Source organism: Paroedura picta, chromosome 5 (genome assembly GCF_049243985.1).
Source record: "Paroedura picta isolate Pp20150507F chromosome 5, Ppicta_v3.0, whole genome shotgun sequence".
NCBI classification, from domain to species: Eukaryota; Metazoa; Chordata; class Lepidosauria; order Squamata; family Gekkonidae; genus Paroedura; species Paroedura picta.
This window is the reverse complement of record NC_135373.1, coordinates 29,562,006-29,704,031: the sequence shown is the minus strand read 5'-3', so window position 1 is coordinate 29,704,031 and position 142,026 is coordinate 29,562,006. Positions and strand designations below refer to the sequence as shown.

At 48.7% G+C, this 142,026-nt stretch overlaps 4 protein-coding genes and 1 non-coding gene across 6 annotated transcripts in view; 2 read left to right on the top strand and 3 right to left on the bottom strand.

Moving 5' to 3' along the window:
- Nucleotides 1-19,333, top strand: part of LOC143837332 (leucine-rich glioma-inactivated protein 1-like) — a 25,724-nt gene extending 6,391 nt beyond the window's left edge. The window contains exons 5-9 of the mRNA XM_077337018.1: nucleotides 1,134-1,205; nucleotides 2,707-2,876; nucleotides 7,824-7,988; nucleotides 9,835-10,340; nucleotides 17,610-19,333. Coding sequence (XP_077193133.1) covers nucleotides 1,134-1,205; nucleotides 2,707-2,876; nucleotides 7,824-7,988; nucleotides 9,835-10,340; nucleotides 17,610-17,915 — 1,219 coding nt within the window. The 3' untranslated portion in view covers nucleotides 17,916-19,333. The remainder of the gene's footprint in view (nucleotides 1-1,133; nucleotides 1,206-2,706; nucleotides 2,877-7,823; nucleotides 7,989-9,834; nucleotides 10,341-17,609) is intronic.
- A 4,247-nt stretch (nucleotides 19,334-23,580) lies between these two features.
- LOC143837338 (FXYD domain-containing ion transport regulator 3-like) lies at nucleotides 23,581-42,889 on the bottom strand. Of its 2 annotated transcripts, none has more exons than XM_077337031.1 (8): nucleotides 42,548-42,889; nucleotides 31,317-31,367; nucleotides 30,260-30,292; nucleotides 28,713-28,736; nucleotides 27,259-27,333; nucleotides 25,597-25,627; nucleotides 25,407-25,444; nucleotides 23,581-23,772 (listed from the first exon to the last, which is right to left on the bottom strand). In XM_077337031.1, exons 1-8 carry the CDS (start codon nucleotides 42,864-42,866, stop codon nucleotides 23,753-23,755), a joined length of 591 nt encoding a protein of 196 aa, XP_077193146.1. In that variant the 5' UTR covers nucleotides 42,867-42,889; the 3' UTR covers nucleotides 23,581-23,752. The 2 variants fall into 2 exon arrangements, with proteins under 2 accessions (XP_077193146.1, XP_077193147.1); XM_077337032.1 differs by lacking the exon at nucleotides 42,548-42,889 and adding an exon at nucleotides 32,665-32,811.
- A 21,638-nt stretch (nucleotides 42,890-64,527) lies between these two features.
- On the bottom strand, nucleotides 64,528-110,368 carry LOC143838862 (IgGFc-binding protein-like). The gene is made up of 20 exons (XM_077340774.1): nucleotides 110,347-110,368; nucleotides 109,140-109,339; nucleotides 107,760-108,152; nucleotides 106,535-106,821; nucleotides 103,453-103,718; nucleotides 99,201-99,799; nucleotides 97,093-97,657; nucleotides 93,139-93,740; nucleotides 91,121-91,679; nucleotides 89,357-89,556; nucleotides 87,314-87,706; nucleotides 84,538-84,824; nucleotides 82,270-82,535; nucleotides 79,334-79,926; nucleotides 76,280-76,844; nucleotides 74,755-75,356; nucleotides 71,045-71,609; nucleotides 68,760-68,959; nucleotides 67,308-67,697; nucleotides 64,528-65,400 (listed from the first exon to the last, which is right to left on the bottom strand). Exons 1-20 carry the CDS (start codon nucleotides 110,366-110,368, stop codon nucleotides 65,110-65,112), a joined length of 7,845 nt encoding a protein of 2,614 aa, XP_077196889.1. The 3' UTR covers nucleotides 64,528-65,109.
- Nucleotides 96,241-96,344, top strand: LOC143839196 (U6 spliceosomal RNA). Its single transcript, XR_013231651.1, has one exon. It is a non-coding gene; the product is annotated as a U6 spliceosomal RNA (small nuclear RNA).
- Nucleotides 110,369-110,861: 493 nt separating the features above from the next.
- On the bottom strand, nucleotides 110,862-139,473 carry LOC143838861 (alpha-tectorin-like). The gene is made up of 13 exons (XM_077340773.1): nucleotides 139,414-139,473; nucleotides 137,747-137,844; nucleotides 136,754-136,792; nucleotides 135,576-135,706; nucleotides 133,939-134,220; nucleotides 131,672-131,809; nucleotides 128,414-128,573; nucleotides 125,054-125,475; nucleotides 123,397-123,961; nucleotides 120,641-121,239; nucleotides 115,865-116,429; nucleotides 113,778-114,376; nucleotides 110,862-111,464 (listed from the first exon to the last, which is right to left on the bottom strand). The coding sequence occupies exons 2-13, from the start codon at nucleotides 137,787-137,789 to the stop codon at nucleotides 110,862-110,864; spliced, it is 4,146 nt and encodes a 1,381-aa protein (XP_077196888.1). The 5' UTR covers nucleotides 137,790-137,844; nucleotides 139,414-139,473.
- Between the last annotated feature and the right edge of the window lie 2,553 nt (nucleotides 139,474-142,026).

The window sequence follows — 142,026 nt, the reverse complement described above, 5'->3', positions numbered from 1 at the left end:
CGCTTGAGTCTGCCTTTAACTGAATCAAACAATGGGTCTATCAAAGTCAGTGTGGTCTGTCTAGACTGGCAGTGGTGGTCTAGGATATCAGGCTGAGGTCTTTCATATCACCCACTGCCTGGTCCTTTTAACTGGAGATGCTGGGGATTGAACCCAGGACCTTCTGCATCCCGAGAAGAAGCTCTGTCATTGAGCCCAGCCCTTCCCAAGCTCAGTCTTCACTGCTGTCCCCGTGAAATAGAGCTGCCAGGTTGTGTGTGGCCTTGATCCTCCATGATGTACCCTTAATGCCTTTTGAACTTTCTTCCTCACTTGGTATAGGACTGGTGGGGTGAAACGCCTCTGGCTGGCCAGGAAAAACCTCAGATGGGCCAGGGCAGAGGTCCCGTTATGGAGACTGCTTTGTGAAAAAAGATTCCTTGACAAAGAAAGATTCCATAGCAGAGAGAAGATCACACTGGAGCCCTTCTCTCTCGCTTTCTGTGTAGAGGGAACCTGGGGGATACATGGAGGGTTGCCAACTCCACATTGATAATTTCCTGGACATTTGAGGGGGTGGAGTCTGGGGAGGATGGTTTTTGGAGTGGAATGGCCATATCAAGGTATACTGGCATGGGCTCCTGCAGACCCCCCTCCAAAGTAGTCATTTTCTCCAGGAGAGCTGATCTCCGTGGTCCGAAGATCAGTTGTCATTCCATGACACCATGAGGCCCCGCCTGGAGAATGGAAACCCTAATACACAGAAGAACAATTTATTCACACACGACCTTCCTCTTCCTCTGTTGTTTGGAATCACTGATTGAAAACAAGGCCTCTGTCAAACTTATCCTCTTATCAACGCCTCATCCGATTCTGGGTTGGGAATATCTTGGAGGCTTAGGGAGGTAGATCCTGTGCAGGGGAGAGGACTTGGCAGGGTATAGTGCTGCAGCATCCACCCTCTTGGGGAACTGATCTCTGCAGTCTGGAGATCCTTTGTCATTCTAGGAAATCACCTGAATCCACTGGGGGTTCGGCAGCCCTCTTCCCAGTGCTGCCCCTCCGAAGCCACTGAAATTGCTGATTTTGTACAATGGTTAATCCCACTCCATCCACCGCTTGCCTTATGAGGCTGTTCCTCTTCTTTCTTGCAGGAGCCTGGCTAATAACAACCTGCAGACTTTACCGAGGCATCTTTTCCGAGGCCTGAATGCTCTGACCACAGTGTGAGTATCAGGGAAAGGGAGCGGGTGAGGCTGAATCTTCTCAATGTGGGTACAGTGGGGGATATTGCGATTTAGCATCCCACCCCCATCCTGCTCTGCAAATGAAGGACGGAGACTAGATGGCCCTGGAAGACCTAGGCCTATTCTGCACACAATAGATAATGCACTTTCAATCTACTTTAGAAGTCGATTTTCCTGTTCTGCACAGGAAAATCCAGCACATTGAAATTGCATTATCCTATGTGTGCGGAATGGGCCCTAGCCACAGGGATCCATGCAACGGTCACCTCTGGATTGGATTACTGTAATTTGATCTACACAGGGCTCCCCTTGGTTCTAATCCAGAGATTACAACTGATGCCAATTGCAGTGGCATGGTTCCTCATGGGGACCCCATGGAGGGCTCGTATTCGACCTGTCCTCCAAAAGACGCATCGGTTATTGGTGGAGGTTGGGATCAAGTTTGAGGTTTTGATTTTGAATTTTAAGGCCCTATACAGTAGCTGAGGAGCCTGCGTACCTGACAGACTGTCTCTCCCAGTGTGTTCCCCAGAGAGCTGTGTGCTCTGCAAAACAATCTCTTTGTTATCCCTGGACCGAAAGAAATGTGTCTAGTCTTGACCAGAGCCGGGACTTTTCGGCTGGGCTCCAACCTGGTGGAATGAGCGGCCAGCTGAGATCCAGGCCCTGATGGAGCTCTTGAAGTTCCGTTGGGACTGTAAAATGGCACTTTCCCACCAGGCCTGTGGTTGAGGCCAGGTGGAAGCTACACAGGCCTCCTCTGCCTCAGCTCTCCCCCTATCTCTTTATTTATTCTGTCTCCAGTCTGAGTGGACGACAGATGGAGGCGGGGGTGGGGGTTGGTTTTTAATCTGTGTCTTACTACTATTTTTTGTTTATGTGCTTTTATTGTTGGGAACCTCCATGAGGCCATTGTGGGTGGCTATATACATTTAATAATAATAATAATAATAATAATAATAATAATAATATACATTTAATAACAACAACAACACAATAGGTCCTGTTGTGCTCTCCATGGGCCGTGGGGTATTCTCAGTGCCTGGGGGGATGTTCAAGATGAGACCCCAGAATCACAACCACTCTTACTCCATGGGGCCAAGCGATTGACCCACACGAGGCAGGCGAGGGCCCTCATCCAAAGCTGACTCCCCTTGGCTGGAGGGGGGACAATTCGATTGCCAGCTCTGGGGTAGGAAATACCTGAAAAATTGGGGCCTCCGTTTTCTTCAAAGCCTCCATTTTCATCCAGCTGCTGCAGACCTGGCATCCCAAGCCCCAAATGGGTGATGCATGAGTGGCTGTCCAATCCCCAGACAGGATGGGTGCAGGTGAGCCTTCTTGCCCATTCCATCAGTTGGTGAGACCCTCTTGCCTGTTTTGGGGAAGACCAGCCTTCCATTGGCCTAGATTTGCAGCAGGGTGCGCCGTGGGCTGATCCCAGTCTCGCATGGTAACGAAGGTCGTGCTTGCTTGGCAGGGACTTGCGGGGAAACGCCTTCCACTGCGACTGCAAACTGAAATGGCTGGTGGAGTGGGTGAGCGACACGAACGCCGTGGTGGAGCCCATCGAGTGCCGCTCACCCCCCGAGCTGAACCGCACCAGTCTCGCCGAGTTGCGCCCAGAGGGCTTCAGCTGCATCACCACCAGTATGTCTGCTCACTCTTTGTGCTTCTCTCCCAGAAGGGGCTCCCTGGGTCTCTCCGCTTACCTTGGTGACACGTTTCTGTGCTTTGGGCATGTAACCATTTCTTGAGATCCCTGGTCTCCCATTCCCACCATCTTTCTGTGCAGTGATAGACAGCCAGCTTGGTGCAGTGGTTAGGAGTGTCAGACTTGTAATCTGGCGAGCTGGGCTTGATTCCCCGTTCCTCCTCCACATGCAGCCAGCTGGGTGACCTTGGGCTCGCCACAGCACTGATAAAGCTGTTCTGACCAAGCAGGAATATCAGGGCTCCCTCAGCCTCACCTCCCTCACAGCGTGTCTGTTGCGGGGAGAGGAAAGGGAAGAGGATTGTAAGCCGCTTTGAGACTCCTTTGGGTAGAGAATAGCAGCATATAAGAACCAACTCTTCTTCTTCTTCCTCTCGTTCATTCCTCAGTTTATCCCCTCGTTCTATATCAGGGGTGCCAGCTCTGAGTTAGGAAATACCTGACAATTTGCCAGGCAGATCTAGGGAAGGGGGGGGAGCTATTAGGGCCACCAATAGCTGATAAAGTTATGGTTGTGAGATCCACATTACGGAAAAACCTAGAGATTTGGGGATGGAGCCTGGGGAGGGGGGTGGGCAATGGGGTAGAGTTGCCCCTCCAAAGTATCCATTTTCTCCAGGGGCACAGATCTCTGTAGTCTGGAGATGAGCTGTAATCCTATAGAGTCCACCTACCAAATCAGCCATATTCTTTTGGGGAAATTATTCCCCTGGATATCAATTGTACTAGTGGGAGATCTCTGTGTGCCCCCTGAAAGCTAGCTTCCCAGTTCTGAATGAGGTTCCCGGCCTCTTGTCAGAGCAGTCTCCCACGCAGAGAATGTGGCCAAACCAGACCTCACTTTGGATGCTGTTTCCACCAAATCTGGCTCACGGTAGCCTCGTTTTATGTACCCTTGGTCAGTTCTCTTCAGTCCTCTCACATTGCGCTGCAGAAGACAAAATGCCCTGTGCACTTAGGGGAAACAAAATGTTAAAACTCTGCATCGAGATATTTGGTGCCAAGAAAAATCTGGCTCCCGCAACTCCCATAAATTATGCAAATTCTGGGGGGGAAATGCATATATTGCCTGTGGGTCCTTGACTAGTTTTATGTTTTGCGAGTCATCAGGAAGGATGATGAAAGACGCAAACCGCTAAATCTCTCTGATTAGTCGGAACTCCTCCGCAAAGGACACCAAATTCTACAAGGACTGCAACTTTTAAATGAGAACTTGCATGGGGAGGAAATGTGGGTGTGTGAATGTGGGGGGGGGGAGCTGCTTGTGGCCTCGTCACACTGTGCAGTATTGCCAAGCAACCAACTGGCACTGCAGTCCTAAACTTCCAATCTAAGCTCATCCAAATCAGTGGGCTTAGATGGGTGTAATTCTGTTTTGGCTGTCACCGTGAGATCCTTATTATACAACTGATGCCTGGCCAGGCAACGCAGAAAGGAATATTCTTTGGAACCTGAGGTCCCACTGGGTGAAATCCAGTAAGGAACAACCAATGATCTTCTGCATTTGTTTTCTTCCTTAGAAAAAAAGCCTAAATGGCAGTTTTGGGAGGGCACTGATTTGCATCAGGGTTGTGGGGTGGAGAAGGAGAGAAAGATTTAAGCCATCTTGGTGTAGTGGGTAGGAGCGCGGATTTATAATCTGGCAAACTGGGTTTGATTCCCCGCTCCTCCTCCACATGCAGCCAGCTGGGTGATCTTAGGCTCGCCACAGCACTGAGAAAGCTGTTCAGACTGAGCAGTAATATTTATTTATTATTAGTGTATATATAAACCACATCAAGGCTCTCTCAGCCTCACCTACCTCACAGGGTGTCTGTTGTGGAGAGAGGAAAGGGAAGACGATTGTAAGCCACTTTGAGACTCCTTCGGGTAGAGACAAGCAGCATATAAGAACCAATTCTTCTTCTTCTCAATTCCACCCAGTCTCAGAGTCCTCCACGGTTACTGTTTTCTTTGTGGGGGAAACACAGAGTTCCCTTTATGTTGCTTGTCAGTTTCCCTTAAACAGTAGAGGAAGCTGACAAACAGAATACTCAGGTGAAGCTGAAGCAAAGTCCTCTGTTATTCCAAAAACAAAGTATGCCAGAATGCAGGCGGTTAAGTGTTTTCAAATTATTTTCTTCCGTGGCAAACTACAAGTAGGACATAATAAGCAACAATTTTTAAAGGTTAGTGATTTCAAAAATCCACAGGATAAATAAAGTAAACAGGGAAAAATGTTGCAGGTACCTAGTCAATTGATTGTAAGTAATTGTAACAAAGACATTTTTCAGTTTTCATATGGGACCACTATTAGTTGTTGTTGTCAGCCATTCAGTCATGTCCAACTCTTGACGATCCCATGGCACAGCTGTCACCATGATCCCTGATCCCACACCACCTCCCTCAGCCATGCAGTGTTCTGGCCAGTGTCTAATCCAGGGGTAGTCAAACTGCGGCCCTCCAGATGTCCATGGACTACAATTCCCAGAAGCCCCTGCCAGCAAATGCTGGCAGGGGCTTCTGGGAATTGTAGTCCATGGACATCTGGAGGGCCGCAGTTTGACTACCCCTGGTCTAATCCATTTGTATTAAACCACTGTGCCCTTTGCCAGCCTTGTTTCCTTTTTCCACTGACCAATCCTAGCATAATTGCTTTCTCCATTGAGTTGGATCACATGATACGGCCAAAGTAAGTGAGCCGGAGTTTCCTGATTTTGCCTACCAATGACAGATCAGACTTTATGCGCCGTAGCATTGCCTTGTTGGTGACTTTTGCTGTCCATGGAACCCACAAAAGCCTTCTCCAACACCAGAGTTCAAACGAATCGATTCTCCTCTTGTCCGATTTTTTCATCGTCCAGGTTTCACAGCCATAAGTGGCTATAGGGAATACGATAGATCGAACTAATCTTCATTTGGTTGTCAGGCTGATGTCCTTGCTTCTCCATGTTTGGTTCAAGCTCATCATTGTTGAGCGACCCAGAGCAATTTGATGTTTTATTTCCATACTGCAATCGCCGCTCCCATCGATTTGTGATCCAAGAAGAAGGAAATCTTGAATGTATTTGATCTCTTCAGCACCAATTGTTATTGTGACATGTCTGGGAGTTTTTTTGCAGTGGTCATTAGTAACAGATTTCTTTGTAACAATTAGCAGAGTAAGGTAAAGGTAAAGGTATCCCCTGTGCAACCACCGAGTCATGTCTGACCCTTGGGGTGACGCCCTCTGGCGTTTTCTTGGCAGGCTCAATACAGGGTGGTTTGCCAGTGCCTTCCCCAGTCATTACCATTTATCCCCCAGGAAGCTGGGTCCTTATTTTACCGACCTCGGGAGGATGGAAGGCTGAGTTGACCTTGAGCCAGCTGCTGGGATTGAACTCCCAGCCTCATGGGCAGACAGCTTCAGACTGCATGTCTGCTGCCTTACCACTCTGCGCCACAAGAGGCTCTTTTAGCAGAGTAAGTACCTGCAATGTTTTTTTCCCCCTTTATTTCCCCTGTGGATTTTTGAAATCACTAACCTTTGCCACTGCGGAAAATATTTTTGAAAACACTTAGTCTGCATTCTGGCATACCTTATTTTCGGAATAACAGAGGACTTTGCCTAATGACTTCACCCACGTAGCCTGTTTGTCAGCTTCCTTGATTGTTTGCTACCTGAAAATCGGACAAGTCATTTTCTCTGTTACCAGCTGGAGTTTGGCAGCCTTAGATGCAGATTGGGGAGGGCAAATGGGCAGGTGCCTTCATATAGATGCATTCCTGGCAGCTGCAGGTGTCTTGCCTGGCCTGACTCTTCGAATTCGCCCATTTCATGCAGCTCTGATTCCAGGAGCTCATTTTGAGCCACCAAAGTTGTTCCTTATTAAACCTACAGATAAAAGTTTGATACTTTTATTCCGGGAGGGAAGGCAGCCTGGTATAGGTCGATTCCATCCGATCTCAGAAGCTAAGCAGGGTTGGTACCTGGAAAGGAGAACCCCCTAAGGAAGGGCTTGGAGAGGAAGGCAATGGCCAGCTAACTCTGCTTCCGACATGCCTTGAAAGCCCCACACTGGGGTTGTCATACGTCAGCTGTGACTTGGAGGGCACCGTAAACAAGCATGCATTCTGTGTCAACGCTAAATCCACACTGGAAAATCTAGCTTTTCTGGGTCCATAATTTATTCTTTTTCAGGCTTATATCATGGGGACCATTCTGTCCCAAGCAGAGGAGGATACAAAAGTAATTGTGAAATCAGGAAGCCGGAGGGTTGCCAGGTCTATCCAGGATAATGGAGATTTTTTTCACAGTGCTGACACCAAACTTGACCTACTCAATCAGGAATCGGTTAGAGGTACTCATGTATCGCATAGAATCAGTTTAGATCGTCACACAATAAGTCAGCAGTTGACAAGTCCAACTTGGCAGTAATTTGCCAAGAGACGTCGTGGTTCTAGAACGCCATCTCAAATGTCGTTAAGCTATTGATGTGGCACTTTCGGAACATGGTGGTGGTGCTGGCCTTGGAGAAGAACACATCAAAATTGGAGTAGTGGCAGCAGCCCGTCCCATCAGCATCTCTTCATTGGTTATTGGAAGATTTACAATGTGACATCCTGCTAGTCCTTGCCATTAGATTGCCTGTATTTGACAGGTGACCCAACAGAGAAGCTGTTATTACCTCTACCTGGCTTCTGTGAGCCTGCGGGTCACTACAGTTTTTAAAGAAGGAAAAACTGGTATCAAAGATAGCGAGCGAATAGGTGGAACCCATTTGGAAAACAAGTGGCTTTCTTGGAGAGTAGCGTTACAGCCCCTCCACCCCCAGCTGAGTTTTCTTCTCAGGACAATAGAAGCCAAAGGAAAAGGCAGGGATCCCCTCCTGACCTTGCTGTGACCTTCCTCTGTCTCCCTACAGGTCTTGTTCTCATAGACATTCTGGAATACCAGTCGCTTTCTGTGGAAACCTTCACCTATCACGGGGAGCAGAACTTGGTCATTGCCCAGCCGTTCCTTGGGCGCTGCATCTTCCTGGAATGGGACCATGTGCAAGGGAAATTTCGCAGCTATGCCAACATCACCGGTGAGCTGGCTCAAGAGCGCTCAAAGGATTCTGCCCTACAAAGTCTATTGGCCTACACTGACCAGCATGAGGGATAGCTGGATGAGGGTCACACTCCCAACAAGGGTAGCCTGCTTCAGGTTGGGACATTCCAAGAGATTTGGGGAGTCGAGCCCGGGGAGGGTGGGGGTTGGGGATAGGAGGACCTCAGCAAGTTTAATGCCATAGAATCCACCCTCCCAAGCAACCCCTTACGGGGAACTTCTCTCTGTCATCTAGAGCATGGGTAGTCAACCTGTGGGCCTCCAGATGTCCATGGACTACAATTCCCATGAGCCCCTGCCAGCATTTGCTGGCAGGGGCTCATGAGAGTTGTAGTCCATGGACATCTGGAGGCCCACAGGTTGACTACCCCTGAGATCAACTGTAATTCTGAGAGATCTCCATAGAGGTTGACAACCCAAATCCCATCTCGGGGTTGCCAGCTTTGGATTAGGAAATACCTGGAGTAGGGAAGGGCCTGAACCTGTTAAGAAATTAAAGCTCATCGGGGATTTGGGCTGGTTCATGGTTTATGATGCGATGTCCGTGGTTGCTCTTCCATGATGAACTTTCGCAGTGTATTCATTGTCCTTCTGGGGACTCCATGGCAGATTGTGGTTGGCTCACTTTATCAATGAGCAATTAAACCATTTACAAAACTCCAAGGCCACAGTGCGGTTGAATCCTCTAGTCTTGGCAACACCAAAGGAGCCCTCCACTGCTTAAGGGGCACTGCTGGCCGCCAACAACAGAGTTCCCATTCTGCTTTAGGGATTCTGAAGTACATCAATGAATAAAATAGGTTTTATTCATAAAGAGAAGCAACGATATATAGAAAGAGGGAGAGAGGGAGAGCGACCCAACCATCTAGCTAGCTGCTCTTAATAGTCGTTCAGCTTTTCAACTGCAAGCAGGGAAGAAGTGTGCTCAAAAAGCAAGACGTTTCCTGTTGAGCCGATCAGGACACTGGAGGAGATCATTTGAAAAGCATCAGGAAGTTCCTATTCTATCTAACCTGAATATATATCCCCTCTGATGCCCCCTGCAGGACACTCTTTGTATTCTGCTCAGTTATGCATACTGTAGGTCTTGCATTTTCCAAATGATCTGCTCTCAGTTTGCTTCTTGAACAAAGTTTGAGTCCAGTGTCTCAAGACCACAACATGTCATTTAAGATATATAAGCTTTTGTGTGTACACACAGTTCTTCAGATTACATTGAAATGGAAGCTACCAGTCCATACCTATAAGTAGAGGGTGAGCTGCAAATCAGCCTGATTGTACGATGTTTAACCAAACTGGAATAACAAGCTTGGCTGGTAATGGTCACCATTTGTTTGGGTTTATTTCCAGGGGAAAACATAGTGAAGGAAATAAATGTATCAAAATCATTGCTAGATGGGCAGATCTTCTTAATGGTGGAGTTCCACTACACTCCATCTCTCTCCTCACAAGCAGAGTGATAACCTTCCAGCTTTCTTCTATTTGTGGTGGGATGATGGATGTGACTGTGCAGAGCATCTCTCCCCTGTCCCCAGACCAGAGAACTACATTCCAGTCCACCATTCCAAAATTCCATTTCATGTTTCAGTTCATTAGAACAGGGATCACAGTAGGTAGGGAACAATGCTATGGAGTCCACCCTCCCAAGCATCCATGTTCTCCAGAAGAACTGGAGATGAACTGTTATTCCAGGGGATCTCCAGTTCTGGCCTGGAAGCTGGCATCCCTAATCCCATGTGCATGTTCTTTGCAGGCCTTCTCCAGAGCCGAGACTAATAGAAACCAGTCCTTGATCTTTCCTGCCCTTGCTCCTTTATCCCTAGGCTCTTCCACTGTGGTCTGCAAGCCCCTCGTGATCGACGGCCAGCTCTTCGTGGTCGTGGCTCAGCTCTTTGGCGGCTCGCACATCTACAAGCGGGACGAAGCCACGGGCCGCTTCCTCCGCACACAGGCCATCGAGGGCTCGCGCATCCGCAAGCCCAACGACATCGAGGTCTTCCGCTTGGAGGGCGACTGGTTCTTCATCATGGCCGACAGCTCCAAGGCCGGCTCCACCACCTTGTACCGCTGGAACGGTCACGGCTTCTACACCCACCAGTCGCTGCACGACTGGTACCGTGACACGGATGCGGAGTTCTTGGAGATCGCGGGCAAGCCCCACCTCATCCTGGCCAGCAGCTCCCAGCGGCCCGTCATCTACCAGTGGAACAAGCAGAAGTTCACGCCCCGCACGGACATCCCAGACATGGACGACGTCTACGCCGTTAAGCATTTCAAAGTCAAGGATGACGTGTACATTTGCCTGACCCGCTTTCTTGGTGATTCCAAGGTGAGCCCGGTGTTTTGAGGTGCCCCAAGGCTAGGGGGAAGGCTCTTGTGTCACTCGATGCATGCCATGTTCATTGCTGCAGTATCATCTGTGAACCAGTTCAGTTGGTGATGCACGAGCACGGCAGATGATAGACCACAAGTTCCCTCTGCTACCAACCTCCAGGATTGGCCAAGGGCCAGGGCCTGGGACTTCTGGTGGGGCTTGCTGCTGCTGACCTCCCATCATGCCCTTTCCCTGCCTGCTCCCTTAGGAATGCCCTGCAATCCTTGCATCCAGTCATGCACACTGTCCAGCACCATCATGGGCAGTGGCAAGGCTTGTGGCCAGGGAGTAGGGCAGTGAGACATGTGAGTATGTGCACATGAAGGCAGCCCCTGGGAACTCTCTGACCAGGGATCCCCAAAATCTGGAATGGTCGCTGATTAGAGCAGTGATATTTAAAAGTCATGTGTGACTTCAGCTTTTCTGAACACTGTTCCCCAGTGTAGCATCTGAACCATATTCCTAGAAACGAGCAAGGCAATTTCATAGGATTGCTTACCTGAAGCTTTTCCAGAATTTCAATTGATCTTCACCAGGTTGGCAGGCCCCCCTCCCTGAGCCGTGGGGGATGGGGGGCAGGGTCATATTGGGAAACTCTTGGAGATTTGGGGATGTCAGGTTGGGGAACTCCTGGATATTTGGGAATGCCAGGTTGGGAAACTCTTGTAGATTTGGAGGTGGGACCTTGGAAGGACAGGTGCTTCAGTTGGATACCATGTCATGGACTCCATCCTCCAAAGCCTCCATTTCCTGCAGGGGAACTGATCTCTGTGGTCTGGAGATGAGCTGTAATTCCAGGGGATCCCCAGGTCCTCCTGAGAAGCTGCCATCCCTACATCTCTGGATAGGAAAGATGAATTCCCCAAGAGAAAATGACAGCTTTGGAGGGTGGATTCTATGGCATCGTACCCCCCACCCGAGGTCCCTGACCTGCCCCCAAAAGGTTTTAAGGAATCCCCAAGGCAAAGTTGGCAAACCTCCTCAGACTTGGATCCCTTTGCTTCTGAGATGGCTAATGGCTGAAGTAATTCGGCTTAGTTCTTGCAAGCCTGTCAGAGCTAACTTCAGCCTGCCTTCTTCGCCTCATGGAGCCAACTGAAGGGAACTGTGAGGGAATGGAAGATGCCAGGCTCAGAGAAAGGAAGCCGAAGGACTTCCATCCTTCTGTGAAGCCAGTCTGCCTCCCACTCTGTGCTGGGGCTTTTAACAACTTCGCTCTTGAGTAGCTGGTTGCTAAGCGTCCTGCTTCCTTTTTCCTCCTCTGATGTTATACTGTGCTTTGGAGACACTCAGAATCTAAGTGGTAGAATATGTAACCAGAGATGAGATTCTCCTTCTCTTCTGCATGCCAGAGGATTCAGGGAGGATCCAAGGTGGATGTGGCAGCTGCCATTAAAAACTGGCCATAGGGTTGCCAGGTCAGTTGGTGTTGCTGGTGGGAATGGGGACGCACTTTCCCGAAATGGGGAGGAATGATGCGACATGCTGACATGACCCAGAAGTGGTGTTGAGATGCTGGGGGGGGGGGGGGGGGATGGATGCTCTGGCTTTGGGGCAAAACTCTATGGTAGAATTAGCTTCTAACCATAGAGTTTTGCCCAAAAACCAGATTATCACCTTCCCTCCCCCCAAATCCTGATGTCAGCTTGTCAAGTTAATTTTTTGCATTCTTCTTAGGTCATGGGGGGTGGGTGGGAGTTGGGGGACAGGTGCACCTGGAAAGAGTTGATTCTTCTATGCTGCAGAGGACCAAGTAACCCTAATTGGCTAATCTGATCAGCTAGAAGTTGTGGGTCTCTGAGTTTCAGGGCCCAAGTACATGCTACCTGGGATGTGAGTCAAGTCTTATTTGTCTCAGCTGACTTGTGGCCAGGTCTGATGGGGAGAGCTCCTCTTCAAAGTGTTCTGTTGGGAGCAGCGCGCAGGAGAGGAGGTGCTCTGGGCTTCCCGTCCGTTCTGTTTTTTGCAGCAGAAACATCTGTGAGGGGGAGGGCTGTTTCTGGGGAAGCAACAGAACTCTCTGAAGGTAGGTTTCCCTGATGAGATGTGTGACTACAAGTCAGGTTGGGGTAGGGTTGCCCATCTTCAGGAGATCTCTCAGAATTACAGCTGGTCACCAGGTGCCAGAGACCAGTTCTCCTGGAGAAAATGGCAACTCCAGAAGATCGCATTATCCCCCTGGTGAGGTTCCCCCCCCCCTCAAACCCCGCTGTCTCCAGACTCCACTCCCAAATCTCCAGAAATTTCCTAGCCCTGACCTGGCAAACCTAGCTTGGGGACCTTTGACATGAGTTGCATTGCATGTCGGTTTTGGCTCTTAAGTTCTCTCTGTCTTTAAGAAAGTGGCAGTGTCTATCTTGCATCAAAGAAGTAGCAGCTGCAACCTGAAAGCCTGCCCCTGCCCTGGACTTAGGGTTACCTACTCTGGCATGGAAAATTCCTGGGGGTTTGGGGGGCAGTGCCAGAAGAGGTCGCTGAGCTATAAATTCTGCCTTCCAGAGCAGTCATTCCCTCCAGGGCAACTGAGCTCTGTTGTCTGGAAATGTTGAAATTCAGGAAGAACATGATGGCCCACCTAGAGATGGTCCACCTTGGCTGGGCCTGAAGACCTGCTCATCTCCAGACTAAAGAGGTCAGTTCCCCTGGAGAAAATGGCTGCTTTGGCAAGTGACATTGTACAACACTCAGCTTCCTCTCTACCCCATATCCTGCCCACTCCCAGCTCTGCCTCCAAAGTCTCCAGGTATTTCCCAATTCAAATCTGGCAACCCAAGCTAAGGCCTACATTCTTGAAGGAAAGTTTCAACTGGTGGGACAATTATGTCCCTTCCAGTGATTTTGTTGGCAAAGTTTTGCTGGTCCAAAAATGACAGAACAGTAGGGGGGACAACTCTGGGTGGGGGAGTCCCTGGAGATTTGGGGGTGAACCTCAAAAGAGAGGAGACAAACTCAACCCAAAATACTCAGATCTTGTCAAGCGGGTCAAGCGCCAACAAATAAAATAACACGTTAAATGTTTATTATATTGTGTCTACATGAGTAAAATTTAAAATGTTAGGTATCTGAATATCAGACAGTACAATTTAAAAACATCCCGAGTGGATGAAAACGAAGCCAGACACGGTTTGGCCTCCGCAGCCTTCCTCCGTGGTCCAAAATACATTAAATACACGGAATGCACTTCTGGATTTGTCACGACCAGATGTTGTTCTTGCCTCTGCAGTGCGGTTAGGCAAGGAATTTTTTATATCTAAAAGACCACGGGTCCTCCTTGTGTTGCCTGAACTCACGCAAACGTCTTGATCTGGTATGGGGTTTCCAATAGCTCTGGAACCAGAGTCAAATCGTGTTTTTAATTTTACATATGTGCACGCTATATAATCATTTAATTTGGTATTTTATTTGTTTGACCTTCTTGACAAGATTTGGGGGCGAAGCCTAGAGTGGGCATGGTTTGGGGAAGGGTATAATGCCCCAGATTCCCTCCTTGGCTATTCCCTCTGGGGAAGCTGATGTCTGTCCTCTGGATATCAGTTGCTATGCCAGGAGAACTCCAGGCATGGCCTAGAACAGTGGTCTGCAACCTTCTTCAGGCTGCGGACCGGCAGCAGTGGGGAGGGCGATTGCCCAGCTGCGCACGCCACGCATGCGAGCATGCGAGCACTCCTGTGCATGCGCACATGCGCCATGCACGGCCGCAAACGCGCATGCGTGACCTGGCCATGCATGTGCGCATGCTCGGGAGTGCTGCGCACACGCGAATGCGTGGAAGTACCGCACATGCGCATTTACGGCCGCACATGGCGCATATGCGCATGCGCGGCCCTGCGCGGCCCTGCGGAGGCAGGGAGCCGCGGCCTGGTGCCAGGGCGTCCACGGCCCGGCACCAGGCTGCGGCCCGGTGGTTGGGGACCACCAGCCTAGAGGTTCGCAACCCCTTAGAACAGGCTCCCTGTTCTAAGCTAAAATGCCTGTTGATTTTTAGAAGAGCCAACACTGTGGTGCTGTTATAGAGTTGCCAGTTTCTAGGTGGTGACTGGAGAACTCCTGCTGTTACAGCCAGGCTCCAGGTGGCAGCTGGTCCAGTTTTCAGATACAATTTTTTAACCTATGATGTCTTTTCTTTGTCATCGTCATCCCTGACCCAACACTTGTTGAATAATATTTCCCCTTTTATGGCTCACCCTTATGAGAGCATTTCTAGAAAGGACAAGAGCATGAGTCCAGTAGCACCTTTAAAGGCTAACAAAATTTGTGGCCGGGTGGGAGCTTTCTTGAGCCATGTGAGCAGGGACTCAAGAAAATTCCTCCTTCCCTGCCACAAATTTTATTAGTCTTTAATGGAGCTATGGGATTCTTGCTCTTTTCTACCACTACAGACAGCTTGGTGTAGTGGTTAGGAGTGCGGACTTTTAATCTGGTGCGCCGGGTTTGATTCACCGCTCCTCCACATGCAGCCAGCTGGGTGATCTTGGGCTCTCCACAGCACTGAGAAAGCTGTTCTGACTGAGCAGTGATATCAGGGCTCTCTCAGCATCACCCCCCTCACAGGGGGTCTGTTGTGGGGAGAGGAAAGGGAAGGAGAATGTAAGCCACTTTGAGACTCCTTTGCGTAGAGAAAAGCAGCATAGAAGAATCAACTCTTCTTCTTCTTCAGTGATATCAGGGCTCTCTCAGCCTCGCCCACCTTGCAGAGTGTCTGATGTGGGGAGAGGAAAGGGAACGCAATTGTAAGCCACTTTGAGACTTCAGGTAGAGAAAAAGCGGCTTATAAGAACCAACTCTTCTTCTTCTTCTAACTCAGCTACCCATCTTGAGCTATGACCAGGGAATACACGGCTCGTATTTCTCCACACACATGCAAGATTCCCATGCAGACAACTTGGCCAAAAATGCCAAAAAATATAGGTGCTGCTTTATAGTTGCCTCTGTTTGAACAGCAGAACAACATGGGAGCTAGCTGTTGTTGCCCCCCCCCCAAAAAAAAATACAGGTCAGGACTTACTCAAGTCCAGATAGAGTAAGGAGAACAACCCATGAGTTAATAAGTGTTGTAGTCCAGGGGTAGTCAACCGGTGGTCCTCCAGATGTCCATGGACTACAATTCCCATGGTCCCCTGCCAGCATTCGCTGGCAGGGGCTCATGGGAATTGTAGTCCATGGACATCTGGAGGACCACCGGTTGACTACCCCTGTTGTAGTCCATGGGCATCTGGAGGGCCGCAGTTTGCCTACCCGATCCAGATGTTTATCCCTACTATTCTCACTGGGGACTCAAAGCAGCTTACAACATTGCTTTCCATCCCCCTCTTTTATCCTCACAGCTTAACATGTGAAGTGGGTTTGGCTGAGACAGAATGAAGAAGAAGAGCTGGTTCTTATATGCCGCTTTTCTCTACCCAAAGGAGTCTCAAAGCGGCTTACAGTCGCCTTCCCTTGAGAGAGCCCTGATATCTCAGGCCGGCCAGCCGGCTTCCATGGCATGAGTACAGATTTCAACCTGCATCTTCCAGATGCTAATCTGATGCTCTTAACCACAACACCACCTCATTGTGATAACCACAGCCTGGTCATGTGCCATGGCTGCTACTTCATCAAGATGAATGTCTCAGTTCAAGCCAGAAAGCCACATCCCCTGGCAAGGCAGCCGGACTCTGGATATTTATTCAGATGTCCTATTCTGCTTAGCAGGGCTGGTTCATCTTGTATTTGTTTGTTTGCTTATATTTCAACTTATATCCTGCTGCTCTCAAAGATTCGCAGCGGTTTCCAATAAAAGAATACAACAACCCGTCCCATAAAACCCCCAAAACATTAAAACAGGGGTAGTCAACCTGTGGTCCTCCAGATGTCCATGGACTACAATTCCCATGAGCCCCTGCCAGCAAATGCTGGCAGGGGCTCATGGGAATTGTAGTCCATGGACATCTGGAGGACCACAGGTTGACTACCCCTGCATTAAAAGATGGCTATTCAGAGGAATTAACTCCCCATCTCCCCTGCCCTGCCCAGTTGCAGTCAAGAGCTCTTTTGTTAGGAGCGAGGGTCCTGAACGAACTAATTTTGGAGGGATCCACTGATAGTAACTCTGGGACCTCAGCCCATCCTCAACCATATGCCTGGTGGAAGAGCTCCATCTTGCAGGCCCTGCGGAAAGCTCCATATTGTCCCGATTTTAGTATCATGTGCTGCTTAAGTGAGCACTTGAGGGCTGGCTCTGCCTTAAATTTGCACAGGTGAGCAACAATAATCGGAGTGATGGGTTATAAAACTGCTTAGGGGACAAGGCTCTTTGTGTGTGCTCCGAGGTTCTGTGATTGCTTCCAGCTCCGTACATGCATCCAAACACATTGGTGAAGTTGCATTCAGCACACATACTCACACAGGTCCCAGTCCAGCAAGGTCCTGTATCCAGATTGCTCTTGTCGTTTTGGCCCTCCTCTATTTTCAACGTCATTTTTCTTAACATTGTGAATGGTTTCTGGGATGGATCAGTGGTCTATTATGGTAGACACAAGAGCCCACCATAATAGACCACTGATTCATCAAGGTCAGTGCTGGTTACTCAGACTGGCAGTGGTACTCCACGGCTTCAGATAAGTCTTCTGCATCACCTTGGACCTGATCCTTAAATGGGGATGCTGGGGGGGTTTGAACCTGGGACTTCCTGTACGCCAAGCAAATCCTCTATCCCTCGGTCTAGGCCAAGGATTCCCAACCATGGTACCATACAGTGCCACAAAGACCCCCTCAATGGTACCATGGCGTGGGGGTTTTCAAAATGGCAGCGGAGAAGAGCACGCCCAACGTGTGAAAGAGTGTCTTCAAAAATTCTACCCTTATTGGGGCCAATGATGGGCCTGGAGGGGGTGGGATGGGGAGGGTGCCCCACCATTTAAACCTCTGCTGCCTGAAGTTCTTCTCACTTTGATTGGGCATGACAGGGAGGTGTGGCCAGCTAGCATCTCTTCCTGGTACCTCAAAGCCTGAAAACTATTTCAGCAGTACGTCCTTTGGTCAAAAGGTTGCAACAGGCTGGTCTAGGCCGCCCAAGCCCTAGTTCTCCTTGCAACGGATGGTACTTGTATGGTTTTCCTGCCAGGAGCCCACTTTAAGCTAGTTCCCCCAAGCGCTTGCATAGAACTGTGAGCTTCCACTGGGTGGAATTTTCCACTGGGGGCACCGATGGTCGGTATTCATGGCCATGCTCTCCCTCGCCTGCAGGTGATGCACTGGGACGGGTCGATGTTCCGAGACGTCCAGCACATGCCGTCGCGCGGCTCCATGGTTTTCCAGCCCTTGACCATCGCCGGCTACCGCTACGCCTTCCTCGGCAACGACTACTCCTTCAGCCAAGTGTACCGCTACGAACCCGTCACGGGGCTCTTCCAGCACTTCCAGGAGCTGAACACCCAGGCGCCCCGCTCCTTTGCCCACCTCCACATTGACAAGCAGGACTTCCTCATCGCTTCCAGCTTCAAGGGCAAAACCCATATCTACCGGCACGTCATCATCGACATGAGCGCCTGAGCCTGTCCGCAGCGGGGGCTGGGGGCGTCGGATCAGGAGGCGGCCGCCGTAGGGAGAGGAGGAAGGGGCGGCAGCCGCTGGGGAGGGGGGGATGCGCAGTGCCCGAGACGGCCACTAGGGTGACCGTGCGGGAAGCAGAGGCTGCTAAGGGTGCGATTCCCCAGTGGTGCGAGGAAAAGAGGGCGCGAAAGAACAACTAGCCCACGGGTGGAAGACAGGCGACCGAAGATCACTAGGAAATGCAGCCCGTGGCAACCAGATCAGTGGCCAGAATATCGTTCTGTCTCTCTTTTAAAAGTCACTTTGCATGAAGCCTTCCTGGTTGGTTGCTAGCGGAGGTCGCGGTGGAGGAGGTCTGCATGCTTCGCGGCGGGGCTTGGCCAAATATCACGACCAACGGGGCATGCAGATTTGGAGAGGCGTCACTTTACCTGCAACCCCTCCCGATCTTGCTTGCCAACTTGTCCTCCCTGCTTTGTCATTGCAGGGGATTCTTTCCCTTAAAAGAAAAACTAGAAAGGGTGCATCTTTTCCATGAGTTGAATGAATCAGAGGACCGGCTTGCGTTTCCCACCCCGCCAGCTGGCATCCATTTCTTTCCCCCCCGTCAGCAGATGCTACGAGCTGCTTCCTTGTTTTTTACCGCAGTTATCTTCTTCGTTCTAAAACTGGGTGGCTCCCCCCCCACACACACACTAAATTCCTTGCAAAGGGGCATAAATCCAGCTGACCCGAAGTGATCGTGATAACAGCAAAATTTTACTGGGCATGAGACAGGCAGCCTGATCCAATGCATATTTACGCAGAAGAAAACTGCCTGGGCAGAATGGGGCCTGCGCCTAAATCGGCGTGCTGTGGCCTGCAGCTTTGATTGCGAGCTAACTTTTGCAGGAATGCATTGGATGCCTTCTAATTCCTGTTTTACTATTTAATTTTCTTTTTGACAATGTCAGGCACTGCACGGTGTCCGAGACGAAAGCACAAGCTTAGTATTAAGCACAGAAGGAAACCCCCTTTAAACCTTCCTGGAAAAGCAATGTTGGGGAAACAGGGTAGATTGGACTCATTGATGCAATGGGTGGGAGAAGAGGACAAGGACACGTTCCCCCTGGAGGGGGGCCGGGAGCTCAAGGGAGTGGTGCACAAAAATCACTGTTTATCCTTTGCCTGTAGATATCCAGCATGTATGTTCAAACACAATCAACCAACCTCCTTCCAGTAGCAGGGGGCTACAAAGAATACATGCCCATGTGTTCATTCCCCATTGAAGGGTACGGAGCTGGATTAGTTTGGGCTGGGAATACATGAGATTGTCTCCTGCCAAAGAGGGCCGGATAGTGCTCTTCTGTCTCTAATTCATGAACTGGGATCCCACGTACAAGTAGTGTAAATAAAAAAAAATAGTATATTGTTTGTGAGCCCACGTGTAGCATCCTTTGCTCTGTTTCATCCCACTCATGCTTGAGGCTGAAGCAGGCTTGCCCTGGAGTTGGAGGGGAGAAAAAGCCAGGAAAAAAATGGTCTCGACACTGTAGGAATTTCCCAACATCTCTATGGTCCTTACCACAGAGATCATGGAAAATCCCTACAGCATCACCTGGAAGTGACATCACAACCTCCCAAACTCCACCCACCACAAGCCCCGCCCTCGGAATTCCCCAGCATTTACAGAGGCTGTGTTGGCTTAAACCCAGCTACACTGGACAAATGTGAGGGGAATAAGTGTTGCGGACTCCAGGTTGGGAAATACCTGGAGATTTGGGAGTGAAGCCTGGAGAAAGCACAATTTGGGGAGGAAAGGGGAGGTGGACTGCCTTTGAAGCCACTTTCCAAAACAGCCGTTTTCTCTTAAGGTCAGTTTGCCATCTGGGGGTTGGCAGCCTTATTTGCAATAGAAGAGCTGTCCTCCTGGATCAGACCAATGGTCCATCTAGTCTACACCGTAGTCAACTGAACCCAACTTGAGGTTGCTTCCTAGCTAGGGTTGCCAGGCACCACCGTCCTGTCAGGGGAGGGAGTGCTTTCCATGAGCTCCCACATATACTGGAACTCAAAAGCGTGTTAGCACATCAGATATGACAGGGGGCAATGCTTGGGCTTTGAGGGAAACGACAGTTTAAAAATTGACCTCAAACCATAGAGTTTTGCCCAAACCCCAGAGTGTCATCTCCAGATGACTCCAGTGTGCTGACATCACTTCCAGGTGACACCTGCATGTCAGGACATTCTTCTTGGTCCTGCGTAGTGCCAGAAGGGCAATGAAGATCACCTCAAAGCAGCTCTTGGGGAGGGCTCCCTGCTTTCTGAAATCCCCAAAATGGGGAAACATCAAAGCAGGGGTTCCCCTGGCCCCAGCAGGGATCTGGCGTCTCTGTTCCTAGCTTGATATTCAGGGATATCTTGGCAAGAAACAATCCCCACCAATACACGTTGGAAACTCTTGCACCAGTTCAACCATCATGGCTGCCCTCTCAGAATCTGAATATTGGATGAGGGTGTTCAGAATTGTGGGACAGAAAGTTCCATCCCGTCTGTGGGAATGGCTATGAACTCCATCTGAGAATGTACCATAATTATGCCGTCCTCCAGTGCAGTGATCTATCTACAGTATTTCCATTTGTGTGCACAACCAGCTCCCTGCACCAACCACCCAGGAAGGATGTTCAGGGCTTACTGCCAACATGACAGAGCTGCCAGCTCCAAATCCTGGAGATCTGAAGGTGAGATTTGGAGAAGGACCTCATTGGGGAACAATGGCATAGAATTTGCCCTTCAAAGCCGCCGTTTTCTCCAGGGCTCTGAAAAATCAGCTATGATTCTGGGAACTGGTCTCAGTAGTCTGGAGATCCTAATTCCAGGCACTCCCCAGGCACCACCTGTAGGTTGGCAACCTTGGCCACCAATGGGGGTAGAATAATAGAGCCATAGAGTTGGAAGAGACCTTCTGGGTCATCTAGTCCAACCCCCTGCAGCATGCAGGACACTCACAACCCTATCGCACATCCACTGTTAAAGTGAAGTGAACCGAAGCCAAGATGACGCTAGCAACCAAGTCTTTTCAGCTTACGCCACTTGCAGCTCGCTCGCAAAAGCTTCCTGCTTGCAAAGTCAACACAGGCTCAATGCCAAACAAGTCCCAAAGCCGGATTCCTTCCTGTTCTTGGGCAGCAGGAAGGGGCTCCTTTTATGGCTCTAGGAAAGAGCTGGTAACAAGGCCTACCCTATCAAGCAGACATTTATTTCAGGCAACGAGGGTCAGAAAGGGCATTCGCTTCCCAACTTCAGCCTCTATTGCTGAATGTATGAATTTTAAGTGAGCCGCGATGCAAGAAAGCAGATTTTTAATGTTTCCCTTCATCCCCCCCCCCCTCCACCCCACACAAGTGGCTAAAAGGGCAGTTCACAGCACAGTCCTAAAAAATCTACAAGACTGGCATCCTTCAAAGAGAGATTTGTCGACCGATCCAACAAATGCCAGGACTGTGTCCTTTAAAAAGCACGGAGTAGGCCTCTCCAAGCCACCATGAATGGCTGCCTGGCAACACGGAAAATCCTCCTTAATGCTTTCCCAACCCAAAGTTGAGGCCTGATGAGGGATCCCCTTTTTTCTGGACACACCTCACACCAACCTGGAAGAACGTCACTTTAATGCAGTGGTTCTCAATCTGGGAGTCAGGACCCCTTTGGGAGTCGAATGACCCTTTCAGAGGGGTTGCAGCAGGGAAAGCAGCTTGGCTGGGTTGGCACCATCTACACAATAGCCTTGCTGGGTAGAGCGAGATAGAGCATTTGTCTGTCTGGAGCAGCGGAAAAGAGTGAGATCTGCATGGTGGGACACGAGGCAGAACTGAACTGAAAAAACCCGGGAGGGGGGGGGGGACCAATTTATATACAATCGTGAACCGTGGATCTTCACGCCATTGGTCAGTTTCAGTTTAATTTCTGTGAAAGAACCCTTGCATAATGTTATGGTTGGGGATCACCACAACAGGAGGAACTGTATTAAAGGGTTGTGGCATTAGGAAGGTTGAGAACCACTGCTTTAATGCAATAAAATCAGAGTCCAGTAGCACCTTTAAGACCAACAAAGATTTATTCAAGGCTTTAATGCAATGTGCTGATGCCACCTGGAACAAATGCTGGCATGCCAGGGTCATGATGCTCTCGTTTTTGGACAACTCTACGGCCTGAAGCAAAACCAGAGTGTCACCCCTTGATGTGCTGGTGTCATTTCCAGGTGATGTCAGCATGTCAGAAAACTCTTGGAAAGCAAGGCAAGGAGCTGGCAATGCCTGGTTGGCAAATTCCTGGAGATTTTGGGGGTGGAGCCTTTTTTCACACTGAAATAGCCCTCCTCGGCTTATACGTGGGTATATACGGTAATTGGAATAAAAGCCTGCTCCAGCCTGCCAATTGTTGCATTGTCTTTTGCAAATGTGTACTGCAAGCTGAGCTTGCTCTGGCAGCTTGTAGGACCTCAAAAGTTTGACTGAGGGACAATGGCAAAAGGAATGGCATTGCTGGATGGGAGAGCCAGTGATGATGGCTCATTCCACACCCTTGGCTTATATGCGAGTCAATACGTTTGCCCAGATTTTGTGGCAAAATTAGGCGCCTCGGCTTATATGCAGGTCATCTTATATGCGAGTATATACGGTAGGTAGAGCAGAATGAGCTTGAGCAACTGTTAAGAAACACACCATAAGCAAAAATGTAAGTTCATTCTTCTTCATTTCATTTCAGTGTCCATTCAGGTACAAGCAGCTGTGAGCTAAGCTTAAACAAAACTCTGGGCATGCTTGAAATCATGCACACATTCGTCTTGCCTGCCTGTGCCATAGTTAAATCGATGCATGTTTCTACATGCAATCTCTTCGGCAATGTCTCCAGAGTTTCATGACCCGTTCTGGGAACCAGTGGCCTGTCCTATTTAGTCCCACAGAACGGGTCACAAATTCAACGGAATTATCCCTTTCTCAGTTATTTTGCCCTCGTGACAGATTTATTATGCCAATTTGCATGCAACCGACTTAGGGTTATCAGCTTCGGCCCCCAGAATACTGGAAATCTTGGGATGGTGCCTGTGGGAAGGGGATGGAAGGAAGGAATTTCACCTAGAACTTAAGGTCTGCCACAGAGCTAGCTCTCTACAGCTGCCGTTTCCTCCAGGGGAATCGACGTCCGTGGTCTAAAGCAGAGGTAGTCAACCTGTGGTCCTCCAGATGTTCATGGACTACAATTCCCACGAGCAAACGCTGGCAGGGGCTCGTGGAAATTGTAGTCCATGAACATCTGGAGGACCACAGGTTGACTACCCCTGGTCTAAAGGCCAGTTGTAATTCCAAGGGAACTCCAAGGCCTCACCTGGAGACTGGCAACTCTAACCTGACTACTCTACAAGAGAAAATAAATCCAAACAAGGTTGCCACTCAGGGTTAGGGAATTCTGGGACCATTGAGAACAGAACCTGAGGAGGGGAAGGTCTTCCATGGGGTGTTATGCCATAGAGTTCTCTCTCTAAACCTGTCCTTTTCTTTGAGAGAACTGACCTCTGGGTAGTCTACAGATTATGTGTAATCCTAGGAGACAGCTGGCTCCACATGGAGTTTGACAGTCCTCATTCCCAAGTGTGATTCAGTCCAACACAGCCTATCAAGACAATTCCTTTCAGAAAAGCAGCAGCTTTTATTATATACATATATAAAAAACGGGACATGGGTGCGAAAGCCCAGAACGTCAAAAGGACCAGCCTGTCGCTACCCGTAGAGAGGAGTGGTTGGAAGGAGAAGGACAAGAGGCAGAATTAATATCTTGGGGGAAGAGGCCATTTTCTTGATTCAGCACTCTGTACTATCACCTAGAGGGCAAGAGGGGAAAAACCAAACACATCATGTTAGAGACATGAGAAGGCCTATGCTCACTCCCGAGAAATTTCACTGGTTTTATCGATGTTCTTATGGCTTGCCTCGAAATTCCTCAGAAACTTTGCCTGAGAGGGACCACCGAACTTTGGGTTAAATCTCAAGTGTGACCAAAATAGGCACGCTCACACACATGAAGTGTCATGGGTTTTATCCAAGCTTGTCTTTGAAGCACCAGAGGTGGCTTCCATTCATGACAAAAATGTCAGCCAAAAGATGAGTGGTATTTCTAGCAAACAAGTGGGGGCACCCCTGCTGTGAAGTACTCCGCAGACACCACCAGAGGGCCTAGCTGTAAGGATACCTTGCCTATCTTCTAATAATCATAATTAAGTGCCATCAAATCACAGCTACCTTCTGTTGACCCCCATAGGTTTTCCAGGCAAGAGATGAACAGAGGAAGTTTGCCATTGCAAGCCTTTGCATCACAATCTTGGTACTCCTTGGATGTCCCCCATCTTGGTACCAACCATGGCCAACGTTACTTAGCTTCCAAATTCTGATATCAGACTAGTCTGAGCTACTCAAACAAATAACTAAGTTCTACAATCTTTGACATGCTGGTGTTTTGGGCTTCGCTGCAAGGCGGTATTGGAATCAAAAGTTGGAAGAAGTTTCACACCTGGGGAATGTAGATGTCCTCTCCACATCCAAATACAGCTTTTTCATTTAGTCTCCTCCAAATTCTCCTTCCTACTGAACCCATCCAATGTGGTGTGACTCCCAACACAGCATTTTAGAGTGGTTCAAAGGAGATCTTTCCCCCCTTGTCCAACAGCAGATAAACTGATTAGATCCAAAACACATGAAGGCCTAGGGTTGCTAATCCCCCATTGGGGCCAAGGGGTCCCCTGGTTTGGAGCCTTTCAGAAAAGGGGGGAACTTACCACACATGGGGAAAGAACAACCAGGAAATACATACAATGCCCCTGAGTCACCCAGCAGCAGTGTGGGGACATCAGTGGCTTGGGGGGCAGAGGTCTGGTTTGGGAGCAACGCTCTATGATAGGAAGCCAATTCTTCCGTAGAGATTTTGCCCACAAGCCAGAGTGTTACCTCCGACATCCACAACATGTCACATCACTTCCAGGGGTACAGGGTCGTTGCATTAACTTCTTGGTTGTCCTTTCCTCATTTCAGGTAAGCCCCCCACCCCACACACACACACCAGTTAGTCCCACAGACCTGACACCCCTCTGGAGGTCAGAATTTGCATTATTGGAGCTCTCCCCAACCAGAACTGTCCACCCTAGCATAACCCTGTTCATCTCAGAAGCTAAGCTGGGTCAGCCCTGGTTGATATGTGGATGGGGAGACCTCCAAGGGAGTCCAGGGTCACTGCAAAGAAGAAAGGAATGGCAAACCACCTCCTCTTGTCTCCTGCCTTGAAAGCCTTACAGGCATCGCCATAAATCAGCTGCAGCTTGACAGGTCATTCCATCACTGCTGTTAGAGCTCGGAAGATTTTTAATGACTTAGCCCAAGCTTCTAAGTGATGTGGATACAATTCCCACCCCCTGAGCGGGTTTCCAGGGCCAGGTAGATATGTCATATCCAAGGGGACGCTTACCTGAAAGGGTACTCCTTACAGGAGCTAAGGCCTGGACACTAGACAGGGGGGAAAAAGAGGATTGGTTAAATGATAGCCCACCTCAATTCTCTTTCTCCCCATTTCAGCTCAGCTTTTGCTTCGCCTGAGTCATGTCACATTCTTTCTGTTCTTCCACCCCTTCAGCCTCTACTGAGGGCTCTCCACCTACCTGGTTTTCTTTTTGCATTTGCATTTTCCACCTGGAAGGGAAAAACAAATAAAAGCAACAACGGGATCAGACAAATTCAGAGAAGGCTCCACAGGCAGCTGCCAAACTGGAGGAGCATTGCACAAACACTGCCCCACAGCAATGGTGGGCTGATTCCTTGGTGGCTCAGAAAGCCCTGGCAAAATATCTTCAGGCCAATAGACCCCACCACATTAGTATGTGGTAGGGTCTATTGGCTTGGGACCCCAGAGAGTTCCTGCCAGGCCTACTAGGAGCAGATGGACCAGCAGGGAGGAGTCATGGCTCAGCGGGAGGGTATCTGCTTGGCATGACGAAGATCCCAGGTTCAATCCCCGGCGTCATCAGGATGAAACAGGCGATGTGGTAGATTTGAGACCCTGGAGAGCCACTGCCAGTCTGAGTAGACAAGACTCACCTTGATCGACCAATGGTCTGGATTCAGTATAAGGCAGCTCCATGTTACCACAAAGGTCCTTGCAAGGGAACTTCATATGAACAGACATACCGAATTGGGACTCTTGGTCCTCCCAAGTCAGTATTGTCTATTCAGACTGGCAGTGAGACTCTCCAGAGTCTCAAGCAGAGATCTCTCCCATTCAGGACCTTCTACACAGTCCATGCAAGGCACCCTCATATCAACTTAGAATCATGGAGTTGGAAGGGGACATCCAGGTCATCTAACCCAACCCCCTGCTCAATGCAGGATCAGCCTCAAGCACCCAGGATAAATATCTGTCCAGCCGCTACTTGGGGACAGCCAGTGAGGGGGAGCTCACCACCTCCTTAGGCAGCCCATCCCACTGCTGAACTAGACTCATAGAATCCTAGACTGGGAAGGAGCCATACAGGCCACCTAGTCCCACTCCCTGCTCAATGCAGGATCAGCCTAGAACATCCAGGAGAAGGATCTGTCCAGCTGCTGCTTGCAGACTGCCACTGAGGGGGAGCTCACCACCTCCTTAGGCAGTCGATTCCACTGCTGAACTACTCTGATTGTGAAATCCTCCCCATATCTAGTTGATATTGTTCTACATGTAGTGCGGGTTACTGTGGGTTCTATCCTCTGCTGCTAACAGGAACTTTCCCCTGCCCTCCTCTAAGTGACAACCTTTCAAATACTGAAAGATGGTAATCCTGTCCCTCTCCACCTCCTCTTCTCCAGGCTGAACATTCCCAAGTCCCTCAGCCTCTCCTCAAAGTGCTTAGTCTCCATCAAGTCGTCCTACTGAGCGATGCGTGGACTAGACTGACAAACAAGCAAAGACCCCTTTTAAAACCTAGATCACCCTACATCTGAATGGACTGTGAAGGCAAAGGGGTGGCAGGTTACAGTAGATGAGCGATAGGGTTGGGAATGTCCTGCATAGTGCAGGGGGTTGGATTAGATGACCCATGAGGCCCCTTCCAACTCTATTATTCTATGATTCTATGACTGAATGCTTCCCTGAACAGTTTCCTTCCCCACACACTGTGCATGTTTACTTTCCCTCCACATGGCTTATCCCGTGAACCCACACCTGCAGTCACAGGTTTTGACCCAGGCTTGCCACGTTGATGGGAATTAGGCTGACACATCCCAACAGATTTCAAGAACCTCCCGCCCCACCAACCTCCCGCCCCACCAACCAAGTTTCCACTTACTGATCAGGATAACAAGTCCGACAAAACAGAGGACGCCAGCAAAGATCATGCCACCAACACGAAGGGAATGGTAGTCTGTGGAAGGAAACAGAGTGTGTTTGGCATTGCTTATGATCCCTCTTTTCTACACCAGGCAGGGTTGACCCAGCCCCAAACCTCTTTTTCACACCATTCAACATCCCACTAATCCACTGGTTTTCACACCATGGGTTGGGCCCCTCAGATGCGTTACAAGGTCCACCTGCTGTCCCTAGAGATCCACTGATATATATTTTAGATGTCTTACTAAAAGAGCTATAGATAAGCCAAAAATAAAATCCAAAGGCCCATCCACTCTTATTAGGTATAAGAAGTCTATTAATCATTCAACTTCTTGGCAATCAGAACGGGGTCCCAGGTACATTTCTCCCGATTTCTGATTCTTCCTCAACGATTCCCATGCCAAAATCTACAAATAAAGAGTTTCATCATAATTAACAAAATATCATAGTGTACAAAGTAATACAAACCAAATTAGATTCATTTGCCAACATACCTATGTCCCATTTAGCAGTCATAAATCAAATAAGGCGTATCTTATTCGTACACACTATGATATTTTGTTAATTATTAACTCTTATTAGGTATAATAAGAGTGGATGAGAGACTCATTACTTTGCCCTTTTGATTTCGTTTTTGGCTTATCTATAACATTGGGAAATCAACGGTGTAGCTTCTTTGCACTGAATTTACTAAAAGGGCTTGCTGCTATTTCACAGGTGCAGAACAAGCCACATTTCCTGCTCCGCTCTGGTCATCCAGAGAGGAGTAGCAAGATGGCGAGGTGAAAAAGAACTGTGAGGTGAAAAAAAGACTCCTCCATGGTCCTTTTGACCTCAGTCTTGACAATGTCAGAACACTGGAGCCCCATCTTCCTGTCATGTGACTCTGACTTGACACGACTTCCTGTCATGTGCAGCCTAGTAGGTTCCAGGTCTGGAGAGACTGGAATCCAGTTAACTAGTCCAAGTGGCGGTTAGAGACCCATTAGCACGTAAGGAGATGAAGGAGAAGATGTCAGTGGAAGGATAATGAAGGACATCTAAGGCTGGAGGCCTTCTTCCATGGTATAGCATTCTCTATTAGAAGAAGCGCCGATTTTTTGTACCCTGCTTTTCACTACATGGAGTTGCAAAAGTATCTTACAATCATCTTCCTTTCCTCTCCCCACAACAGAAAGCCTGTAAGGTAGGTGAGGCTGAGACAGCTCTGAGAGAACTGTGACTGGCCCAAGGTCACCCAGCTGGTTGCATGTGGAGGAGGAGTGGGGAATCAAACCCAGTTCTTCAGTTCAGGGGCTGCTGTTCGTAACCACTATACCACCACACCCAGTTTCTTCCATTTAGAAACAGAGGGCTGGTGTTTGGAGACTCAGATCAGGCCACGAAATACTGGTAAGAAGGGTCTGCACTTACCATAATAGAAAGGACTGTCTTTATCTGTAGAAAGCAGAAGAAAGGAACTTTAATGACTTGCTGCTAAGATTCCAGAAAATAAACAGGGGCTACAATCATGGAAATATAGAGTTGGAAGGGTCCTCATGAGTCATCTAGTCCAACCCCCTGCACTATGCAGGACACTCACAACCCTAGGGGAAGCCAGGGTTCCTAAATTTACTCCTGACTGAAAGTATCTCAACAGTTACTTCACACATTCATCTTTGCACTGTGGTTAGATGTGCCTTTCAGACTTTACATCCACATGCCCTGGGAGTAGGGATGCCAGCCTCCAGATGGGACCAGGAGATTCCCTGGAGTTGCAGTTCATCTTATTATTGAGTTGGAAGGGGCCATCGAGGCCATCTAGTTACACCCACAGCCTAAAGCAGGAAACCCTCTGTCCCAAACCAAATCAGGTCTTTGCTGGACTTTTAAAAGAAATTTCCAAGGGAATTCCCAGCTCCAGTATGGCTGCACCTCACCATGTCGGACTCGCGGACATAGTATGAAAAGTCGAGTTTGGCTCTCATTGAAGGAGGCCTGTAACTGACCTTCGCCATTTGTTCCTTCTTCATTTATTTCAGAAATGCTAATCAAACTGTTAAAAACCTGTAAAGAGTAGCTTAATTTGAATTACAATAAATGTTAATATAGTACTGCTAGTGTTCTGACACACATAAGACATTGTTTTCTTATAGTTTCTTCCTTGTTTTCGACCTCTTTAGGCGGCAATCCATGAAGAAGAGAGGGGAGCAGTCCTCCTACACTCCAAAAGAAACTCCCTATGTACCATTTTTATGTTCTAGCTTTCTAAACATTCTGCTCAAAGTGGATTTGGTCTTTGCAGCTGGAAATCAGCACATCTTTTAACAACTTGCTGGTCTCAGGTTTGCCAGATCAAGTCACCTAATCAGTGGTCCTCAACCTTCCTAATGCCACGACCCTTTATTATAATTCCTCCTGTTGTGGTGACCCCCAACCATAAAATGATGCAAGGGTTCTTTCACAGAAATTAAACTGAAACTGACCAATGGCGTGACGATCCATTGTTCATGATGGTATATACATTGGTTTTTTCCTGGGGTTTCTCAGTTTAGTTCTGCCTCTTGTCCCACCATGTCGATCTCGCTCTTTTCTGCTACTCTAGACAGATGCTCTATCTCGTTCTACCCCACAAGGCTGTTGTGTAGATCCCCCCCCCCCACAACCAAGCTGCTTGCCCTGCCGTGACCTCTGTGAAAGGGTTGTTCGAGGTCCCGGCTCCCAGGCTGAGAAACACTAACAGGAAGAAAACCCCCTCTGGAAAAACCTGATAACTTCTAGCACATGTTCAGGAAGTATCACAGCAGGACAGCTGGAGGTATGGCTGCCTATGTGGCTCCTGAAAAGCACTTCTGCAAGGCCTTGATAATTAACCTGGCCTTAAGCAGAACATGAATGAAGTCCTCTATCCGACTGCAAGATAACCTGTCTGCCGCATCTATGCCACAATGGACATGAAGGACGTAGGAGAAGCTACTCACCTGTAGGATCGTTGGCCTCCAGGAGAGGGAAGGCTGAAGAACAACATGAAAAAAATTATTTGCAGGTAATGACATAACCATAGAGGCAGAAGAGACAGCTATGGCCTACAGCCCTTAACATCTGGATTCTCATGAGAAAGATGCCATTCTGAGAACAGGAGCACAGTGTGGATATGGCTGGGGTAGAAGAGCCATTCTACCCATGTATCTCTATGGCTCCCTGTCCTATTTGCCTGGCCTTGCTTACTACGTCCTCTGTGGTGTTCAGACTCTAACAGGGTTGCCAGACCCCACCAGAGGAGTCAGCAATTCCCCACAGCCAGGCCCTACCACCAACCGGCCAGAGGAGAGGCTCATCCAATAGGCAGTGAGGGGTCTGGGCCACTGCCCATGTGACCTGGAAGTGACATCACGATGAGGGCATTGGGTACGCTGGTATTCGGCCAAAACCCAAATTTAAAACTGGAGGACAAAATACTGTGGTCAAGTAGACATGGAAAAGGCAGTTCATTCCAGAATTTGCCCTAGATCCTTCCTGAGCCACTGAAATGTTGCTTCCTGTCCATCCAGAGATCCCAGGATCTGGGCCAGCTCCTCAACAGAACAGAACACGGAAAAAGGAAGGTTCGCAATAGAATATCAACAGAAAACAAGGAACCTTTTCAAGGCAACATTCCTGTAATAATAATAATATATATATATATTCAATTCCAATACAATTAATTTCTTTTATATACACAAAGAATCAACCATAATGGTTTCTAGATCATTTCCGTTTTCTGTGAGTTCCTCAGTAGTTTTGTCCTCCAATATCAGTTTGTTGTAACAATAGAGGGGAAATCCTACAGCCTTTCCTTATATTACTGTATTAATATCAATAGGCCATTGGCTCAAAGGTACCGGGGAATGTTAGTCAAAGGCCATTCCACAACAGAAGAGGTATCCCTTCCAATTATGCCCCCCTCCCCAGTTTCAGGGGCGGGGCACTTGCCCCACCCTGCCCATGAAAGCTTGCATGACCCATCTTCCCCCAAAGCACACATCCAACAATGTTTACCAGTCAGCAGAAGCAGCAGAACCTCCCTGGTGGTGGGCTTCATCTTGGGATCTGTAGAAGGAAGGAGACAGCGGTTCGTCAGAAGGAAAGGACAAGGGCAAGAAGTCCTGGTCCCTGCATGCCCACTGGGCTATGAGACATATGGGGGGCTATTTAAAAAGAATTCGATTGAACTGCCCCTAGGAACATCTCTCAATGCCAACAAGCCCTCAAAGAGAAGCTGTTAACGCGATGATCTCTCTAACTTAGCAGTTATACCCATTTCTCAGGAATCCAAAGCATCTCTGGAAAACAAGAATATGAGAAGCTACTTTATACTCAGGCTGTTATCTAGATCAGTCCTGCAAGCTCCCATCATCCCCAACTGGGTGCCCACCAATAAGTTTGATAAAATATTTATTTTCCTAAGTGAAGACCCAATCCTGATTTTCTTCTTCGAAGGGTGAGGAGCTTCCGGAAAGTCCCAGAAGCATCCCTGGGTGGCTGTTGGGAGCAGTACTCATGTGGAAACAGATGCCTCCGTTGCAGGGAGCTGTTTGACTTGCAAGCTCCCAACCCTTGGGATTGGACCCCGAGACTCAAGGCGGCCATTTTGTGGCTGCCCCTCAAGGCAGGCCTTTGGTAGTGTTACAAGCTCCTTCTTCTCACCATTCCAAAGACGCCTAAAGTCAGGGCTGGCTGACCCCTGACCGGGGCCAGGGATCTTCAGCCCCAACCCCCTTCTGCCAGTGACATGGATCTAGTCCCCTCCCCCCGGTTCCTACTGCAGTGTTATATGTATGTATATGTATAGGTATAGGTATAGGTATAGGTATCTTAAGACTGATGTCAGGAATATGGGAAGCAATTTTTAAAGTTATTAGTATACCGCCATCTTGTATCTGTATTTATATTTTACACTGTTTTACAGTTCTATTGGGAGTACTTTTAATTGATCCTGTTTGTTCGTGAACCGCCGTGAGCCAGTTTCTGAGCGGTATAGAAATGCAATGATAATTAAATGAATAAATAAATACTCTGGTATTTGGCCAAAAATCTATGGTAGAAAAGACATCTATCATAGAGTTTTTGCAAGAATGCCAGAGCGCCCCAAGATGCTGGCAAGCCTCACTTCCTACATCCATCTGAAATAACATCAGCAGTGTTGCTGCAGCTCTGGCCTAAGCCTCTGTTTCTGGGAAGCCCCCCCTGATGGTTGCCGGGAAGGATCCGGTGACCTTCCTACAGCCCTCTGCACTCCCCAAAAAGCTAGGCCGTTTGAGACAGCTTTCACTGTCATTCTCTCACTAAAGTGCCTCTTAGGACAAGCTTTGCACAAAAGTTTAAGTGAGAAACATTCTTCACATACCAGATACCTTCCACTGAAGAGGCAAAACCCTCAGTCTCCATGGGGGACTGCAAAAATGTGGGTGAAAGGGTATTTGTTACATTTCTTTACAGGAAAAAACCCGGACTTGAGAGCGCTGGGCCGGTCCGTTTGTAGCCCAGGGTGGTCAAAGCCAACCGGAAGCTCAGTGAGGACAAAGACGGAACATTCCAACAGAATCAGTGTTCTATGAGGTCAAAATCAGAAGGGCCAAAGCCAGAGAGATAAGAGATCTGTGCCTGGAAGGGCTTTCTCAGCTCTGCGATACTTTGGTGTTTATATCACAACAGGCAACTGAGCAAGCTCAAATGCCCACAGTTTAAGAACAGGTAATATATAAACAGTCTCACAATTACACTCAATTAAAAAAGAAACACTCCAGGGCAGAGTATAGCGAAGAGGAGAGCTTTTTTTTTTTTTTTTACACCCCACTTGTCATTCCCCAAAGGAGTCCGAAAGCAGCTTACAAACACCTTTCCTCTCCCCACAATAGGCACCCAGTGCGGTAGGTGAGTCTGAGAGAGCTCTGAGAGAACTGTGACTGGCCCAAGGTCACCCAGCTGGCTGCGTGTGGAGTATAAGCTGAGAAGCAGGCTGGCCAAGATGGCTGCTAGTCCTCAGTGACATTTTAATGCCAGATCAAAATCGGGTTTGTGCGACCACACCATGCAGAAAAACAGCAAAGCAAGTGACAGCTTTCCTTATGACCATCTGTCAAGTCAGAAACTAGGCAAAAGCACATTCAAAATGTCCCCTCTTGTCTCACATTATATGCAGGGGCTGGAAAAGCTATACACGGGGCACCCGCGGACTCTGTCTTCACTCGTGGGCTGAGGGGAGCACAGAATAAGGCATCTGGCAGTGAAATGCACTTAAGAACTGCAGATAAAGGAATGAATCTTGAGTCGGGCAACCAGCAAGAAATTGGGGCGGGCAGGGTCACAACATCATGGCACAAACCAGATGTTATGCCAATGCAACTGGAGTGTGCGTGGGGGCCTTGATGTTCTGACATCACTACCACTTTGGGATGCCATCTCCAGAATTACGGCTCATCTCCAGACTACAGGAATCAATTTCCCTGGAGAAAAATTCTCTGACATTGTAACCCATTTCCCCCATGTTTCTAGGAGTTTCCCCAACCTGGATTTGGCAACCTCACGCCCTGCTGGAGGCCAGGGGGGACCTGGGCAGCCCTACTTTCCCTCTGCGCTGCAAGTGCCGTCCCCATGGCAGGGTCTGCCGATTCCTCGCTGCCCAGTGGTAGGGAACACAGCCATGGATGAGAGGTCTCCTTCTGTACCAGGAGGCCTGGCCCCTCTAATGAGTCAGCAACACCTTAAACCAGGGCTAGTCGACCTGTAGTCCTCCAGATGTTCATGGACTTCAATTCCCATGAGCCCCTGCCAGCGTTTGCTGGCAGGGGCTCATGGGAATTGTAGTCCATGAACATCTGGAGGACCACAGGTTGACTAGCCCTGCCTTAAACAACATGTCCTCCAGCTCCACCATTTACTCCATCCCTCAAAGTTGCAGACAACAGAAAGGTGGAGGTGATGTTATAATCTTCCCCACAGCCAGGTGTTCTGAAGGGCTGCGAGCAGCCTGGAACTAGCAGAGCAGAGACAGGGAAAGCCCTCCCAGGCTACAAAAGCTGCTCAGCTGATGTCCTTCCGCTTGAGGGCTGACAGCTCTGTACTGGAAAATACCTGGAGGTTTCAGAAGTGGAGGCTGATGGGGGAGGCGTTTAAGGAGGGGAGAGATTTCAGTAGAGGTTAATGCCCTAAACTCCACCTTCCAAAGGAGCCGTTTTCTCCAGGTGAACTGATCTCTGTTGCCTGGCGGTCAGGGGGTCTCCAGCTGCCACCTGGACTTTGGTAACCCTACCACTACTTTGCAACCCCCTCCCGGGAAGAATAGGTGAGTGGCTATCCTTGCGATACTGGCTGACTGCCCTGCAAAGGCCACTCAGCTGGTCTTTTCCCTGGGCCATGTTCTCAGTCTGGCCACGGGAGAAGAGTTGTTTCTTATATGCTGCTTCTCTCTACCCGAAGGAGTCTCAAAGCGGCTTAACCTTCCCCTTCCCCTTCCCCTCTCCTGTGAGGTAGGTGAGGCTGAAAGATACGAGGTCACCCAGCTGGCTGCATGTGGAGGAGTGCAGAATCGAACCTGGCTTGCCAGATTAGAAGTCCCCACTCCTAACCACTACACCAACCTGGCTCCAGGGGAAAGGGGCAAAGAGCCAGCATGGTGGAATAGTCAGAAATGCTGGACTAAGATCTGAGAGCCCCAGATTCGAATCCCCAATTGTGCTCTCTGGGTGACCTTGGGCCAATTGTACTCCGCTCGAACAGCCTCACGAAATCACTATGCGGGGAAAAGAGAGTGGTTCTGTGTCCTCCATGGCAGGGGTAGTCAACCTGTGGTCCTCCAGATGTCCATGGACTACAATTCCCACGAGCCCCTGCCAGCATTTGCTGGCAGGGGCTCATGGGAATTGTAGTCCATGGACATCTGGAGGACCACAGGTTGACTACCCCTGCTCCATGGGAAGAAAGAAGTAAACGAAGTGAATAAATATTATGGGCTAGCTGCAAAGAGAACAAAAGGCCCTTCATAGATCAGCTCAGAATTTGACCTCCGAGATTTCACATATTTGGTTTTAAAAACTGAGCCTTGTGGCTGGAAGCCCCCAAGGCTAGCCATTTGAGGTCGACTGTTGCCAGGACGGGGAGATAGAAACTCCTACGGTCTTGAAACAGGCAGTTCAATTCAGAAACCACCACTTTATTAGTGGCAGGCCCAAGAGGGAGAGCGGTCTTGCAAAGAATGTTGGACGCTTTTACACCTCCGGCGTCCAAAAGACCAGCTTGCCAAGGCCGGTAATCTGATTGGCAAACGGCAGAACTATGTCTCCCTTGGAAAGCTCATGTTACCCGCTCATTATGAGGGCTCCATTGCCAAAGAGAAACAAGTTTCCACAAGAGCAAAGAATCTGCTCGGCGCAGACGGAATCAGCTCTCACGGCCGGAGTTTCGCCCCAGATTGAAGCAGTTCGGGAGGAAGAGGCCGAACGCTCCCTCCGGAGCACATTGGGGTGTTGTAGCACAAAGAACTCTGCCAGCAGATCTGGGTTCAAGTTCTGCCCAGCAGGGAGAAGCTGTATCTCATTAGGAATGGCATGTCCTCTTGGCTTGAATTTTCCCCCTCTGTTAGAAATCGAAGCAGCTGTGATTGATACCCCACCTCCTGCCCCCAGCATGGGAGCACAACACATTTTATAACACCCTCATTCCCTCCTCTGTTTTATCATCACAACAGCCCTGTGAGGTGGCTTCGGTTGCAAGAGTGGCTCACACAAGGCCACCTTTCGGTAGGGTCACCAATTCCAGGTTGGGAAACCCCTGGAGAAGCAGGGGCAGAGCCTGGGGAGGGCAGAATTGGGGGTGGGGTGGGGAGGGAACACAGCAGGGCTTTGATGCCACGGAGTCTCCCCTCTCCCACCAAGACTTTTCTCATGAAAACAGTCATCAAAAAGATGGCATCTCCCCTTGGAAGCTGCTATGTTCTCCAGGAGAACCGATCCCCTGTGGTTTGGAGAGCAACTGTAATTTCAGTGAAACGCCAACCTGCAGAGAGGTTGTTAACCCAACCTGCTGAGCTTCTCCAGCACAGCATAGAATCATATATTATAGAGTTGGAAGGGACCTCATGGGTCATCTAGTCCAACCCCCTGCAATATGCAGGACACTCACAACAGAGATTCAAAACTGAGTTTCTAACCATTCTACCTACTGACTGTAACTCAGGATGCCAGCTCCGAGTTGGGAAGTTCCAACAGATTGAAGGGTAGAGCTGAGGGAGGATCAGATTTGGAAGAATAGAGAGACCTCAGTGGAGTATAATGCCACAGAACCCCCTCTCCAAAGCAGCCCTTTTCTCCAGGGGACCAGATGTAATCCCAGGAGCTCTCCAGGTCACACCTGGAGGTTGTCAACCCTAACTGCAAGGCAGCCAACATCACAAGCAGATTCTGTGGCTTGTAGTTGCAGAAGAGCTGTCGCCACATGCCACACTGCACTGTCACCACTCAAAAACCTGCAGGGACATTTAGCCGTGAAAAAATTAGAGTCCGATAGCACCTTTAAGGCCAACAAAGATTTATTCAAGGCGTGAGCTTTTGACTGCATGCACTCGAAAGCTAACGCCTTGAATAAATCTTTGTTGGTCTTAAAGGTGCTATCGGACTCTAATTTTGTCGTGCTCCTTCAGACCAACACGGCTACCCACTTGAATTTAGCCATGAGTCACACCACTGATTCCTAAGCAGCCAGAGACACGTTCTGGGCTGACACCGAGGGTGAAAAGGTTGGAAACAGCCCCAGAGCAATTGTCAGGAAACACCTTCCTTTGGCCCAGCAACCAAATAGGGCAGGATGGAAAGATGTCATGGGGCAGGGCAGAGTCCCAAGTTTGCCTCAAGACGGAAGAGGCTCGACAGCTCAGAACGGAAGGCAGAGATGTCGCAAGGGAGCTGACAGAGCTCCAAGGAGCAGCTGGTTAGACTTTTTCCCCCATTGCATGCCAGCTGGGACTCAGAACAGATGAACCTGCTGGTTTTGTACACAGCTCACCAGAGGGCATGCAAACAAACTCATTACCCACCCTAGGCCAAATCTAGGTGGAAGCTTTTATTCCAGATTCTGCTTTTGTGGTCCAAATCCCCCCCTGCCCTGGTTTTCCAGATCGCCAGTCTATAGAAGATGGTCATAGGACTGCCAGCTCTAGGCTGGGAAAGATCTACAGACTAGGGTCCAAACCCATTGCATTCAGGAATACAACAGGTACTAGATTGGGGGGGGGGGGTGGAAGAACTCTGCAGATGGCATCTCCCTCCCCCAGGACCTGGAAAGGTGGCAGGCAGCTTCTAGGGAATTCATCAGCAGGGGCAGCTCTCATGCAGCAGGGATCTGCAGCCTCCAAGCCTCAGGGGTAGGGGACGGAAGGTGATTGGCTGGCCGCTGGACAGACAGATCAGGGTTTGGGGAGGGGGCTGAGGAAGATATAACAGTGCAGCCCATACCCCAAAGCAGCTATTGACTCCATGGGACAGATCTCTGTGATCTGGAAATCAGCTGTAATCCCAGATCTCTAGATTCCACCTGGAGGTCAGCAACCTTAGTTTCCACCCAAATGCATATGTATAGAATAAATTAAATGGCTCTTAATCTTTATGGGAAAGTTCACACAGATAACAGCAGGAACATAAAAACTGTCCTCATTCAACTGCTGAAGAACTCTGTGGTCTTTTAAAGCTCACTATGTTATCCACTAGCTTTATGCCCACACATTCTTTCCAATGGGTACTCGTGAACGAATTCGTCTGCAGCAGGGATGGCCAAACTGGGGCTCTCCAGATGTCCTGGCTCATGGTCATTGAAGTCCCTGCACATCTGGAGACCCATCGTTCAGCCACCCCTGGTCGCTGGCAAAGACTCTTGGGGAGAGGGTTGGAAACGAACCAGCAAGCAAGGCCAAAAGTGGAAAAATCTTTAGCGAGGCAGAGAAATGCTTCAGCCACTTCTGCAACGTGATTGCTGTCTTGTGCCCGGGAAGTCTGATCTCCTCATGAACGCCTGCCAAGGGAAAGTTCCTTCGTAATTTTGCAATCCAAAAAATGCCAGAAAAGCACAAGGATCACCTGCACCATTTCAGGAACACACGTTTCATTCACCTCTGCCTGCAGAGAGCGATAAGGGCCAGTCCCGGGTGCGAACTCTGCGCCTGCAGAAAAATCCCGTTCCCTGATCTAATCTGATCTGAAAAGCCATTCTACAAACCACTTGTGTTTATTCGTTCCTTTTAGGTATTTATATCCCCCCTTTTTCTACCCTGTGCATAAGGCTGTCCGCTACAGGTTGGAAAACACCTGGAGGTTTGGGGATGGGGTGAGGAGGGCGGGGCTTGGGGAAGGGAAGACTTTTGGAGGTCTTCCAAAGTGCCCATTTTCTCCAGGTGAGCTGATCTCTACTGCCTGGTCAGCTATAACCCCAGGAGAACTTCAGGCTACCATCTGGAAGGCAACAGTGAAGATTAATCAGCCACGAACGAATAAAAGAGGAAAGAAAAGCTGATGAGATGGCTACAAACAAATTGAGTCTTCTTTCAATCAAAATAGATGCCAGAATGAGCTCCGGTAGAACGCTTGTTTTCCAAAGGGAAAGATCGTCCTCAGTGGCTTCATTCTCTTCATTCTCAAAAGTATCTCAAGCAGGATTTTCCCCCACCAGTCTAAACCAGTGGTTCTCAAACTGGGAGTCGGGACCCCTTTGGGAGTCGAATGACCCTTTCACAGGGGTTGCGGCAGGTCAAGCAGCTTGGCTGGAGGGGGGGCACCATCTACACAACAGTCTTGCGGGGTAGATCGAGATAGAGTGTTCGTCTATCTGGAGCAGTGGGAAACAGCCAGATCAGCATGGTGGGATAAGAGGCAGAACTGAACTGAGAAACCATGGAAGAAAAACAATTTGTATACAATCACGAACAATGGATCTCCACGCCATTGGTCAGTTTCGGTTTAATTTCTGTGAAAGAACCCTTGCATAATGTTATGGTTGGGGGTCACCACAGCATGAGGAACTGGATTAAAGGGTCGTGGCATCTGGAAGGTTGAGAACCACTGGAACTTCCAGCTATTGTGCATAAACATCACCCACGGCTCCAAACAATTTTGGACAGGGGATCTCTGTGGCATAAGCCTACCAGAGTAATCGGTTCCCCCAGGGGGAAGGAGGTGGAATATAAGTTTTTAAAATAAATAAATAAGGTAGGTTAGTCTGAGAAGAAAAACATCCATATCTAGGTCCTGTCTCCAGGCAGAAAGTCCAACAGACAGCCAGGCTGAGCCTAATCCAACCTCATAGTGACAGAATGGCTCTGTTTCAGCCTCAGCCCCACCCCCATCTCCTGGGGACCCTGCAGAGATTCAGTCACTGGACTATCAATGCAAATTAAGCAACTATTTGCATTTGGATCAGAGGGCGCCAGTCGGAGTAACAAGGCAGGAGCCCGGCCGTGGGTTGGGAGGGACTCTGAGTCAGCAACCTCTTCCTCCCGCAGAGGTAGAAAAGCCAAAGTCTCAAAACAAAGTCTGGAGGTTTCTCAGTCAGCTGCAGATTCCTCTCCCCTGCAAAGCTTTTGAATTGATGCAAGATCCAGGCATGGAGCCTACCCTTGAGGGGACTTTGCACCGAGCAGGACTACAATTCCCAGAGTTCTCTGGGGATGGCTCTAACCCTACTTTGACACCTTTTCAGAGCTGTAAAGCAGATTTTCAGTGGGTGCCATGCCAACAAGAGGCTTTGCCTGCCTGCGCTCACTGAAAGAAAGGCGTATTTAACCAGGGCGGTGGCACCGGTATTGTCCAATAGGCGCTTGCAACTGCAGTGCAACGCATGCTCGATAGAAGAAAAGTTGGCTTTTATAACCCGCTTTTGACTACCAGGGGGAGTCTCAAAATGGCTTACGATCACCTTCCCTCCCTCTCCCCTCTCCTGTGAGGTAGGTGAGGCTGAGGGAGCTCTGAGGGAAACTGGTCTGGGAGAACAACTCTAACAAAGCTAGGACTAGCTCAAGGCCACCTAGCTGGCTGCATGCAGAGAAGTGGGGAATCCAACCCTAGCTCTCCACCGCTACACCAAGCAGCAGTCTATCTAACGTTGGCCTACAGCAGGGGTAGTCAAACTGCTGCCCTCCAGATGTCCGTGGACTACAGTTCCCATGAGCCCCTGTCAGTGTTCACTGGCAGGGGCACATGGGAATTGTAATTCATGGACATCTGGAGGGCCGCAGTTTGACTACCCCTGGCTATAGCTTTGAAAACAGCTACCCTCACAAGTTGTTTCATGACCAAGGGGAATTAAACACCAGTTCTAGTCCTGGATCATTGCTTGCAAAAGCCAGATGTGACAATGGCTTGGGAGGGGGGAATGACACCCCCAAAAACACAGCTCCTTCTACAAGATGGCTGCGTCTCCCGAACTGTGGCTTTCACACCAGCTTTGGAAGTTCAGGCTGGCTGTTGCTTCTTTTTTCTTTTTAGCCCAAAGAGAAGCACCCGGCTCAGGGAGTAGGGACGCCCAGATCCCATAAATTAAGCCCTGCCACAATGACACATTTATTGCGCTTGGATCGAGAACGGCCTTCAGCTCTGCACCCAGTTCAAATCAGGCCACGGCACAACAGTGTCCTTCAGGGCAACTTGACAATTATGGCCCTTCCCCCCCCCTCCCCCCGTACAGGGAAGCGTGGGAAGCAGCGGCTCACTGCAAGAGCATCTGGTTTGCACGCGGAAGGTCCCTGGTTCAATCCCCTCGTCGGAAGCTTTGACAAAAGATACTAAGAGTCGCTTCGGTAGAGCTGCTGCTGGTCAAAGGAGAAATGACTGACCTGGGTAGAGCAAATTTCAGGCGGGCAGCTGCTAATCTGCAGTAGAACAAGATCCAAATCCAGCAAGTAAGATTTTCAGGGCTCAAGCTTTCAAGAGTCAAACCTTGTATCTGGTGAAGATGCTACTAAGCTAGAACCTTGTTCTTGATCAGGAGTAGTCAAACTGCGGCCCTCCAGATGTCCATGGACTACAATTCCTACGAGCCCCTGCCAGCATTTGCTGGCAGGGGCTCGTGGGAATTGTAGTCCATGGACATCTGGAGGGCCGCAGTTTGACTACCCCTGCTCTTGATGGACCAGGGGTTCTGATTCCAAAAGCCTGTTCACAAGATACAGCAAGCGGCACATACAATCAGCATGCGCTTTGTTATTTTAAAAAAATGTGAATTGAGCAAATCCCGCGTCACACTCCGAGGCAAGTCCCTTCTTCCCACCGCACACGTTGGCTCTTTCCTGCAAAGGGACGTATGCGTGCAGGATGTACATGCATGCGCTGCTAACAAGGGAACAGGAGAAGGAAAAGGCATCTTATGTGTACCATAACCCAGCAACAGCCACCAGGCAAATTCATCTACATGGACGCCACCGATGGAACTTTGCTTTAAAAGGTGGCCATCTGCTTTCCACGCAAGAACCCGACTTCCTTTATCCTGCACACCAAAGCTCCAGAGGGAAGCCCTGGATTCGGGGTGCAGAGCCAGACCTCCCCAGGCAGCACAGGGGTCAAGTTAACTTAGGGTTGCCAACCTCCAGGTGGAGCCTGGAGATGCACTGGGATCACACCTACTCTCTGGAAGACAGGGGTCAGTTTCTCCGTGGGGAAACGGCTGCTTCCCTGGCTGGACTCAAAGGCATTCTACTCTGAGGTCCTTTCCTAGGCTCCATGCCCCAATAAGGAACTTCCCAACCCCAAGTAAACAGCTGTATTATAGAAAGGCTTACGCAGATCCTACAGTTTAGAAAGGGAGGCGACTGGTTTTGGAGGAAGCGGGAGGTTTAATAATCCAGGTTGGGGGGGGGACCAGTAGTGCAAAAGTAGTGGGAGACTTTTTGTGCCCCCCCCTAAAAAAAATTACAACAAGCTTTGCAAATTATTGCAAAAAAAAAAAATCACTCAGTAGCTCCTCTCTCAAAAAGTGCCAGCAACGCGATTCCACCTGAAGGGAGAGCAAGGAAATTCGGAGGGGGGGGGGGCTTCGCATGCCACCTCGGGGCCAAACCCTGTCAGTCCACTCCCAACTCCCCCCCCCAAAAAAGGGGAACATAAGGCGCCTCGATTCCTTTTTCGCATGCAGGCAAACAGCAAGCCGTGCCAGCCACGCCCTGCGGGCAGGTAAGCTGTCGCGGAGGAGCCCTTCCTCCGCCGGGGAGGCCCGCGCCGAAGAGACCGACCCCCGAGATCGCCGGTGCGCCTTACCTGGGCTGCAGACGCCTCCCGAATGCCGAGAGGCCACCCAGCCAACCCGGAAAAGAGCAATGGGGGGTGGGGCCCTTGCTTGGCCTGCTTCACAGCCCCGGGGGCGGACCACACCCAGGCCAGCGCGGGCAGGTGAGGAACAGGTTGGGTTGCCGCGGGGAGGGGAAGGGCCGGGCCGGGCCGGGCCGGGCCCTCCCTCTCGGCTGGGAACAGATGCCCCGTTTGGCCTGGCTGGGGGGTGGGGTGGTGTTTGTCTCCTTCCCACTCCTCGCTTGTGTTTTAAACAGCCGGGTGGGCTTGGAAAGGGGCGATCGGGCATACTTTCTCAGTGACAGGCTGAATGGAACCTCCACCTTTAGAGGCAGTGCACCTTAGAATGTTAGCCACTTGGGGTGAGGGGCAGGTGGTGCTGCCGGACATTTGGGGAACTCTTGGTCTCTGTAAGAAACGAACCCTATTCCCATGAAATCTGCTGCTGAAATTATGTTTTGGTAGAGTTTAGGAGAGCGGAAGTCTCTGGTTTATTTCAAGAGGAGGGGGGGTGGACTTGGGTGCTGTTTGTTGGGATTATGCAGGGAGCTCTTCTGGCTGTGCTTCAGATCTTCCTGTGTTTTGGTAACCTTGATGACAGTCCTTAAAGCTTTAACTTCCCTGTGTTGAAAGGGTGGCTTAAGTCGCTTTGACATTCATTGGTCATTGTGACATCCCCCTGTGCAGTTTCTCATTGTATGGTGTGATGCCTGTTTGGTAGTCCAGGGAAAAAGAATGCTGCACCTGTTGAACAATGGCCTGCTGTGCTCTAGGAGGTAGATGTTGCTAGCGACTGTTACCTGCCATATCGGTTTGGACTTAGGCCACAGGACTCCAAAGCCATTCAGAATATTCAAAATATTTACTTAGGCTTCAGCGGACTGCAGTATACAAATGTAACAACACACATTGGTGCCCCATTTCCTCCCCCTGTATGGACCCGAACATACAGCTTTGTGTCACAACAGCCCTGCAGAGCAGGTTAAGCTGGATGTGTGTGAGTTTTCCCCAAGCTTGCTTCCATGGCAATGTAAGGAATTGAATCTGAGTCTCCAATATTGTGATCAGGCACCTTAGCCCCCAGAGTAGATGCCACTGCCTTCCACAATGCTTACTAACAAGCAGTCGGGGCTTAAGTAGCTGCGGCAAAGTCCCTTGTATGCACATTTACCGGAAAGGATAAATTTGGAGTCCAGCGGCGCCTTTAAGACCAACCGTGTTGTAGTCAAGGTATGTACTTCCTCCGATACAATGACATGGCATGGAAGTTACCACTTCATACTGATGGGCGAAGGGTGGGAGTAAATCAACATACAGCGAAATGAAAACAGTTAAGATTCCAGAGATAAATAGGGGAGAAAACCCAGCAATTTGGATTTGTGTTCACTTGAGATTGAACTGCATGGGAAACAGCTTGGGTTCATCAAAGGCGCCCGCACAGGAGAGCAACGAGCAAGTATAGAATCAACTGCTTACAGCTACTTGCTGAGACCTTGTCCTTATGCCCTTTTCGGAAAGGATGTCTTCCTAATTCCCTAATGAGGGGGTGCAGGGCGGCCGTGACTGTGGAGGCTGGGCGGGGGAGGCCCTGGGGCGCCTCCAGTCTGGCAGTGGTGTGGCTCTTTTTCGTGGATTGCATCATTAACTGCCAGTTCGCGCTGGCTAGGAGGAAGAACTGTGCACTGGGAAATCCCTGCCTGAGGTCTTGCTTAAGAGCGGAGCAAAATGAGGCATGGCGGGAGGCCTCAGCCAAGACATTGAACTAAAACACAGTGCAAGAGCCCTGCAACAGGCCGTCCTCAGGTCTTAAAATGTCCTGTCCCCAGGGAAAGTTCCCCTGCCTTCCACCCAGGACCCAAATGGTCCTTCATCAAGGGTGGCTTTTTGAAGAAATCCGAGGAATCCGGAGACCTGCGCAGGGATCTCCTGCACCTCGTATGATGAAGCTGTAGGTGCCTTCCAGGAAGCTGGGCGTTCTCTCTTCCGGCCTCCACTCCCCATCAATAATTTCTGCGTGGAGGTAATAAAACTGCTCTGTCTGCCAGGGGGAAGTCCTTATCTGTGTTTCAATTGCTACAGGATGGTAGTGGGCAGGCCTGGGTTGTACCTGAGCGGGCAGCAGAACAGCAAGGGTGCCTCTTCCTTCTTGGCCCAGCTGATGTGCTGTTCCCATCACGTGCCTCTCAAATCCAATGTGCATAGGGGTAGATTTTGTATTCAAATCCTGGCTGTTGTTTGTGCAGCTCGAGCCTGTACGGAACATAGGTAGGCACCTGCACTATTCAAATTCAAACTCAATACCTTTAGTGGCATGTACATCTGCACCATTTAAAAGTTAGGCCCACCAGGAGCAATTCGTGGATCCCGAAGGACAAGAGACAGTTGAAGGATTCACAGGGGCCCTAGCAAAGGACAATTGCAACGGGAGCAGCCAGACTGGGGGTGGAGGGACCCCCCCCCCCCCCACACACACACACAGAGGAAAGAGGTGGCAGGTGAGAAGAGGAGAGTGAGAAGCTACAGCCCTGATTCATGCTGGAGAAGGAGAAGTCCTTGTCGTCGTTGGCCGCTTTTCTCTACCCAAAAGAGTCTCAAAGCAGCTTACATTCGCCTTCCCTTTCCTTTGCCCGCAGCAGACACCCTGTGAGGTAGGTGAGGCTGAGAGAGCCCTGATATTACTAAAGAAGAGTTGGTTCTTATATGCTGCTTTTCTCTACCTGAAGGAGGCTCAAAGCAGCTTACAGTCATCTTCCTGTTCGTCTCTCCACAACAGCCACCCTGTGAGGGAAGGGAGGCTGAGAGAGCCCTGATATCACTGAAGAAGAGTTGGTTCTTATATGCTGCTTTTCTCTACCAGAAGGAGTCTCAAAGTGGCTTACATTTGCCTTCCCTTTCCTCTCCCCACAACAGACACCCTGTGAGGTGGGTGAGGCTGAGAGAGCCCTGATATCACTGCTTGGTCAGAACAGCTTTCTCAGTGCTGTGATGAGCCCAAGGTCACCCAGCTGGCTGCATGTGGGAGAGGAGCGGGGAATCAAACCGGCTGGCCAGATTAGAAGTCCACACTCCTAACCACTAGGCACGGGGGGGGGGGGGGGGGCTGGAAGCTCAGGGTCCGTAGCACGTGCTGCATATGCTGTATGGGTAACCTGGCCCTGATGCCCACAAATTCCCTCCTCGGGTGGCACGGGACCCAAAGGGTTCTCTGGTGTGCTGCATAATCAAATCAGAGTATGTCTGACCACACCCTGGGCCCCCACCACCACCACATTGAAGGCGTGCTGTAGCTTTGAGACGCTCACAGGAACTTTGCCGAAAGCCTTTCTCTGTTGTCTTGTTTTGTAGGCCTCCCGGTTTCCTTATCGGCCGTCTCGGCTGCTACCCGTCGTGAATTTTACTGTGTCAAACAGGGCCTGATACGGCCTGTTACTCGCAGATTGCAGGAGAGGGTGTCGTACACTTCCAGCTCGGGCCAGAGGAGACTTGAATCCGATGCTGGAGATATGTAAAGAAGCCAGCAAGGTTATGCAACTGGAGCCGTTCAGGCATTCATGCGATGGGCAAGAGCCTTGGGCTAAGTGAGGCTCTGCCAGCTGAAATGGATGCCTTTGCAGGGCGATCCCAAAGACCCGGCTTGCGACATACAAAATTCCCTTTCCCAGCAGCCCGGCTGCTTCAGAGGCTTGGCTGGGGAGGGGGGAACAAAGGTATTTAATAGGGGGAGGGAGCAAAGGCCCACAGTGCTAGACAAATGGGGCCTACCAAAAGATGAGATAGCAAGAGGCGCGGTTTTGGCCCTTTGTCAGGTTTGGTAGCAGCCTGAATAGCACAGGAAGATAAGCAGAGTTGGGCACCAACATTATTTGGATAGGAGATCACTGGGGAAGAGTGGGGTTGCGCCGTGGTGGTGGGAATGGGGTTGCCAGCTTCCAGGTGGGTGATGGAGATCTCCCAGAATTACAGCTGATCATCCAAGCTGACTTGGATACCTTGTTTACAAAGGCACAGATTTCATGGGCACGCATCAGAATTTCTTGGCAGCTTGAAATAAGAGGACTGTTATCTGATAAATGGACATTTTCCAACTGAGCCATTTGGACTGATTTTGTCACCCTAAAAAAATGAGATCTCATAGTGTATTTATTTTACTGGCTGCTTTATGTATTTTGTGTTTTATCAATGCACGTGGGTCAAAATTAGATCTCTGAGGAAGACCCAGTGAGGGTCGAAAAGCATCATGCCTAAGAAGGTCTAAGACCTAAGATTGAACAGGGCACATGAAAAATTTTCAGTAATGGGTTTTGTGGTGTTTTTAACCTTAAATAATTTTTAAAGAGCTACGCACAATAAATGCTTATATATTTTTGTAAACTGTTGTCCAGTCTGCATTGACACCTGACTTTTCAGGTCCTAATTCCAGGTAGGCGTTTTGTTTTCTTCTCCACCCTCAGATCTCCAGGAATTTCCAGAATTGGAGTCAGCACCCCTAGGTGGAAAGTGCTCCCAAACTGGCGTCCCCAGAGGGTTTTCAAGATGAGTGTGGAGGTGGTTTGCCCTTGCCTGCCTCGGCGTAGCAACTCTAGGCTTACTTGGAAATCTCCCAGAGAACCAGTTTGATTCCTCTTCCACACACAGCCATCTGGGTGCTTTTTGGGCCAGTCCCAGTTCTCTCAGAGCTCTCTCAGCCCCACCTACCTCCCAGGGTGTCTGTTGTGGGGAGAGGAAAGGGAAGGGGGCTGTAAGCTGCTTTGAGACTCCTCTGTGTAGCCATCTCTTCTTCTTCTTCTTCCCGTCCAAGTACTAATAACATCCACATTGTGGTAAGATCAGGCTAGCTGGGCCCTTCCAAGCAGGCCAGGGTTACTACACGGAGGAAAGCAATAGTTAAACCACCGCTGCTCATCTTTTGTGGGCTTACTACAAGTCATTTGTAATTTCATGGCATTTGTTCTTTTGTTGTTCCTGTTGCTATTATGATCAGACTGAATGTTTCAGGGTGAGGTAGAGTCTGTTGCAGACTCTGGTGTCTGTCTCTTGTAACCTTCACAGGTGCTTGTTTCAAACTTAGCACTGCAGTCCTAAACTGAAAGTTTCGGTTTAATTTCTGTGAAAGAACCCTTGCATAATTTTAGGGTTGGGGGTTACCCCAACACAAGGAACTGTATTAAAGGGTCGCGGCATTTGCAAACACATATTATTCCAGCACGTGCTTCTGTCGGTCAGCCATGTACAGCCGTGGCAGCTCTGAAGTGAGAGGCCGTAGAAAGAGAAATACAGTCCCCCCACCCCACCCTATTCCCAGATAGTACTATTGTTTTAAAGCCTCGAGAAGGGACAGCTGAGGTCAGGTATCCACCCTGGTGGAAAGTTGAACTTCCAACTTTACCTTTGTCCTGCGCAGTTTCACCGTCCCAAGGGGCAATTAAGCTTCCCAGTGTGGATATGCAAATCCAAAGCAAGAATGCCAGAACAATTCTACTGCTCCAGATAAGGCAGCCAGGGTGGTGTGTTCCGGGAAACCTGGGGTCACATCTCCACACTGCCAAGGAAGCTTGATAGATTTCAGGCCAGTCACACTCTCTCTTGCTCCCGGCTACCTGACAGACCTGTTGTGAAGATAAAATGGAGGAGGGAAGAGGCAGCGCCCTGAGCTTCTTGGAGCAAGGGTCAGAGAAAAATACAGAGAAAAAAGAAGAAGAGTTGGTTCTTATATGCCGCTTTTCTCTACCTGAAGGAGTCTCAAAGAGGTTTACAGTCACCTTCCCTTTCCTCTCCCCACAACAGACACCCTGGGAGGGAGGTGAGTCTGAGAGAGCCCTGATGTTACTGAAGAAGAAAAAGAAGAAGAAGAGTTGATTCTTATATGTCACTTTTCTCTGCCCAAAGGGGTCTCAACGTGGCTTACATTTGCCTTCTCTTTCCTCTCCCCACAACACACACACTGTGAGGGAGGCGATGCTGAGAGAGCCTTGATATTACTGAAGAAGAAGAAGAGTTGGTTCTTATATGCCGCTTTTCTCTACCTGAAGGAGTCTCAAAGCGGCTTACAGTCACCTTCCCTTTCCTCTCCCCACAATAGACACTCTGAGGGAGGTGAGGCTGAAAGAGCCCTGATATTACTGAAGAACAAAAAGAAGAAGAGGAAGAGGAAGAAGAAGAGTTGGTTCTTATATGCCACTTTTCCCTACACGAAGGAGGCTCAAAGCAGCTTATAGTCGCCTTCCCTTTCCTCTCTCTACAACAGACACCCTGTGAGGGGTGTGAGGCTGAGAGAGCCCTGATATTACTGCTCAGTCAGAACAGCTTGATCAGTGCTGTGGCGAGCCCAGGGTCACCCAGCTGGCTGCATGTGGAGGAGAAGCAGGGAATCAAACCCGGCTGCCAGATTAGAAGGCCTCACTCCTGACCACTACACCAAGCTGGCTCAGTTCAAGCACCTCAGGTATACCCACTCTGGTATAAAGCATGCAAAATCAAGCACACCTCAGTATAACCTACCTCAGATGGTTTTTCTGCCTCACAAGTTGCCGTAATTGGAAAAAGGAAGGGAAATATGTGTATACCTTACCCCTTTTTGGGTCACATTTCTGGTTATGGCCATAGACTTCCCACTTGATTCGGAAGACTGCATGTCTACATGAAGGGGTAAACTTTCTCAAGTATTTTACCATTGAGAAACCCCTGAAACATTCTTCCAGCTTTGAGAAACCCCAGAAGTGGCGCCATTGTGCATAGATAGGAAGCATAGCTGTGTACAAGCATACCTAGGGCCCCTCTCCTTCTCCCCCTCCAGGCCTATCACTGGCCATTTGGGGGGGGGGTGGCAGGTGGACATGACCATATATGGTCATAACACCCAATAAATATTTAACACATTTTAAAAATATATACAAAAAATAACTCCCACCCTTTCAGGAAACCCTTCCAGGTCTGTCAAGAAGCACAGGGTTTCACAAAACCCTGGTTGAGGAGGCCAGGGTGGGAGTGTCAGATGTGAGTTCGAGTCCCCACACTGCTGTGTTGCCTTGGGCCAGTCATACCCTCTCATCCCAACTTACCTCACAGGGTTGTTGTGTGAATAAAATGGAGAAGAATTGTATGTATTTATTTTAAAACATTTATGTCCCGCTTTTCCTCTTGATTACAATAAATGAGGTAGGGTCCACTACGGGGAGAAAAGTGGAGTATAATGAAGTAAATAAATTATCATGCGTTGGCCGTCTCCTCTCCGCTTTCAATGCCTCTGTGTTAGAGAGCTTGTTATAAGGCAGGATTCATGCCTGGGGTGTGTGTTTGTGTTTGTGTGTCAGAACATCTTGTTCTCAGACTTGGCCGGAAGCCAGCATGTTCTCTTTGTCGTGGAAGGACCTGGACGGTTTTAATGGCGCAGCGGTGTTTGAATTGCACAGAAGATAAAATCAGCGTGAACTGTTCTCCTCCCCATTGTTTCCCTGCGTGGAAAGAGTCAGCGCCTCCCTCCCCTGCTGCCTCCAGCCCCTGACAATCTGTCCAGGAAAAGATGGCACAAACTTAGTGCCAGCTGGATCTAGAATTCTAGAAGACGCCTGCAATAAAAGTTGATGATCCACTTTGTCCAGAGGTAACCGGAGGGCACAGTATGGCTCTGATTTGTTACAAGTTTGGTTCTTGTTTCTTAAGCAGCCGTCCCCTTGGGAGACGTGGGACAGTGATCTGTAGAATCTAGCAAAGTCTCCCCAGGCCACCAGCGGGCAGTAAGGTGGTCACCTCTATGTCGGGAAACTCCTGGAAATTTGGAGGTGCAGCCCGGGGGAACATAGATCTCAGTGGGGTACAATGCCATAGAATCCACCTTCCAAAGCCTTTCCTCCAGGGGAACCGGTCTCTTAGTCTGAAAATGAGCTGGGAGTTCCCCAGGCCCACCTGAAGGCCAGCATCCCTAGCAAAGAAGAAGAGCTGGTTTTATTCCCCACTTTTTACTACTCAAAGAAGTCTCCAAGTTGTTTACAATCATCTTCCCCTCTTCTCCCCACAACAGACGCCCTGTGAAGTAGGTGGGGCTGAGAGAGCTCAGAGAGAACTGTGACTGGGCCAAGGTCAACCAGCTGGCTTCATGAGCACGAGCGGGGAAATCAAACCTGGTTCTCCAGATTAGAGGCCACAGCTTTTAACCGCTACACCATGCTAGCTCTGTCTAAAGACAGATATTGGCTCAGTTCAGGCATAAAATGAAACCCTTTCATTAACTCTGGCGAGCATGGTTGTCTGAATGCAAGCCTCTCCATTAACAATAATTTCCTATGGTTTATTAATCCTGGATCTGCTTTAGACACTATATTTAATGATGGTTTTCTATAACTGCAGGTATTGGCTCTGCTCAGGCATAACATAGACCCATATTTGATCGATGGTTAGGTTGAAAAACCAGGGTTCATTTTGTGCAGCTAGGTTTGAGCGTTTCAGCTGTCCACCGAGCACCACGGGGGGGGGGGGGGAGCTGCGCCCGCTGGCATGCCACTGCATGCAGCTCCCTCCCCCCGCCGTAGCCCAGTACCAAGGGCTCTACGGACCGGTACCAGGCTACAGCCCGGGGGTTGGGGAACACTGCTATAGAGGATTCAACCAGGATTTTACAAGTCCCATGAAACCCTGGTTCAAACTAACTGTTGCTTACCAACGACACCTCGTGTAGCTGTTTTGTGTTCTGTTTCTTGTCTGAGAAGTGTTTTATGGCTATCATTATAAAATGCTTTGTTTGTTTTATGTACTTGCCTTGTGTTTGTATTCGCTTTTTAGTTTGTTTTATCAACCTGGTTTGTTTGATTTCATTTTATGGATCTGACTCGGCTCGGGTGGTTACTGCTTTAGTTTATGAACTCCCTGGAACAGGTTTGAAGAGATCATAGTGGTTCCATAAGGCACGGAGTTGCTCGTGTGCGAAAACATCAGCTCTTTATCGATTGCACACGACTGAACTGCAACAGCCCACCACCTGGACTTATATACAGTTCAGAGCAGGGGTAGTCAAACTGCGGCCCTCCAGATGTCCATGGACTACAATTCCCAGAAGCCCCTGCCAGCATTCGCTGGCAGGAGCTTCTGGGAATTGTAGTCCATGGACATCTGGAGGGCCACAGTTTGACTACCCCTGGTTCAGAGGGTCCTGCAGAAGCCGTGATTGGCCCTAAGCAGAGCCCTCTGATTGGGTAACTACAACAATTAATAGCCAGCTGGATCCTGCGAGCTAGCCAATGGCCATCACGCATCCCCAGTGCTAGCACTGTCTGGGATCCAAGCTCTCGATCTCTGTTGCATCCCCTACTCAACACCCAACATACACAAGTTCTCTGCAGAAATGAACTGCCCGATGTAGTTCATGCTACAGTCTGAGATGCTGGCTTGCGCATGACTGCAGTTAGACCAGTGGCTTGCGTTCAGAGCATCCCCATGAACACTGCTAGTTTAATTAATAGGGTTGCCAACCCTCCTGGTCGTGGCTGGAAATCTCCCAGAATCACAACTGCCCTGCAGACAACAGAGGCCATTCCCCCTGGACAAAATGGTGATTTTGGAAGGTGGACTTGCAGGGGCTCATGGTAATTGTAGTGCATGGACATTTGGGGAGCCACAGTTTGGCCACCCCTGCATTATATCCCTCCTCAAACCCCATATTCTAGAGCTGCCTCCCCAAATCTACAAGTTTTCCCCAACCCAGACCTTACAGCCCAGTAAATTAACCGGTTGGAGAAACAATGTCCGGACTCAAAGTCTGTACAAATATAAGAACGTAGAAGGGTTTAGGCACAGGTATGTCTTTTTATTTTGCAGCCCTGGAAATTCCGGATGCGCACAAATGGTAACCCTGTGGGAATCAGTTGCCCTCCAAAGGAAATGCAGATTCTTGGGGGGGGGGGTCCCAAAAAGGCTCCAGTTTTGGCACATGCATGAGTATTTCTTCAGTTTTATTTTAATCTTGTCTCCCACCTTCCGGTTGGTGCTTTCAAGACATCTTGTTGTAAAAAAGTTAGACGCCATTGGGAACATGAAAGGACTCCAAGCGGTGAAACCCATGACAACACACTAATAAAGCCAGCATTGGCGGAATAAAACCTGCCTTAAAATCAGACGCAATAAGATATATAATCGCTTTAAAGAGCGGGAGACTAAACTTGTTGTCGCCTGGCATCTGAAAGCTACAGAATAGCTGAAACCTTGTGGGGCCTGCCTGGCTTCCAAAAGGCAGAGGGACTTGGATAGGGTTGCCAGCTCTGAGTAGGGGGGATTTGACATGGCTTTCCAGACCTAGGAAGCTTTAGGTGGGATGAGGCTGTGCTTCCGGCATGGAGGAAAAAAATGTTCCGAATAACAAACGGTGCATAATACATGACTCAAAACAAAAATAGCACAGAACAATGGACAAGCTTTGGAGTCCTCCAGAATTCTTCCTTAGGCCTTTTTTGCTGGCGTAGGAGCTGGCGCTTAATTGTTTACACGCTCTTAAAGTAAAAAAAAAAAAAATCACCCCCTGGTGCAATTTCTGGCTGAAATTACGGGCAGAGGAGGATGGGTGTGAGGGTGGGACAACGCTAAAGAGACTATTGCACATTTCCCCCTCCATACGGTCTTTCCCTGCTTGCTCACCGACGGGATACACGATAGAGGGTGGTAAATCCACTTTGCTGGATTGACCGCATCACGATTTAAAAATGGCCAAATCTCGACCCGTATACTGGACAGTCTTGGGATGTTGGTGACGTCATGTGGAGGGGGCTCTAAAAGCCAGCAACATTCAGAAGCAGTCCAGGAATATATTAATCGTGAGGAAATGGTAAATGGCTTCCCCAAGATGATTTTACCCCCACTGGGGAAAACTGGGGTACGAACTTCAAAGTGGCATCTGAAGTTCTCCCAGAATTATATTTGATCTCCCGACTACACAAGACGTATTGGTCTGGAGTAGCAGAACAAAGTTTGAGTCCAAAAGACCCTTTTGAGTTCAACCAAGTTTTGTTCAAGATAGGAGACAAGCTTCCATGTGGAAGCATGCTTCTTCAGATAGAAACGCCTCTCATGTCCACAGAAGTGTGCCTATGGCTTAAATCCTGATTGGATTTAAAGGGGCCTCTGCCCCCAAATTTTCCCTCTGTAAGAAAAGGTGCAATGCAGAGAAATCACATTTCTAGTCTGTGTGATCTTGGCGTCCACAAGAATACCAGACCCTGGGGAGTTCTCTGCATGGGCTGGGACTTAAAATTCGCCTGGTTCCTGAGCCTTGCCTGGAGATATGCTTGCAAGGAATGCAAGAAGAGGCTGCCCTGCGAGGCTGCGATAAGGGTGGTCCAGAACGCTTCCCTTGTCCTGCCTTTTGGGCCACGGTTCTCACTCTCTGTGGTGCTTCTAGGTCAGCGTTTCCAAGCAGAGGTGGAGGGACAGGAGCCTGGAATGCTCCGTATCTGCTGGGCATACAAATGAGCCCCTTGGCAGAAGGACTGGAGCAGAGACTTTTAAGTGCTTGGCTGGACGGCAGCTATCAAAAACCCTCAGATCTCTGGAGAGCTTCAGGGAACATTGGCCTGGCTTGCCAATTAGAAGGCCCAGAGGCGGCAGCAGAGGAGGGGGGGGGGTTCTCCTTCGTGGAGGGAGGGGGAGGGAGCTGGGAAAGCACTGACTCACGCAGACCTTCTGGCGGCCTCTCCTGCCAGAAGGTACGGCCAGGTATCTACTTAAGAGGTCCAGTGGCTGTTTCCTCTGGGCACAGCCCTGAAGGTTTGTTCCCCGCTCCGCCCAGGACTGCTGATTCAGGAGATCTGTAAGCCACAGTGGCGATCTTATGCTGACTCAGAAGAGACCAAATGGCAGAGCACTGAAGGAGGGGGGGACGCCTGCTGGAGAGCCTGACCTCAAGTGTCCAGGGACGGTGAGGATAGGGTGACCAATCTCCAGGTGGCGGCTGGAGATCTCTTGGAATTGCACCAAATCTCCAGCTGCACCAAATGGCTGCTTTGGAAGGGGTGAGGGCCTCGAAGAAGAAGAAGAGTTGGTTCTTATATGCCGCTTTTCTCTACCTGAAAGAGTCTCAAAGCGGCTTACATTCGACGTCCCTTTCCTCTCCCTGCAACAGATACCCTGTGAGGGAGGTGAGGCTTAGAGAGCCCTGATATTACTGAAGAAGAAAAATTGGTTCTTATATGCTGCTTTTCTCTACCTGGAGTCTCAAAGCAGCTCACAGTCGCCTTCCCTTTCCTCTCCCCACAACCAACACCCTGTGAGGGAGGTGGGACTGAGAGAGCCCTGATATTCCTGCTCCGTCAGAACAGTTTTCTCAGTTCTGTGGCCAGCCCAAGGTCACCCAGCTGGCTGCATGTGGAGGAGGAACGGGGAATCAAGCCCAGCTCGCCAGATTACAAGTCTGACACTCCTAACCAGGACACCAAGCTGGCTCTCTGGCACTGTGCCTTGCTGAAGTCCTCAACTCCCCCCCTTCCCCAGGCTCTACCCCCAAATCTCCAAGCCTTTCCCAACACAGAATTCTCCGTGTTCCAGAGTCCCAATCCAAAGCAAGCTCCTGTGATCCTAGGAGGCAGGGAACTCCAGAAAACATCTTTGTCGTGAATGGCGACCACTGAGGAGGCTGAGATAACTCGCAGCTCAATACTGAAGGGGGAGGCCTGTGGCCAGATTCTGAGAGGGATGTGCCTGACTCATAATCCCTTGAAAGGGTTCCTAAGGCGTATCCCGGAAGGAGTGAGTTCTCTATCAAATCAAGACGAAACTGTCCCCGGGAAGCTAAAATGACCGCAATGAGGCTATTGTACTTGGGTCCCATTCTGAGATGGCAGGACTCCCTGGAAAAGACAATAATGCAGCAGAAAAGAAAGAGGAAGGCTCAACATGGGATGCATGGACTCAACAACAATGGACTGGGTCTAAGCTTCTGTGTGTACGCAAATTTCCTCAGATGCATTGAAACAAGCCTGACGTATGGAGGGGTGGAGGTGGGGGGGATCAATTGCCAGGAAGAGATATTTAGCTCTTCCTGGCCATGACCTCCCACCCAATATGTACGGCTTTAGGACAGTGGTTCTCAACCTGGGGGGTCGGAACTTCTTTGGGAGTCAAACGACCCTTTCACAGGGGTTGCGGCAGGGCAAGCAGCTTGGCTGGGGGGGGGGGAGCACCATCCACACAACAGCCTTGCGGGGTAGATCAAGATAGACAGTCCGTCTGTCTGGAGCAGCGGAAAAGAGCGAGATCGGCATGGTGGGACAAGAGGCAGAACTGAACCGAGAAACCCCGGAAAAAAACCCAATTTATATACAATCATGAACAATGGATTTGCGCCATTGGTCAGTTTTGGTTTAATTTCTGTGAAAGAACCCCGGCATGATTTTATGGTTGGGGGTCACCACAGGATGAGGAACTGGATTCAAGGGTTGCCACATTAGGCAGGTTGAGAACCACTGCTTTAGGAAGTCTGTTTCAATGCATCTGAAGAGATGTGTGTTTCTTGATGCTGTGCAACCTGGCTAGGATATTTATAATGAAAATATCTACCAAAGGTTTTTGATTTGCTATCAGGTCAGGTTTAGAAGCTACAGGACTTAAGCGGTTAAGTGACAACAATAATAGAGCTTTCGAGCTTGTTATAAGCGTAACTGTTTTAATTACCTGCCCCATAAACTACGGCTTCGTCAGGGTTGAGGCTCTTGTTCAGTTCCTTGCCATTGAACAAATCCTGAAGGAGCTTCTGGATCTTGGGAATTCGGGTGCACCCGCCAACCAGTACAATACAGTGCACCTGAGATTTGTCTAGCTTGGCATCCTGCTGGGCCTTCTCCACGGGATCCAGAGTGCCGTGGAAGAAGTGGAACAAGTTGGCACTCAGCTCTTCAAACTGAGCTCGTGGGATTGAGGTATAGAAGTCAATGCTCGTGTCTAGGGAATCGATCTCAATACCGGCCTGGATGCGCTGGAGGACAGGGCGCGCTCGCAGGCAGTGCGGAGTCGGCGCACAGCTCGCTTTGTTTTCGTTGATGTCCTTGTGTTTGCGCTTGAATTCAGCAATGAAATGATTGACCATTCGGTTGTCAAAGTCTTCACCACCCAAGTGGGCCTTAAAGGTGCCTCTGGATTCAGACTTTGTTGATGTGGAAACACATCTACTGGCGCGCTCTCTGGAACGGAAATGATAAAGGACGTGATGTCCATTTGTTCCACCCCTGCCCGTGACAGACAGGCAGGGGATAGGGAAACAGGGAGCGCGCCAGTATATTCAAAGGAAGACAGGCCAAACAACAGCTACTTGGGGAATACTCTGAAGGAGCCAGCCATGGGAGGGGGGCATCTGAGGCAGTGGCAGAGGACCACAGCAATGGTGTGAGCAGGGCTCAGCGCTGGGCCTGGCCAGCCATTGCTGTGCCCCTTCATCCTCCAGCCACTCTGGCCTCTGCCCAAAGGAGGTAGCCACGGGGCTGGGAGTGGCTTTGGCGGGGTGGCCACCAGCGAGGGCCACCCGGAACAATCAAATTGTTGTGGATTATGTGTTTCCATGTAATCTGTGACAATCTGATCCCCGCTCATTTTTTACATCTCAGAATCCTTTGCAAATCAGCGTCTGTACTGGACAATGAGACATGGGTAGAGATGATCTGGGCCGGGTCTTCTGACAATGAAACTCGGCCAGCCTCTGGGATTCAGTGGCACATCTTATGCAGCATTGGAGGGCGGCTCCTCCTGGTAGCCCCAGAGCGGGGCTCTGATCGCTTGCCCCCAATAGCTTCCCTCATGCAGTCATTTCCGCTGCCTTGAAATTTCCCCATGACCCCGACACTTCGGAGACCCCTCCCCCCAAACATCCCGCCCCTGTTCGGCGGCTCTGGGCACAGACGGCACATTGTTTGCAGCCTGAATGGCAAACAAGCCTTCCATTGAGAGATGTGAGAACAGGAGGGCGGCAGAGAGGGCAGGGGGGGGGGGGGGCTTGGCCTTTTGTTCCGGCTCCAGATGAGGCACTGGGAAGCCGGTGACAAAACCCAGAATCGACGTGGGGGTGGCTGGGCCCTTGGGGAGTGCCTCTCCCTCCCTCCCCCCACTGCTAGGGCCAAGGGACAGAGCCAGGCTGCCTAACGTGAGCCTCATTGTCAGAGGAGTGAAAAGGCATGGGATGATTTGGAAGGATTTGCCTTTGTCCAGCAACTGCTTGTTCTGAGTCAGGCAGGAGAGAAGCCGCCTTGGAAAAGCTGGAGAGTGAGGAGACTGAGTCACTGGCCTCCCAGGGACTCACGCTGGGGGCCCAAAGGCCAGCAGCCTCGCAGAATGGCGCGATTCAGCTGGTGATGTCTTGAGTTGGCCCAGCTGTGCGCGCTTGAGCAGAGAGCCCGCCTGTGAAGCGGGCTGGCAGTGAGCCAGTGCGACGCCTTTGCACCGATGTCAGCGAGAGGTCAGCGCGGTGGCATGCTCCAGAAAACAGGCACTGTCTTCCTTTGGGGCAAATTTTAGGGATGCCAGCTTTGGGTTGGGAAGTTCCTGGAGATTGTGAGGTTTGGGAAGGGAAGCGATTTCAGCAGAGGGTAATGCTGTAGAGCAGGGGTAGTCAACCTGTGGTCCTCCAGATGTTCATGGACTACAATTCCCATGAGCCCCTGCCAACGTTTGCTGGCAGGGGCTCATGGGAATTGTAGTCTATGAACATCTGGAGGACCACAGGTTGACTACCCCTGCTTTAGAGAATGACTTCCCCAGCCGCCGTTTTCTCCAGGGGAATTGATCCCTGTCACCTGGGGACCAGTTGTGATTCATGAGATCACCAGCCTACACCTGGAGGTTGGTAAGCCTTGGGGCACTGGTGGGAAAAAAGGAAAAGGCAAAGTTTTCAAGGGCAGGGTCTTTCTCCTGTGGGAAGGGGAATCTCCAGCAAGATGCTATTCTCCTTCACGTACAGTGCAGTTTGCCAAATCAGGATTGGAAAATCCTTGAGATTTGGAGGTGGGGCCTAGGGAGGGGAGTGGGAGGGGCTTCAGCAGATATAATGCCTTGCTATTTATATTTTGTTTTCAAAATTCAAAGGACTCCGCCAGAACAGCGTCCAGATATATTCCGTTTTCAGTTACACGTTTTCTTCAGTGGCCATTCCGAGTCCACTCTTTGGTATTTGAATACAGTCAATTCTATTCCGTTCATCCAAACCTTATTTCGTCTTTACACGGCCAAACGCTCAAACCAGCATGGAGATCCACTGATGAAAAAATGTGAAATTGAAAACGGAAAATATCTGGACGCTGTTCTGGCAGAGTCTTTTGTTTTTTGAAAACAAACTATAAACAGCAAAAAAAGACATAACTTTTTGGATATTCATTGTCGTATGACACTGGGGATAGGTCTCATTTTCCGTTTGGTATTACCTGGAGGAAGGCAACCTAATATAAATAGGAAAGTGTTCTCAGGGTTGCACTTTCACCACCACCACCACTACTACCTCGATGAGCATTCAGTACAAAAATACCTTTGTTGGGAGCAATGCCAGTGATTCTCAACCGAAGTTCTAGGAAACCCTGGGGTTACACAGCCTTTCCCAGACGTTCAGATGGCCAATAACATTACTGGAGCCCCCTTCCCCTGTTGCTCTACAGACTTAATCACAATAGGAAAACAGAAAATGATTTATGGATCGATTGGCTGGCTCCTGCATTTTACCTGCTTCGTGTAGTGGTTAAGAGCGGTGACTTCTAATCTGGTGCTCCTCCCCACACAGCCAGCAACCAGCCAACCAGGCCTTGGGCTCGCCACAGCACTGAGAAAGCCGTTCTGACCAAGCAGGAATATCAGGGCTCTCTCAGCCTCACCCACCTCACAGGGGAGAGGAAAGGGAAGGCGACTGTAAGCCGCTTTGAGACTTCTTCGGGTAGGGAAAAGCGGCATATAAAAACCAACTCTTCTTCCACACCCACCTCTCTGAAGGGGCATGGACCCACTTCTGGGCTTCCTCAAAGCCTGAAAAATATTTTAGGGGTGCCTCCATGTTCAACAGGTTGAAAAAGGCTGCTGTAGGCCATCCTTGTGGAATAACAGAAATCTCCTTGAGCTGAAGGCTCCCGTGTGCCTTTTGGGCGTCCTCCATTGTCTTCAAACCCTTTTGCCCAAACAAGCCCTCTAAGAGTCGCTTTCAGGGAAGGGTTCCCTGAGTAAGGAAAAGGAGGAGCCTCCCCTGCCCGAGGTCAGAATCGGGGAATGCTCCCAAGCAGCAGAGGAGGGAGTTGGACCTTGTTCTCCTAGAGCAGTGGTTCCCAACCTGAGGGTCGAACCACCCTTTCACAGGGGTCGCAGCAGGGCAAGCAGCTTGGCCAGGGGGGGGGGGGGCGCCATCCACACAACCGCCTTGCGGGGTAGATCGATATAGAGCATTTGTCTGGAGCAGCGGAAAAGAGCAAGATCGGCATGGTAGGACAAGAGGCAGAACTGAACTGAGAAACCCTGGAAAAAACCAATTGATAATCAATCATGAACCATGGATCTTCACACCATTGGTCAGTTTTGGATTAATTTCTGTGAAAGAACCCTGGCATAATTTTATGGTTGGAGGTCATCACAACATGATTAAAGGGTCAGGGCATTAGGAAGGTTGAGAATCACTGGCCTAGATCCTAGCCCCCCCCCCTCCCATTCTATACCACTATACCACACTGTTTGTTTGTTTTTAATCCACCCCTTTGTTTTGGGGTTGCCAACCAGGCTCCTCGCCACTTTCAAAGCTCGGCCGCCCAGGCGCAGCGTCCCGTCCCCTGTCAAAGCGCAAAAGACGCCAAGGGCGACAAGGCGGCGAAGCCAACCAGCCCCCCCGCCCGCGGCCGCCGAGGACAAGGCGCCTTGGGTACCACCCGGGGGCTCGGCTGGCTTTCCGCCCGGCAGCCTCGGCAGCCCTTTCCCCGCCCCCTAGGCCAGGCGGGCCGGCCACCCCCTCGAGCTCCGCGGGCTGGGGAGCCGCCAAGCGCCGTTACGCAACCTCGCCGGGCAGCCAAGCCGGGCAGCGGGCGGGCGGGCGGGCCGCAGCGCAGCGCAGCGCTGTCCTCTAGTGGTCAGTTGAGGCGCTGCGGCCTTCCTAGGGGAGCAACGCAGCGCGCTCCGGCCCTCGTTCATGGCGCGCCATCTCCGCGCCCTCGAGGGAAGAGGGGATCGGCGTTGCCAACAGCCCTGGGCCCAGTCTGGTTCATGCAAAATGAATATGCGAGAACGGGCAAGTGAGGCTGTGCACGGCAGGGGGTTAAATGTTATCCCGTTAAGCCCCCGTTAAAGCGCGGAACAAGTTCAAGGGACGCGTCCTGGGCTGGCCGGGACGGCCCCAGTGGTGCCCTGCGACGCATACGCCCAGAAGTTGTCTTGAATAAGAGGGACCGGCTCAGAAAACAGGGTTGCCAGCTCTAAGGGAGCTGATAGCTGTCATCTGACCATCAGCTGTAATTCTGGGAGATCGCCAGGCCCCACCCAGAGGCTGATAACGCTAATAAACAACTAAGAGAGACTCCCCAGTGGGGGAGCTGCGTGCAACAGCTAGCTGTATTCCAGACAATTCCACAGTTGAAGATTTCAACACCATAGCAGTTAGACATGTGGGCAGCTGAACCTGTTGAAAGTCTGGCTGCTTACATTCTCTGGAAAGAGATCTTTCAGCTGGCCCTGCCCCTGAATCAGCTCCCTGCAGGATTTCTGCTGCTCAAACTTGCAGTAGGAGCAAACCCTCCCAAGAATGACAACCTCTCTCTTCCTTCCACTCCTTTGCAGAAGTGATATCGAGAGGCCAGTTTTTATTCTGATTAGACCTATGGGAACAAAAGGCCATTTCCGCAAGCCCTGGATGTTGCAGCTTGAGCCAGAAGAAGAACTTGTTCGCACCGCCATCCTGGCGAGAAGCCAAGGAGAAGGTCTCAGGTTCCAACCCGAGCATCTCCATTTAAAAGGGTCAGGTGGGAGGTGAGCAGATTTAGCCCTGGAGAGCGGCAAAAGACAGACTTCATCTCACCCAGCTTAATGTGCATCCCTCTCTCCTTGCTCACGAAGTACATCAGGAAGTGGTGTAGCAGAAGGACACCCTGGAATCTGCTGTGAACCAGTTTCATTGGTTCATTTCCTCCACCAAGGTCTCGTGTTATAAGGAGGGTGACAAACAATGCCTCTGTCCGCTTTCTGCACACCATGCAAGGGTCAAATGGTAGTTCAAAAGAACCTGAAAGAAGGCCAAGGCAAAGCTTTTGGAAAGATCAGAGGCTCCCCGCTTTGCTCTCTTTCATCTGTGGACAAGAAGGAATCATGAGCAAGCAAGGGCTGTGCTCTGTCTTCCGACAGCTGGCTCAGCTTTAAACCCAGAGGAGTCCAAGTGGGGCACTTTCATTTACAGGCACTCTCTGCTGGCTGGCAAGCCCTGAAAGACTCCCCAAGGCATTCGCCGCCCATCAGGCAGGAAGAAATGGCATTCATCAGCAGAAGGACAGGGGAAGAAGATGCAAGGCAGCCAACCAGTCAAAGCCCTGCAGATGAAGAAATATGCAGCCGTCATCCCCCTTGCCGATCAGCCATAGATGCAAGGCTGGCTCCATCATCATACCTGTGCAATTCTTGACATGTTTGCTCAGAAGTCAGTGGGGTTTACTCCTAGGTCATCATGAATCAGCTTGAATATTGCAACCTCAGTGTACATCTCCAGTGGGCAGGCGTGGGAGACAATAATCAACAGGGCCAAGCCAGTGTCAAGGGGCAGCTTCTTTAACAATTTGCACTCTGTAGTCTAGGCACATGCAGCCAACAGACGGTCACGAGTGATAAGGGACTGCCATTAAGGATACTTCGCTTATAGAACTCTCTCTGAAGCTGGGTGTATTATGCATGGCAGGAAACCTCGCAAAAAGTCTGCTCAAAAATATGTTTTTATTTCTGCACATGGGACCGTTTTCACTGTGCAAAACCCTAAGTGTTATTTTTGATTATGCATGGCAGCCCCTCCTCATAGCGTCGACTGCATTTTTTCAGCACAGTATCTAAAACTAGCTTTGCAATTACTTTTCTTGTGTGACGGTACTGAGGACACTTTTTTGATGCAGAAATGTTAGCTTTTTTTTTTTTTAGGTCTCCATGTCCATGAACAACAATTCCCATGAGGCCCTGGTAGAATGTGGCAGAGTGGCTGTCAGGTGACATTGCAGGACAATGGAAGAAGTTCCCCCTTCAACGTCAAAACTTTTTCAAATGCATAATCACAGAAAAAAAGAACACAGTATTAGAACAGATGCATAAACAGGAATGTTTTAGAAAAGGATGTTTTTAAAAAGGTTGGCATACTGACTGCAGTGAAAATCGGTACATGCATAATAGCCCCTGGACAGGAAAAAAAAAAAAACCACTACCCTAGCCTGTAGGAATGAGTTTGTGGATGGAGCTTTTGTGGGAAGGGCTAAAAATGGCCACCAATTTGAACTGTATGTGTTAGAAGGTAAAGGTAAAGATATCCCCTGTGCAAGCACGGAGTCATGTCTGACCCTTGGGGTGACGCCCTCTAGCGTTTTCATGGCAGACTCAGTACGGGGTGGTTTGCCAGTGCCTTCCCCAGTCATTACCGTTTACCCCCCAGCAAGCTGGGTACTCATTTTACCGACCTCGGAAGGATGGAAGGCTGAGTCAACCCTGAGCCGGCTGCTGGGATCGAACTCCCAGCCTCATGGGCAGAGCTTTCAGACTGCATGTCTGCTGTCTTACCACTCTGCGCCACAAGAGACTCTTGTTTTAGCACATAGATCATAACAAATGGTGATGTTAAAATTTAAATGTCTGGAATGTTCCAATTTCCGGCACATCAAAGCCTCATTTGGCATGCCTTGTTCTATGCAGATTTTGCTGCCAATTCCTTCGGCTCAAGTGCTGATGTTTGGGCATGTTCAATTGATATAGTTGCCAGACCTGTTAGTCTCTTTTGCATTGTTGAGCATACGTATATTTTACAAGTTTGAGCTTTGAGATCCTGTGTTCAGCCCTTGCTGCTGATACTGGAAAAGTGAGAAGGATCTTTAGCCCAACAGAAACATTAGGCACACTGTCCAAGAATTTTTCTTGCAGTATGCTGAGAAATACTCTTTGTGGTTACCCGAAATGCATGTCAAGAGGCACATGTTAAGTGGATAATGGTTAGCAAGATAGTGGGGGATAGCTAGCAAGAGGATAGGATAGGCTAACTGAGCCCTCTCAATTCCTGGCAGACAGATGGGAAAGAAATTGAGGTAGTGACAGATCTTATTTTCCTGGGCTCCAAGATCACTGCAGATGGGGACTGCATCAAAGAAATTAAAAGATACTTGCTCCTGGGGAGGAAAGCTATGGAAAATCTAGACAGCATCCTAAAAAGCAGAGACATCACTCTGCCAACAAAAGTGCGTCTAGTCAAGGCTATGGTCTTCCCAATTGCAATGTATGGCTGTGAAAGTTGGACCATAAGGAAGGCCAAGGGTCAAAGAATTGAGGCTTTTGAACTCTGGTGCTGGAGAAGACTCTTGCGAGTCCCTTGGACTGCAAGGCGAACAAACTGGTCAGTCCTAGAGATCAGCCCTGACTGCTTCTTAGAAGGCCAGATCCTGAAGATGAAACTCAAATACTTTGGCCACCTCATGAGGTGGAAGGAAGGACTCATGAGAAGGAAGGACTCCCTGGAGAAGAGCCTAATGCTGGGAGCGATGGAGGGCAAAAAGAAGAAGGGAACGACAAAGAATGAGGTGGCTGGATGGAGTCACTGAAGCAGTTGGTGCGAGCTTAAATGGACTCCGGGGAATGGTAGAGGACAGGAAGGCCTGGAGGATCATTGTCCATGGGGCCGCGATGAGTTGGGTATGACTTCGCAACTAACAACAAGAACAAACTGAGCATAGGATCTAATTGCCTAATGCCTATGTTTTACTATGTAATTCTCCCCTTAAGAACACATTGCGGTGAACAGATAGTAAAATAACACAACAAGCAGTCTTTATTTCACAGAAAGCAGAAATAAATAGACGTAGACGAACATATAACAGGCACACTAGCAAGCTAACAGGTAGTGAAATAAAGCACAGAAAGGCGTCCAGGGATGCAGTCTTGATATTTACCAGTCTTGAAGAGGCGGAGACAGAGTCGAAACGACACAGCTGTGTGAATTCGGGATTCCAGAGTGGCAATTTGGCTTGCGGGGCAGGGATTCTTACACCCTGTGGGAGGGTTGTACGTACTTGAAACTGAACATGCACAAGGTGGGCTGCTGCCTCAGCGGAAAGTCTACCTACCTGGTTGTGTCCCCCTGGATTTTGCTTATCTCTGTCCCACAGTGGCTGCCATTCCCTCCCACACTTTCCGTGTGTCCTCCCAGGGCTTGCTGGTCAAACCTCCCTGCAGGACAGAAAGCAAACAAACAGGGAAGAGTGTGTTTCCCCCCGCTTCTTTAGGCCCTTTACTTTTCTCTAGGCTTGATCCTGCAAAACGGACACACACACACACACACACACAAAATGCTTTGCAAAGCATCCAATTCCATCAGTGGAATTCCCCCTTTACTCTCCTGGGCTCATCTCAGTGTTCTGGGCATTGCCCAGAGGCGAGTCATTGTGGGCCCTGTTCCCATCAGGCGGGACGTGGTCATCTTCATGGACACCATTAAAATCCCCACATGCCCCACACAGCTTCCCCTGGTACTCTAGTCCCACGCGGATGAACAAAGAGTGGCGGCCGTTGTACTGAATCTCCATATTGGCTGCTGTCTTGACCGTCAGCATGTTTTCGATCCTGGAGATGTTTCCCAGGGACCCCAGGGAGTGGGGCAGGCGCACTCTCTCCCGGTTCACCTGGAAAAGAGGAAATTGGGATGCATCAAGCCCCACCACCGACTCAAACCTGGGGGGAGTCGTGATACGCGACGATTTCTCAGTAGGGTGCATCAGTCTTCAGCCGGAGCCCCTTCTCTACAGAGCCCCAGGAAGAGATGAGCAGTCCTCCCAAATGGCTGAGCACTAATGGAGCACAGGAAAACACCCAGTACCCCTGCAGTAGCAGCACTGGCACTTGGTGGAGTGGTTAGGAGCGTGGACTTCTGATCTGGCGAGCCGGGTTTGATTCCCCGCTCCATCCCGACATGCAACCTGCGGGGCGACCTTGGGCTCTCCACAGCACTAAGAAAGCTGCTCTGACCCAGCTGTAATCTCAGGGCTCTCTCAGCCTCCTCAGGCATCTGTTGTGGGGAGAGGAAAGGGAAGGCGACTGTAAGCCGCTTTGAGACTCCTTCGGGTGCCTTGACTGAGAAGAAGAGTCGGTTCTTATATGCCACTTTTCTCTACCCAAAGGAGTCTCAAAGCAGCTTACAGTCGCCTTCCCTTTCCTCTCCCCACAACAGACACCCTGTGAGGGAGGGGAGGCTGAGAGAGCCCTGAGATTACTGAAGAAGAAGAGTTGGTTCTTATATACTGCTTTTATCTACCCAAAGGAGTCTCAAAGTGGCTTACAGTCGCCTTCCCTTTCCTCTCCCCACAACAGACACCCTGTGAGGGAGGGGAGGCTGAGAGAGCCCTGATATCACTGCTCGGTCAGAATAGCTTTCACAGTGCTGTGGTGAGCCCAAGGTCACTCAGCTGGCTGCATGTGGGGAAGCGCAGAATCAAACCCAGCTCGCCAGATTAGAAGTCCACGCTCCTAACCACTACACCAAGCTGGCTCTCTGGACCTTTCTTGGGTTTCCTCCCCCCATCTAGCTTCTCATGGCAGGGAGGGGGAACCGAAGCAGGTCCTCGGAGTGTACAGGTGGTTTCCTGTTCCCTGGCGGTCTCCTAACTGGGTAGTATCCAAACCCCAAACCTCCTTCACTTCTGCAGGGCTCCCATGGCACATGTCTACAATGAGTGCATGGAATGCAATCTTCTTCAGACACCTTTCTTGCCTTCCACTGAAACCTGTCTGACTTAATCCCACGCCACTCTAAGAGGTACATGCCCTGGGAACAGAATAGGTAAAGATTAGTTTAGATACTTCCTGAGGTAGTCAACTGTAGCACAGTGAAACGGCTGTTCGGTTGATTTCAGCCTTAATCAAGCCTTCATTGGGACTTCCAGCCATGTCTCCACTAGCATAGAGAAATCGGCCATTGGACGCTCCTATGAAGAAATTTCTATAGGGTAGCAGCAACATGGATCTAAGTGCTAAGGACGGTTTGATTAAAGTCAAGATTATTACCAGAAGCTATGAGACTGACTTTCCTTCTTTTTAAAAAAACTCTCATTATCTCTCATGAAATTATAGATTTATCAAAGCATTTTTTTGTGGAACAACCATTTCCCCTTTTAAGGACTCATTAAGCCAGGGGTAGTCAAACTGCGGCCCTCCAGATGTCCATGGATCACAATTCCCAGAAGCCCCTGCCAGCGAATGCTGGCAGGGGGCTCCTGGGAATTGTAGTCCATGGACATCTGGAGGGCCGCAGTTTGACTACCCCTGCATTAAGCTTTTCCAAGCATACTTTCTTCTTTTTTGGCTCAAACGGGCTTCCCATTGCTTCAGTCTTCTGACGGGGGCTGGGGAGCCCCTGGAATGACGTCTCCTCCCCAGACTATGGAGATGAGTCCCCCTGGAGAAAACCCATGTCATTGCACCCCACTCTCCAGGCGCCATTCCCAAATCCCAGCCCTACTCCTTATCCCCCGCCATCCTCTAGCGGGGCCCCGGCAACCCACGGCAGTGTGCCTGTTTCCATGGGCTAGCATACCTCCACTAGTTGACCGTTCCCAAGGACGATGTGTGAGCTCAGCGATCCGTTCTGCAGCCAGACTTCCACTTGGGCCACAAAAGACACTTGTGGGTTGCCACGGCTCCTGTTCTTGGTCACCACCCGGAAGAACTGAGGGGAGTCCTGGCAAGTCCTCGAGAGCTCGTAGGCACAAGGGCCCTGGAAATATGCCATGGCCCCGTCGAAGGTGAAGTAATGGGGGTCCCCGGTCACCACGCAGGTGGCCAGCTGGTTCTGACATCCCCATTTCCCGTCCTTGATGGCACACTTCTGGCCGGGACTACAGCTCTCTGGGATGCAGTGTAATTTGGAGGGGCCGTCACAGAGGCACCTCTTGCGGCAACCATCTAGCCATACCTGCTCTCCAATCTGCAGGGGGAAACAGAGATTAATGGATACACTAGGACGGTGCATGCCAATGAGGCATGCGCTTATGAGTTTCTTGGAGCCCAGTGATATCTTCTGCAGAACATCTCTTCCTACCCACTTGAAACTACATGATACAGTTATTGGCAAATTGGGTCCAGCTTCCCTGGACCAAAATCTTTTTCTTCTCATCCACACAGAGGCTGCAGGGAATCTTAATTTAAGAGCCAAGCTAATTCTGCTGATTTTCAAAATGACCACTTCCTACAGCTGCTGTATAGCTGTGGGGAAATCAAGTCTGGCTCAGAGAACACAGATTTGACTTGCAAAAAACTGTATTGTGTAGCTTGACCCTTAGTTTTAGGGTTATATGCACTTTGAAAGCCTTGAAGTCTTTGCTGACTTCTGAAGAAATGAAGCTCATAGCTAGGTTTCTGCAACCTGTTTGCGGCTGTGGGCATCTTTGGAATTCAGACAAAGGGTGATGGGCACAATCGCAAAAGAAAGAGGTGAAGCCAGTCACAGAATGGCTCTTGAAGGAGTTGAAGCCAATCACAAAATGGCTGCTAAAGAAGGCAAAGCCAGTCATAAAATGGCTACCTCATAAGGTGAAGCAAACCACAAAATATCAAGAATTGAGTTTATATATGACTCTAAGCGTAATTCTTCAAGATTTCCTACAGACATTCTATTTAACAGGATGCCTTTTAATCTGCACAGCCAATCAAAGCCCTGCTGAGAAGGACTTTGTGGGCACCACGTTGGGGATCACAGCTCTCAGCCCATGGCCAGGTTGGTCCACTGGATCTGGAACCAGCCCAAGTCACGGTTATTATTTGTTTGTTTTATTTTAAAACTTATATAAGTTGCAATGGGCCCTTTGGGGAGAAAAATGGGCAAGACCTATTCTAAGTAGGGCACTATCAAAACAAGGTTTGTGGGAGGGGCAGTGTAGCATGAGGATGGGGAAATGCTCATGAATTCAGTGTGGTACAAGGGTACTGTCTGTCGCTGTTAAAAGGTGTGTAGGCTGGGAGAAGGAGCTCGAGGTCATGCGATCCTTACCTTATAATGCAGCCCCTTGTGCCCACAGCCACACTCCTCCTCTGGGATGCAGCTGTCCCCACTGAGAAGGTAGCCTTTATTACAGAAACACCCTTCAGAGGCTGTGAGAAGGCAGTGGGGCTGGATCAGAGCCGGGAAGCAGAGGTCCTGACAGGGGGCCCCAGAAAGCTGGTAGTGGCTGTTGGCCTGACAGACCGAGGCTGTACACAAGAAAGAATGGAAATGAAAAACCTAGAGATAGAAATGCACATTCATTTTCAAATGAATTGTTTTTGGGGAGGGGGGACCTGTCCAAATCCTCATTAGTTATGGTTACCAAGACGAATCAGAACAACAAACATATTGATGCAATTTCTTCCACTCGTGCTGTTCATGTCCTTGTGTGTTATCGTGAATTGCCTATAAAGCTGGGATAAGCTTTCCTCCAATCAGCCTGTGTTCTGGCCAGGAAGATTGCTTTGAAGAGGCCTTCAAAGTATTATTCGGGTTGGACTGAAAGCCAAGAAGCTACAGCCGGAAATGTTTCCCCAGTGAAACCAATGCGAATGAAAACAATTACAATAATGAGGAATGCATTTGCAATAAAGAACAAAAGGGGTGGTTTGCTGGCACAGAAAAGGAAGCGCCTAAAATACTAAAAGGGAAACTGATATAAATAACAGTGAAGGCTGCTCAGAATCCAAAGGTTTCTGGAGATGAGCAAGGGCCTCTAAAACCTCTTCAAGATCCAAGCCAGGAACTAGTAAATAGATGACAGTGTGATAGTTAAAACTTTGAGGAACAAATCTGCCAACTTGTTTTCACCTGAACAAATTACTTTTGGAAGACAGTTGAGATCTGTAACAGAATTTGAACTCAGGAGACCAGCAATGCCAGGCCAATGCAACTATGCTCTTCTCAGGCTAAAGTTGACAACTGGAGGATAGGAAATTCCTGGAGATTTGGGAGTAGAGCCTGCGGAAGGGAGAGAGCTCAGTGGGATTTTAAAGCCTTAAGCCCACCCTCCAACGAAGCTGTTTTCTAGAAGGGACCTGTTCTCTGTATTTTTCAAATCAACTGTAATTCTGGGAGATCTCTAGGGCCCATTCTGCATGTGTAGGATAATGCACATTCAGTGTGCTTTTGCAGCTGGATGTTCCTGTGCAGAACAGGAAAATCTACTTCTAAAGTGCATTGAAAGTGCATTTACTAATGTGTGCGGAATGGGCCTAGGTCACACCTGTAGGTTGGGAACCTTTTCTAAAGTCATTTTAGTCAATGGGCTCAGAAGGGTACCATTCTGCTTAACAGTGGTTCTCAACCGTCCTAATACCGCAACCTTTAATACAGTTCCTCAAGTTGTGGTGACCCCCAACCATAAAATTATGCAAGGGTTCTTTCACAGAAATTAAACCGAAACTGACCAATGGCATGAAGATCCATGGTTCATGATTGTCTATAAATTGGTTATAAATTGTATATGAATTGGCGGGTGCCTTCAGGAGAAGTGGTAACAATGGCGGCAAACACTCCCCCCCCCCCGGCCAAGCTGCTCGCCTGCCGCGCCCCCTGTGAAAGGATCGTTCGACCCCAAAGGGGGTCCTAACCCCCAGGTTGAGAACCACTGGCTTAGGCTGACACTGTAGGTGAGGGGTCTTCAGTGTTTTGGAGAATATGGACACCTTTGCAATTCTCATGTAGCAGAGAGGGTGCAGCCACAAAATGGCTGCCGCAGGAGGCAGAGCCAGCCACAAAATGGTTGCCACATTTCACATTCATTTGTACTGTGAAGATTCTTATGTTGTGGTGGCAGCTGCTGCTGAAGCAACACCGAATCTCCAGTTTCCTTCCAGAAGCTTTACTGGACATGAGCCCCACCTGGCCCTGCTCACTTTCTAAGACACTTGGTGGGCTCCAGGGAAGGAGTTAGCCAGGGGCACCATATTGGAAAGCCCTGTTGTAAGATAAAGGTAAAGGTATCCCCTGTGCAAGCACCAAGTCATGTCTGACCCTTGGGGTGACGCCCTCTAGTGTTTTCATGGCAGACTCAATACAGGGTGGTTTGCCAGTGCCTTCCCCAGTCATTACCGTTTACCCCCCAGCAAGCAAGCTGGGTACTCATTTTACCGACCTCGGAAGGATGGAAGGCTGAGTCAACCTTGAGCCGGCTGCTGGGATCAAACTCCCAGCCTCACGGTCAGAGCTTCAGGCAGCATGTCGGATGCTTTACCACCCTGCGCCACAAGAGGCTCTTAAGAGTCTGCAGTTCACCCAGAAGCCCAAAGCATGTAGTGAGTTCCACTTACTGCAGGAAACGTTATTCCTCCAAGGAGAGATTGTAACATTTGCCCTTTGGCAGGCTGCTGTGTACGTCTGAACAGACTGGCACAAGATGCTGCCATGTCCTCCAGAGACATAGAGGTCCAACACACAATTTGTCCAATAAGGTTCTGGATCAACCTGGGAGTGGCAGGAGGCAAAAGGTCCATGGGGGTCCTGGAGGATCCAGCACATGGATTTTGACTGGATGAGATGTTCGCCCTCCACAAGCTTGGGATAAGAATAATTGGAGTCATCAATGCTGCCCGGGTCCGTTTCCAGCTTCCAGTCCGTAGCAAACACCAAAGCATCTTTGGTGGATGAACCGTTTCGCAGCACGAAATCGTCGTCAGCCACCCCGTTGAAGTTCCCGCACATCCCACACGTTTGGCTGTGGTATTTCGCAGAAAGGGTGACAAAGAGACTGTGGCTCATATCGTAGCTCACAGTTAGACCAAAGTCGGTCTGTATAACTATATAAAACCCATGCTTGTAAATGGTGATCCCAAGTGCTTGGAAGTTTGCTGGGAGATTCACAGCCACCCCATCGACCTGCATGAAAGGAAAGACCCAAATGTAGGTTGTTATTACTGGGACGGAACCTCGGAGGGCCACACTGCATATTATAGATGGGTCCAGGATATTGGAATATGCAAGATCTGTACTGTGCATGATTCAAAAGTATATGAAGAGTATCCTACAGGGGGCATCAGAGGGGATGTGTATTTGGCATGGTTAACTTAGGAAGTTCTTGATGTTTTTTTTCCAGTTCATCTCCTCCAGTGTCCTGCTTTAGGATGCTTTGGGCTGATTCTGTGTTGAGCAGGGGGTTGGACTAGATGACCTGTATGGCCCCTTCCAACTCTATGATTTTATGATTCTATGATTCTTAGCTCTTTGGAGACTTCCTGCTCCTTTGAGCACATCTTCTCCCTGCTTGCCTCCGCAACAGACAAAATGAACAAAGAAGAACAAAGGAAGATACTCCACCACATTGATTGATATATAGTCCGCCGCTCCCCAAATGGGCTCGCGGCAGTTTGCATCACAAAAACATCAGAGCACAATAAAACCCCCAATAAAATCTTCCCGGCATAACATTGCATCACTTAAGCAGCAGTGGTCACAAGCCGATCCCATCCCCCCTTGTTCAGCCTGGTGGGCAAGATGACTAATCTAATATGGTATTGTTATTGGAGGGGATCCTCGGACTACCGGGAGACGGCCCTGACCTCAACCATACGCCTGGCAGAAGAGCTCCGTCTTGCAGGCCCTGCAGGGGGATTATTGTATTGTCAATATTTAATTCTGTAACCCGCCATGAGCCGGCTTGCTGGGAGTGGTGGGGAATACATTTAAATAATAATAACAGTTAGACAGTTAGGGGCTTTTTGCACGCCTTCAAAATCGCACAATGGTTGCCAATTGGAAACGCTATTGATTTGCCATAACGCACGACGTCGTAGACAATCTGCCACACACCTGAAACCAATCTGCAAAAAGCGGTTCCTTGTAGCGCTTTCAGGGGAATCCCAAAAAGTGGATTCACCCTCCGGAAAGCGCTACACTCTTGCAACCAATCTGCAACACTAGCGAAAAAGACCTGTGCGTTAACATTGTTGCGGTTTCTTCAAAGTCCCTCCTCCTGAGCCTGTCCTCCAAACTTCCGGCGAAGCGATCGCCATTTTTTTTTCTCCGAGCGAGCGGGGATAAACGCACCAGCGAGCCTCTTTCTGTTTAGAGGCTTCCCTGGCTTCAGTCCTTCACCTTTAGTCACTAAGCACAAACCACAGAAAAGCCCGTTTGCTGATGTATTTTCCCATTAATTTTTACACATTCATTCAGCCGAAAATCGGGCCCGTGAGAGGGGGGGGATTTTTTTTTTTTCACCCGAGGCAGCGTGGCAACGATCATACGATCAAACGACAGCTCAAACACATTAGGCAGCTGGATGGGTCTCTCCGTTGCAACGAATCTACACAGATTCGTTACAATGGGTCTGTTTTTTTTTTTTTTTAAACCTTTCTTAAAGGGAAAGGGGCTGTTTGGGAGCATGCTAACGGCTGCCCATTGGCTGCTTGACAGCCAGGGGTGGGACGAGCTTGGCAATAGCGCTTCCTTTCTAGCGATTTCTGCCGAGACCGGAAGCTGTGGGAAACGCTACAAAACGCAACTGGATTCCACTACAAAGGCAGGTATGCATAATGACGAATTCCACTATTTTAAATGGCGATTTTTCATTCAGTGACCAATTTGCAACAAAGATCCCGGTGCGTAAAGCCCCTTAGTTCTCCTCTCTCTTCTTTTTCTATACAAAGTTTGTTTCTCTTTTCAGAATAAAACTATTTCATTCTTTTAAGCAGCTTGGTGCTTGGCTCATTTTGCCAATGCAGGATACCTTAACCAAGGCTAGAAACCGCCTGATATTGAATCAGATCCTTAGTTTATAAAGGTAAGTATTGCCTACTCAGGCAAAGGAATTTCACATCACCTACTACCTGGTTCTTTTACGTGGAGATGCCAGGGAATGAACTTGACAACTTCTGCATGCCAAGCAGAGCCTCTTCCACTGAGCCACAACCTCTCTCCCTGCTATGAGGGGGGTCATTCGTAACAGAGAAGTCGCAGGAGGCTAACCTCCCCTACAATTTGCTATTGCAAGCATGCGCATGCTCACAAATGCACAACATGATCCTTTTTTCTATATTTGACATGGCAAGCATACATTTTGGCTGTCGGGACAGGAAAAGCAGAGAAAGTAGCATTGATGTTGATCAATGAGAATGTGGAATGGAGCGTTCTAAACAGCTTTTACTTGATGCATAACTGGATACTTACCTTGGCAGGTGTGAAAAATACCAATGGACACACTAGACTGGAAAGGCTTTGGTCCTATCATAATGGCTTGCTGCATCTAGATGTTCTAGGTTATCCAAGCCAAGCCAGTGAGATTCAAGCCAGGTCTCTGTCTGACTGATTCACACATTATGAAGTCCTTGTGGCTGCCACAAAGACTTTGGATCAGGCATGGGCAGGGAGTTCTGTGCTGCTTGAGCATGCATGGGCCCAGCATGGATCAGAACGACAGTGGACAAGGAGAAGGCTTCATCCTCCCCTGCAGCATATCTTGACCTGAGATGGCCCCAATGGCTCCAGATAAATTTCCACAACATGGCAAATATTGGATCCTCTGGGTCAGTTCACAGTTGGGCAATGGTCCTGGAGACAGGGAGACTCCTCCTCTGGGAGCTGGAGAGGCGGCAGCCCAAAAAAGTTTGGGAACCACTAAACAGATGACAGGGTGGGACCAACTTTACCCAACTGAGAATATTCTGTTAATCCAGTCCCTATTGGATCCTCTTGCATGGTCTTTAATTAAGGTCTTTCACTCCTTGGAAAGACTGGGCACTGAACCAAGGACCCTCTGCATACTAATCAGATGCACAGAATCATAGAATTATAGTTGGAAAGTACCTCCTAGGTCATCTAGTCCAACGCCCTGCACTATGCAGGACACTCATAACCCTATCGCTCATCCACTGTAACCTGTCACCCCCTTGAGCCTTCACAGAATCAGCCTCTCCGTCAGATGGCTACCCAGCCTCTGTTTTAAAATCTCCAAAGATGGAGAACCCACCACCTGTGCTCTGCCTCTGAGTACAGCCTGTCCCTTACAGATCTATGAATCCAATATTACCTTGGCTGTCCCCGGGTGTCCTCTCTGCAGACATAGCTGAGTATCGTTCACCAGCACCAGCACCTCTGACGTTACCGATAAAGAACTGTTTGGCAGCTTCTCATGCTTCACCTCTACCCTAAAGGATGGTAAAGATCCTGACGTCTCACACAGTTCCACAAAGATGTATCTGGAGACACCCGGAGAATCATAACGTCGCCCATCAAACGTGGTGTAGTGGCCAAACCCAGAGGCCCGGCAGACGGCATCCGACAGTGTATGACACCCGTACAGCCCCTTCTGAATCCCACAATACTCTCCAGAGCCACACGAGGAGACGGTGACATCGACGGCCCTGGTGGATCCATTGCATCGGTACAATTTCTGGCAGTTTTCTCCTTCCCAGAAGAAGGTTTCTCCAGGAAAGTAGTAGCGGCCACCGTAGCTGCAACCACACTGCTCCCGAGGCACACAGCTGGCGCTGCTGAGCACAAATCCGGGTTCACACTGGCACCCTTCTAAACAGGCAGGCCGGCAATTCGGGGGCCCATCTGGTTGGGCACAGGAGGCAGGGCAGGAAGATCCACAGAGCACGTAACGGCTATTTGGTGGGCAGTTTAATTCTGAGGGGGAAAATGCAGAGCACAAATTTAAGAATGCAGCAGAAACAAATTGGAGATTCTGTTGGTAAAAGGAAAAAGGTATAAACATTTAGAAGGCATATGGAAAACTGAGGTGGGAATTGGTCAGAAAAACTTTTATTTCTGCTGTGTTGGTAAAGAGTAAATTTTAAAAGGGCTTATGTGTGTCTCTACAGGACCGCCTCTCCCAGTACGTCCCTCAGAGAGCTCTGTGCTCAGAATATACCAACGTGCTGGTGTTCCCTGGCCCCAGAGAAATTTGACTGGCCTCAACCAGTGCCAGGGCCTTCTCTGCCTTGGCTCTTGCCTGGTGGAATGACTTCCAAGTAGAGACTTGGGCCCTGACGGAACTTCCAAAGTTCTCAGGGCCTGGAAAATAGCACTTTTCCGCTGGCCTACGGTTGAGAACAGGGCTGATTCTGCACTTATCCTGGTTGCGGTTTTTCAAATGTCGAGGCTTATATCCACTCCTGGATATCGTGGGGGAAAGGTAGGATCACTGCAGATAAATCATGCATATTGCAGAGGGAAAATTTAAAGCTCTCCAAATCAAAATGGAAATCTAATTCAGTGTAGATGGGAGGGTGTTGATAAAAAGCCCTGTGCAGACTCGACCCAGGACGATGGAAGAACCACAGTGGGCCTCCCTCCACCTCCCGGTCTCATGTCCTTTCTTCTCTGAGCTCTCCACTGCCATTGGAGATCCTCCCACTACAGACCGGCCAATGGGAACAGAAATGGCAAAAGCAGAACTTTAAAACGTTTTATTGTGTTTTAATATGATTTTCCTGTACATGCAAGTTGTACACTGCTCTGGGCCTGCTTGGTGGGGTGGGGCGATCTAAAAGTTATAATGTATGTAATAAAATGCAAACAAAATGCAAATAGATTAGGGGCCCACTTACCACACCCAGTCATCTCCCTCCACGGCTGTATAGCGATGCCACGAAGCTGGCATTGCCAAGCGTAGCTCTGCAGGGCTTTGCACAGAGTTTCACGATGGCCCGATGCAGCACACACATCCCGCACGCAGTTCTCCACATGGCCCTGGGGATCTGCCGTGCTGTGGCACTCTTTAAAGGGCCCGCTCGTGTCACTAAGAAGTCCACAGTAGTCCGGTGTCCTGTACTGGGCTAGTTCTGTTTCGCTGCATGCGGGCGGGGGTCCAGGAGCCGCACTGTGAGGAAGGCAGGTAGCATCTTTCCAGCTGTCCCCAAAAGCCGCTGCCTCCTGAACCACCGAGCCATCAGGGGTCCGGAAGTCATCGCTCTGGTTCCCGTTAAAATTACCCCCCAGGCCACAGAGGAGACCAGAGTAGAACCCAGGGATGGAAAGGGACACGTGATAGGATGAGTCATAGGAGACGGAGAGGCCGAAATCGGTCCGGAGGGTGACAGAGGAGCCGCTGAAATAGGCAAAGACCTTCCCTGCGGCCAGGAGGATGGGCAGATTAACCAAGATGCCGTTCACCTGGAACAAAGGGAAGGTGCTGAGAACCTGCACGCACCTGTTTCCATTCCCCCTCTCCTTATTTATTCTACAGCCATTTCTTGCTTTTCTACTCTGAGTGACTCGTAGCAATAAAGCACCATTTTAAAAACTTTCGATCTAAAACAAGAACAATAAAACCTAGTTTAAAACACGACTGACATCCGTTGGGAAGTCCTATGAGGAGCATGTTCTCTCCTGTGGATTGGAAATGGCTTGGAAGACCTTTCTCAGGAGTGGAATCACACTGTGAGCATCGGTACAGAAGTGAAGTTCCCATTCCGCAGCCCCAAGTCTGTATTTATACAAAATGCAAAGAGCGCAGGAGGACACCTCTGCTAAATGGAGGCAGGGAGGACTCCTTGGAGACCCCTGGAGTCATGCAAAGCACATGTCTGGCAGGGTATGGTATGTATTCCTGCGTGCCCATAGGAACAGAACTCACCCTGAGTGACTGATTAAGAAGAGAAGTCAGGTTGAAATATGCATGGTTCAAAATACGTGCATGATTCAAAAGCATAAGAAGAAAAATTGACTGGGCCTTAATCACAACACCCCATCAGAGATGACCAGGGGTGTGTGCTGGAATTAATCACTTGTCGAAACTGCTGCTATCTAGAGTTTAAATGTTTCCGTATTCTAGATGGAAACCATCATTTTAAGGAAAATAATTTTTAGGGCCTTTTCGCACAGGGATCTTTGTTGCAAATTGTTTGCGGAATGAAAAATCGCCATTTAAAATAGTGGAATTCGTCGTTATGCATACCTGCCTTTGTAGTGGAATCAGTTGCGTTTTTTAGCGTTTCCCACAGGCTTCCGGTCTCGGCAGAAATCGCTAGAAAGGAAGCGCTATTGCCAAGCTCGTCCCGCCCCTGGCCGTCAAGCAGCCAATGGGCAGCCGTTAGCATGCTCCCAAACAGCCCCTTTCCCTTTAAGAAAGGTTTAAAAAAAAAAAAAAACGACCCATAGCAACAAATCTAGATAGATTCGTTGCTACGGAGAGACCCATCCAGCTGCCTAATGTGAGCTGTCGTTTGATTGTATGATCGTTTGCACGCTGCCTCGAGTGATAAAAAAAAAATTCCCCCCCCCCCCTCTCACGGGCCCGATTTTCGGCTGAATTTATTTGTAAAAAATAAAGGGACTTTATTTCAGCAAACGGGCTTTTCAGTGGTTTGTGCTTAGTGACTAAAGGTGAAGGACTGAAGCCAGGGAAGCCTCTAAACAGAAAGAGGCTCGCCGGTGCGTTTATCCCCGCTCGCTCGGAGAAAAAAAAATGGCGATCGCTTCGCCGGAAGTTTGGAGGAAAGAGCCAGGGGGAGAGACTTTGAAGAACCAGCAACAATGGTAACGCACAGGTCTTTAGCGCTACTGTTGCAGATTGGTTGCAGGAGTGTATCGCTATCCGGAGGGTGAATCCACTTTTCTGGATTCCCCTGAAAGCGCCACAACGAAGCGCTTTTTGCTGATTGGTTTCAGGATTGTTGCAGATTGTCTACGACGTCGTGGGTTATGGCAAATTAGTAGCGTTTCCAAATAGCAACCATTGTGCTACTTTGAAGCCGTGCGAAATGGCCCTTAGTATTGATTTAATTTTGTACCTTGTTTTATTATTTATTTAATTTTGTACTTGTTTCCCCCCCTAATTATGATGATAATTGCCCATAACTGTCAAAATATGGGAGGACGGTAGATAAATTATATTATTATCGTTATTATTATTAATAATAATTAATAATAATAATTGTTGTTATTATTGATAATAATAACACATATCTCCTCCAATGCCCCTGTAGGATATTATCCCCCTCCTCCTCTTCTTCCAGGGGCATTGGAGGAGATATCTTTTTAGCATATTCAGATTGGAAACTTCCTGGTATTGTCAAATAATCTCCTCCTATGTCCTGATTGGCTCAGCTGGAGACTTCTAGCTCCTTTGATTACACTTCCTGCCTGCTTTCCCTTCCCCTGTTAGTCAATTAGGACTAGCTCTCTCTCCTCTTACTTTCAAAGTTTGTTCCACTTTTTAATACAACTGTTTTATATTTAAGCAGCTGATGCTTTACTCCCTTGCATATTTAGATTCTGCCAACAGATCAGACCAGTGGTCCATCTAATCCACCATCCCATTTCATACAGTGGTCGATCAGTTGCCCTGTAGGACCAGCAGATGAGGCACAGAGGTCAAAGTCTACCCCCTGAAGTTGCTTCCAGGCATTAGCAATATAGCATATGAACAGGGAGGTTCCCTTTAATTGCCAAAGCCAGAAGTCACTGATGGACCTCTCTTCCCCTCCTAACACCAGCATTCAGAGCACCTGAACTGGGAGGTCCCCTTTAGTCACCATGGCCAGTAGCCATTGAGGGGCTTCTTCGCCATGACACTGTCTCATCCCCATTCAGGGCTTCTGGTTTCTTTGCTGATCACCTTGGCAGTCTTCATGTCATCCAGTTTTATGAAGTGCTCCTACCTGTACTTTCTCCTCTTGTCCTCCTGGAACAGCGATACGTTCCCCATAGACATCCAGTTCTATCAGCCTGGTCCACGGTGCTCCAGTAGAGCTCTTGAGCCCACGGCTGGCATAGACCGCAAAAGCAGGAAGCTCTCCGGGAGGGCCGCAGTACTTACTCAGAAGGTACCTGCATGCTCCTGCATAGTCAAACATCACTCCATCGAATGTGATGTAGTGGAGGTAGCCTGATGCTGACATGTATTGCACAGGGTGGCAGCCCTGCACACCCTTCACAGTTCTGCACACCTCCAGAGCCCCACAACTGTAGTCCTGGCACTCCACGGTCCGGCCAGGCAGCACACAGGAGCATTTCTTCCTGCAGTTGTCTGACAGGAGGACTTGGTCTCCTGGCTGGTTAAAGTGCCCGTCCCGGAAGCACCTGCACCAGTCCCTGAGGATGCAGACGCCGTCGGTCAGGACATAGTTCTCTTGGCAGAAACATCCAGCCACACAGGGCTCGGCACATTCAGCGGGAACGGTCCAATTGGCGCAGGTGGAGACACAGGCTGTGCCACAGAAGTTGTAGTAAGAGTTGGCTGGGCAGCTGACATCTAGGGCCAAATAAAAGTGTCACCAGAAAGTCACGCGTGGTCATTCAACTAATGGCTTAAGGGCATTGTCCTACATGACATGGGTGGCCAAACTGTGGCTCTCTACACGTCCATGGATGTGGCAGGGGATCATGGTTATTGGTCAGCTTGGTATAGTGGTTAGAAGTGCGGACTTCTAATCTGGCAAGCCGGGTTTGATTCCCCGCTCCCCCACATGCAGCCAGCTGGGTGACCTTGAAGAAGAAGAAGAAGAGTTGGTTCTTATATGCCGCTTTCCCCTACCCGAAGGAGGCTCAAAGCAGCTTACAGTCGCCTTCCCATTCCTCTCCCCACAACAGACACCCTGTGGGGTGGGTGAGGCTGAGAGAGCACTGATATCACTGCTCGGTCAGAACAGCTTTATCAGTGCCGTGCCGAGCCCAAGGTCACCCAGCTGGTTGCATGTGGGGGAGCGCAGAATCAAACCTGGCATGCCAGATTACAAATCCGCACTCCTAACCACTACACCAAACTGGCTCTCCTTGGCACTGATCAAGCTGTTCTGACCAAGCAGTAATATCAGGGCTCTCTCAGCCTCACCTCCCTCACAGGGTGTCTGTTGTGGGGAGAAGAAAGAGCATTGCTGGCATTGAAAGAGCACAAGGCTGGAGAGGAGTTTATTTCCTGCTGTTCGTCTCCTGACTCTACAGCCAAAGCTAGCCAGAGGTGGGGGGAGGGAGGAATGGAGCACGTGGCTGCTTGTTTATTTTTCTTTTCCTGAGCGAGCAGGGGGTGGAGAACAAGGGGGGAAAGATAATCCAAAAGGCACATCTCAGCACACTGAAATGTGGGCTTGGGGGGGAGAACGGGGAGGGGGGAGAATCTGAATGGCAAATCTCGGTACATAGAAGAATGGGCTTGGAGCACAGTCACTTTAGAAAAGAGGGCAAAAATAAGTCTTATGAGGGAATGGCAACCAAGAACCGGTTAGTCTTTGAACTGATGTCCTGACCAATCAGTGACCGACTACTGTGATACGTCAGTGTCAGCACTGGAGGCATGGGGGAGGGGGAGGAAATTAATCTGGCAAAACGCAGACATCTACACTTAATACTGGGGCTTTCAGAGCGGTTTTCTCAGTTTGGTGCAGTGGTTAGGAGTGCGGACTTCTAATCTGGCATGCCAGGTTTGATTCTGCGCTCCCCCACATGCAACCAGCTGGGTGACCTTGGGCTCCCCACAGCACTGATAAAACTGTTCAGACTGGGCAGTGATATCAGCGCTTTCTCAGCCTCATCCACCCCACAGAGTGTCTATTGTGGGGAGAGGAATGGGAAGGCGACTGTAAGCTGCTTTGAGCCTCCTTCGGGTAGGGAAAAGCGGCATATAAGAACCAACTCTTCTTCTTCTTCTTCAAATGTAGTGAGCTATATTCACTCCTGGATATTGTGGGGGGAAAGGTAGTGTCACTGCAGATCAATCAAAGACATTGCATAGGGAAAATGTAAAGTGCTAAATATAAGAATGGAAATCAAATAACATGTAGATAACTTTTTTAAAATCCGGGGTCACCGGGGATAAGAAGCCCGGTGCAAATTCAGCCCTAGTCTGCTGGAGGATGCCCAGCTTCCAGACAGAACCTTTCTGGAAGCCCAGCATTAGGTATTCCCTCAACCCAGAATGTGATGATGAAAGAGACATTGCCTCCAAACACGGAGGGTTCTTTTAGCTTCCATGGCAAATAGCTGTTGATTTTATGTTGGTTTGCTGTTGTCACAGCTGAGTTAGTGTTCAGAGCTGGTTTGCCATTGCTTGCCTCTGTGCAGCAATGCTGGACTTTCTTGGCGGCCTCTCATCCAAATACTGACCAGGGCCAACACTCCTTAGCTTCCAAGATCTGACGAGATCAGCTTGGGCTCTCCTGGGCCCAATCTGCACACATTGGATAATATATTTTCAATGCATTTTAGAAGTAGATCACCCTGTTATGCACAGGAAAATCCAGTTACGAAAGCATATTGAAAATTCATTATCTAACGTGCAGAATGGGCCCAACTCAGGACCAGACAGCTGTACTTCATGAGCAGGGCCTGCCAAAGGGTTTTGCCCAGATACTCCCTGTGCTGCCAGCCAGCGTGCTAACTTGGGTAGGGACACTGGAGCCAGGCATGCAATGGGGCTGCCTACATTGGCACCCTAGGCAATCCGTCTTGTTCATGAATGCTGAACGCTCTTTTAACTCTAAGCCAGTGACTATGAATAAAAGGTGACAGTGAGCTTTTCAGGTCGATTTTGCATTGGACAAAGACCCAGCAGAAGACACATGTGTGGGTCAAGGAGTGAAGAAACATGCTCCCTGCTCACCACATCCAAGCTCTTGTCTCCAGTCTGGCAACTTCACCCCGAGCATCGTGCACAGCTCGTCATAGGCTTCAAGGGCCGCGCACAGCATGTGGTTGCCCAGGCCATAGCGGCAGAGGTCGTAAACACAGGACTCATAGTAGGGATCTGGCTTCTCATGCCAGTGGCACTCAGCGAAAGGCCCAGAACGGTTCCTGAGGATCTCACACATTTGCTCATATGCAGGCAGTTCTAGGCAAGGCGCAGACTTCCCTGGGTCATTTGCACACCTGAAAGCATGAACAAGAGTTAACTTGAAGATTGCCAGCTCTGAGTTGGGAAATGTCAGGAGATTTTGGGGGTGGAGCCAGAGGAGGGCGGGGCTTGGAGAGGAGTGGGACTTCAGTAGAGAAGAATGCCATTCCGCCCCACTTCCAAATCAGTCACTTTCTCCAGGGGAGCTGCTCTCTGATGCTGGAGACCAGTTGTGATCCCCGGAGATCTCCAGCCACACCTGGCAACACTAGTTAACTTGTACAACTGTACTTAAAAAGTAGGGTCCTGAACAATTCTTGCCTACTGTTCCCGTATTCCGTATACTTTTCAATCTGTTTCCCCCCCCTTCTCTTCTTCTACCATCCCTTAGAAATCAAGTCAGTGGTATAAATCTCATTGTATAGTCAGAGGAGCATGGCAGCAATGAGAAATTCACATGCCAAGGACGATTGACACAATGGCTGAGTGAGGGTTTGAACTTGGGTGTTCTAGGTCCGGATCCAAGCACTCATAGCTGCTCAGGTCTCCATTTCTCTGTCTGAGTGCTGGTTTGGAGAATGGATGCCCTGTCTCACTGCCTATATTGGCACTCAAGACAGCTTACAATGCTATGAGGAATAACGTTTCTCATCAGCACCCTCAGAGGCCTGGGAGAGCCACGGCTCTGAGGTAGGACATCAGCTAGGCTTGCTGAAGGTCCCCAGTTCAACCCCCAACTTCTCCGGTTAAAAAAAAAAAAGAACTAGGAAGTTAGACTTCTCACAGAGACCTTGGAGAGCAGCTGCCAGTCTGGGTAGACTATAAGGGCTCTGATGACCCATGGTCTCTCTTGGTATAAGCCAAATTCACGTATCAAATGCTTAGAGCCAGGATCTACAATATAGGGACCAGGCACCCACTGATACCTTAGCTACCCTCCCTAGGTATTTTCATAAAGTTGGTGGTGCCACTTCTGATTGGTTGTGCAGACTGGGAGCTGCCATCACAGTATTGGTTTTACTCTCTGTCTCTTCGCCAGTGTATTTTTTAAATTGCTCTCTTTTACCCTGCGCTTGGACTTCCTTCCTTCCTTCCTTCCTTCCTTCCTTCCTTCCACTGTTCTCTTCCACTGTTCTCTTCCACTTCTTTCTTTCTTTCTTTCTTTCTTTCTTTCTTTCTTTCTTTCTTTCTTTCTTTCTTTCTTTCTTTCTTTCTTTCTTTCTTTCTTTCTTTCTTTCTTTCTTTCTTTCTTTCTTTCTTTCTTTCTTTCTACTGCCGCTCCCGGCAACCTGGCTCGCGACAGTTCACATCATATAAAACAGGGGTAGTCAAACTGCGGCCCTCCAGATGCCCATGGACTACAATTCCCATGAGCCCCTGCCAGCATTCACTGGCAGGGGCTCATGGGAATTGTAATCCATGGGCATCTGGAGGGCCGCAGTTTGACTACCCCTGATATAAAACATTCCATAAATGTGCATATATATTACGACATTCCCAACATACAATAAAATCCCCATAAAATCATATCCCATATCCCCATAAAATCATAACAACCATTAAAACAGCAATACGGTTGGCATTTAAACCATTAACAATCAACAATCAGTGATTAAGATGGCGGTAGTAACCTTCCCAGGCATCGGTAGGGTCGTAGCACCACAGATGGAAAGAGGATAGAGGATAGTTGTCCTTCATCCAGGTCTGGTCTAAGACCGGGCCCAGGAACGAAGGGAGGGAGGTGACGTCTCCACCCAGCCTCAACCCAACACCTGGCAGAAGAGCTCCTTTTTGCAGGCCCTGCGGAACTTCAAAATCAAGCTCTGCCTCTCCTGGCAATCGATTTGTAGTTGACTCCACCTCCTCTAGAAGCAATTCTGTAGTTGACTCCACCTCCTCTAGAAGCAATTTTGTAGTTGGCTCCGCCTCCTGCTGCACCCATTTGTGGTTGTGCCCACAGGTTCAAAACCTGTGGGCACAACCACCAAAAATAGCTTAAAGTATGATTGAACTTTCTTCAAGTTCAAATCAACATACCCTGGGGGGCTGGTGTCTGAAATCCAAGAGTTTCCGAACTCTGAGTCGTCCTTGGCCCTGTTCCCATCAGGCAGAACTTTGTCATCATTTTTAATGTTGTTGAAGTTCCCACACATCCCGCGCAGCTTCCCCTGGTATTCTGGGCCGACACGGACAAACAAGGCATGGCGGCCGTTGTACTGGATCTCAAAATTATGATTCGTTCTCAGTATCACCATGTTCCTTTTTCGGGTGATGTTGGCTACTTCCTTTAGCTGGGCTGGTAAAGGCGTTGGTGTCCCATCAACCTGAACGGGAATGGAAATCTCAGTTGGACACAGAGATGTTGGGTGGCCAGCATTCATTCATTCATTCATTCATTCATTCATTCATTCATTCATTCATTCATTCATTCATTCATTCATTCATTCATTCATTCATTTGTCTTGGCAAACACTGGAGGATTTGGGGTTGGAGCTTGGGGAGGATGTGGCATCACTTCCAAGGTGGCTGTCAGAATTTCCCCTACTCTTTATGGTAAAGACCACAGAGAGGCAAGAAATTCCTAGAGCTTCACTATGGAAGTCACTGTGGCCACTTTTTTCTCCCACTTCTAAATTTACTGAGGGCTGGGGATTGGGGCTGAAAGCAGTGGCTTGCTCACTCTTTGCAGGCAAATGGCAACCCTAGCAGAAAGCAAAATACCTGGGTTGGTGTAGTGGTTAGGAGTGCAGACTTCTAACCTGGCGAGCCGGGTTTGATTCCCCACTCCTTCCCCACATGCAGCCAGCTGGGTGTCTTTGGGCTTGCCACAGCACTGAGAAAGCTGTTCTGACCAAGTAGTGATATCAGGGCTCTCTCAGCTTCACCTCCCTCACAGGGTGTCTGTTGTAGGGAGAGGAAGGGGAAGGAGATTGTAAGCTGCTTTGAGGCTCCTTCTGGTAGAGAAAAGTGGTATATAAGAACCAACTCTTCTTCTTCAGTAATATCAGGGCTCTCTCAGCCTCACCCACCTCACAGGGTGTCTATTGTGGGGAGAGGAAAGAGAAGGTGAATGTAAGCTGCTTTGAGACTCCTTTGAGTAGAGAAAACTGGCATATAAGAACCAACCCTTCGTATTCTTCTGTATCTGGAAACATGGTTCCACTTACAATTAATGTAGCAGGACAGAGAATTCTGCTCTATGAGAAATATCTTGACAATAGCCTTATTCTCTCTCATGTCCTTCCCCCAGTACTCTTTCAACTTCTGGTGTGCATGTCCCAAAACTGTACAAAAAATGCAGAACACAAACATTGCCTGTTTTTTTACTGCATGGCAACTGCACGCGCTTCCAATGTATGAAGTTGCCAGCATCCCCTGGTAGGCATGGATATAACATTTGTGAAGGGACATTGCTGGAGCAGGTTCTAAGTCTAGAACTGTAGCGTGTGTTCTCCAGACTAGGGTTCTGGAGTGGGAGGGAGTGTGGATTTGAGTCTGAAGCACAGAAGAAGCAAAACAGATGTGCAAGAGCAAAAGCCAAAGGCCTGGTGACTCCAGGAGCATCATTGCTACCACTTGCAAGGGCGGTAGTGGCAGGCCCCATTTCCCTTCTGTGTCTGCAGACTGTTCTGCAACCCCTGTTCACCCCCAAAGATAGCTCTCTAGACTACGACATCTTGAGCTAAGAAGGTCCTCGGGCAGTGGTTCTCAACCTTCCTAATGAACCCTTTAACACAGTTCTCCCTGTTGTGGTGACCCCCAACCATAAAATGATGCAAGGGTTCTTTCACAGAAATTAAACCGAAACTGACCCATGGTGTGAAGATCCATTGGTGATGATTGATTATAAATTGTTTTTTTCCTGGGGTTTCTCCATTCAGTCCTGCCTCTTGTCCCACCATGCCAATCTCGCTCTTTTCCGCTGCTCCAGACAGACGAACACTCTATCTTGATCTACCCCACGAGGCTGTTGTGTGGATAGTGCCCCCCTCAGCCAAGCTGCTTGCCCTGCCGCCACCCCTGTGAAAGAGTCGTTCGACCCCCAAAGGGGTCCCGACCTCCAGGTTGAGGACCTAGAGCATCCCACAGTTCCTTGACAAAGTGGCCGAATTCTGGCAGTGAAAAGTGCCATCAAGTCACAATTGACTTCTGGGTTTTCAAGAAATGGGATGTTCAGGGGTGTCCTGCCATTGCTTGGCTCTGTGTAGTGACTCTGGACCTCTTTGATGGCCTCTCATCGAAGTACTAACCAAGGCTTAGCTTCCAAGATCAGAGGAGACTGGACTAGCCTGTAGGGTTGCCAGCTCTGGTCTGGGAAATACCTGGAAACTTTGGAGGTAGATCTGGGAATGGGTGGGATTTGGGGCAGGGTGGGAGCTCAGTGATGTATAATACTCTGGAGGCCACCTTCCAAAGCAGCCCTTTTCTCCAAGGGAACTGATTTATTTAGTCTGGAGATTAGTTATAATTCCAGGGGATCCTCAGGCTGGAATCCCTACTAGCCTGGTCTTGGCCTGTTTGGTCCTATAGCCTTAAAATATACTACCCAATCCATTTATTGAGATATTTATACTTGAAGAAGGCATTTCCCTGATGGAGAGCCAAAGCAGCTTGCAACTTCCTTCTCCTTCCTTCTGTTTTGTCTTCAAGCCCCCCTCCCTGTTAGGTAGCCTAGGCTGGGATTGATTGGTCCAAAGTTCACCCATCTAGTTTCCATGTCCGGGTCAGGATTCAAATCCAGCCCTCTTCTAACCCTGCAACTACGACACCATGCCGGCTCTTCCATCCTGCTATCTCCAAGGAGTCTACTCACCAGCACATCTCTGCCCTGCTCCAGAACAATGTGGGAACTGAAATACCCAAAACTCAGCCACATTTCCACTCGATAAAGAAAGGACACCCAGCGGTTCTGGAAATGCTTGTTGACACCCACAACCCGGAAGGAGAAGCCGGAAGAGGAAGGGTCGGTCTTTGATATCTCGTAGGCACAGTTGCCCTGGAAGTGTGCCACAGCCCCATCGAAGGTGAAGTAGTGAGGGTCTCCAGACACAGAGCAGGTGGCAAGCAGATCCCAGCAGCCCAGCTTTCCATCTTTCACAGCACACTGCTGGCCAGGGGGACAGATGGCTGGGAGGCAGCGGAAAGAGGAAGGCGCATCACAGCTGCACCTTTGTGTACAACCAGGGAGCCAGAGGAGGTCGCCGACCTGCCAGTGAAGACAGAGAGTTAGGAAAACCCATTGCAGACTTTCAGCACCTCATACATGTTTTTGAAAAACTCCTTTCTAGAGTGGACAATAAAGCAGACATCAAAAGGCGGGAACAGGTATGCCTGGCCTCAACCAGGGCCAGGGCTTTTCTGGTCCTGGACCCTACCTGGTGGAATGAGCTCCCAGGACAGATACAGGCCCTGCACAATTCTGCAGGGCCTGCAAGACCGATGTTCTCTGGCAAGCTTTTGGCCGGGGCCAATGACAAGAGGAACATCATCTGGGCCCCCTACTGCAAGATGCCCCAGACCACATTCCAGAGAATGTGAAAAACCTGGGATTGTTGGAGGCGGATGTTAAATCCAGGTTGTCCTTATTGGTTTCAATGACATTTTATATTTGTATGTAACTGTTTTAATTATTTGCATGTCCAGAAGGAAACTGACATACGCTACCCTGAGTTGGCTTGCTGGGAGGGCGTCATAAAAATGCAATAAATAAATACATGTGCATGTGCTGTATGATCTTTGCTGGCTGTCTTCCAGGGCACCCAGAAAGGCAAGGGTATAGGACTGCCAGGATCAGACCAAATGCATAGCTAGCCTCTATGTCAGTGGTCCGTCCAATCTGAACCCAGTCCTGAGAAGACCAAAAGCCAGGGAAGTAGAAATTCAATCACTCCCTGCCCTCTTCTTTCCACTTTACTAGGATTTTTGAAAATCTATCTGGATGACAAAAGAGCAGAGCACATTCTTGGCATGAAAACCTGATGGGAGTCACCATAGGTTGGTTGGGACTGGATAAATCTTTGCCCCACTATAGAAGAAGAAGAGTTGGTTCTTATATGCCACTTTTCTCTACCTGAAGGAGTCCCTGTGAGGGAGGGTGAGGCTGAGAGAGCCCTGATATTACTGAAGAAGAAGACTTGGTTCTTATATGCTGCTTTTCTCTACCTGAAGGAGTCTCAAAGTGGCTTACATTCGCCTTCCCTTTCCTCTCCCCACAACAGACTCCCTGTGAGGTGGGTGAGGCTGAGAGAGCCCTGATATTCCTGCTCAGTCAGAACAGCTTTATCAGTGCTGTGCTGAGCCCAAGGTCACCCAGCTGGTTGTATGTGGAGGAGTGCAGAATCAAACCCGTCTCGCCAGATTAGAAGTCTGCTCTAACTGCTAAACCAAGCTGTTGAACTGAGCAGCTAATAGGGTAGATCAGAATCTCCACATTTTAAACTAGAGTAGGGGGCAGGTTTCATTCTTATCCTCCCCTCCAATTTTTTTTTTCTTATGGAATGTATAAAAAGTAAGAATGACTCAGGCACTTCACCCTCGATGTCTCTGCATGAGTCACCGTTCTGAGCACAACTTCTTCCTTGGAACAGTGACTGACAGAGAGACACACCGGGCAGCTTCCTTCCTGTTGTGTGTCCGCATAAGAAATGAGTGACAATCTTCATCCTGCCAGGTTCAAAAACGGAAAACGTACTTCAGCTCAATTATTATTCATTGCACACTGTGTGCAGTGTCGGCACCACGCATAATGAACCGTAATCAGACCGAAGGGTATCAAGCGCGGAGAATCTTAAAATCAAAGAGGCTGTTGTGTGCACAAATTAATAGCAGTGTCGCATCCAGAGCTTGGTTTACTCACAGGGTAGTACCGCCCATCGTGTTCACAGCCACACTGCTCAGGGCGAACGCACTGGGCTCCATCCCACACATGCCCGTCATCACAGGCACAGCCTTCTGAGCACACGGGGCGGCAGAGATGTTTAAACGAGGTGCCCATGCAGTGGTCCTGGCAGGGGAGGCGGCAGAGCTCATAGTGGCTCTTTGGAGGGCAGGTGGCAGCTAGAAAGAAGCAGGGAGGGGGGAAGAGTAAGAGAAAATGTGTGTGATTGACATCCCTTGCAGCAATTATATATATTGGCATTCACTTCATTTATAAGACTCCAGTGGCACCTTTAAGATCAACAAAGATTTATTCAAGGCATGAGCTTTCGAGTTCAAGCACTCTTCCTCAAGAAGAGTGCTTGCACTCAAAAGCTCACGCCTTGAATAAATCTTTGTTGGTCTTAACGGTGCCACTGGACTCCGATTTTGTTTTATTGTGCTGCTTCAGACCAAAACGGCTACCCACTTGAATCTCTTCATTTATAAGGTTACGAGTTTTATAGGGATTTGTGCTACGTGAAGTGTGTAATCCGTCCTGAGTTTCCGAAGCCAGGCAAAATACAAATCCAAGAATTAGTAAATAGAGAAATAGTCCATCTTCTTTACTGAGAATCAACATGGATCTAGGGATGGCAACTTCCAGGTGGGACTTGGGGATCTCCTGGAGCTACAACTCCTCTTCAGACTACAGAGATCAGTTCTGCCGGAGAAAATGGATGCTTTGGAGTGTGGGGTTTATGGTATTATATCCTCTGAGATCCCTGTCCTTCCTGGGCTCCATCCCCAAATCTCCTGGAGTTCTCCAACCTGAAGTTGGCAACCCTATCCCACCATCTCCATTCTGTAAGCAGGTTGTGGTGGACAAAGTTGAAGCGAACTAAGTACAAATATTCCTGGGGCCTGAGATGGAGAGGCTATGGCCCAGTGGTAGAGCATTGGCTTGGCATGCAGAAGATCCCAAGTTCAGTCCCTGGCATTTCCAGCTGAAAAGGACCAAGCAGTAGGCAGAGAGATCCTTCTGCAGATAACCACCTGCAAAGGGCAAAATCAACAACTGCTCGTCCAAGTGCCTTCTCTATTGCTGCTCCTACCTTTTAAGAAGAAGAAAAGTTGGTTCTTATATGCCACTTTTCTCTACCCGAAGGAGGCTCAAAGTGGCTTATAGTCGCCTTCCCTTTCTTCTCCCCACAACAGACACCCTGTGAGGTGGGTGAGCCCTGATATTACTGCTTGGTCAGAACAGTTTTATCAGCACCGTGGCGAGCCCAAGGTCACCCAGCTGGCTGCATGTGGGGGAGTGCAGAATCAAACCCAGCATGCCAGATTAGAAGTCCGCACTCCTAACCACTGCACCAAACTGGCTCTCTATCTCAAACTGGCTTATATATATAGGACCTCCAGATGACAGCTTACAGAGCAGCTGCCCATCAGAGAAAGGTTTTGATAGCCCAGTGGTCTGACCTAGTATAAGGCAGCTGAATGTGCTCATTCATTGAGGGGAGAAGATGGGCAGAGAATCTGCTTGGTATGTAGAAGGTCACAGGTCTAAGCTCCGGCATGTCCTGTTAAAAGGAGTAAATAGCGGGTGACATGAAAGACCTCAGCCTGAGCTGCTGCTGCCAGTCTGAGCAGGCGATACTGCCCTTGATGGACCAAGTATCTGATCTGATTCAGTATAAAGCAGCTTCATGCTGCTGCTACAGGACGTGCTGAAGACCTCGGTTGCACAGGTAGGACTTACCACAGAAGAATTCCTTTCTCCAAGGCCAGAGGGTGACGTTGGCGCTCTGGCACACTGCTGCATATGTCTGAATAGACTGGCACAAGACACCAAAGTCCCCAGCAGAGATGTAGAGGTCAAACACGCAATCAGTTAAATAAGGTTCTGGGTCAATTTGGGAGTGGCAAGAAGCAAAGGGACCATCAGGGTCCTGGATGATCCAGCACCTGGATTTTGACTGGACGAGAAGTTCCCCTTCTACAATCTCAGGATACGTATAATTGAAGCCATCAGTGCTGCCCGGGTCTGTTTCCATCTTCCAGTCGGTAGCAAATGCCCAAGCCTCTTTTGTTGCTGACCCGTTTCGCATCGTAAAGTCGTCGTCAGCCACCCCGTTGAAGTTCCCACACATCCCGCACGTTTGGCCGTGGTATTTGGCAGAAAGGGTGACGAAGAGACTGTGGGTCGTATCGTAGCTCACAGTTAGACCAAAGTCGGTCTGTAACACTGTATAAAACCCGTGCTGATAAACAACAATTCCTCGGCTTTTAAAGGGGAGGATCGTGACCACATCTTCAACCTGTGTAGGTGAAAGAAACCAGGTTATAGGCAACATCCAGGTGGGGCACTGAGACCAATTCTGCACGGAGGCGTAGCACACGTGCCACCTGCTGCTTGCAAACACACTCAAAAGGCCAAAATTATGAGTCTCCCATCCACTCTTATTAGATATATTAGGTATACATCCAACATCTTGGCAACTTCTTGATTGTCAAGAAGTTGAATGATTAATATACATAATATGTCTAATAAGAGTGGATGAGAGACTCATTATTTTGGCCTTTTGATTTTGTTTTTGGCTTATTTATAACATTGGGAAATCAACGGTGCAGTTTCTTTGCACTGAGCTTGCAAACGCACAACAGGAAACCGTGCGTTTGCAACCTTCCTGATTGGAGACCCCTCCTGGGTTATCCCACTGCCTCATCATGGCTTTTTGCCTCCCGACGAGGTGGTGGAGAAGCAGGAAGCATGGACAACCTGAACTTCTCCCCTGCTCCTCGGGTTGTCAATCAACACAAGCCACCAATCCCTTCACATCAGTTGTTTTGGGGACTCATTCCGCCCCCCCAGTCCCAAAATTAATTTAAAAAAATAAACACTTCCATGTTGCTATGGGGAAATACCACAACAGTAAAACATTTATTTAAAAAAAAACTTGCACCTCCACATTGTTTCGGGATCATGCCATAACAATAAAACATTTCCTTAGATCTCTTTTTGGGATTCTAAGGTTCTCTATTTTCAGGGACATTCCTGATCGGCTGGCCATGGTAACTGGACCTCAATTGTGTGTTCACATTAACAATTTAAAACACAGAGCATGGGCGCCAAGCTAATAGGGAGAGGGTGCTGGATCACATGCTCCCCCCAATCCTGCTCATACCCCACCACCATAAAATGCAAATTGGAATGTGTTTTAGCTGCCCGATCCCAATATTACCGTGCACATGGAAGGAAACATTTTATTTGAAGTGAGGGCCCATTGCTTTGCGGTCCCGTAGCTATGTGGATCATGACATTAAAAAAAAACATTTCAAGCAGGAAATGGAGAGGGGTGGGCAGGTATGAGAGCAGGCAAAACACTACTGAGGCTGTCACGTGTTTCTTCCTCCAGACAGGCTTGCCCCTGTTTGCGCCTTGATTTGCAGTGCGATAAGAAGTGGGAAATCGTTTTTTGACAATTTCCCTCGTCTCAGAGCAAATCTGGAAAAAAAACCACTGGAGAGCTCTGGGGTGCTGCCAACGTCATGTGGAAGCAGCACTAAAACCCGCGAGCAATGAGAGGCTGTCCAAGGGCATATTCCTTGTGTGGAATCGGTCTGAGTTCTCCTGGGATTCCAACTGATCTTCAGAGTACAGAAATCCAGGGGAAATGGCAGCTTCATAAATTAGACACCAAGACATAGCTACCCCAGACTCCACCTTTCCCTAAGCTCTGGCCCCAAAGCTCCAGGAATTCAATCTGCTGCTCCTACCTTGGCTGTCCTCAGATGTCCTCTCTGAAAACCTATCTGGGTATCATTCACCAGCACCAGCACCTCTGATGTTACCGATAAAGAACTGTTTGGCAGCTTCTCATTCTTCACCTCAACCCTAAAGGATGGTAAAGTTCCTGATGTCTCACACAGTTCCACAAAGATGTATCTGGAGATGCCTGGAAAATCATAACGTCTCCCATCAAACGTGGTGTAGTGGCCAAACCCAGAGGCCTGGCAGATGGCATCCGACTTTGTATGACACCCGTACACCCCCTTCTGAATCCCACAATACTCTCCAGAGCCACACGAGGAGACGGTGACATCGACGGCCCTGGTGGATCCATTGCATCGGTACAATTTCTGGCAATGTTCTCCTTCCCAGAAGAAGGTTTCTCCAGGAAAGTAGTAGCGGCCACCGTAGCTGCAACCACACTGCTCCCGAGGCACACAGCTGGTGCTGCTGAGCACAAACCCGGGTTCACACTGGCACCCTTCTAAACAGGCAGGCTGGCAATTCGGGGGCCCATCTGGTTGGGCACAGGAGGCAGGGCAGGAAGATCCGCAGAGCACGTAACGGCTATTTGGCGGGCATGTATGTTCTACAAAAGAAGAAACCACATAATATATATTTCTTTAGTTGCCAGCAAAGAAAGATTTGAGAGTAAATATAGCAGGAGGATATGAATGTTGGAAATCACTAGTATGCCAGGGGTGATCAGACCACAGCCCTCCAGATGTATATGGACTACAATTCCCATGAGCCCCTACAAGGGTTCATGGAAATGGTCGTCTATGGACATCTGGAGAACCAAAGTTTGGCCACCCTGGTCTATGCTATAGAATCAATAGAAAACGTAGACCAGGTCCCTAATGTGACACCCTACCAACATCTTTTCTTGCGCTCGTCAAGTGTTGTAACAAAATGGGCAGGGCTAGGTGGGGACTGTCCGCAGAAGGGCTTATGATTGATGAGCAGATAACTGATTGGCTGTGTAGACTTTTAAGAAGCTGTTGCAGCAGCAGGTGCCATCAAAGAACAAGAGTCTTCACTGTGTGACTGAAGACAAGGTCCATGTGTACAAAGAAACACATTTAGACAATATATTTAAGTGGGTAGCCGTGTTGCTCTGAAGTAGCACGACAAAAATAGAGCCCAATAGCCCCTTTAAGACCAACAAAGTTTTATTCAAGGCATGAGCTTTCAAGTGCATGCACTCTTCCTCAGACTAAATTAACAACCATTGTAACTGGAGATATAAAACAACTGATTTGCCACAATTTGCTTTTGCTTTATATCTCCACAGTTATAATGGTTGTTCATTTAGCCTGAGGAAGAGTGCTTGTGCTTGAAAGCTCACATCTTGAATAAACCTTTGTTGGTCTTAAAGGTGTTATTGGACAATATTTTTATTTAGACAATATGTTCATTTAAAAAACCCATCCTATTAAAAAGAGCTTCAGCCTGAAACATTGAAGAGTCACTATTAGAGTTCTGCATGAGCTCACATATTGTGGTTGGCTCTGCCTACATTGGTGGCCATTTTGTGGCTGGCTCCACCTCCTGTGAAAGCCATGTTGTGGTTGCGCCCCCATCTTGAGTCAAAGCTCTAAAACTGTGCACAGCTTTGGACCCTGTTTGTGTAGCAAACTTACCCTCCCCAAATAGTTGAAAATCAATTTAAAACCAATAATTATATATTCTTAACCATCCTATACCACCTTCTGCAAAGATCTGCATAATACTGAAGACATAATGTATGCTTTCCTTGCAACATTTGAACCCCTTCCCCCCATTGGCTGCCTTGACCCTTGAAGGATGTTTTGAGGGTAAGCACAAATGGTCCATGATGCAGATCTGCAATTCTAAAAGCTCTGTCTGAGTAACAGATACTGTCCGTTCTCCACATCTGTGGCACTTGCTTTGTAAAAATAGAAGACGAGAATGAAAACTGTTCTTTTTTTAGTCAAAAAGGCTCACTTGTGCCAAATGTGGAACATTAGGAAGACAAAGATAGAAGACTCTTCACTTGTCCTAAAGAGGCATCCTGATCGTTTCAGAGGCCAGGCAATGGCTGTTCTCGGAACTGCCAAGCACGAAGCGGGACATGGCCACACCACAATGTCAGTTGAACAATACCCAGGGACGTGCTTAAGCTCTGGGTTAAAATAAGTAAAAATCTATGCCAAGGGAACTCGAATCCTGAAAGATCGGGCAAATGAACCAGTGCACATAACTTCTCGTATTTGGCATCCTTTGTTTGGCAGTCATTTGCTGCATTATGTTCTGCATTTTTCATCGTTATTTTGTATACTTCTTATGGCTTTGCCCTGACCTGGATGGCCAAGGCTAGTTAGGCCTTATTAGATCTCAGAAGCTAAGCAGGGTTAGGCCTGGTTAGTGCTTGGATGGGAGACTACTTCCCTTGGGTCCAGGGTTGCTGTGAGGAGGAAGGCAACTGAAAACCACCTATGAACATCTCTTCTTTTGAAAATCCTAAGGGGTAACCATACGTCAGGTGTAGCTTTAACAGTACTACCACTGATGGCTGTACAAGTCCCAGGACAGAGCTAACTGCTAAACAGAGCACTCAACTGCACTGTCTGACTGGCTGATACTAGTTCCCACCTAAAAAGATCATGTAATTGGTGCAGTGAAACAGATTCCCAGGAGTCAATACCAAACAGAAAAGTTAGTACATTGATCTTGACAGGCTCCAAATTTGCAAAGGGGCCATGGTTCAGTGGGAGAACATCTGCTTAGAAGGCAGAAGGTCCCAATTTCAATCCTGGGCATCTCTAGAGAAAGGGTCTGGCAGTACATAATGTGACAGACTTTTGCACAAGACCCTGGCAAGCTGCTGCCAGTCTGAGGAAACAGCACCGACTTTGATGGACCAAGGTCCATCAGAGTATGGCAAATTCACAGATTTGAGACAGACTTGGTATTCTGGAAGGTATATTCTGAGAGGAAGATCCAGGTGAGTGAGCATTCTAAGGCAGCTTCAGTTATTCATGGTGTTATTTTAATTCACGGTGTTATTTTAATTCAGTTATTTTAACCACACAGATACAATACACGCTTGAAGATCCAATTCTAGATTGCTTCGGCAGCACGTACACCAAAATTGGAACGATATAGAGAAGATTAGCATGGCCCCTGCACAACGTTGACACGCAAGGATCCCCAGCTTTATCATATTATCTAGGACAGCTGTTCCCATCCTTTTTGGTCTGGTGACCCACAAGTCCCAATTGACTGGACGGTGACCCATCCAAGGCTGGCCCAAGGCTTTAGGCAAACTATGGCTCCCATTTCAGCATCCCACTATCTACAGCAGCCAACCAGATCTTTTGGAGAAACCAAAACACATTGCACAAAGGGCGCAGCTGCCCCCATTATGAATCCCAAGCAATGAAAGGCACCTTTGCATGGATAGGCTCCATGCCAACTCTTGGCCACTCTCTCCTTCTCCATGAGTCCCTCTAATCCTTGCTAAGATTCAAAGAAACTTGTACTAGGAGCCACCAAGATACTTTTCACTTGATTAATGAGGACATGCAGGAAAAAATACCAACTGACGTATAACATGGAAGACACCAGTCCCCGGTTGATGACCTAGCTTTCCAAAATCCAAGGTTATGGCCTTGCTTTCCAAAGGAAAACAATGGGAAGGATAGGGGAAGGCACTGCAGAGGGCTGGCTCATGACCCTCTTTTGAGTCCTGACCCACAGGTTTAGAAACACTGGTCTAGGCCCTCACTAACGCCTTTAGCTGCTAAGATTTCAGCAGGAATTTCCTGCAGACTTTCAGAGAGATGATTTTGCCACCATGATGGATAGAAACTACAATCCCAGGAAATGCATCCCTTGAACTGTCACATCCCACTGTTTTTCTTCAGTTACCCTTTGCTAGGCCAAGGGATTTGAATCCACCATCAAGAATAGCCTACCGCATCCGGTGATCTCTCTCCAGGGTTGGATGTTAACACCGTTGGCCTGGCACTGCTGCGAGAAACTGGTCAGGAGCTCGCAGAGTGTGTTTCTACTGCCATGCACTGCGCATATGTCCCTTGCACAGTTCTCTGCATGAACCTGAACATTCATGGAGCTGCGGCAGTCTTTGAATGGTCCAGCCCCATCACTAATGACTCCACAGTCATGCCCAGAGCTGTGCCAAGCATGATCCGTGTCGTTACACGAGGCAGGAGGTCCAGTGGCCATGCAGTGGAAAGGGGAGAGGGGATCCTTCCAGCTGGCTCCAAAAGAGACTGCATCCTGAACCACGAAGCCATTGAGGGTCCTGAAATCATTGTCACGGTCACCATTGAAGTCTCCCCCAAGGCCACACAGGGAGCCAGAATAGGACTCTGGAATGGAAACGGACACATAGCTCTCCCACCCATAGGAAACAGAGAGGCCAAAATCGGTCCGGATGATGACGATGGATCCAGTGTGAAAGGCATAGATTTTGCCTGATGCAAAAAGGAAGGGTAAGTTGACCAAAACGTTGTTCACCTGGGTGGGGGGGAAATGGAGAAGAGAAATTTCTTTTATATGCAATAGCCAACAGAGTTTCAGTTCAGAAATGTTCTAAAACTATGGTTCTCAACCTGGAGGTCGGGACCCCTTTGGGGTTGAATGACCCTTTCAGAGGTCTCGCAGCCCGGCAAGCAGCTTGGCCGGGGAGGGGGGTGCTGTCCACACAACAGCCTTGAAGGGTAGATCGAGCGTTTGTCTGGAGCAGCGGAAAAGAGTAAGATTGGCATGGTGGGACAAGAAGCAGAACTGAACTGAGAAACCCCAGGAAAAAAACAATTTATAGACAATCATGAACCATGGATCTTCACGCCATTGGTCAGTTTCGGTTTAATTTCTGTGAAAAAACCCTGGCATGGTTGTATGGTTGGGGGTCAACACAACATGAGGAACTATGTTAAAAGGTCGCGGCATTAGGAAGGTTGAGAACCACTGTTCTAAAACAAAGAACTATGTTTAATAAGAAGGGACTTTCTTGCATGTTCTTCAGTGAAATGCCTGCCATTAATCTACATCCCCTTACAGTCAACCTTACTGTGAAGGTTTCCTGGTATACCAAATCAGATCATTGGTCCATCAAGGTCAGCATTGTCTACCTGGAGTGGCAGCAGCTCTCCAGAGTCTAAGAGGAGCTCTTTCCCATCACATCCTACTTGGTCCTTTTAACTGGAGATGCCAGGGATTGAACAGTCCGGGACCTTCTGCATCCAAAGCAGGTGCTCTACGGCCTCTCCTAAGGAGAGTTACGCCCATCCTGAGTCCATTGAAGCTGATGGGCTTAGAAGGATGCAACTTTCCTTAGGATGGTACTGCAAGATATTCTAATATTCCTTCAGCGAATGAGAACAGCTCCTCTTGGAATATCAATGGGCTAAAATTAAATCAAAACAGTTTTTTGGCTAAACGTTAGGAAGATTGTATGTTCCTCGGGAAGTGTTCAGCTTTCCTTCTTTGGAGGTTTTTAAGCAGAGTGCTCGGTTTTTGTAACCCAATCACCACTTCGGGTCAGGAAGGAATTTTCCTCGAGACCAGATTGGGCCAGGGATCCTATTTTTTTTTTTTTTTGCCCCTTCCTCTGATCACTGGAGAAGTGGAGGAGTTGGTTCTTATATGCCGCTTTTCTCTACCAGAAGTCTCAAAGCAGCTTACAATCACTTTCCCTTTCCTCTCCCCACAGCAGATACTCTGTGAGGAAGGTGAAGCTGAGAGAGCCCTGGTATTACTGCTCAGTCAGAACAGCTTTTTCAGTGCTGTGGTGACCACAAGGTCACCCAGCTGGCTGCATGTGGGGGAGGAGTGGGGAATCAAACCTGGCTCACCAGTTTAGAAGTCCGCGCTCCTAACCACTACCCCAAGCTGGCTCTCTACACCAAGCAGGGGAGTAGTAGCTGTGAATTTCCCACATTGCACAGAGGTTGGACTAGAACATCCCTGGAGATCTCTTCTAGATCTGTTCCATGGTTCATACCCAGTTTGGACACAGAGGAAGAACTGAGTCACCAAAAACATGCAGCATTCTTACCTGGATTTTTCCATCCTGTCCTGCGGTTATTGTGATCTGTTGCCCGTAGACCTCCAGCTCCACCATCCTCACCCGAGCCACTGAGATGGAGCCTCTGTGTTCATTCCGTGCTTTGACAATAAAACTTGGTAACTTGCCCAGTGGGCCACAGTACCTTGACAAGGTATACGTACAATCGCCTGGATAATCGAAGGTGGCGCCATCAAATGTGACATAATGTGCGTGAACATAGACCCACATGTTGCCATATTTCATGGGGTAACAGCCATGCACGCCATCCACCACCTTGCATATCTCCAGAGCCCCACAGGTGTGGGGTTGGCATTCTACGGGGAGAGCAGGATGTCGACAGTAGCATTTCTTGTCGCAGGTGTTCATCGGGATCACTTCGCCTCCCAGTGGGTAATAGCGTCCGTTCACTGTGCAGCCACACCTGGCCAGTGGGACGCAGACGCCAGAGTCCAGGACATACCCTTCACGGCAGAAGCAGCCGGCAACGCATGGCTTTGTACACTCAGTGGGGGCCCTGAGGTTGTCACAAGTAGCTGGGCAGGCTGTGCCACAGAAGTCATAGTAGTTGTTGGCTGGGCAAGTGAAACCTGAACAACAACAAAAAGGGACCGATGCTGGGAGACCATTGACCAAACGAGAAGGGAGGTACACAGTGTAACTGAGTCAGACAGAAAAGCAAAACGCAACATTATGTTGGGCAAAATAAAATCCACGCCATTAGGATCTGTAACATGAACATAACGACCACACAATTATATATTAACCAGGTTGGTGATCCTGAGCCCATGGGAAGTTTGCTTGGCCTCAACCAGGGCCAGGACCTGCATACCTCTGCTGCTTGTTCCCCTTAGAGCTAGCTCTAAATAGGTTGGGGAATCCACTTTATGCGATTCCCCAACTCATGCTTTAAAATGTAGGATGTAGCCAGCTGGTTACTGCCTGACGCTGGATGTGGGCGATGTCATGCAGAGTGGCTGGAATATGACACCTACACTAGGTAAGCATTTCACTATATTTATCGCATGCGGAAAAACCCCTAGATTTGAGTCCAGGAGCCTCTTAGAGACCACAAAAACTGGGGGAGGTACAAGCTTTTGAGCATCAGAGTTCCCCATCTGATGAAGGGAGCTTTGACTCTTGAAAGATAATATCCCCCCCTCCAATTTTGTTGGTCTCTACAGTCCCAGTGAACATGAAAGCACTTCTTTCTGCCAGCATCACAAAGGAGAGAAGGGGCCTGGTGTGCTATATGGCTCACAGCTAAGATGTGACTGTTGTTGAAATCTGGGCTTGCAAATGGCGTGGATCTAATCTGCTCGGCTAATTCATCCCCTGTTCCCTGGGCAGCAAACGCTCATTGGAACAAAAAGTTCTCGATTTCCCTGAATGTGCCATTTGGGAAATTATGCAGAACACCGGCCGGGTGGAAATGATGTTGGGTCGTGCAAGAGCCATCAGCAGCAGGTTTTAGCTCATGTGACATCCTGCTCCGTTCCTGCCCCTCTCTGCTCTTCCTGAAGGCACCGTCGGCAGTCTCTTCTGCCCAGCAACTGCCTGGGAATATGGGAGGTGCGTTGTGTGTGTGTGTGTGTGTGTGTGCGTGCAAAAAATACTAAACTTGCAATGGTTAGTCATGGGAGATGATTGTCCAATCCTGTCTTGGAATGTCCAGCTTGTTTCTTAACACCAGAACGATCTTCTCCCAAAGAAGAGCCATGAAAGGGCATGAACGTAGCATAGAGAAACTAGCCCTCCCGATGGCAACTGCAGTTCCCCTGAAATTACATCTTAATTCCAGACTACAGAAATGAGTTTCCCTGGAAAAAAGGGATGCTTTGGAGGGTGGACTTGATGGCATTGGACCCTGATGAGGCCCCTCCCCTCTCTACCCCCCCTCCCTAGAATCATAGAATCATAGAGTTGGAAGGGACCTCCTGGGTCATCTAGTCCAACCCCCTGCACTATGCAGGACACTCCCAACCCTATCGCTCATCCACTGTCACCTGCTACCCCCTTGAACCTTGACAGAATCAGCATCTCCGTCAGTTGGCTATCCAATGTCCAAAGATGGAGAACCCACCACCTCCTGAGGAAGCCTGTTCCACTGAGAAACCACTCTGACTGTCAGGAACTTCTTCCAGATGTTTAGATGGAATTTCTCTTGAATTAATTCCATCCCATTGGTTCTGGTCCTTCCCTCTGGGGCAAGAGAGAACAACTATGCTCCATCCTCTATATGGCACCCATTTAAATATTTGAAGATGGTCATCAGATCCCCTCTCAGTCGTCTCCTCTCTAGGCTAAACAGACCAAGCTCCCCCAACCTTTCTTCATACGTCTTGGTCTCCAAACCCCTCACTGTCTTTGTTGCCCTCCTCTGAACACATTCTAGTTTGTCTACATCCCTGTTCAATTGGGGTGACCAAAACTGAACATAGTACTCCAAGTGAGGCTGAACCAGAGCAGAGTAAAGCGGTGCCATCACCTCCCGTGATCTGGACACGATACTCCGTTTGATACAGCCCAAAATCCCATTTGCCTTTTTAGCCACTAAGTCACACTGCTGACTCATGTTCAATGTATGGTCTACTAAGACTCCTAGATCCTTTTCACACATGCTACTGCCAAGACAAGTCTCCCCCATCCTGTATTGTTATAGATGGATTCTCCAACCCAAATGCAGAACTTTACATTTGTCCCTATTGAACTTCATTTTTTTTCAGTTTAGCCCACTTCTCGAGCTTATCAAGATCATCCTGTATTCTTATTCGGTCTTCTGTTGTGTTTGCAACCCCTCCCAGTTTAGTATCGTCTGCAAATTTAATAAGTACCCCCTCTAATCCCTATCCCCCCTATCCCCCCTATCCCCCAAATCTTCCGGTGTTTCCCAACCCAGAGCTGACAATCCTAGCTCCAGATGGCGAAGATCAGGCCCCTCCGGGGAGTGGGGGGGGGGGAATAGCTGTTTCAGAGAGAGGATTCTATGGCATGGAATTCACTTTCCAAAATTCACACTCTCGAGCCTCCACTGCCAAATCTCCAGGAAATATCCAACCCAGAATTGGCAGAATGTAGCCTTGAAGTCCTGTGTTCTGACCTGCAGATTAATCCATCATACCCAGGACCTGAAAAGGTTTTCTTCTCCTCTCTCTCTCTGTTCCACTGCTGCCACCACCTGGCCTTTGCAGGGACTGCCCACAGAGAGGGTCAGGAGTCACTCCCAGCATCTTTCCCCAGTTCTGAGCCTCACCTCTGGGTCTTCACCTATCCAACTTCTCCCATGATGATTGCCAGGTGACCAAGCTAAGTTCCCCTGAAGAAAATGGCTGCTTTGGAGGGTGGACTCTAAGGCATTATAAACTGCTGGAAATCCCTTGCCTTCCCAAACTCCACTCTCCCGAAACTCCCCACCCATAATATCCAGGTAATATCCAAACTCCACTCTCCCCAAAACTCCCCACCCATAATATCCAGGTAATATCCAAACTCCACTCTCCCCAAAACTCCCCACCCATAATATCCAAGTATTTCTGAACCCAAAGCTGGCAGCCCTATCATAGGAATGGCTTAGTGTCTTGTGCTCAACTAGAGGAGTAGCCAGAAGCCAACTGACTGCCCTTCCCCTTCCTCATGATGCTCCATTTAAAAAACAGAGTATCTATGTGGGGATGTATATGGTCGAGAGAACCACTACCAGCATCAAAGGTCACAAATACTTCTGCAGTCAGTGTTGTCTACAGTAGCGATCCCCAACCTGTGGGCCGTGGACAACATGTGGTCCGTCGACTATTTAGAGGTGGGCCGCGAAGGATGCCTCCCCCCCCCGGCCCTTTACTTCATCCCCCCCGGCCTTTTACAGCACACTTCGGGTGTCATTGTCTCCCATCACTCGTTGCAGAGAAACAAGCTCAGGGTTCCCATTGATTTGTCATCGTCATGAGTTAAAATTTCCATGAAAATAAAATGTTCCTTATGTTCATTGTTGTGGCGTGTCTGTATCGTATTTTGAAGGGATGTTTAAACATTACCATAGCGATCAGAGAGCGTTAGGGCAGTGGTTGAGAGTAGAGGAGTAAACTACCCCCCCCCCCACCGGGCCTCAGTAAAATTGTCAAGCGTTGAGTGGTCCCCGGTGATAAAAAGATTGGGGACCACTGGTCTACAGGGCAGAGTATTGCAAGACACAAGTCAGCCGGCAGGTATTTCAGAAGGAAAATGAAGACCACCTTTATTAGCTTACCACATCCCATCGCCCTCCGCCATTTTGGCATCGTCACGCCAACGATGGTGCACATCTCGTCATAGGCTTCAATGGCGGCGCACAGCATGCGGTTGCTCAGGCCGTACTGGCAGAGGTCATAAACACAGGACTTGTAGTAGGGATCCGGGCTGGCATACCAATGGCACCCAGAAAAGGGCCCAGAGCTTTTGAGGAGGACGGCACACATTCGCTCATACTCTTGTTGCTTTGGACAAGGGATGAGGTCCCCGGCATCAGGCCTACATCTGAAGAAATTGGAAAATTAGATGGTGAGTGGATATTTCCCATGGCGAGACAGGTAGGCTTAGGGCTTCCAACTTCCAGGTGGCACCTAGAGATCTCCAGCTATAACAGTTGATCCCCAGATGACCGAGATAAGTTGCCCTGGAGAAAATGGCTGTTATGCAGGGTGGATTCTATGGGATTACATTTTTCTGAGGTCCTTTCCCACCCCAAGCCCTACTCTCCCCAAGCTCCACACCCCAAAAACTCCTGGTTTTTCAGAAACCAAAATTGGTAACTCTACTTAGGACGCAACAAACAAGGCCAGTCCAAGAAATTTTGATGCCTTAGGACAGTGGTCCCAAACCCCCAGTTCGGAGACCGGTACCAGTCCGTGGATAAGTCGGTACCGGGCTGCGGCTCCTCCTCATGCTCCTCTCCGGCTGCTGGCTCGGGGGCTGCCCTGCCACTCTGCACCTTTGGTGTCCTCCAGTGGCCGCCAGGGCTGGGACTCCCCCTCAGCATGGCACTGCGTGGCACTGCACAGCTCCTGCTGCCATAGCCCCCCAGTGGGGGGCAGGAAATGAGGGGCGCCGGCAGGAAAGCAAGTGGAGCAGGGGCTCAGGCAGCAGCGACCTCCCTTGGCATAAGACTCCCCCCCTGGGCCTCAGTAAAATTGTCAAACGTTGACCGGTCCCTGGTGATAAAAAGGTTTAGGACCACTGGCTTAGGAGACCTAGGTTTGAAACCCACACTCTGCTACATAAGCTTGCTGTGCAGATATAAATGGAGAATGAGGTAAGCTGTTTTGGGTCCCCATTGGGGAGAAAGGAAGCAAATAATAAGTCAATCAATTAGTAAATTTAAGCCTCCAAAGATTACAGAGGAACTTTATAAATAAGTTGCTCCCGACAAAGATAATTTTACATCTTTCTAAGCTTGGAGTGCATCCAAATAATTCAAATATTGATATTTAAAATATTAAAGTTTATTAAGAACTGGAATTAAAAGACTTGACAACTTGGTGTAGTGGTTAGGAGCACTGACTTCTAATCTCGTGAGCCGGGTTTGATTCCCCGCTCCTCCCCCACATGCAACCAGCTGGGTGACCTTGGGCTCACCACAGCACTGTTAGAGCTGTTCTGACTGATCAGTAATGTCAGGGCTCTATCAACCTCACCCACCTCACAGGGGTTCTGTTGTGGGGAGAGGAAAGGGAAGGTGACTGTAAGCCGCTTTGAGACTCCTGGTAGAGAAAAGTGGCATATAAGAACCAACTACTATTACTACTACTTCTCTTCCTCGTCCCCCTGATACCCACCAAGTATTTTTAGAGAGTGGGCAAGGCCCACTGGAACATTTGCCCAGCAAGACTTCTGATTGGCCACTGGAAATTTGGCCTGTGCAGCTTCCAACAACAGTGCTCTGGTGGCAGCTGCCACCACCAGTCTCTTTATGTCCCAAAGTATGCTATGGAAACCATTTGTGGCTGGCTCCTCCCTCCCTCAGAAGCCATTTTGTGGCTGGCTCCTCCCTCCCTCAGAAGCCATTTTGTGGCAGCCATTTTATCACTGCACCAACCACACTGTCAGCATTCCGAAGGTGCCCACGGGCTTAACAAGCCTTGGAACCCCCGTCTTTCCTCACTCGGCCAAATGTGGAAACAAAAAATGTTCAGGAGGCCATTATAATTTGAGAAATGGATTTCTTTTCTTTTTAAAATTAATAGCAAGAACTACAAAACAGGCAATCAACCTGTAACATTATATACAGAGCAAACAGCAATATTTTTAAAAGGTAATAAGGCTGAAGCTTTAATGTCTATTAAGATTTGTAAGTGGTTTCATTGTGCTGTCTACCATGCATATTATCCTGTATTAATCCACTGTTTTCAAATGTTGGTAATCCAATTTCTCTGCATTGTTGATCGTATTAGTAAACTGTGATTCCACTGCTTCCCTCCCTTAAATCCACTTTGAGTGTCTTGGCAAGAAAGGCAGACTATCAATGAAGTAAATAAAACACGTTCTATGAAAACCTTGGGAACACCGAAATCAAATATTCTTGAATATCGGTCTCAAATTATCCAAGCATTTAGAGACTGTTGAAATTCACAGAGGAGTACTGTGAAAAGAATATCTTTGTGTGCATCAATTAAACGGTCTGGTGACTTTTAAGCCAAAACCAAACAAAGCACCTGAATCTCCCAATTAGAAGGTCAAAGGGCAGGATGTCAGCATGAGTAGAGGGCAAAGTGGAGAGATTTACAGGACTGAAGAAGCACAATGTCCAGTGGCACCTTTAAGACCAACAACGATTTATTCAAGGCGTGAGCTTTCGAGTGCAAGCACTCTTCCCCAGACTATGAACCTCCATCATGACAGTGGGAATATAAAGCAAAAGTTGATTCTGTTAAATGAGTAAACTGTGTCACAACATCCAAATACAGCCATATGATAATTATTTGCTAAAACAGCCAATCAGTCCCCTCGAATTCAGTTGTAGTTCACAAAAACACAGGAGAGAAAAAAAACTGTCTATGTCAGTGATTAATGGCTTTCACTTTACTATTTGTTGCTGGTCCCATTTGAGAAAGGAATGGATAGATGGGTAATTGGGGAGGGCGTCCTGTTTCCTGCTGGTGCTTTACAGGCCAACAGGGAGGAAATGATGGAGGAGTGCTGATATGCAGCATCACTTCCAGGTCAAAACTGGAAGTGATGTCTTTGCACCTTTCTATAATTTTGCCCTGAACTCTATGGTTTAACCATGGTATTTGGGGTGCATCCTAGAGCACTGAGGTGAAAAAGGAAGGAAGAAAGGAAAAAAGGAATCATACCCCACTGGTATTGAGTCAGATATCCAAGCATTTCCAAAGTCTGTGTCATTCAGAGCTTTCACTCCGCTGGGCAGGACTAGATCGTCTGTAGGATCACCGTTGAAATTTCCACACATCCCACAAAGCTGATTCTGATACTCTGGGCCCACACGTATGAACACGCTGCTTGCACCGTTGAACTGGACCTCCACACTGGCATTTATCCTCACGGTCCACATGTTCCTCAGCCTGAAGATCTCAGCCATGGTTCCAATCTGGGCTGGTAAGCGGGTCTTCCTGCCGTTGACCTGAGCAACAGCATCAACAAGAACAAAATAAATGCCCTTTCTTCAGGACTATATTTGTTTGTATCTCAGGTTGTGAAACTGGTCTATCACCAACACGGTTTCCCTTAGCTTATATAAACCTGGCTCCCTGGTTGCTTCAGACAACTGTATTTTACCCACAACCAGTCCAGCTGGTAGAACCCTAAGAACTTCTGTTTTCACAACCAACTCTTGAGAAGAAAGCAGGTAAGTCATTCATCTAAACAAGGGGTAGTCAAACTGCGGCCCTCCAGATGTCCATGGACTACAATTCCCAGAAGCCCCTGCCAGCATTTGCTGGCAGGGGCTTCTGGGAATTGTAGTCCATGGACATCTGGAGGGCCGCAGTTTGACTACCCCTGATCTAAACCCTGAGGACTACCTACCTGTAAAGAGCCTGCTTTTTAACCTATCCATTTTCTTTAATTAACAGCACATATCACTAAAAATGCCATATTGACTCCTTTTTGAAGTACAAAATGGTGAAATAGTAACCGTTATTTCATCCTCTGTTACATTTCAGCCCTCTCAACTAGATCCAGGCTACAATAATTGACCTCTCTCAGTGCTCTGATCTTGAGACATGTTCTCAAATCTTGATATGGGCTATTTGTCCCCTCCCAGATTCCAGCAGATTCCTCTCTTATGCTTTTTACTCTCTAATAGGGAGAAGAGTTGAAGAGGTTAGATCTTTCCCCCCTTGGTTCTTTATAGATAAGGATGTTAAAGGATTGAAATGGCTTTTGAGGAACATCATGTTGGAAAAACATTAAATGGCTCTTGTTTCCTTTTTGTACCCTAGTATTCCCCCCCCCCATCCCCTACTGTTCCTATCTCAGCTTGCAATAGTCTGGAAATTTTTCCCAATGAAATGTGATCAACAAAAATCTCAATCTAACCATTCAGCAGGATCAACTCACGTGGACTGCATTGCCTCTCTCTAGGACAATATGGGAGCTCAGATGGGACATACGAAGCCAGATTTCCACCCGGTAGACAAAGGACACTCGCGGGTTCCTGAAATGTCTGTTTCCAGTCACTACCTGGAAGGAGAAATCCTGGGAGGGATTACAGATGTGGGATGCCTTATAGTCACAGGTACCCTGAAAATGGACCACGGCACCATCAAATGTGAAGTAGTGTGGATCCCCCGTTATGACGCAGGTGGTCAGCGGACTGTGGCAGCCCAACCGTCCGTCTTTCAGGAGGCATTTCTGGTCCACTTTGCATCTGTCACGGAAGCAATGGAAGATCCCGTCGGAGCCACAGCTGCATTTCTTGGTACAGTCTGGGAGCCAGATATGCTCCCCAACCTGTCCAGGTAAGACAAAGGAAAGATGGCCATCAACACGACAAGTTATTCATTCAAGGCAAGCCAAGGATCACTGGCACCCCAAAATTCCTGCCCAGTTCTTGGATGACCAGAGTCTTTCCCTGCTCTGATCCCTTCTCTGACTCCTAGTTGGCCTGCAGAAATCCTCAAGGGGAGATGGGGTAAACGTATGGAGCAGAAGTCTATCCGTGGCTCTTAGACACAATGTATAGTTGGGATACTTGGTCTGTGGCAGTGATTCTCTGTCTCCTTGGTGCTTGGGGGGCAACAATGGGAGGGCTTCTGAAGTTCTGGTCCCACTAGTGGACCTCCTGATGGCACCTGGGTTTTGGCCACTGTCTGACACAGAGTGTTGGACTGGATGGGCCATTGGCCTGATCCAACGTGGCTTCCCTTATGTTGTATTATGTTCTTAAGATTCAGAGTCCTTTTTTTACTAGGGGGTGGCATCCCCCCTTGCCTGCTCAACTCTTTCCTTCATACAGGATGAACACAGCTGGTTCCAGTTTTTGGAAGGCTCTGGGCAGAGAGTTCCCAGGGCTCCCTTCCCATTCACACACCCACACGCCCCATTACCTGCCTGTGTCTCCTTCCACTGCCCTGTTCACAAGCCCTTCCATGGCCCATGCTCACAGCCATCCGCACTGCCCATGCCCCTTTCCTGGGTGGCTCTGGAAAATGTCTACAGCTGGACACATGACTGGTGAAGCATTTATAAATAAACAGGCAGGGAAAAGACATGTGGGGGAAGGGACTCAGCAGCAGTGGGCCCTGTCCGAAGCCCCAGGCCCTGGCATTGCCCCACCAGAGGGTATGCTGATGCCAGCCCTGAACATGAATCTCTGGGGTTACCTGTCTATGTATCTCAATGTCATGAAACCAGAGAGGTTCTGATTTGGGTTTTGATTCATGATAGAAATGGATAAGAATTTTGGCTTGGCCAGCTACGACTGGGGAACCAGATCACCTTGTAGTAGCGTCCCTCATGCTCACAGCCACACTTCTCCTGAAGGACACACTCGTTGCCACTCCGGAAGAACTTCTTATCACAGGAACATCCTTCGGAGCACACGGGCCCACTGAAGTTCTGCAGCCAAGTCCCCAAACAGAGGCCGTGCTCTGGCTTGCTACAGAGTTCATAGTGACTGTGGGCTGGACAAGGGAGAGCTAGAAGGAGAGGAAGAAAATGGGTTGGAGCCAACCAGCTTTTCTGTTTTGAAGAAGAAGAAGAAGAAGAAGAAGAAGAAGAAGAAGAAGAAGAAGAAGAAGAAGAAGAAGGAAGAAGGAAGAAGAAGAAGAAGAAGAAGAAGAAGAAGAAGAAGTGTTGGTTCTTACATGCCGCTTTTCCCTACCCGAAGGAGTCTCAAAGCGGCTTACAGTCGCCTTCCCTTTCCTCTCCCCACAACAGACACCCTGTGAGGTGGGTGAGGCTGAGAGAGCCCTGATATCACTGCTCCATCAGAACAGTTTTACCAGTGCCGTGGCGAGCCCAAGGTCACCCAGCTGGTTGCATGTGGGGGAGTGCAGAATCGAGCCTGGCATGCCAGATTAGAAGTCTGCACTCCTAACCACTACACCAAACTGGCTCTTTTTGACCATTAAAAGTCTACTCTGGGGATCATCAGACCTGCATGGGCAGAAGCCATGGAGCTGTCATGCCAGCAGGGGAGAAGTGGATGAGACTAAGCAAAAGAGTGGCTGGAATCCAACCCCAAGAGTTGTTCTTCTGTACTTTGCACAGAGACTGTTGAAGAATATGTTCGATAGAACACTTTGTGGCAAACATCCTGTTATGAACAGGATACGCTTGAGCCCAGGCTGGCCTGGTCTTATCAGATCAAGGAAGCTCAGCAGGGTCAGCCCTGGTTATTATTTGGGTGGGACTCCAGGGTTGTGATAACTGAGGTTGGGGGCCTCCCCAGAGAAATCCCCGCCTGCAAACAGGCTGCCTTTCCTGGGACCCAATGTACCGACACCCACTGAGGGTGGCAACGGAGCGGCCAGCTGCCTCAGGCTGTGAGTCCCTCGGCTGTTGCCTGACCTCAGGATGGTGGGATGGGACTGGCGGTCTTTGGGGGGGGCAGTATACACTGACACCCATCCCAGAGGGAAGGCCACAGGGGTTCATGATGGGTGGCCGTCAGGTGTTGCACCACTGTGAGCAGCTGCCGCACCCAGCCCCAGGTCTTTGCACATTGCCAAGCCATCCTCCACCCTATAGAGCAGGTGACCATTATTGAAAACCTTGCAGGGTTGCCCTAAGTCAGCTATGACTTGACAGTGAAAAAATAATACGAAAAAGGGGGAGGGAAGACTGAGATCCAATACCTGAAAAGTTGCTTTCATTTTAGTGTGTGTGCTGAAGGCGTAATGGATGTCACAGGGACTAAACCTAGAACTTTGGGTATATGAAGGAGATGTTCTGCCCCTGAGTCACACAGCCCTTTCCCTGGATAGGAAGTCTATTCTGCGGAATCTAAGGACCTGCCACTAACCACTGGTCAATTAGTGCCCTGTGAAACTAGAGCAATCAATGAGGGGAGAATATCGTCATCTGGAGTCATGGGCCATCCAGCCTGCTTTTATGGCTTTGGAAACAAACCCTGCCACGCTTCCAGAAGAAAGTAAAAATAATACACCGATATTGCTAGCAGTCAGGCTCCTCCCATGTAAACAGAGGGGTTTCTTCTCACAGCCACATCAAAAATGCAGCCTTAAGATACGTGCCACAGAAATCTTTGCTCCTCCAGGCGGAGATCTTGATGTTCCGTCTCTGGCAGGCGGCTGCGTAATTCTGAACAGACCGGCACAGGATGCGGCTGTCCCCAGGGGAAATGCAGAGGTCAAAAACGCAGCTGGACAGAAAAGGCTCAGGGTTAATTTGAACGTGACACGAGCCAAAGGGTCCCTTGGGGTCCTGGATGATCCAGCAGCTGGATTTAGCCCAGGTGAGCTGTTCCTCTTCTGAGCACACAGGGTAGGCACCAGAGGCACCGTCGTCACAGCCGAAGACCGTCTCTGACTTCCAGACCCCAGCAAAGAGGAAGACGTCCTTCTCCCAGGAGCCTTTTCGCCCCTCCATGTCATCCTCAGCGACATCATTGAAATTCCCACACAGCCCACAGGTTTGGCCTTTGCATTCAGGAGGGACGGTGACAAACAGGCTGTGGTCCAGGTCAAAGCTCACTCTCAAGCCAAATTTTGTCTGCAGGGTGATATAGATTCCATGCTGATAAATAACTATTTCGCCCATATTGAGATTGACCGGCAGGTTTACCGTTACGTCGTCGATCTGATTGGATGAAACAAAAACCCAGAGAGATCAGTGAATATTTCCATTGGGGTTTTAATTGCTTTTTAAACATCTGTGCATTGTTTTATCATATTGCATGGACACTGATGTTTACCACCCTGCTGGAATGAGAGGTGGGTATATAAATATTTCACATAAGCAAATAAAAGAAATTCATAGAACCATCGATGTCAGGCATCAGATCTGACCATCTTATCTTTTCAGAGAAGGGCAAGATTTGGAGTAGGGATGACTTATACAAGGTATAATAAGAGTCTGTCCAAGCAGTTATCCCCCCCACACACACACACACACATTTTTATCTTTTAAAAAATCAACACTTAGGTCCGTCCCCCCCCCCCCCCCCAAGTTCTTTGTCTGTTCTGAAATTTCTTTCCCGGAACTTCTGAGCTGTTCATTTAGACTAAGCACTTCTACTATGTGCTCATGCAAGTTCTCATTCTCTGGCATTTTCATGCTACAGAGTCTCTTTCTCAAGTAAAGTTAGCTTTTCAAAGACTAATTAATGTACAGCCATTCTAATTCTGACTAGACTTCTTTTGTTGTATGCATCTGAACATCTAAACATCTATGTCAGTCAAATTTTTGATCACGGTTCCTCTTGCCATTTTGTTATCAGAATCCCGTCCTCTGTCCTGCCTATTGGTCATCTCCTGGTCGGGGAAGGGGGGGAATCATTAATGACACGCCTGCTCAGTCTCTAGCAAGTGGCTCTTCATTTTCTTAGATCAGGTAGTTATCAGGTAGTTATCAGGTTGCTGCTGCAGGAAACTGTCATTTCTGTTTCATCTGCTTTGCTTATCAAAAACTGTCTCTTATTTTGCAGCCTGAATGCGACTCTGGGTGCATAGCTCTGTCAGCAGTGTTTAAATACGCCAGAAGGAGCACAGCACCAAACTGCTTAAATGAATAAAATAGTTTTATTAAGAAGCACACTTTGTATAGAAAGAGGAGAGTCTTCTGCATTCATTATGTTTGTTCTGGAGGCAAGCAGGAGGAAGTGCGCTCACAGGAGCAGGAAGTCTCCAAAGAGCCAATCAGGACACTGGCAGAGGTAGTTTGAAAAACATAAGGAAGTCCCTGAGTTAACTATCTAAAACAACAACAATTCCTCTGATACCCCCTGCAGGACATTCTTCATGTTTTTGAGTCATACACACTACAGATCTTCCATATTCTAATATTGCCAAACTGCAGGAGGTAGCTAGAGATCTCCTGAGATTACAATTGATCTCGAGGGTATAGTCTGCACTTACATTTTTTTCTACTGTAAATCTTTCTGAATTCTGGTTGATCTGAACCCATATCTACAGCCTTCCTTTCCCTTGATTTTAAACACGTTGCCCTTCTGCATGTGCATTGTCTCAATTTTCAGTCTCCTTCCCACTTGATTGAGGAGGGGGGGGGGGGTCAGGTGAGGCTCCAGCCAGCATTGAAGGAGCACAAGGCTGGAGAGAGATTTATTTCCTGCCTTTTGACTAGTCCCAAGTCTACAGCCAGAGCAAGCCAGAGGAGGGCTTTCTTTTCTTTTCTGCAGGAGCAGGGAGGAGGGAGGGGAGGCAGTAGCCTCACAGAGAACGAGGAGGGGAAAGTAAATCCAAGAAGGAAATCTTGGCAAATAGAAGTGTGGGCATGGAGCACAGTCACTTTAGAAATGAGAGCAAAAAAAAGCCTTGTGAGGGAATGGCAACTGGGAACCAGGCAATCTTTGAGCTGATGCCCTAACCAATCAGCGACAGACTGCTTTGCTATGTCAGTGTTGGAGGCACTGGGGAGGAAGTTAATCTGGAAAAATGCAGAGATCTACACTTAATACTGGGGCCCTCGGAGCGGTTTCCTCAAATGTAGCGAGTTATATCCACTCCTGGATATCGCAGGGGAAAGGTAGTGTCACTGCGAATCAATCATAGATGCAGCAGAGGGAAAATTTAAAGCGCTCAAAATGGAAATCAAATAACATGTAGATGATTTTCTTTAATTCAGGATCACCGGGGATTAAAAAAAAAAAACAGTGCAAATTCTACCCAGGTGACAGAGATAGTTCCCTTGGAGAAAATGGCTGCTTTGGAAGGTGGACTTGATAGCATTATATCCCACTGAAGTCCATCCTGTCCCCAAATTCCAGCCCCTTACGCTTCACTCCCAAAATCTCTAGGAATTTCTCTATCCAGAGCTGGCAACCCAAGGTCTACGTCTCAGTGGCTATTCCTACTTGTCTAGCCCAAGCTAGGATCCCACCCAGAACATCTCTAAAATTTCTGCCACAGAACGCTTATTCCCCAAGTTCTTTACCTTGATGGCCCCCTGGAGTCCTCTCTGTAGAAGTATGTGATGCGTGTTTATTTGGACAAACACCTTTGATGTCACAGGCAAAGGACCACCAGGCATCTTCTTGTTCTGAACCTCAACCCTAAAGTAGGGTAAAGACATCCGTGCCCCACAGAGTTCAACAAAGATGTATTTGCAGGTGCCCTGGAAACCATAATGATGACCATCGAATGTGGTATAATGGAGAAACCCTGAAGCCCAACACATGCCTTCTGATGGGGTATGACATCCATAAACCCCCTGCTGAGTTCCACAAAGCTCTCCAGGACCGCAAGAGGAGTTGCTGCATTCGATGGCACGGGTGGAACTGTTGCATCTGCAGAAGCTCCGGCAATCCTCTCCTTGCCAGAAGGTCTCTCCAGAGAGGTAGTACCGCCCATTGTGAGTGCAGCCACACTGCTCAGGAGGCACACAATGGATGCCGCTCAGCACAAATCCTGGCTCACACTGACATCCTTCAACACACTTTGTTTGGCAGGGGAAGGACGTTGCTAGGCCAGCGCATGTTTCAGGACAGGAAGATCCGCACAGTATGTACTGGCTGTTGTTACGGCAGTTCAATCCTGGAGGAAAAAAAAACAGGTCCAAAGATTTCAACTATGCAGAAGTCAAAGTGGAGAGGAGGCAAATGAAGGGAGGGGATTCAGGAGGGTGCATGTTGGAGCGAGTGACTAAGCTGCTCTGAGATTCTTTTGGATAGTTAAAAGCAGGGTACAAAAAAACAGCTCTTCTTCTTAATCTGGGAGCAGCCCTCTGACCTCCCTTCGCACGTTGCCCTCTCCCTGTCTTCACACAGCCTCCTGTAGACACAATGACCTCATACTCCCACACCCATGATGCCACATAAGATGGCCATTGGTGATAGGGAAAATACTCTTTAGTACTTCTTTCTCTTCCTTTGGCTGCAATGTGAATTAGATTTAATTGAATAGTAGTGCCTTTTTTGGCAATATATTTCTTGGGAGGCTTATTTACTGCATTCAGTATCAGGCTCCTATGACTGCTGTATTAACCCAATGTCCCAACAGATCAGACATCTGCACTAGAGTTGCCAGATTCCAAGAGGGACCAACATCAGCCCATCTGGTGTACTGGTTAAGAGTGGCAGCTTCTAATTTGGCGAGCTGGGTTTGATCCCCCGCTCCTTCACATGCAGCCAGCTGGGTGACACTGGGCTTGTCACAGCCCTGATAGGGCTGTTCTGACTGAGCATTAATATCTGAGTTTTCTCAGTCCCACCTACCTCACAGGGTGTCTGCTGTGAGGAGAGGAAGGGAAGCAATTGGAAGCTGCTTCTCTCCTTCTGGTAGAGAAAAGCGGGGTATAAAAACCAACTCTTCTTTGTCAGAAGCCTCTGCCTTGGCTTTATGGAACCAGCCCCCTGAGGTGGTCAGTGCCATGAGGGACCTATTAAGGTCCCAAACCCTTTCCTGAGAGAGGGTGCAGGTTATAAACTGAATTAAAAAATAAATTAAATAAATCTCCCAGGATTACAGTTGACCTCCTGATGCCAGAGATCACCTCTCTTACTTTGGAAGGTGGACTCTATGACACTAGAACCCCACTGAGACCCCTCCCTGGGGTCTGCCCCTAGATATCCAGGAGGTCAGTTTTGCAAGAAATTTGGGAGCAGAGCCTGGGAAGGGTGGCATTTGGGGGAGACGACCCAGCAGAGATATGAATCCATGAAATCCACCCTTCAAAGCTGTCGTTTTCCCTGGGAGAACTGATCTCTCCAGCTAGGATTGCCACTCCAGCTCTAGGTTGGGAAATACCTGGACATTTGGGGGGTGGAGCCTGGAGAAGGTGGGATTTTGAGGGGAGGGGCCTCAACTGGGTAAAATGCTCCACCCTCCAAAGAAGCCATTTTTCTCCAGGGTAAATTATCTCTGTAGCCTGGAGATCAGTGGTAAAATCCAGAGATCTCCAGGCCTCACCTGGAAAATTGCAACCCCATTTCTAGCCAGGCCTCCCTTGGAGGTTGGCCCTCCTACTGTAACATGCTATACCAATCTTCTGGTATTTCATTGTGTGAGGCAGTGAGAGCTTACCACACCCAGCGATCTCCCTCCACGGATGAACAGCGATCCCGCGCATTTGGCACTGTTGAGCATAACTCCTCAGGATGTCACACAGCATCTGGGGACTCCCCTGAGAGACACACATGTCCCTCACACAGCTCTCTACATGGGCCTGAGAACTTGCAGGGGTGTAGCACTCTCTGAACGGCCCCCTCACGTCGCCAATGAGTCCACAGCCGTTCTGAGACCTGTACTGGGCTTGTTCCGTTTTGCCGCATGTGGACGGGACTGTGGGCGCTGTGCCCTCAGAAGGGCAGCTAGCATCCCTCCAGCTTTCGGCAAAGGCAACCGCGTCCTCGACCACCGAGCCGTCAGGGGTCTGGAAGTCATCGCTCCGGTTCCCATTGAAATTTCCCCCCAGGCCACAGAGGAGACCTGAATAGGTCTCGGGAACAGAAATGGACACGTAATGGGACCAGTCGTAGAAGACAAAGAGGCCGAAATCCGTCCGGAGGGCGACAGAGGAGCCACTGAAATAGCCGTAGACCTTCCCTGAGGTAAGGACGATGGGCAGGTTAGCCAAATGGCCGTTCACCTGAAAGGAAAAGAAAGCCCTGAAATATCCCCAAGGGGCAGTTATCAAATCAGTTTTCCAGTGATCAGGAAATGTGTGGAGGGAGGCAGAGGAGATAAGATGTAAATTAAGTCCTTCCTTTATAGGAGTAAGCCTCCGGAACCCAGCAAGGCTTACTTATAAATAAACATGAATAGGGTTAGGGCCAAGGCTTGCCAGCCTGGAAATTTTGGGGTGAAGTCTGGGGAAAGTGGGGTTCAGGGAAGGGAGGGATTTTGGTAACCAACTTCCAGGTGGGGTCTAATACTCTATGGTATTATGCTCCCGCTTTGGCCCTTCCCCATCTAAACCCTGCTCTCCTTAGACTCCATTCACAAAACCTTATTTCACCACCCAGAGCTGGCAATCCTAGACTTCAGCAGAGAATAATGCCATAGTATTCACCCACCCAAGCAGCCAATTTCTCCAGGGGAACTGAGCTCTGTCACCTGGAGATCAGTTCCAGATCTCCATGTTCCACTTGGAGTTGGCAACCCTCGCCTGGACCCTGGGTTTGGTGGGATTTGTGGCGCAGAGTGGTAAGGCAGCAGACATGCAGTCTGAAAGCTCTGCCCATGAGGCTGGGAGTTAGATCCCAGCAGCCGGCTCAAGGTTGACTCAGCCTTCCGAGGTCGGTAAAATGAGTACCCAGCTTGCTGGGGGGGGGGGGGTGACGGTAATGACTGGGGAAGGCACTGGCAAACCACCCCATATTAAGTGTGCCATGAAAACGCCAGAGGGCATCACCCCAAGGGTCAGACATAACCCAGTGCTTGCACAGGGGATACCTTTACCTTTACCTTTAATCTCCGGCAAATGTGTTGAAGATTATATTTTTAATTGGCTGATGCCATGCATTTCTGTCCAGACCTGAGAGCTAAGTTGCTCCCAACTACAGTGACTTTTCCCCTGTAGTCTCGCTGCATACTGCATTGGTCAGACGGCACCTGGGGCACTCTGTACAGTTCTGAATCTGGAGGACTCAATTCGAGAAACACGTGGACAAAATTGAGAGGGCGCAGAAGAGGGCAATGAGAATGATCCTTGGCCTGGGGACAAAGCCCTCTGAGGAAAGGCTGAGGAATTTGGGAATGTTCAGCCTGGAAAAGAGGAGGTTGAGAGGGGACAGGATTGCTGTATTTACATATCTGAAAGGTTGTCATTAGGAGGAGGGCAGGGAGCGGTCCCTGTTGGCAGCAGAGGATAGGACCCACAATAATGGGTTTAAACTACATGTAGAATGGTATCGGCAAAGTATCAGGAAAACTTTTTTCACAGTCCAAGTAGTTCAGCAGTGGAATCAGGTGTCTAAGGAGGTAGGGAGCTCCCCCTCACTAGTAGAAGAAGAAGAGTTGATTCTTATAGGCTGCTTTTCTCTACCCAAAGTGGCTTACAGTCGCCTTCCCTTTCCTCTCCCCACAACAGACACCCTGTGAGGTGGGTGAGGCTGAGAGAGCCCTGATATTACTGAAGAATTGGTTTTTATATGCTGCTTTTCTCTACCCAAAGGAGGCTCAGAGTAGCTTACATTCGCCTTCCCTTTCCTCTCCTCACAACAGACACCCTGTGAGGTGGCTGAGTGACCTTGGGCACGCCACGGCACTGAAACATTGGAACATATCCTTTTGTATTGTCAGTTTTATGATGACATACGTTCCATATTTATCACACCATGGTTACATAGAGTCCCAGAGTGCTCAGGACAATTTTATATCTCCCTGCGGCTCACAGACACAAATTGTTCCATCAGATATAGTGTCGCCAGGTTTTGTGCTGCAGCCATGAAAAGGCGGTGGAAGTTGACTAAAACTTAACAGACCCTGAGAGCAATTAGAACAATTTCCTATATTTCCATTTAATTCTAATTTATATTTTAGCAGACTCATAGTCTGTTTAACATAATGCTATTTTATGCGTAAAACTGTGTTTTAGCCATATTATTTATGTAACTGTGAAATTGTTTTGACTTTGCTGGTCTATGACCGTAATAAAGAATACTGACTGACTGAGAGAGCCCTGATATTCCTGCTCAGTCAGAACAGCTTTATCAGTGCTGTGGCGAGCCCAAGGTCACCCAGCCGGCTGCATGTGGAGGAGCGGGGAATCAAACCCGGCTCACCAGATTAGAAGTCCGAACTCCTAACCACTAGGGGTAGAGCCTGGGGCGGGGTTGGGGAGGAGAGGAACCACATGTCTCTCCAGCACAGTGGTTCTCAACCTGGGGGTTGGGACCACTTTGGGGGTTGAACGACCCTTTCACAGGGGTCGTGCCAGGGCAAGCGGCTTGGCTGGGGGGGGCGCCATCCACACAACAGCCTTGCGGGGTAGATTAAGATAGAGCATTCAGAACTGAACTAAGAAACCCTGGGGGAAAAAACAATTTATATATAATCATGAAAAATGGATCTTCAGGCCATTGGTCAGTTTCAGTTTAATTTCTGTGAAAGAACACTTGCCTAATTTTATGGTTGGGGGTCACCACAACAGGAGGAACTGTATTAAAGGGTCGTGGCATTAGGAAGGTTGAGAACCACTGCTCCAGGGGAACAGACCTTGGCCATCTGGTGAGCCACTGTACTAGTGGGAGGTCTCCTGGTGCCACTGGAGGATGCCACCCCTAGGAGTCCACTGAATGCCACCCAGATGCAAGGGGGCATCCTTCCCAGGCCCCACTGAACTGTACAGCCTGCAGGTGGCTGGTGCAAGCAAGCTCCCTTCAAGAGAGGCCTGGGGGGGGGGGCAGCCTGGCAACCCTCCTGAATTATTGATGACCTCTGTCAAAGCGGTTCTCCTGGAACAGAATCCCTTTCATTACAGCAATTAATATTTACCCACCACCACTTCCAGCAAGCAGGTTTCAGTGGGACATTCGCGGTTAGACCACAGAGAGCTATCAGGGGGTGACTTGCCAATGCAGGCTGTTACGACCTTAACCCAGCGCTGCACGCCTTCCAATATCTTTTAGCATTGTTCACTGGAATGGCATGATGTGCTCTAGCAGCCGCAGGTCTGGCCTGTGGCCATTTACAGAGAAAGCTTCAGGGGCACTTTCTATCCACTTTCAATGCTCTTTGCAACTGGATCTTACTGTGCGGAATGGCAAAACTCATTTGCATACAGTTGCTGAAGTGGATTGAAACAGCATTATTTAGCATGTGTGAAAGTGCCCCTCCTTCCATTGCCTTTCAGACATTTTAATGTTTTTGGGGGGCGGGAGTGGGGGTTGAAAAGGCACAGGAGGGAGGGCACTTGGCCTTAGGTTGCCAACATCTCCAAGTGTGGTCTGGAGAACTCCAGGGGTTTCAATTGATCTCTAGACTATAGACATCTGTTCCCTGGAGAAAATGGACACTCTATGGCGGGTCCTTCCTTGCCCTTGTATAATCGTTCCGCAGTGTTCCACAGGGCCTGCAAAACGGATCTCTTCCGCCAGGTCTACGGTTGAGGCTGGGGCAGTGGGGAGAAGATCGATGCCCCACCCCCCCGGTGTCTAGCTACAACTTCTGGGTATCTTGTCTCCCCTGCCTTCCTCACCCTGGAGGTAGGAATTGGGGATGGGGGGGAGTTCCGCCATGTTGCTGGGTTGTCGGTTTCTGTATCGGTATTTCTTGTCCATTTTATTGGGTTTTTAAGGGGAGTTTTAGCTGGACATCTGTAACCTGCCACGAGCCTGGTTGGGAGTGGCGGGTAACAAATTAAATAGTCATCATCATCATCGTCGTCGTCGTCATCGTCGGGACCCCCCAGGAGGGGACTTACCATCACCCCCAGTTTACATCTGATCTACATCGAACTGACATAGCTGGGAACGGATGCCATGAGGAATAAAAATGGGCTTAATGAAGGATTGTGTGATCACCATCTTGTAGATTGTATTTTATGGGTTTCTTTATGTTTTTACTATGTTGTGAGCCACTTGTCTGAGAGTGGCGGGGTAAAAATCTAATAAATAAATAAATACATACATACACACATAAAATATTTTTTTTACCCTGCCAAACTCCCTTCCCTCCCCAAACCCTGCACTCCCAGGGCCCCACCACTAAAATCTCCAGCCCACACACAAGGCCTTGAGGCATTTTTAAATTGCTCAAACGGTGTCGGTGCACATGGGTCAGGCCTGTGGCCACCGTAACATCTAGCTTGGCCCTTACATGGCCACACAGGAGATCACAGACCGCCGGGGTCCTTACCTGCACTTTGCCGTACTGCCCTGCCATGAGAGTAATGGTCTCCCCATCCATCTCAAGCTCCACCAGCCGTGTCCAGAAAGCAGCTGAGGTTCCCCGGCGCTGGTTCTCCGCTTTGATGGTGAAACCTGGGAGTTTGCTGGAGGGGCCGCAGTACTTGCTCAGAGTGTGCCTGCAGCCTCCTTCGTAATCGAAAGCCACCCCGTCAAAAGTGACATAACGGGGATCCCCAAAGACCCAGCTGCTGCCGTAGGTCATGGGATAACAGCCCCGGACCCCGTCCACAACTTTGCACGTCTCGAGAGCCCCACAGGCGTGGTCCCAGCACTCCATGGGCAGAGAAGGATGCCTGCAAGAACATCGCTGGCCACAGGTATCCATCAGGATGACCTCGTCTCCCACTTGGTAGTAGCGGCCGTTCAACACGCAGCCACAGTGGTTCAGGGGCACGCATGTGCCGCCGCTGAGGATGTAACCTTTGTCGCAAAAGCAGCCCTCTCTGCAGGGCTCGGCACAGTACAGAGGGGCGGTGGTATCCACGCAGCTGGCCGGGCAAGCGGTCGAGCAAGGTTCATAATGGCTGTTCTTGGGGCATGTGATTCCTGGCGGAGAAAGAACAGATGCGGAGGAAGAATTGGTTAGCTTCCTGGATGCTTCAGGCTGACCCTGCATTGAGCAGGGGATGGACTAGATGGCTTGGGTGGCCCCTTCTAAGGCTATGATTTTATGAGTCTAGTTCAGCAGTGGGATGGGCTGCCTACGGAGGTGGGGAGCTCCCCCTCATGGTTGGACTCCAAGCAGCAGCTGGACAGATCCTTATCCTGGATGTTTTAGGCTGATCCTGCATTGAGCAGGGGGTGGACTAGGTGGCCTGGATGGCCCCTTCCCACTGTAGGATTCTATGGATTATGTTGAGAGGGGATCAGCAGGAGTGTGTGTTATACATGTTCTGCCTTTGCTCTGTTGAGGAGGTGGCCAAACTGTGTTTTTGCTGGCAGGGGCTCATGGTAATTGTAGTCCATGGACATCTGGAGAGCCACCGTTTAGCCACCCCTGCTCTATTGGTGACTGACTCCCAGGTTCAGTTCAGGAGGGGCCATGACTCAGTGGCAGAGCAACAACTTGGCATGCAGGTCTGAGAGACCTGCTCTGCAAGAACAGCTCTAACAGGACTGTGAGTAGCCCAAGGTCACCCACCTGGCTGCGTGTGGAGGAGTGGAGAAGTCATGCCTGGCTCTCCAGATTAGAGGCCGCCACTCTTAACCACTAAACCAAGTCGACTAGAATTCAGAGGAAAGTTGCTTTAGGAGTGTTTAGAGAACTTTCTTCTGGATTCTAGTCGACCTTAACTTATAAATGGGCCTAGAAGCCTGGGACCCAATCCCATGCAAATTCATTTGGAATAAATCTTATGTCATTCAGTGGGGCTTATTATTTAGGATTGCAACCTTACTTGTTAGCATAAACCTGTGGCTGAATTTTGGCTCTCTTTTTTTGGGTACTGTTGTTTGTCAGTGGGACAATTCTGGTCCATTCTCTAAATCAGGGGTCCCCGACATGCTGCCCGTCAGAACCATGGTTGAAGGCAACATCTTCCCCCAAGTTTTTGTAGGATTTGCATGGATCCAGCAGAATTTCGGACTGGCCACTGGAGAGCTGCAAGATGCGACCCATTCTGCACATGCTAGATAATATGCTTTCAATGCACTTTAGAAGTAGATTTTCCTGTTCTGCATAGGAAAATCTGAATAGGAAAATCTGCATAGGAAAATCTGAAAGTGCATTATCCAGTGTGTGTGGAATGGGTCGAGATAACAGTTCCTTGACTAGCTCAATAGGAATACTTGAGGGTACAAAGGAAAATGTTCGTTTTACAAAGCATCCCATTAAATGGAGTGTCTGCCTGAAATGCTGAAAAGTTATGCATAATCTCACTCCTTGGCTGATTCTGAACTTACTTTGTTTATTCCGGTGTGGATGCTGCTGAATTGAGATCAATCTGAACCCGGGTCTTCCTCTATCCCCCCCTCCAATTGAAACAGAAAGTGTTCTGCACTCGATTGGGGAAACTCAGAATGGGGAGGGAAGCCAAACGCAGCTTTCTTTTCTTGAATGGGGGTGGGAGGGGGAGAGGATTGGAGACAGCAGAGGAGGGGAAATAAATCCAAGAGGCAAATCTCTGCTGAGAGAAGTTAGGGCATCTGGAGCGCAGTCACTTTAAGGGAAGCCTTGCAACCGGGAACCAGTTGAACTGACGCTCTGGCCAATCAGGGAAGACTCCTTTGCTACCATGCACGAAGCAGTAAGTTAATTCGCAAAAAGGAGCCATGTACACATTTACTCATGGCAGTCTTTCAAATATCGAGGTTTACATCCACTCCAAGATATCACGGGGGAAAGGTAGGGTCACCACAAATCAATCATGTATGTTGCAGAGGGAAAATTTAAAGCGCCCCAAATCAGTGGAAATTGAATTCAGTGTAGATGGCAGTTCATTCGAACTGGAATTAATTCGACTGGCAATTCATTCGAACTGGAAGTGGGTAAAATCCCCATGCAGACTACACCCATAACACTTTGTGGTTGTCTCCACCTCTTCTGGCAGCCATTTGTCCTTGTGCCCATCGCTCTGCATCCAATTTCCAAAGCTTCCTGCTGGCTCAAAAAGGTTAGGCAGCCCTTGCAATAAATAACCAATGTATCACGGCTATCAGGATAGTTATCTACATGCCGGGAGATCCGAAGAGACCTCTACTCACCACAAAACTGGTCCGATCTCCACAGCTCAACGACTATATTGGCTGCTTGACACCACTCAGCATAAGAGCGCAGAATCTCACACAGCACTGTCATGTCGCCTCCAGACATGCAAAGATTGTAGCTGCAGCTCTCCACAAAGCTGGAAGGAGGCAAGACCTGGGAGCAGGCTGCAAAGGGACCGGGAGATTTATTCAGAATGCCACAGTAGTCGGGACTGGAGTAACGAGCCAGTTCAGCGGGAGGACAAGGCGAGAGCTCTCGGACTTCCGCACAGGGGTGCGCCGCACGAGTCACCTGCCAGCTTGCAGCAAACTGAGCAACTGATATAGCCAAGTTGTCATTGGGCATCAAGAACTCATCAGCCATGTTCCTGTTGAGGGTTCCACAAAGGCCACAGGTGGCATCATGGTAACTAGCCGGAGCAGCAACCTGCACATGTTGGTTCCCATCATAAGAAACTTCCAGCCCAAAATCGGTTGCTATCTTTGTCACGAATCCACTCTGACGCACTCGGACTTTGCCGCCAAGAAGGGTCACTGGGAGAAGGGTCTTCATGCCATTGACCTGTCAGGGAGGTTGCGGAAACAGAGCAGAATTAAAGCGATGGCAGAAGTGTAATTGCTTGAGTTCAGGAGCACAAAGTCTGACAAGGTTTCTAGGGTAGAAGCCAGGGGTGGCCAAAGTGTGGCTCTCCAGATGTCCATGGACTGCAATTACTATGAGCCCTTGAGGCTCATGGGAATTGTAGTCCATGGACATCTGGAGAGCCTCAGTTTGGCCACCCCTGGTAGCTTTTGAGAAATAAAGTGCTCTGACAAAGTGTGTCTGACCAATATTTATTTATTTTATTTATTTCTTGGATTTAAATCCCGCCTCTAAGGACTTCTGTTCCTCGAGGCAGCTAACAATTAAAACCATAAAATTTTTCCCAATCCCCCCCCCCCATTAAAACAATGGCAGTACACATAAGAACCCACAAGATGGCAGAACAAACTATCAGCCAACATGATCTACTAAATCTAGCCAATAGAGCTTTGACTCTCAATAGCTTATTCCCTGCAAATCTTGTTGGTCTAAAATCTACCCTGAGTCACATGAGATAGGATGAAAATCATCATCATCATCATCATCATCTACTTTCTACTGCAGACCAACATGTCTGCCCATTAAAACTCCAACAGATTGAGCAAAGCTTAGACTGAATTTCTTTATTATTTGATTATTTTAGAGCAGTGGTCCCCAACCTTTTTATTGCCGGGGACCACTCAACGCCGGGGACCACTCACCGGGGACCACTCAACACCTTTTACTGAGTCCCAGTGGGGGGGGGGTAGTTTACTCCTCTACTCTCAACCACTGCCCTAGCGCTCTCTGATCGCTATGGTAATGTTTAAACATCCCTTCAAAATAAGATACAGACACGCCACAACAATGAAGTGTGTTGTAAAGGGCTGGGGGGGATGAAGTAAAGGGCCGGGGGGGGGGGGAGAAGGCGTCCTTCGGGGCCCACCTCCAATTAGTCGACGGACAACATGTGATCCGCGGCCCACAGGTTGGGGATCGCTATTTTAGAGGACAACAAAGAAATAACTGGAAAGGATAACAAAAGAAGAGTACAGTGTCAGCTGGAAGAGAACCATATTTCAGAGGACTTACCAAGACGTGCTCAGTGGGGCCTATAATAATGACCACCTCCTGGCCATAGACCATCATGCGCAAGCGTTCGATGCGTGGCGTTCCCAGGTCTGACTCTGGCGTCAGGATATCTGCCTCGACCTGATAATATTCCAGACTGCGCTTGTGCAAAGGCATGCACATCTGAGACAGCACATACGTGCAGGAGCCGTGGAAATGATAAAGCTGCCCATCAAAGGTGGTGTAATGCCACCCGCTCAGAACTTGGCATGTTGCTCTATGGATCGGCCGGCACAGATGGTAAAAGGAAGCTGATTGGCAAATCTCATCTGCTACGCATCTCCTAGCCCGGCACACCACCCTGTGGTCAGCAGGGTTGCACTGGCATTTGTTTTCACAGGTGTCATCACTCCAGATGCTAGCACCGAGCGACAGAAAGTTAGCTAGGAAAAGAAGAAGAAAGCGAGTTCTGAAGATGACCACAAAGAGCTTGTGCCACTAGCTGAAGCCGGAGTGTCAGGGCCTGCCTGATTGTCAGCATCCCACCATGGTCAGTTGGGATTATTATACCACACTGGGGTTATTTGTTAGGTATCAGTACTAACCTACTGGGGCCAGCTGTCAATGGATGGCCATTGGTAAAAGAGGGCCTGGGGAAATCTAAGTGCTTGTAACCATTCTGATTGTTTAGTTTTTGCCTGCCATAATGCATTTTATTTATTTATTTATTTATTCATTTATTCATTTATTTATTTATTTATTTATTTATTTATTTATTTGTTGGATTTGTGCACCACTGCATACAAAAGAACGATTGCCAAGAAGTTGAATGATTAATATACTTAATATACCTAATAAGAGTGGGTGAGAGACTAATTATTTTGGCCTTTTGATTTCGTTTTTGGCTTATCTATAACAGGGGTGATCAACCTGTGGTCCTCCAGATGTTCATGGGCTACAATTCCCATGAGCCCCTGCCATCAAATGCTGGCAGGGGCTCATGGGAATTGTAGTCCATGAACATCTGGAGCACCACAGGTTGACTACCTCTGATCTATAACATCGGGAAATCAACGGCGCGGCTTCTTTGCCTTGCCACCGCTCCCGGCAGGTGGGCTCATGGCGGTTGACAGAAGAAAATAATAATGTAAAACAATCTGTCCAACTATAAAACCACATATAATAGACTTAATAATCCTAAAACAATTCTCCAACTCTATAACATGGCGGTAGAAAATAAAAACTTCTCCCCATTCCTCAGGCCATTGGAGTTGGTCCAGATTACAACATATGATTGGCAAGACAGAGAAAGTCAGGGGGTAGATCATCCAGTGGCTCTGGGCACAGTCTAACACTGTGCCAAGGAACCGGGAGGGAGGTACCAAGGGGGAAGAACCCAATCGTATACCTTGGATCCCCACTCAGCCTCAACCAAACGCCTTGTAGGCCCTGAGGACCTCTAATTGTCTAATTGCTAAGTTCCTTTTGGGAGCATGGACTTGGAGGAGGGGGGGAGCTAGGATGCTATTGGGTGATCCTGGCCTTGCTTGACTTGGCATGAGTGATGGAATGTGCTCCTGGGTGCAAGGCTACTTGGTATGTTTTTCATGGGAATGGAGGAGCCCGCCTTTTCCCTGGGAAAAAGGGGAGTCTCGCTTTCTTCAGTTGGGGCATGCTTAGGGCTGAAAAAGGTGAGATCATTAGGGATTATATTGATCAATGTCTTACTTAGCAAATCAGTTTCAGCAAGAATAATCATGAGCTTCGTATCGCGATCTCAATAAAGTGCTTTTGCTGCCTATGCCAACTGTGTGCATTGAGAATGTTGATGGGGATCTGACACAGAATGTGATTAAAATGTGCAATTTGCTGTCAGAGGATGTAATGATGGCCAACGGAATTAACAGCTTTAAAAGGGGATTAGACAGATTCATGGAAGAGAAGTCTATCAAAAGCTACTAGCCATGATGACTGAGGGAAACCTTCACATTCATAGGCACTAAACCACTGAATCCCAGAGCCAGAAGGCAACATCAGGGGAAGGCCTTGGCCTCTCTGCTCTGTGGTTGGCCTTCCAGAGGAACCGCTTGGCCAATGTATGAGATAGGATGCTGGACTAGATGGACCACTGGTCTGATCCAGCAGGGCTCTTTTTGTGCTCTTGTCCTTTGGACCACTCCATGTATAATATGTACATTGCAAACTCTAAAGGTAAAGGTATCCCCTGTGCAAGCGCCATTTTGCAAGTACTCATTTTACTGACCTTGGAAGGCTGGAAGGCTGAGTCAACCTTGAGCCAGCTGCTGGGATAGAACTCCCAGCCTCATGGGCAGAGCTTTCAGACTGCATGACTGCTGCCTTACCACTCTGCGCCACAAGAGGCTCTAAAGGTAAAGGTATCCCCTGTGCAAGCACCAGATCATGTCTGACCCTTCGGGTGACACCCTCTAGCATTTACATGGCAGACTCAATACGGGGTGGTTTGCCAGTGCCTTCCCCAGTCACTACCATTTAACCCCCAGCAAGCTGGGTACTCATTTTACCAACCTCGGAAAGATGGAAGGCTGAGTCAATCTTGAGTTGGCTTCTGGGACTGAACTCCCAGCCTCATGGGCAGAGCTTTCAGACAGCATGTCTGCTGCCTTACCACTCTGCGCCACAAGAGGCTCTACTGAAGCAAGAACTGCTACAAAAATTCATGCCCGAGAATGTTCAGCATTATTTTCAGCAGGAAATAGCTCCTGCAGCAAATTAGTGTTGATCCTGTGAATCCTGTGGGATTTTGAGAATGGGGAGTGGGCGCTAGAGCCAATCATAAAACGCTGGGAGGCTGCAAGCAAAGCATTCTCCTATGATGGGAGCAGATCTTTCCAAATGGATGTCCCTGACTCCCAATGGGAAACACCCTGTGTTATTCTGAAGCACCTCCTGCTCCAGTAACGCGTAGGAAAGCCGGGACTGGATCTTTCCTTTGGGGGAGAAACAAATGGTTGCTGAGGCAGTCACTCGTGAGCAACACATCCTATAATATCCAACAATTTAAATGCAATAAAATGATCATGTGAACAATCCCTAGTTTGTGTTTCAGGTATAGGAACAAGCTATGGTTTGCTGCAACCCCTCCCCCCACAATAGGAGGGATAGGAGGGAAACCTCATGGACCCCAGACTTATTCATATGTTAACACACTGTGGTTTGTTGCTCTATCTGAGCTCGTTCTTTCTGAACACCATAGACTGGCAGAAGCAACAGGTTCTATTGTCCTTTTGCTCTTCCCAGAGATACCCAACTGACCCTTGTTGGAATGGAAACAGATTTCTGGACCTTTAGCCTGATCCTTCATATGGAGCATATGTTGTTATTGAGTAGCATTCGCTGTACCATTATACACACAGCCATTGGGGACCGCAAAGATGTCCACTTGAAAGACCCAACGCCCAGGCGCCATGACGTTACTTGTGGAGCTGACATTAATGATGCCTGGAGTCCAGGACCCAGGAATGTTGAAATAGTTTTTGGCATCTCCATTGTTAAATCCAGCCTGAGAAAATAAGGGGGGGGGGGGAGAGCATAATCCAAGGATGAAGATATTGTTTACTGCCTGATATTGTTTACTGATTGATTGATTGATTGAAGAAGAAGAAGAAGAGATGGTTTTTATATGCCGCTTTTCCCTACCCTAAGGAGGCTCAAAGCGGCTTCCAGTCGCCTTCCCTTTCCTCTCCCCACAACAGACACCCTGTGGGGTGGGTGAGGCTGAGAGAGCCCTGATATCACTGCTCAGTCAGAACAGCTTGATCAGTGCCGTGGAGAGCCCAAGGTCACCCAGCTGGTTGCATGTGGGGGAGTGCAGAATCGAACCCGGCATGCCAGATTAGAAGTCCGCACTCCTAACCACTACACCAAACTGGCTCGCTTGATTGATTTGATTTATATCCCGCCCCTCCCCGGAGGCTCGAGGCGGTCACAACACAATATACAATATACAATACAATACGATAGCATTTATTGTGTTTAGCCAAAGGCCATTACAAAACATAATTAAAAACAATATGGTACAAATACGGATAAAACAATATTTCTCCAATATTGCGTACATAAAACTGTAGATGAGGGCTACTGAGTTACAATTTAAAAGAAACACGGTGTATCAAGGTGGGGACACCTGTAAAACAGCTTTGGCTCGGATCTTCCTGGCAGCCAGAGCGAAAAGGGCCACGCTATATGAAATATAGGGGTTGACATCTGATAACAGGCGACTTTATCAAAATCAGAAGTATATTGTATATTGTATAATGTATATTGTATATACAATATACAATACAACGTAAAACCCCCTAATAAGATACCCCTTAAAAACTAAGCTAAAATCCCATTAACCACAGATCAAGATGTAATGCGACGCAAAAATAATAAAAATCCCTAATTTTCCCTGGCTAGGGAGGGACATGGGATCAGTGGTTCCCAAACTTTTTCGGGCTGCCGGCTCTTTGGCTCCCAGGCCACATTCCAAGTGCCCTCTCTACACACACATACACACATAAAAACACACCCCTTTCCTGGTGTTAGGCCCACTGCACATTCAAAACACACTCTATTGCCTACACTTCTCTTTTGGTGGTTGTGCTGCAGCCATATTGAAATATATATCTTTGTAAAAGTCATTTGTATGAGTCACTTTGGGGCCTCACTGGGGAGAAAGAGAGAAGGAAGTAAGCAATGGAAATCCCAGGGCCAGGACCAAGCAGGAGAAGGCTTTTGCAGCCTCCCAAAGATGGAGACTTTTGGGGAAGCGTTTCTAACCCTGGGTTAAGAAATTCCTGGAGATCTGGGGTGGAGCCTGGGAAGGACAGTGTCTGATGAGGGGATGGAGCTCAGCAGGAACATGATCCCATCCAGACCACCTTCTGAAGCTGTCGTTACCTTCAGGAAGCTAAGCAGGGTTGGCCCTGGTCAACATTGCGATGGGAGACCACCAAGGACATCCAGGGTCGCTACTACCCAAAGGCAAGCAATGGCAAGCTGCCCTGGAATATCTCTTGCTGGGAAAAGGCAGTCCCAACAGGAAAAGTCAGGCTGCTGCCCCCTACAGCCCCCAAATTCCTTGCCATCCCCTTCCTGCCCCCAGATCTTTCACTGCCACCCTACTGCTCCCAAAATCCTCACTGCCCCCTGATCCTGCCACCACCCCCAGGGGGGCATACCGCCCACTTTGGGAACCCCTATTAAGATGGTTATAATGTCATTCTGCACATACTGATCAGCCAGTAAATCCAATGGCAGAGCTAGCAGAAGGCTGCAAATCAGATTAGAGAATCTCTTCATTTACAGATAAGCTCTGGCTGACAGCTTCTGCATTTCCACAAACTGCCTTATGCTTCAGATCATGGCTTGAGAGCATATCCAACTGTACAAACTGGGTTTTTTTTTTGAGGGAGGGGGGAGGAGCTTCATAACAAAAGCCTGCATCACTGATCAATAACTGATTATGGCACATGCCAGCTGAAGCATAACAAAATATGCATAACTACACACTGATGTACAAGGAGGATTCTTCTTTCTGATCCAGACTAGAAAAGGAACTAATTCAGAAATATCTCGAGTGCAATCTTAAGAACAGTTTTATCCCTCTAAGCCTACTGACTCTAATGAACTTAGAAGGGTACAACTCTACTCAAGACCACACTGTTAGGTAGCCACAAGACACTTACCTGGGGACAAGTGCCATTAGGTACAACAGCACCCCCCAAAACAGTTCTGCTTAGGGTTGCTGTCTGGCTTTAGGGCCTTCAGGAAGATACTAATGATGAAGGTGGGTTTTGGTCATGCCAGATGTGACCCATCATGTGCTGAACTTGGATCATGAGCCCAAAGGTCAGCCTGTGAGGTTCCCAGCACGGCTTAGGCAGATGCCAGGAGATTTGGTGGGGTTTGGGGAGGGTGTATGTAGAGAAGATATATAGAGAGAGCCAGGTATAGTGGTTAGGAGTGCGGACTTCTAATCTGGCCAGCTGGGTTTTTTTCCATGCTCCCCCACATGCAGCCAGCTGGGTGACCTTGGAATCGGCACAGCACTGATAAAGCTGTTCTGACCGAGCAGTAATATCAGCGGTCTCTCAGCCTCACCCACCTCACAGGGTGTCTGTTGTGCGGAGAGGAAAGGGAAGGCAAATGTAAGCCGCTTTGAGCCTCCTTTGGGTAGAGAAAAGCGGCATATAAGAACCAGCTCTTCTTCTTCAGTAATATCAGGGCTCTCTCAGCCTCACCCACCTCACAGGGTGTTTGTTGTGGGGAGAGGAAAGGGAAGGCGAATGTGAGCCACTTTGAGACTCCTTCAGGTAGAGAAAAGCGGCATATAAGAAGCAAATCTTTACTAACAGATTATGAGAAATTCAGGGGTTACTTGACAGTAAAAAGGTTGAAAAGGGCTGCTCTAGAGAATCCCCCTCTGCCTCCCCAGTTAGTGCTGGTTTTCTTTTTAGGTTAGGAATCAGACAGACTTCTTGGATGGCATTTTTAAGCCACTATTTAAGTATCAAAAAAAAACATCCTATTAAAAATTGAGCAGTCAGTACCATGCTTTTCAACACAAGGCACTGAAAGAGGGTCAGGTGAGGCATTTATCACAGGTGGGACTACCTGAGCAGGTGTGCCCCCTAGGCCAGTGAATTCATCTCCACCACTCGCCTTCCCTGATGTCCACTGGATGTCCTGGTAGTGCAGCAAGATGAAAGACAGGTGGCCATCGGAGGTTAGCACAGCCTGGAATGTGTTCACCTACACAGAACGAAAAGCAAAGAGAAGGGGTCGCCCCTGTGACGAAGGAACTGCCACATGCGAGACTTTTAAGCCAGCAACGCAAGATACTTTCAAAGTGACATTGCAATTTGTCTGATTCAATATATTAAACGTTGGGCTATTCCACATTCTCATTTCCCTTGCATGGAGGTTTCTGTGTCGTCTTGTTTTGCTCCCTCTTGTGGTTGCTGCAGTACAAAGCTTCAGGGAGATATACTGGAAATAAGCCGAGGTAGTGTTGCGGTAAACCCCCAAAGAAACAGGTACGTAAAGTGAGGAAAATGGGAAAGCAGAAAAGCCCATTGACTCACATGGGTTTTAATATCAAGTCTTGGTTTAATGGAGTTTACATGGTACATATGAACCCCTATGGTTGGAATCCTATGGATTGGTTCTGCTGGTATTTGTTCAGGTCAAAACTGCCCCAAATGGTCTAAGTGGCAAAGAATTTTTAGACCCAGGGAACCAGAGAGGAATAGTGGTAAGAGGGATTAGAATCAGGAAGACCCTGGCTTGAGTCTCCACTTGGCCATGGAAGCTTGCTGGGCAACCTGGACCCAGCCATACACTCTTAGCCTAACCTACTTCACAGGGTTGTTTTGCAGATAAAACTGAGTATGGGGGGAATGTAGTAAAGGGCTTTGGGTCTCCGCAGGGGAGAGAAGTGGGGTATCAATGAAGTAAACAAAGGAAGAATGTATCTTGCTTGAGCAATAATCAAACCGTGGATCCTCAGTCATCCTTGTCTGAATGTGTCCAATCTTCCTAATTAAATCAATTTCAAGGAGCAAATGGGGGGCTTCCTGTTTGCAGGAGAAGCCAGTTGTACTAAGGGGTGACATAGTGATCCCTTACGGCACTATCCCAGAACCATGACCCATGGCATAGACTGGTTGCTGTGGCATGAATCAGCCATCCAATTGCAAAATTACATATTTGAAAAACGAATTGGTACAGGATGAGGATTAATTGAGAATAACTGGCATTGCTGTGATCATTCATTCATTCATTCATTCATTCATTCATTCATTCATTCATTCATTCATTTCATTTATGTATTGCCCCTCACTGCAACGTCTCAGGGCAGTGTTCATATTCCCATTGTAGGATTAGGTCTTTCACGCTGGAGCTTGTAGTTTGGTTACTCCGCCTTCCAGTTTGCTGGAACTTAATTCCTTGTGAAACAGGAGTTTGTTTGTTTATGTATGATTTAGATTTAGATTTAGATTTAGATTTAGATTTAGATTTAGATTTAGATTTAGATTTAGATTTAGATTTAGATTTAGATTTAGATACCACCCTCCCTGAAGGCTCAGGGCAGTTTACAGGAAACAGGAAAAAGATACAGGTAACATATGGTAACAACAGGTGATGACAACAATATTATAACAACAATAACAATTAACATGATAATAACAATAACCTGAGAGAATAATTGGCAGAATCCTGCACCTTGTTGATGGGAGGACAATATAAAGAAACACCATTGGTTTCTTGTAGAAATACACACAAAGCAAACGAAACCAATAGGCAAAAAGTTGTATCTTCTTGAGATTTATTAAATGCAGTCCTAAAAAATTAAATGCAGTCCTAAATAAGGGTTGCAAAATTACTTAGGACTGCATTTAATAAATCTCAAGAAGATACAACTTTTTGCCTATTCATTTTGTTTGCCTTGATGGGAGGACAAAGCTGCTCACCAAGGTCATTTTCAAGCAAACCAGAATGGGTTAGCTTGGAAAGACGGCTGTACTTGGAAAGACGGCTGTTCACGCTTTTGGATTATCAACTGAGCCATTACTAAAATGGTTCCAGAGATTTTTGTGCCACAATTCTAAAGTTGGAGGGATTTGGATTTCTCCATAATATTATCCTTGTCAATTGAGTAACGGCTATCAGGAAATTAACAATTTCAGACTTTTCTCTTTGCATTGTAAAGTTGTCCAATATGTCAACAAAAAAGATTCTGGAAGAAAACAGGAAATCTACCCCCCATAATAGCATCTTGGAAGTTTTATGACTGGGTCATCCCCACAGAACCCACATCAACTTAGGTTATATAGACACGGAGGGCTGGGGGTCACTAAGACCTGATGTAAGAGTCCTACCTTGGAGGACAAGGATCCATAGAAAGCCACTCGGTCCCAGGTGGCTACAAAGACCCAGGTGGCCACAAACGTTTCTCTGGGGAAGTAAACCCCGATGTCGGTGGTCACTCTCTGCAGCAACTGCTGGTCTTGGCTCTGCCTGTAGTACACCTCGCCCGTAATGCGGTTGTCAACGTCAGCCCAGAATGGGGCAACAAACGCCCGGCCATCAGTCAGCGGGAAAGGATCGGGAGTGTACTGGCTGACAGGGTTGTCAAAGGACACCACTCCATTATTGTTGACCTGTGGGAATGAACCAAGAAGCTAGCCATTGGCCTGCTACCTAGGCCGAGTTAAGACAAGCTGCAGACAAACAGGTAAGGCTGTTCCTAAGGATGGGTGGGTGATAAAGAAGATGATTGCAGCCTTCTAATTGATCATTGGGTTATTGGCTTCCGTTCTGTAATGGAGATGAGATGGCGCTTTCTTTTCTATACTGAGAAATGTTTGCTAGGGATCCTTTCGCCTGCAGTAGAAGACAGAACGGCTAGAATACAGATAAGCTAAAGATTTATGCCCAAAGCATCTGCAGACTAAGATTCTCCAACTTTACACCTTTGATAGAACACTGTTTGGTACAGGCTAAAAGGATGCATAGGAATACACTCTGTTTGATACAAGCTTGGAGGCGGAATGCTGACCCTGGTGACTCTGCCACATCAGAGGCATGAGATCAGGACTGGGGCTGGCCTGAAGACCTCGGGGGAGGACCAAAGTGGGACCTGGAGATGATTCTGAGGGAGTGGCACCATTGCCTTGGGTCAGGGCTGCAACCAGCCCTCTCAGCCAACCCTCTGAGGTAGATGTATGGGATGGTATGCGGCCCTTTCTCCTTTGCACAGGGATTTCTAGATGGGAGTCACCTTTTTCTGCAGCTAAAAATTATTTTAATTAATTAAAATTTGTATTTGTATACCGCCCTCCCCGGAGGTTCAAGGTGGTTCACATGGAACACAAAGAAACTGTACATCCAACTCAGTTTTACATATTGAATAGATATATTCGATATTTTACATATAGAATAGAATAACGACAATGATGATAATGATATAACAATTTAATAGAATAATAATCAAACAGTTCCATGGTTGTCCAAGTCAGGTGCATGGATTCCTGGGAGGCAGGTTCAGGGGGCCTAGACAGTGTTGTTGGTTCCAGCTGGCCTCAACCAAATGCCCAGAGGACGAGCTCCCTTTTGCCGGCCCGGCGGGATTGTGGGAGTTCAGGCAGGGCTCCCTGATCTCTTCAGGAAGCTCATTCCACCAGGTGGGGGCCAGGACTGCGAAGGCTCTGGCCCTCATTGAGGTCAAGCAGGCTTCTTTAGGGCCAGGGATCGCTAGCCAGTTGACAGTGACAGAGCGTAAAACTCTTTGAGGGGTGTAATTACAGCTCATCTCCAGGCAACAGAGATCAGTTCCCCTGGAGAAAATGGCTGCTTGGGAGGGCGGACTCCACAACATTACCCTCCTCTAAGGTCTCTCCACACTCCAAATCCCTCCTACTCCCGGCTCCACTTCTGAAGTCTCCGGGTATTTCCTGAACCAGAGCTAACAATCCTAACCTCGGCACCCTGAGATGCCGCAGATGTCAGGACTTACATAAAGAGACCGAAACTTGTGGGCAAAGAAGTAGAAGTCCTCAGAGATGGGAACTGGAGGGGAAGCCCCGTCATCTGCCTTGGGAGTCCTTCTGTCCTGATATTCAGGTCCGAATGGGTAGAGCAGCATGTCTGAAAGAGAGTCAGGAAGATACTATGCAGTCTCGTGATATCTAGGGGGAAAGACAAGCATTTTATTTTTCGGTTAAGAAGTTATACAACAAATCTGTCTGAGTCCGGTGTCAGTATTCAACCTCCTTACACAAGTTCTGCCACTTGTTGACCTGTTTTCGAGTTGTGCCCCTGACTTTCATGTGGTTGAAAGTTCCGAGGACTCTACTGAGTCAATTACCTTGTGAGAAGGTTGTGCTGGGCTTTATTTTTGGGACACTTCCTCACCACCCCGAGGAAAACTATAGAAGCCTGTGGCACTCAAGCAGCTCCAAGTTCAGAGTTCATCAGTGACATTTCAACCAAAATATTTCCTTCCAATAAACCGTCCACCTGGCCTAAGGTTGCCGATTCTCACCTGGAAAATACCTGGAGATTTTTGGGGTGGAGCCTAGGAAAGGTGTGCATAATGCCACAAAGTCCACCTTCCAAAGCGGTCATTTTTTCCCATCCTCTGGAAATTAGTTGTAATGCCAGGAGATCTCCAGCCGCCACCTGGAGGCTGGCAACCCTAATCCATCTGCAAAAGCCCTTGAACAAACATCTTCCGATCCTTAGTGCTCAACGAGAGGCCATCTTTAGTTATGCATGCTGCTTGAGAACTAGAAATTAAAGACGCTTTTGGTCACATCTGACACCGTGGAATATTTTTTGTCCATGGCAGAGGACAACTTGAACATGATCAGCAATGAAGCCTATCAACAAAATCACAGGTGATCAGATTTAGTGCTTGCGGGAAGCAGGGGATATGTCTATTTGCATCCATTTGCATCTTGCCTGTACATCCCCATTTTGTGGATGGACTATTCGTTCGTTCGTTCATTCCATTTATTACTCTCTGCTCCCCGCAAAGCTGGTTTATGGAGTGTGACAAAAATCATTTCCACAGTAAAAATAGTAAAAACACACCTCTTAAAACTATTCCCTTCACCAACACACATTCTGGTATTGTGCAAAGACTCCCAAGATGCCTTCCTTCCACTTTAACTCAATTTACATCCATCCTACCTGTTTCGGCTGCTTCTCCCAGGAACAGCACCTGTATTGCTGAAACCAAGGACAGCAAATTAGTGGAAAGATCCGTAAGAGCAGATTTATCTTCATTTTAAGGTGTTTTTTTTTTAAATCTTACTTCTCAGAAATCATCAAAAGACAAGAAAGTGCTATAACAGGTACACAAAACAGTCCAACATAAAGTTGCCAGCACTGGAGTGAGCAACTCAGCATGCCAGACACTGGGGGACACTAAATCACCCTAAGGCTGTTCTAGCCCTTCCCCCCTTGAATGCCTTCGTCTTAACTTGGAAGCTGTCCTCTGACCCCACTTGTCTTTCTTTCTCCCTTTGTCCTCTCCCTCTCTCTACATGGCCTTCCATGAAGACAAAAATCTCTGCAGGTCTCCCCTAGAGAGACAGGTCTCCCTGCAGGTCTCTGCAGGTATCCCCTCAAATGCCCACAAACGACTGCGACCTGAATATGAATAAATAAGTTTAAGCTGGGTACTCATTTTACCAACCTCGGAAAGATGGAAGGCTGAGTCAACCTTGAGCTGGCTGCTGGGACTGAACTCCCAGTAAGTTTAAGTTTTTTGCAAGATATTTTGGGGGAGATTTATTGACTACACTCAGTGTTGTCCTTCTGTGACTGGACAAAACTCTGCTATATTAACGGAATGTCCCAATAGGAAGAGCTTGGTGATAATGATGCCAGCCTCCAGGTGGGACCTGGGAAGCACTGGAATTACAGCTCATCTCCATAGCACTAGAGAGATCAGTTCCCCTGGAGAAAGCAGATGCCTTGGTGTGTGGGATTTTTGGTATTGTTCCTCACCAAGGTCCCCCATGCTCCACCCCCCCAAATCTCCAGGAGTTCCCAAGCCTGATTTTGGAAACCCTACCTTCCCATCCCCTGACGGTGGTCAGGGTGGATCTGGGAACCCAACTCACATCTCCATTTAAAAAACACCCAAAACATATTTGAGGTCTTTTACAGCGTACTTACCAAGCATTAAGGCGTTTCCGAACAGAGAAAAGGAAGATCTCATAACTGCACCTTCTCCTTCACTTCATGTATCAGAAATAGTCTTGGGGACCTGAAAGCTAATTATGTGAGTGAGACGACTAACATGGAAATCAATGACTGCTGATGTTGTTGTCCGTGGCTATGTAAGCAACTTTTATTTGGTTACTTCCTTTTTATTTGTTTGTTTGTTAGTTAGTTAGTTAGTTAGTTAGTTAGTTAGTTAGTTAGTTAGTTAGTTAGTTTAAGAAATCTCACTATTCCCCAATATATACCTACATGCCCCTCGGTCTAGAAAGAGAAAGAGGCGGGCTGTCTGGAATTTTATTTTGTCCGAGATTTACTTTTTATGCCAATCATTGTAGGTTACATATGGTTTCACTGATTTTTATGTGATATTTATGACTGATGTGAGCTGCCCCGAGCCCTCTTGGGAAGAGGGGCACACGGAGATATAAATAAAGTCCAGTAAGTTCATTTTTTAAAAAAAGATGTCTTGGAAAAAGAAAATGGAGGCTGTCCCGGTGAATCTGCCCATGAGAAGAAATTCTAGAGAGCAGGGGCCACAATGGAAAAGGCCCTTCTCTTTGTTAAGCCTGACATTCACAAGTGATGGTACCTGAAGAAGGGTTTCACCGGCAGGTGTGAGTCCATTACTTTGGGGGATTTAAAAAAAATGTTCAGAGGATTTTGTTTTTATTTCCCCTTGTTTATATTCCACTTTTCTCCCAAACTGGGACCAAAAGTGACTCACCATCTCTCCCCCACCTCCATTTCATCCCCACAATAACCCTGTGAGGTAGTGAGATTCAGTGGATGTGACTGGCCCAAGTTCATCCAGCAAACTCCCAAGACAGAATGGGGACTGAAACCCATGTCTCCTAGATCCTACCATGACCAGGACTGTCCAGGCTAGTCCTGCACATCTTGGAAGCAGAGACAACCCTGGTTAGCATGGGATGGGAGACCACCAAGGGAAATCCAGGGTCACCATGCAGGGGCAGGCACTGGCCAACCACCTCTGTTTTGCCTCTTGCCTTGAAGACCCTGCAAGGGTTGCCGAAAGTCACCTGCAATCTGACAGCACTCTCCCCTGACTTTCCCAGCTCCTAGTCCAAAATGAATAAGAATCCTACAAGCAAGATAACCGAGTTCTCATCCGCCCTCCAAAGCTAAGCAGGGTCGGCTGTGGTCTCAATACTTGGGTGGGAGACCTCCCCTCCCCCCCCCCCAAGGAAGCCCAGGGGTGCTATGCAGGGGCAGGCCAGACCCAACCACACTTGTCCATCTCCTGCCTTGAAAACCAGACAGGGTTGCCACCACCCAAGCTGGCTGTGACCTGACAGCCCTTTCCACCACCAGCAACTCTAATCTTGCAGATGAACAAACAGTCAAGCCTTAGGGCTTTTCCGCACCTGTATTAAAATAGCGTGATGCCGGCAGCATTCAATAATGAATATGAAACTGCCAACTTCCATACTTATTCTCCTCCCCTCCCTGGTTTTTACTATCCCTTCCTAAACCAAATACTCTCCATAACTGGAAAGACCAGACAGAAGATTTCAGGGCAGCAGAACAAGCATCGGAAGGAGTGTAAACGTTGCAGAATTGGGGGATTTCTCCCTCCGTTCTGCCTCCAAAGCTCTTACCAGCCTCCCATGGGTGTCCACAGAGCAGCTCTTTGGAATGGCTCAGGTCACCAGTCCACATTACCCACCTGATCTCCTCCTGCAGCGCAGAGGGATTTATAGCTTCCCTCCGGAGGTACAGCTCAGTTCAGATCCTGGACGCTTCAGCCATAACGAATGGAGTCATTCATCAGCCCAACCCACGGCCGGAGATTTGGACAGATGCATATTGTTCTTCTGCTTTCCTCTGACTTTCCCACTCTGCCCAATTCCTGGCAAATTCTAGAAACAAATATTCAAATGGGGAAGGCTTTTCTGCACTCTTTTAAACCTTGTACTCTTGGTATTGAGGGGGGGGAGCCTTGACATTGTAACAGGCAAGAAAGGGAAGGGTCCCTGTGCTCATAAAGAGTTGAATAACGATTTCATGTCCTCATATTGCTTGGGGTCAGCAAGAATGGATAGGGCTGCCAGCTCCGAGATGGGAACTCTGAGGAGATTTTGGGGGTGGAGCTTGAGGAGGGGATGTTGGGGATGGGCGGGACTTCAGAATCATACACGGTAGCCCTTTTCCCCAGGTGAACTGATCACTATTGCCTGAAGATGACTTGTGATGCCAAGAGCTCTCCTGCCACCATCTGGAGACGGGCAGCTCTAAGACTGGAGGGTTCTTTCAACACTTGGGGTTGTCGTCTCCTGGGTGGGAGATTCCTAGAGATTTGAGGGCAGTGCCTGGGAAGGGCAGAGTTTAGGGAGAAGAAGGCGCTCACAAGAGGTGCCATGGAGGCCACTCTTTGAAGCTGCCATTTCAAGCAGGGGAACTGATCTAAGTCACAAGGAGATCAGGCCAAACTCCAGGAAAATGCCAGGTTCCACCGAAAGGTTGGCAGCCCCATCAAGACTGAGAGCCAACTTGGTGTAGTGGTTAGGAGCACGGACTTCTAATATGGTGAGCTGCTCTTCCTCCACATGCAGCCAGCTGGGTGACTTTGGGCTCACCACAGTACTAATAAAGCTGTTCTGACCAAGCAGTAATATCAGGGCTCCCTCAGCCTCACCTCCCTCACAGGGTGTCTGTTGTGAGGAGAGAAAAGGGAAGGTGATTGTAAGCCGCTTTGAGACTCCTTTGGGTAGAGAAAAGCAGCGTATAAGAACCAACTTTTCTTCTTCTTCAGTAATATCAGGGTTCTCCCAGCCTCATACAACTCACAGAGTGTCTCTAATGAGGAGAGGAAAGGAAAGGCGAATGTAAGCCACTTTGAGACTCCTTTGGGTAGAGAAAAGTGGCATATAAGAGCCAACTCTTCTTCCTCAGTAATATCAGGGCTCTCTCAGCCTCACCTCCCTCATAGAGTGTCTGTTGTGGGGAGAGGAAAGGGAAGGTGAATGGAAGCCGCTTTGAGACTCCTTCGGGAAGAGAAAAGTGGCGTATATGAACCAACTCTTCTTCCCGTGATTGTTAAAATATGACCAGGAATTCATACTGAAACTGAGGGGGGGGGGAGAAATTAAGCAAGTGACAGGGAATGGGCTGGACAGAGGAACTGCGAGAAACAGTAATGAATCTGTGTTCCAAAATCAGGAGTAAAACCAGTAGCAAAAACTTATCTGGGAAATGAAAGTATCATAACGGTCTCCTGACAGGTGCTAATCAAGAGGTAGCAACAGATCTGGAAATAGGCATCTTATTGGTCCCTATCTATTTGTAGATTCCATTTATCAGCCTGGTGTGGGGAGTGGGCTAGACATTGGGGAAGGGGGGCACTATATTGCTCTAGATCAGGGGTAGTCAAACTGCGGCCCTCCAGATGTCCATGGACTACAATTCCCAGGAGCCCTTGCCAGCAAATGCATTTGCTGGCAAGGGCTCTTGGGAATTGTAGTCCATGGACATCTGGAGGGCCGGTTTAACTACCCCTACTCTAGATACATGTATGTGTTATCATCTTAATAAATGGGATTCTTCACTTCATGGAACCTGGCTCTTCCTTTTCTTCTTGGCTCTTTATGTTCTCTCTTGCTCCTTACGGGTGTGGAAGGAGCAGGACATATCTACTAGTCTCTTCTGCAGAAGCCATGCCATGAGTCTTGCACATACCTGCTACCCGAAACATTTGTGGTCATTTGTGGCTGGGCAGAATAGTCTTCCGATTTAGGCCTCTCTCCTACTTCCCCTATGCAGGGGTAGTCAAACTGCGGCCCTCCAGATGTCCATGGACTACAATTCCCAGAAGCCCCTGCCAGCGAATGCTGGCAGAGGCTTCTGGGAATTGTAGTCCATGGACATCTGGAGGGCCGCAGTTTGACTACCCCTGTCCTAGAGCCTAGCCATGAACTGGATCTTCATCCATCAGTGATTGAATAGGTGGCATCGGAGGAGATGTATATTTAGCAAATTACGATTAGGAACTTCCTGGTATTTCTCAAATTGTATCCTCCTGTGTCCTGTGATTGGCTCTTTGGAGATTTCCTGCAAGATCCATTAAAGGGACAGCCCATTAATGGCTTTGAGTCAGCGCAGAAATTGGTTATCTGCCGTATCTTATTTCATCTTTTCATTTTTTTAATTGTAAATTTGTCTGTGGTTTTAAGGGGAGTTTTCTTGGGGATTTTATTGGGGGCTTTATGCAGACT

What these genes read in the sequence shown, in the direction of transcription:
- LOC143838862 (XM_077340774.1), bottom strand. Translation starts at nt 110,368, where the DNA reads ATGTGCAAAGACCTGGGGCTGG. An exon ending in TCTGACTCAATACCAGTGGG is followed by an intron (nt 103,719 to 106,534) that starts GTATGATTCCTT and finishes CAATTTCTTCAG; the next exon opens with ATGTAGGCCTGATGCCGGGG. An exon ending in GACAGGATGGAAAAATCCAG is followed by an intron (nt 97,658 to 99,200) that starts GTAAGAATGCTG and finishes CCCCCCACCCAG; the next exon opens with GTGAACAACGTTTTGGTCAA.
- LOC143837338 (XM_077337031.1), bottom strand. Translation starts at nt 42,866, where the DNA reads ATGCCCGATCGCCCCTTTCCAAGCCCACCCGGCTGTTTAAAACACAAG. An exon ending in GGGAGGCGTCTGCAGCCCAG is followed by an intron (nt 31,368 to 42,547) that starts GTAAGGCGCACC and finishes TTCCTTCTACAG; the next exon opens with ATCCCAAGATGAAGCCCACC. An exon ending in AGACAGTCCTTTCTATTATG is followed by an intron (nt 27,334 to 28,712) that starts GTAAGTGCAGAC and finishes TTCCTTCCACAG; the next exon opens with ACTACCATTCCCTTCGTGTT.
- LOC143838861 (XM_077340773.1), bottom strand. Translation starts at nt 137,789, where the DNA reads ATGAGATCTTCCTTTTCTCTGTTCGGAAACGCCTTAATGCTTG. An exon ending in CAATGGCTGTGTGTATAATG is followed by an intron (nt 125,476 to 128,413) that starts GTACAGCGAATG and finishes TTCTTTTCCTAG; the next exon opens with CTAACTTTCTGTCGCTCGGT. An exon ending in GACTCCAGGGGGCCATCAAG is followed by an intron (nt 111,465 to 113,777) that starts GTAAAGAACTTG and finishes TCATCCAATCAG; the next exon opens with ATCGACGACGTAACGGTAAA.